The sequence below is a fragment of the Channa argus genome, chromosome 2 (assembly GCF_033026475.1).
Source record: "Channa argus isolate prfri chromosome 2, Channa argus male v1.0, whole genome shotgun sequence".
Classification (NCBI taxonomy): Eukaryota; Metazoa; Chordata; class Actinopteri; order Anabantiformes; family Channidae; genus Channa; species Channa argus.
In genome coordinates, this window is record NC_090198.1 from 2,704,581 (window position 1) to 2,848,759 (window position 144,179).

Sequence of the window (144,179 nt, forward strand, 5' to 3'; positions counted from 1 at the left end):
TATTTAGGTCATGCGATCACATCTGAGGGCATAACTGAACAATCCATTTTCATTTCTTTAACCTAGAAAAAAATGATGAGCTCCTTGGGTATGACGTCATACTGAAAACAATTGATTCAAAATAATCAAAAAAGAAAGGCTCCAAATTTATTCCATGGAAAATAACTCTCAGCTTATGATAAAATAATTTGAGCACCATAAGCAGACTCCGCATTAGTGTTACCCAATCCCTATGTTAAGTTTGCTAACCAGGGAATTGGCTGTATGACATCTGTTTTTTTTACAGGACTGTGATGGCAGATAACAACATATTGCTTACTTTTGAGCTAAGCTGGATCCTGTAGATGATGCCAGCAAGCGGTGACAGTTGCAAGGAAAGTGTTGGTTAGGTTGATCTAACTCTTTTGCTTCCTCATGCAGTCTCTCTTATTCTAGGAGCAGAAACTCATTACCTTTCTAGAATGAGATGGCTGAAATACGATCAGTGTTACTTGACATGCCTAAGGTAACTTTTAATGGATGTAATGTTCTTAACTCAGTTACAATGTTACTTTTTCAAGATGGTTCTGCATTACACAATCCCACAAGTGGAGAGAACCAAGAAGATTTTGCTGTTGTTACATAATGTGATGTTTATCATATTTTTTAGCTTAAAAAGCTGAATTTGTGGCTCACAGAAGAAAAACTGGAGACAAAAACATGAGAGATGTTGGATTTTAGACTTGATTTTTGAATTGTTCACGAATCTGGAACACTCTGGACAAACAGAGTTCTAGGAATCTGATAACAATCATATTTTCTAACATAATAATGTTACTGCATAGCTTGATATAAATGTTTGCCTAATAACACTGACTTTCAGCAGGAAACACAAAAGAGGATGCTGTAGCTAAGGAAGCTGCCCAACAGGAAATATCTCAAACACCTACACATACACGTTGAACAGACTCAGACATTTTATCATCGCTCACTGCTATGCAACAATTTTATACCTCTGAGAAAATCAGGGGAAATAGGGGGTTGCAAATTCCAAAAGTTCTAAAAGTTTTCCTAAACACTGATAAAGTTGACACACAGGTTAAACTGTGTGTTTAGAAAGGGGGGAATGTTGATTTATTACAGCAACAATGTTTTACCAAGGTGTGTGTATCATATGCACAGAGATATTGTCATTTTTGACATGACATACACACACATAAATATATAGTTCCAAAGGGACATATCACTATTAGGTTAAAGTCTTCTAATAAAAACAAAAAGCAGAAAGTCCATCAAGATGCATTTATCAAGCCTACTAAAATGCCAACAACTTGGCACTTGTGGCCATATAATTATTATTTCTTTGATTAGTTTTTTCACCTATTTTATCTTGTTTAACAGTTATCAACCCATACTACATTGCTGCATAATGCTCACACCTGAAACTAGTGTATGATGATGCATTTCACCAAGCCGACATTTAATATCAATGTACTCTATGAATCTTTGTAGAAAGACCTTACAGGAATTTAAAAAAAAAAAACGTAACAACCGTTCAGCAAATTATCACACATTTCCTGACGTGTTCAGCCAATCATTGCGCAATTTCCGTAGTTCATCCAATCATGATGTGTGTCGTCATCAGTATGCGCTGGGCCCTGAACTGATTGGTGTCGACCCAAACTTCTCTAATATCCGCACTGAGACTTAAGAAAAAGATGGTATTTTAAACTGGAGGTGGTAGGATGTGGATCAATGGAAAAATAGGTGTTTTTGTGAAAACCCTCAGGCGTTTTCAGTATGACTTAGCACATACCATATTGAGGAGTGGGGGTGATGGACAGCAGCGGTGGCTCTGTAGACCTGTGTCTTCATCGGGACCCCCGTGGAGACTCCTGTTTTTTGGCACTGATCAGTTCGCTGTGGAATCTCTTAGACTCCTCACATCCAGCAGGTGAGATCTTACCTTAACTCGTTCCTCCGCTTTTAGCCACTGCCGCCCCTTTCAGGCCCCGTTGCGAACAAATCAAATAAACATTGCGATTACACCGGATGACTCTCCAGACTGGAGAAAGGTCGCTGTAATAATGCATGTATTGACAAATTAAATATTAATGATAAAACTGAACACCCTTGTGAAACTGCAGACTGTTGTGCTTTATCAGTTAAGGGATGAATTAGCTGACTCTTTCCTGGACTCCATTACTCACTGTAAAAGTGTTAATCATAAAGACATTATCGTGTGATTATTATACTAATCTTGACGAATTTAGTCGAACAATAGAATGCTTGAAAAATACTTTCTGCAAGAGTTATCTCCCTTTCCCAACGAAATAACTTCAAGTAGAGCCTTATAAATGAGTCTCCTCCTTAATCTATGACACTTTACTTTGATCCCTAAACCTAAAAAAGATATTCTCTCTATTGATAATTGGCGCCCTACACCACTTCTTAACAATGACTGATTGAATGAATGAATCTCGGTCTTACTCTTTGCCAACAAAGATGCTCTAAAATTCAATTATTGATAAAACACAATCTGGATTCATGAAGAATCAACATATTTTAAATAATGTTAGGCTTGTATTAGACTTATTGGATTATAATAATTTCATTGATACTGACAGTTATATTCTATTTCTTGATTATTTTCATAAAGTGTCTGATTCTGTTGAGGATAATTTTATTTTTAAAGCACTTGGCAAATGTGGATTTGGACCCATTTCCTTTTTATTTTTTTTTTACAAAAATAACAACAGATCTATTAAATTAAAATATAGTACCTTCCCATGGTTTAATTTATCTCATGGCATTAGACAAGGATGCTCGATGTCACCTTACCTTTTTCTGATTGCCTCTCAGTTTCTTGCCACATATATTTCAGAGTTCTTTGAATGATATTAGGGTGGCAGAAAGGCATTTTATTACCAGTCAGCTGAATGATGATATTACATTGTTTTTGAAAGACTCATCCCAGATGCCTGTTTGCCTTAGACTTAATTGAATCATTCTGTAAAGCCTGGATTCAGTTTGAATATGAATAATTGTGAGTTAATTGCCATTTAAAATTGTACCACTATTACTATTTGCAATATTCCTGTTAAGCTCAAGCAACCTATTTAGGAATTCTTATAACTAAAGACTGCAGTATAAGATTTCCCCCCCAACTTTGCTCCAGTTATAAACTCAAAAGAAGCTGGATGCTTTTGAAAGCATGCAGTTTTCAAAAAATAACCAGGATGTAAGGTGGGGTGACACAGTGACACTGTCACCCCACCTTACATCCTGGTAACCCCACCTAAGAGAATCATTAGCAACTGGAGCAGCAACATTCTTTGTGACAGCAACATCTTAGCTTGGCACTCACGATTACACTTAAGCACTACTTAACAAAACAAATTTGCTTATATGAACCTTATATATTTTTTACTTAACTATATTTATTATTTAATTATAAATGTTTAATTATTATATTATTTATTTATAATTTTGTTATTGCTGGTTGCTCTTATTGGTTAAGCCTGCAAAGGTCAGCAGACAGGACTACTCTGTGTATGATAATGGAGGTCTGTACTGTCTTTGCTCTTGTTTGTTCAGAAGAACCTTTTAGTCACAGTAGTGTAGACCTCCTTTTTACCGGGCTAGAAGACAGCAATAAAAGAAAACAGTATGCATTGAAGGGAAGTTTGAAAAATCGCTGAGTTTTTAGCATCCACCAGGGGTTTGGTGCATGAAATGATTGTGTGGCTTTTAAAAAGAAACTGCTGTTTCCGCGGTAAACTTGGAAAAAAGACCTTGAAAAGGACCAACCTCTGCTCAAGCACCAACGGCAAAACACAGCCGCATACAGACCAGATATCTTTTGAAGCACACTATCGTATTAATTAACATAATGCTGGGGTTTTCAAATCAATTTATTTAACTTGTTTGTCATTATTATTTAAAGATTCACTTTCAACAATGTTTGTCAACAGTACCATATTGTGCCTACAGTTTCTTCCTCAACTTCAGCTGTGGAGTAGCTGTAACTGAGAGATTTTGAAAGTCAACATAACCATACAGTGCACCAACAATACTTGCCCCACGATCCTGCACTGCAAGCCACCTTTTTATCTGCCCAGTAAATGGTAAATGGTCTGCACTTATATAGCGCTTTTCTACCTATTGGCACTCAAAGCGCTTTACACTGATCTTATTCACCCATTCACACTGACAATCACATACACACTCATACACTGATGCACTGGGAGCTGCTATGCAGCTGGCCAACACTCACCGGGAACAACTAGGTTGGGGTTCAGTGTCTTGCTCAAGGACACTTCGACATGTGACTGTAGGAGGTGGGTATTGAACCAACAACTGTGAGATTGGTGAACAACCGCTCAACCTTCCTGCGCCACAGTCACAAACATTCTTGGCGTTCGAAACCACGGCCTTCTACATCCCAACCCAATGCTCTACCACTCAACCACCAGGACGCCTTTTTATCATTTATTAAGAAATGGCAAAATATGAAGGTTCTCAATCTGAAATCAGTCAGATTGCATTGCACAGCTAATAAAATCCTGGTTTATGCTCTGTGCATCAAGGCCTGTGCATCATGTAACTCCCAGGGAATGTCCATCTCCCGTCCAAATATTGAGATGTAGCTCTAATTGTTATCACAACACAGGCTGGGAAAATATGACTGCTTATTTTCCAAAGAAGCCCCCTTTGCAGAATCCTTGTTAGAATTGACAACATGATGTATTGCCAAAAATTACAAACAATATGTTAGCATTTGAGTTTCTGATATCTGCCAAGAAAAAGCTAATAGCACATGCTAATGAGACAAAGTCACACAAAGCACGACAGGACTGATATTCTGACCTCTTCTTCTAATTAAGGTTTTTAGTTATGCCCAGCAGTCTTAAGATCCTGCCACAGCATTGGAGTTGGGTTGAGGTCTGGACTTTGACTCGCCCAATACCTTGATACCCAATTTTGACTAATCTTTAGCTGTCAGAGAAGTAGTGTCACATTTGCCTTTAGAATACTGTAAAGAGAAGTTCATGATTGACTTCTCAAGCCCAAATAATCACCCCTGCGTGACTGTGGAGCAGCAGGTAGAGCAGACGTCCACTGACCCTAGGGTTGTTGGTTGGATCCTCTGCTCCTTTGGTCACATGTCCCTAAGCAAGTCCTTAAGCAAGTCACTGAATCCCAACTTTGTTGCTCCCATTGAGTGGAGACCAGCTGCATAGCAGCTCCCCTATCAGTGTGTGTTTGAATGGGTGAATGAGAAGCAGTGTAAAGCGCTTTGGGTACCAGTAAGGTAGAAACAACCATTTACCTTTAACTCCTCCAGCACTGTGCTTGATTGTGGGTATGAGGTGTTTCATGCTCCGCCAGGCCTGTGGGGTGTGAGATGTAGCTCTTGGGCATTATTTGTATTTCTGCATGTTTTGACCTTGGAGGTCTCACTGTATAACATTTAAGTCCAAATTGTTTGGATATGGTTTTATAACCCTTCCCAGGTTGATTTGCACCGACCATTGCTTCTCCAAGACCATTGGTTAGGTCTTTCCCTCTTGGCTTTGTATTAACACACTCCTAAATGGCATGCCTCTTCAGTATGGAGTGGTATCAATGCTGATTGAGGTTGCCTTGCACATTATACAGATTAGCAGATCGATGTGCAGTTGGGCCTTCCACTTTGTCTTCTGTTTTGATTAGAGCCAGCTGTAGCATGTCTTTAAGAGACTAAAGTGTACACCTTTTTAAATAAATCTTGTAGAGAATAACCTTCCTTTCCTTGCCTTTCCCAAAACAAATTTAGACTAAGAAAACATGTTGTTGTTAAGCCATTTTAAGTTCAAATTTACATTGACAATGACAGGTCACCCTAACTATAGATGAATCAAAGCAAATATAAACTCATTATTGGTTTACTGGACTTCATCTTTTTTAAGATGTTTTAACACCATAGGAAGAAGAAGACACCCGTAATTGGTGACTTGTGGCTTTCAGATTTCAGGCAGTCAGAACATTGTAACAAAGTAGTAAAACCGATTCATCATAATTGTTGCATTTCATTTATTGTGGTGGAGTACAGAGCCAAAATTATTACGTTGGTTTTGCTGTGTAATGTATTGACCCGCAAGTATTAACTTGTAAAAGCTCTGACCGATACGAACAAAAGTGACATACCTTTGAGCAATTTTAGTATTGTAGCTCATTTGGCCATGTGAAGAATCTTTGGCTTATTAATTGATGGCAATGCCGCTAATTATTTATTCTCTATAGGCATGTGAGAACGCAAACAGTGATTATACATTGCAATTCAACTTATTACCATGTAACCATAAGTTACAAAGTTTTACTGGTTTGTATGTATGTGTATGCTGTTTCACTTGTTTGATGTGAATAAAGTGTTTTATCCCACCATAGGACCAGGGGCAATATTGAATATAGAGTATTCTATTATCAGATATTTCAATACTTAATACACCTGCATGTGTTTTGAATATATTTAATATTTTTAAGTCTTACAATAGAATTGTAAATACTCTATTTGGCATTAAAACTGTTGTACTAGAGTTTTGAACAAAAGTAAGGTAAGACTGCAAATTCACATTCATAAATTCTAGACTCAGATTCAGGGAACACTTGAATATTGGATTTTGTTGAGCATTTTAATCATTTAGCTCATAGGCACCATTATTTTGAAATAAGGGAAATGAGCTGCATAGCTAATCTCTATGTTCTTTTTGTAGGAACTCCAGTGGAAGAATAGTGAAGACCCTTGAAGTTGTTACTTTGTCTGGTGACATCCCAGTGCGGAGGTTTGCACAACAGCACCACCTTGTAGTTCACCAATGGCCCCCTGACATTGCGGATGGACAGTTTGATGTTGGGGTGGTGGTTTCTTTTGGCTGTTTAATCCCTGAGAGTCTAATCAGCAAGTTTCCACAGTAAGCAATTTTGCCTATCAGTGATAACAGTTGTGCACTGCTTTGCTCTGATCTGGATATGGATAATGTAATCAGAATACCCACTGAACCTAAAGCAGTGGCTGTCTAATACAGATCTCACAAATCTTCTGCCTCTGTAGGTCACTCAGTCAGTTATTTTTGGTTAAAAGTAGGGCTGGGCTATATGGCCTATAAGTAATACTGCATGATTTGTAGGCTATATTGTGGTCCTTTAAGGCCTGTTATATATGTTCAGTTTAACCCTTCAATGCATACAATCTATTCTTATTGTCTGCATTATTCCTGTTTATCTACATTTGTAGTTTCATATTTAACTTTAACAAAAGAGCATTTATGTAAAAAAAGGAAATTCTTAATTGTTAAATATGGGCTTAGACCTGCATTCTGTAGCCTGGTGCTAGGGTGATCAGAATTTTTTAGATTTTTAGTTTACAACACACTATAGTTTCTTATTTATAAGTTTTAAAAATATAGATGGTTTAAAAAAATGCAGTAACACTTTTTTCTGTTAGCCATCTGTAGTTTACTTTCTCTATGTAACACCGTGACTTTCTCTCCTTCTTATGTCTCCTTCTTTCATTCTGTCAGAAATATAAAACATCTCAGTTTTAAAAATCTGACAGAGCATCAAGCATGTTAATAATATTATTCAAACATGTAGCATGGATATAGATTAGGAGCCATGGAATTACTGCTTACTGCTTTTTAAAGTATAAAGCAGCAACCATAAACTGTAAAATAAATTTAGATTAACTAAATACTTATATACTGTGTCGTTTCCTTGGACATGGATTTCTATTTATTTAATATAATTTAGATGTCACATCTTTTCCCTGAACTCTACCCATCATGGCAGCAGTCCGTTCAATGTTTTTCTTCAATTCAATTCAATTCAACTTTATTTATATAGCGCCAATTCACAACAAAGTCATCTCAGGGCACTTTACAGAATAATGTCAAGATTATAAAGATGTATAAAGAGAACCCAACAATTCCCCCTGGAGCAAGCCATAGGCAACAGTGGAGAGGAAAAACTCCCTTTAATGGAAGAAACCTCCAGCAGAACCAGGCTCAGGGTGAGCGGCCATCTGCCTCGACCGGTTGGGGTGAGTGGAAAGGGGAGAGAGAAAAGAGCAGAGCAACAAAAGGCAACAACAAAACATCGGGCAGATTGGTAGGACCAGTAGCTGCACGCTGGAAGACACACAGCTTCAAAACCAGGGACACCTGCAGAAAGGGACAGAGAGAGGGGGACAGAGAAGGACAAAGACAACTACGGGAGAGGACACACAGAGTTAATGACATACAGTGGTGACAATTGCGGGGTGAGAGGAGAGGAGAGAGGGAAAGAGGAGGAAAAAAACTCAGTGCATCGGGGGGTGGGTCCCCCAGCAGTCTAAGCCTATGGCAGCATAACTATAACTAACTATATGCTTTATTAAAGAGGAAGGTTTTAAGCCTAGACTTAAAAGTAGAGAGGGTGTCTGCTTCCCGAATCTGAACTGGGAGCTGGTTCCACAGGAGAGGAGCTTGATAGCTAAAGGCTCTACCTCCCATTCTACCTTTGGAAATTCTGGGAACCACAAGTAGGCCTGCATTCTGAGATCGAAGTGGTCTACTGGGATGATATGGTGCCATGAGATCTTCTATATATGATGGAGCCTGGTCATTCAGAGCTTTGTATGTAAGAAGCAGTGTTTTAAATTCTATTCTAGATTTAATGGGAAGCCAATGGAGAGAAGCTAGTGAAGGTGAAATATGATCTCTCTTGCTAATTCCACTCTTCTCTTGCTGCAGCATTTTGGATTAATTGCAGGCTCTTTAGGGAGTTACTGGGGCATGCTGACAGTAGGGAATTACAGTAGTCCAACCTAGAGGTAACAAATGCATGGACCAGTGTTTCGGGATCACTTTAAGACAGGATACTTCTAATATTGGCAATATATTATATATTGGCAGTAATATTGGTTCCGTAGGTGGAAGAAGGCTGAGATTTGTTTTATATGTGAGTTAAAGGACAAATCCTGATCAAAAATAACTCCAAGGTTCCTTGCAGTAGTACTGGAGGCCAGATTTATGCCATCTAGAGTAACAATACGGTTGGACATCATGTCTCTGAGATTTTTGGCTTCAGTTTTGTCTGAGTTTAGAAGTAAAAAATTGTGAGACATCCAGGCCTTTATGTCTTCTAGGCATGCTTGAAGCTTTATTAACTGATTATTTTCATCTGGTTCCATAGGTAAATATAGTTGATTATCATCAGCATAGCAATCGAAATTTATGGAGTGTTTTCTAATAATCTTGCCTAAAGGAGACATATATAAAGTAAAAAGTATTGGTCCTTACACAGAGCCTTGTGGAACTCCATAGCTAACCTTTGTGTGCATGAAGGATTCATCATTAACATGAACAAATTGAAATCTATCAGACAGATAAGATTTAAACCAACCTAGTGCAGTTCCTGTAATCCCAATTTCATGTTCCAGTCTCTGTAATAAAATGTTATGATCAATGGTATCAAATGCAGCACTAAGATCTAACAGAACAAGTATAGAGATGAATCCATGATCTGAGGCCATGAGAAGATCGTTGGTGACTTTTACCAGTGCTGTTTCTGTACTATGATGAACTCTAAATCCTGACTGAAAGTCTTCATACAAATTATTCCTATGAAGGTGATCACATAATTGTTTTGCAACTACTTTTTCAATGATTTTATAAATAAAGGGGAGATTAGATATTGGTCTGTAATTGGCTAAAACACCTGGATTAAGACAGGGTTTTTTAAGTAATGGTTTAATTACAGCTACCTTATAGGCCTGTGGTACATAGCCTGTTTCTAAAGATAGATTGATGATATCTAATATGAACGTATCTATTAAGGGTAAAGCTTCCTTGAGCAGCTTAGTTGGAATAGGGTCTAGCAGACAGGTTGTTGGTTTAGATGAGGTAATAATTGAAGTTAGCTCAGAGAGATCTATGGGTAAAAAGCAGTCTAACAGGGATTGGGGCCTTATCCATGATTCTAGCACTGCTGTACATGAAGATGTATCTGTAATATTTGGGGGGAGGATCTGGTGAATTCTTTCTCTAATAGCTACAATTTTATTCATAAAGAAAGTCATGAAGTCATTGCTGCTCAGAGTTAAGGGAAAACTAGGCTCAACAGAACTATGGCTCTTAGTCAGCCTGGCTACAGTGCTGAACAGAAACTGGGGGTTGATCTTGTTTTCTTCTATTAATGATGAATGATATGCTGTTCTGGCATCACAGAGAGCTTTTTTGTACATTTCTAAACTATTTTTCCAGGCTAAATGAGCTTCTTCTTAATTTCTGGAACGCCACTTCCTTTCCAAATTTCGTGTTGCCTGTTTTAAGTGTCTTCAGTGTTTACATTTACATCTAGTCATTTGGCAGACCCTTTTATCAAATGTGACTTACAAGTATTACAAAGCAAGCAAAAAAAATATGAGTCAAGAAAAAAAAACATTAAAGCAAAATCCTATAAGATTTCCATCAGTATGGAACTCTGTTATTATCATTAATAAATATAAATGAAATCTTTGTCTTTCCTGATCTCTTGTGGTATTAGGTAGAGTCCACTGGAGTATAATCTGATCTGACACAGGCATACAAACATGGTCACTTACACTAACATAAGGCCTGATAATTAACTAGAAAAGGCATTTCCAAGAAAATGCTTTGTGAATGCTTTGACGCTGAAAGAATTTCCAAACCAAAGCTGTTTTTGCTGAAAGAGTACTGAATCACTAAGGCTTTTATTTTTTAAAGAGTGTGCGTGCGTGTGCGTGTGTTTGTTCTTCAGAAACCAGTTCTCCCCTTTACTTGGAATTTAAGCTCCAGCCTTACTGTTATTTCAACCTTTAATGGCAAATGACCTGGTAAATAGTGCCGATAAACATATCCGGGCATTATGATCACATCAATTGCAATAATCTTATATTTAAATTCAGCTAAGACAACTTGGTTAGGTTAGATTAGGTGGGAAAGTGTGAGATTAAAACAGTTTATTTACAAGGTAAACACAGCTCCATAATTATGTGCATTTGATGCTGTAGCAGCAAAAAGTTAAGGTAATTGAGTGATGCTGTCTCATTTTTTAGTCCATATAAATTCTGAATGAAAAACGCAGTATCTAGTAGCAGCAACATGAACGAAGTTTATCTTTTTTAATTTGTTTAATTAGTTGTCCTGGAAGGTTTGTTACAAGAGAGGTAGTTCACCTCTGCCTTTGAAAAAAACAGACACAGTTATAGAAGCTATAAGGTACAGCTATTGGGGCTACAAGATACAGCTATTAGAGATCTGGTTTCAGATCACTTCAACAGAGGTGATACAAATTATGTGGTGGGTGGGTGCATCCTGCAGCTTCTGTCTGTGATAGAGAAAGGGAGAGTTGTTGACTCGGGGAAATACGGCATGAAGAGACGGAGTGATATTAATGGGACAAATAAGTAAAGCTGAGAAATAAAACCTAATTTTCTGATGGTTTCCCTGTGATTATGTTATAAAGCCCAATAAACGTGACCACACTTCTAGCTCTCAGCTCTGCTGTTGTGTGTCTTCAGGTGTGCTCGATAAAGACATGAAAGATTATCAGTTTAGAAATATTGTGTACGTTGATATTTGTGACTTTGGTGTAGATTAGATCACATTTCATGACCAGTTTATTCTAAAACCAAGAAATTGCAAACGGTGCCATTTTCTGTACATTTACTGTACATTCATCAATGTCGCACAACTGAGATTAGTCATCATATTTTGCTCACTTCATGTTTTGAGAAGCTCTGCCAGAGTTCAGCTGCTCACAGCAGCTACTGTAGCCATGTGAGTCCAACAAATACAAATGTTTTCACAGTGTAATTTATTTCCCGAGTGCAACAATTACAGTTTTTATAATTTGCTTACACTTGTTTTCAAAACTAAGTATACTTTTTTCAAGTAGTGCTCACTCTACACACAATTCTGAAAACTAAGCAATTAGTGTTTGCACATGTGAGGAGTGTGTCTGTGTGACCTGGTCAATAAGTGTAGAAGTCACTTCCTGATCTTTGTGTTTTAGGTAGAGAATTGTGTGTAGTGGTTTTTAAAAAAGGGTTTTATGCAATTAAAAACTGAGTCAAAGGCTGAGAAATAGCTTATGGTTTTGAAAATTTGGCATGTAGTTTTGCACTTTGAGTGAGAGGTTTCAAATATCATGTGACATGAAAAGATTTTGTGTGTAAGCAGTTGGTAAAAACTGTAACTATGAGATGATCATTTCACTGTCAATATTTGATCAATTAGCTTGTATAAATGGATCATTTGTCTGTGATATTCAGTTTGCTCTTTCTCGTGGTCCTGTCTGTAATAGCCAGGTCCTGGCTATATATCAAAGTTTCTCTGGGCAAGACACTGAACCAAGACTCTGATCTTAACAGCCCCTTCCCCTCCCCAGCTGTGCAGTGCTGATCAAAGTTAGGTAGAAATTAGGGAGGGTTGCACCAGGAAGGGTATCCGGTGTAAAAACTATACCAAATCAACAAGCGGACAATGAACCAAGTGCTTTGAGTCGCTGTGGCGACCTTAAACTACGGGATAAGCTAAAAGGACATAAAACTAAAAAAACTAAAGCTAAATTGTTACTACATATAATAGTTGTTTTGTACATATTCAAGTTTTACGAAGAAGATGTTTGAAGTGCATTGTAATTTCTCTTACACTGTATGTGTTTTTATTTTTTTTTTTATTGCAGTGGGATTTTGAATGTTCACCCCAGCCTACTGCCTAGGTGGAGAGGTCCAGCGCCTATCTTCCACACTATTTTGCATGGTGACACCACGACAGGGGTCACGATAATTCAGATCCGCCCTCACAGGTAAATGGAAGCGCAACTTCTCAGTTCAATTTTGTTATTCCTTACTATAAATGCAGATTAAAAAAATAAATATTTACCTCCCAGATTTGATGTGGGCCCCATTCTCAACCAGGAGCTCTATCATGTTCCTGAGAACTGTAATGCTGATGAACTTGGAGAGGCTCTAGCCACAAAAGGAGCACATTTGGTCAGTTGTTGGAACAAGCCTAGTAGAACATGCCTATCTCTTTCTCTTAATAACAATATTCTTAAGTAGTTGCTGTATTTGTTTTATGATTGCAGCTGATTGAAACATTAATGTCACTGTCTGAGAGACTGGCAGTTCAACAGGAGCAAAGACATACAGGAGCAACATTTGGTATGTACGTCTGATCTACATAGACAATCATGGTTAATGTAAGTCAAGTAGAATATTTCCAATTTAAACCTTAATTTCTTTCAACAGCCCCAAAAATCAATACATCCATGAGCTGGATTGTGTGGGAGGAACAGACCTGTGACCAAATCGCTCGTCTGTATCGTGCCATTGGATCTCGGGTAATAAGCATTGTTCTGGATCTTAGTGCCAAATAAAATTTTGTATTTATTATTTTATTTTTATCACTCTTGTGTGTATTGATTAATATTTATTACAGAGTCAGAGACTGGTTACATATTTTACTCCATTAACCTGATGTCATCATAAACAACTGGGTCAATCACCCTTTATGAAAGCCTTTAAGTTATTTTTTCAGAGGTTAAGTTAAGAACTTTCAGCCACTAGCAGGACTCCTAATGTTAAGTTGAATGTGTTGTGAATAGGGTCCCAACATTGTTTTTCAATTGCAAGACTCTTAAATATCTATGTAGTTATTCCTCTCTCTGCAATCAGATACATTTAAGGACCACATGGATGGGCAGAACAATAAAACTTCTGGATTTTGCAGGAAAATGTCATATTTCTTTATCAGGTAAGTGTATTTATTAATACACTGTCTAGTTATCAGGTGATCATTGTGTAGTTATCAGGTGATGTTGAAGAGTCAGTGGAATCATTTAGTTACACAGTTACAATAATTAAATTTCAAATCCGAAATATCATTTAAAACTCGTCAAATTGGAGACTTTTAACCTAGGACCTAGGTTGTATTGTGCATGTAAATATAGTCAGTAGCCCAAGGTTTTTTTAGTAGCAGAGTATTATTGCCATCGGATGTTTCAGATTTTAGATTGTGGATCATTAAAACCAAGCATTTCCCGTACGTATCTTCACTTTGTCTACTCATAACAGAGCAATAAACAGATTTACAATTACAACACAGCAAGAAGGAGCTGGAAAGTTTTTTTTAAAATTTCTGAGAAATGTAAACAATCTGCCACAACAGACCACATGGAAGAAACTCTCCTTGTTTAAAATACCAGTACACATAATAGCAGCTTTGTTGGACTAATTGAAATATTTAAAAATTTTCTTCCAAAAGTAGAATGTACCTTAATTTCTAAGAAGTTAAAACATCCTCCCACAGCAAACCATATAGGGCACAACAGTGGTGGATTTAGAAACTTACTGGGGCCGCAAAGGACTAGGCTACTAAGGGATTTGTCAGGATGACATGATATGGTGCAACTGCAAATGTGAGGCTTGGGTAGCTGTGATTGAATGCCACTGTAACACATTTCTCCAGAAGTTGTATTAAATTTTATATATTTTTTTGAAGACCATTAATATTATCATATATTGCACATAGGCTGCAGATTCTTGAGAGAGGCCAGATGGCATTGAGATTTTACAGGCATTTTCCTGTGTAAGTTTGTGTTTGCCTTATGCCACTTAAGTAATGTACAACCTGAATTCATTTATATTGCTTGCAGATCAAAAGAGGAAACCTGTCCCTGGTTCAGTGACCTATCAGAAGGAATCCAATACTCTGGCTGTCTGCTGTAAGGTCTGTCAAGCTCTTTCAACTCTGACTCATTTTGATTAGTACAGACAATGTGATCAATACTGTGCTTTTGTGCAGAATATACATTTATATATTTATTGATGATGCCAGCAACAGATTTTAAAAAGTTGGGATTGGGGAATCAGAAGAATGGAAACATCTTGTAATTCTGGCTTACTTCAGACAACTACCAATGCTTTAATTACAGTTGTATGCAAAAGTTTAGGCACATTGGACATTGTCCATGATTTTCATTTTTAAATATTTGGGTGTTTGGATCAGCAATTTCATTTTGATCTATCAAATAACTGAACAAACCACAGCATAGAAGATGAAGCTTGCTAGCACGGACTCATAAAACTCATGTTGAAGGACCTTAGTTTTCTTAGAAAACTGCTCTGTGTTTTCCTCTATATTGATGCTGCTGAGTCCAGTTTATTGTCCAGGTGGCCACCCAGGTATTGGTACTCCAAAACTATTTCCACCCCATCTCCCCATAGGGAGAGAGGATTGACAAGAGTCCTGGACTTCCTGAAGTCCACCACCAGTTCCTTTGTTTGTTGTTGTTGAGCCAGAGACGATTTTGCTTACACCAGTTAACGGCAGTTAAAACTAGATGGGGACCTTTGCTGTCCACCTCTCCTCTTGAAACTATCAAATAAATACAAAAACGTAAAAAAAAAAGCTTTAAATGAAAGGAAGAGCAAAGCGCCCATTTAGAGATAGTAACACTGTGTCACAAATAGAAACCTTAATTTCATTTATTCTGTAGAGCACATATTTTGTCTAGACATAGCAGTTGCTTTCCACAGTGACTTACATATGAGGACACACACAGGAGCAGCTGACTCAGCCACCAACAACCTGTTCCTTTTTTATTTAACTGTGGTCCCATAGCAAGTGTGGGACCATATAAGTTAAGCTGTCCACAATTTGATACTATTAAACAAAACACCCAAAGACGTGTGAAATGCCAGAAGAAACATTTTGTGTACTTTTCTTTTTTTAACAACTGAAGTATAAAGTACTGAATGAACAGGCACAGGCAAGATCTATACCTATGCTGTTTAAACTGTTATTACAGTGACACAGTACTCCTTTCCCACCGGTATTTCCTGTGTATTACTCTCACATTCATGGTTTAAACATTTTATGGTCATACGTGTTCCCTGTTCCAGGATGGCTGGGTTGGATTCAAGGCAGTGCTCCTAAAAAAAAGACTGACAGCATCTGACTTCTATAATGGCTATCTGCATCAGACACTAATGAAGAAGATGCCCAATCAGACAGCTGAAGAACTACTTGTCAGTAGAAAAGGGGTAACTGTGTCACATCAAATAAGAAAATTTGTTACTGCATCATAACACTTCATTTTCAGTGTTATGATGCGTAACAAATTTTATTTTATATGAACATTGCAGATATACAGAACTACATTTTGTATTTATTGAATCATTTCCTTTTTAAAACATTTGCTGTATTGAACTGTTGCAATAAATGAATGTACTGTTAATATTCAAAGAATAATAATGTGTTTCTCATTTCCCTAAACTTGTTTTTTGTAACTTGCAAATTCATCTTGAATGTAATATTATTGTGGCTATCTAAAAAATGGTTGTTAGTGCATGTGTGTAAACACAAAGTTTATCTATTTGCATATTTACTGTTTTCTAGTAAACCAATATGATTTTATATTTGGCTCTTCCTCCATAGTTAGTGACCTATCATTTTCACTGTAAATTATAAATTATAAATTATAATAGCCAAAGATAAACACCTTTTCTTTGAAAGGGGTCAATCTATACTTGTCTTGTAAAAAGAAGGTCATTCAAGATATAGCCAAGAAATAACTGATTCAAACTGGACAGAAAATGCAGTGGGAGGAACAAGTGCAAATCAGCCCAAAAAGACAAGGACATTCAAGTGTCCTTCCTGAGAAATGTACTGCTCCTGGATTGGCTGCATCGTTAACTATAACGAGAGAAATCAGTATCCATAGAAATTATGTGTAGGAGTCTCAGGTCAGTTAGCAAGAAAAAAAATTAGTAAGGGTTGCTTATTAAGGGAGTCAAGATGCACAAACAGCGGACTTTAGATGACTGGAACATAGAGCTCATAAAAAGATGATAGATGGCTATAAAACACCATAAGTAGAACTCTGAAGTGGAAATGTGGTGATCTGGGGGTGTTTTGGCAATGGGAGAGTGGGTGATGTCCTTTGTGTGCAAGGCATTTTTTCTCAGTACTGATACCACTGTATACTTAAGAGGCATGTCATTTACTCAGAGTCTCTAGTCCTTAGCTGGCGACTGGGGAGCAGATCGTCCTGCCAACCAATTCGCTGTTGTAGTGCCGCGGGATTCCGTGCATCATTCATAATGCTCTTCCACTCTTGGCGATCAGTGGCTATATTTCTAGTCTCAATTTGATTTTTTTTTTTTTTGGCCAGTAGTGGGTCCCCTTTACTAGCGCTTGGCTTAGCCCGGATGTGGTAGCGATGGTACGGATGTTCGTTTAAATCTTCACACATTTTCTTGCCCAGTTTTCCCCAGTTACGCAGTTCTGGTCACCCTGCCACGGTTATCACCCTTATCCTTTTGCATCTGGTCTTGGGACCAGAACAACCTATTGGGGATAACTTAATCTTCCAGCACGACAATGAACTTGCTGGAGGTCTTCTGTAGCCAGTCAATAGCAGCATTCTCTCCCACCAGCTTATTGAAGTTCAGATAGGGTGATTGGTCTGTTGTGGGAGAGCATGCTGATATCTGTTGGCCACAGCAGACCTTTGGGAAATTCTGCAGGACAGCTGGGAGATAATAACTTCTTAATGACTTTTGTCAGGCATTTATTGCTGCAAAAGGGCAATTCTGTTTTTCATTAAACTAAAGTTTAACATGAAAATTTGATTTAAGCATTATTCCTTGCTTAAATGTGCTTAAATTGAATTGTACATTTTTTGATTTTGTGATCCATTTACAACCATTTGATTTAATAAAAGCAATTATGCAGTTTATCTAGAAAACCCTTTCTTTTTAAAATTTCTGTTTGCAAAATTGGAACATGAAGTAAATATGTCAAAACCCCATATCTTTATACAGATTCACATGCTTTCTAAGCCTGTAACTGAACTTGAAAAATAAAATCTTCTTAAAGTGTTCAAACTCAAATCCTAAAGGTACAAACTTACAAAACTTAAGTTTACAGATACAAACCTACATGCACAAATTTGCAAAATAGCGTTGCAGATACAAACTTAAATCTACCTATGTACACGTATACACCTTTAAAAAAATATAATGCAAGATAAGGAGTGACGTGGCCATCTTGAGTAGCCTGCAGATAAACAGCCCAATTCTCTGCAAAATGTGATACACTGTTTGCAGAGATGGTAAAAATACACAAACTCAATACTCATAAAAGTGTAGGTACTAGCCTAAAAAATCTTCACCATATATGTGCAGCTGTAGCTCAGTGGGTAAGGCAACCGGTTTTGGAGAGGTTGAGTTGAAGATGTCGCTCTCATCCAGGCTGAGATGTCTGAGAAACAGGCAGAAATGCGTGATGAAACACTGGAGTCGTCCGGTGGAAAAGACAGGAAAGACCATGTGGGTGAATGATGGAACCCAGGGATTGAGTTTAGACAGAAAAAAGAAGAGGACCAAGTTGTTCCTGCTGGGTTGTTTTAAAGTGCTATATAAGAGTTAAGAGTTATAAGAGAATTTACAAGTAAAATCTTCAAATCTTTTACTCAAGTACTAAGGAGATCATTTTACTTCAAGTACAAATGTCAAAGTACTCTGCTAAGAAAACAATGTATTTTAAACAATACTGATTGTGATAATTATGGCAAAATATGTACAATAATGAATAAAATATAAATATAAAAATAAGGATAAAGTACTTAACATCAAGTTCACTGATGTTAACGATGGAGTTGATTTTAACTACTTTATGTGCTGAGAGGCAGTTAACTCACAATGATATATCAGCATTTATTAGTTATTAGTTATAATATTTTTTATAGAAACATATGATAATGTTATATTAAAACCACCAGGTAATGATAATGCTGTTGCTGATTAAAGTATATTTCTTTATATCTGTGCTGAACATCAATAGTTATTCTGAAATTTGGAATGTTCACTATCACAACAATTTATTCAGCCAATTACATTGTAACATCATAGAAAAAACCTTTTTTTTCAGCCATTTTAGCCTGCCAGGTCAAAAGATTGCTACATACGTTATAACGTCAATGACTCTGCCAGAAGGACCACTTTTTTGTCTGAGCAGTCACAAACAATGTAATCAAATAACCAGTCCATACTTATTTATTGCAAAGAATTTAAATGAATGTGAATAAGGACATATCAGTGATTGATAATATGAATAATTAGTCTGAGATAAACATATTTAAGGACAATAATACCTCATTTAATTTAACCCTGCAATGCTTCTAAAGACAGAGCATTAAAGAAAGCTAAAAAAAAACACTCCAGTCGTTATGCCACTGAGAGCCAAAGCCAGGATAGTATTGCAGTAAGGCAGCGCTGACCAACGCTGCCCTGAGAAACAACAGCTAACAGCAGATGGCTGCACTACGAAACTGTAGCGTTATGTCAAACCAACGAAGAAGAAGCCATATAGTCTTCTCCGTGACGGCGGAACCAATGTGAGTCACATGACAGAACTGCCATTCCGACTTATACGATAACGTTACAATCTAAAAATTATGGTAAGTAACTCTAAGTTCTGTTTTATTTTCTGTATTTCAACATTGCTGTAATGGAACATATGTGTCGCTGTTTGGCTAATCGAAAACCAAACTTGTATGTGAGTGCATGGCCTAGCTAACGTCAGTCCGCGGTTAGCTAGACTAATAGCATTAGCTAACGCTAGGTGTTGTTCGTTTGTTCTATTTATGTTATGTAGAGACCCTTATACACTGATACCGCCTATTATGTGTCCGCAAAAATGACAAGCCTATGAGATTCCCAAGACAAAGCTGGTGACAGTGTGACAACTAGGGCAGACTTGTTAAGTTTGCTCGTCTAGTTTGCTGTGTCATATACTATCGTTGAATGTTATTCTTTTTAACGCAGACAAATAGATGTGATGGTTAACAGTATAGCTTTGCTCACATGGCGAAATAAATAAACCCGAACACATTTACAACGTTATTTCGTACGTTTATGTACATAAAATGTCATAAACGCCTGCCCTCTTGCAAACTACTAAAGCTATGTTGAGAGCCGAAATGGAGGTGCTACAGTAATGAGTCTTACAGATGTACTTTCGAGTACATTAACAGGTTCAACGGTTTGCCGTATTACAGCTTGTCACTACTGCTTACACGCATTTTCTAAACGTTTGTCACCTTTTTTTCCCAACATCTAAACCCAAACAAAAATGCTCAAGACAAAAAACTACAATGGATATTGTTTCCAAAGAATTTTGGTCTTCTGCATTTCCGTTGTTATACTGTTGCCACATCAGGGCCTGACAAAAACTCCAGCTTTTCTCGTATAGTTGACAGGTTGTCTTGTCCTAGTTGTCTTGAATTAGATGAAATCTTACAATGTTACAATGCAAATCTTAATATTTATTAAGGACACAAATTATGGATGCAACTACAGAAAAACTCTTTCTGTCTGCTTTCCATTAGTATCTTGGTGATGCTGATATATAAATTCTATTCTAGATTTTGTCGGAAGCTAACAAAGGAGAAATATGATCTGTCTTACTTATTCCAGTCAAAAATCTTTCTGCAGCATTTTGGATTAATTGCAGGATTTTTAGGAAGTTACTGGGGCATCCCAACAACGGGGAATTACAGTAGTCCAGTCTAGAAGTAACGATATGTGGAATAGTTTTTCTGCATTATTTTGAGACAGGATCTTCCTATTTTTGGTAATGTTCCGTAGATTAAAGAAGGCTGTTTCAGAGATTACCTTTATATGTAAGGTATAGGACAAATCCTTATCAAAAATAACTCCAATGTTCCTTGAAGTAGTACTGGAGGCCGGAGTTATGCCATTTAGAGTATGGTTGGAAAGCATATTTCTGAGATTTTTAGGCCCACTCCAGTTTTGTCTGAATTTAAAAGTAGGAAATTGTAGGATATCCAGGCCTTTGTGTCTTTTAGGCATGCTGGAAGTTTGATTAATTGATTTGGTTTCATTGGTTGATCTGGTTTCATAGATGGATATAGCTGGTTTCATCAGTGTAGCAAAGGAAATTTATGGAGTGTTTTCTTGTAAAGTTGCCAAAAGGAGAAATGTATAAAGTAAAAAGTATTGGTCCTAACACAGAGCCTTGTGGAACTCCTTAACTAACTTTTGTTTGCGTGGAGTTTTCATTATTAACATGAACAAATTGGTATCTATTTGACAAATACGATTTAAACCAAGCTAGTGCATTTGCTTTATTCCCAATTTCATGTTCCAGTCTCTGTAATAAAATGTTGTAGTCAACGGTGTCAAATACAGCCCTAAGAATTAACAGAACAAGTATAGAAACTAGTCCATTTTTTTAAGTAGTGGTTTGATTACAGCTACGTTATAGGCCATTGGTACATAGCCTTCTTTTAAAGACAGATTGATCATATCTAAAATGAGTGTGTCTAGAGGGGGTAAAGCATCCGTTAGGAGTCTGGTTGGGATAGGGTCTAGCAGACATGTTAATTCTGATGAGGTGATAGTAGAACTTCTGTGATGAACTGGACGTGTTGCTGTCCCACTTCCCTGAAGATGGCACTCCTGTCATCGTCATGGGAGACCTGAAGATCCACCTGAAAAAACCACAGGCATCTGACGTGTTTGCTCTTCTAAACACGTTTGACCTGAGTCCGGTCTCCACTCCTCTGAACCAACAAAGCTTGCAACAACCTCGACCACATTCTCTCCCGGAACTGCACCACAGACAACACCTCGGTCACTCTGCTGCATTTATTGGATCATTTCTTCATTTAATTCAGTCTTCATCCCTAACCTTTGCATTCTCACACCACACTTGTAACATTCCGTCTTAACCTCAGGTCTCTCAACCTGAATCATTTCCCCTCACTGGTCTCTGCAACTCTGCCCCCAACACAGGACCTCTCAATCTTCGATGCAAATTCAGCCGCGGACTGCCTCTGCAATACATTTTCATCGTGTTTGGATTGTCTCTGCCCCAAGTCTTTGAGACCTGCGCGTTCCTCAGCTTCTGATCCGTGGCTCGCCTACTGTATCCGTAAACACTTAGGAGTGCTGAGAGGAAGTGGCGGAAATCCAAGACTCCATCTGCCCTTGCTGAGTATCAGGATCTGCTAGGATCTTTTTCACACAGTGTCACGAGGGCAAAGACTGAATACTACCAGGAGAAGCTCAGCAACACCTCGGACACCAGAAAGCTGTTCTCCACTTTCAAATCACTCATCTACCCACCTCCACCATCTACCTCTCACACTGCTGATGACTTTGCTGACTTCTTTACCAACAAGGTGGCAGCCATCAGCTCACAGTTCACTTCTCCAGACGATGACATCCAGCTAACTACTTCCAACACTGCATTGCTCTCATCATTTGCAATTCTGGCTGAGGATGATGTATCCACCTCCTCCTCTCTAACCACCCAACCACCTGCTCCCTGATCTGATCCCTTCTACTCTCCTTCAAGCAGTTGCACTTGCACTAATGCAAGCTATTACTCAAGTCATCAACACATCTCTCACAAAAGGGACTTTTCCAACCTCATTCAAGCAGGCCCAGATTACCTCACTGCTGAAGAAGCCTTCTCTTCATACCTCTGTAGAGGAGAAGTACCGACCTGTCTCGCTTCCTCCATTTCTGGCCAAGATAATGGAACGAGCAGTCTTCAATAAACTCTCAGACTTTCTTTCGGGTGCAATGAACGATGTCCACCAGTCTGGCTTCAAGAGGGGTCACTCCACAGAAATATCTTCAAGCATCTTCTGCAAAAGCCACAGGTCAGTCTCCTGTTGTTGTCTTGTTTTTTCTGTCTATACTGCATCTCTGGGTTCCATCATTCACTCCAGTGGTCTTTCCTATCACTGCTCTTCCTGTGCTTTCCACCGGACGACTCCACTGTTTCATCATGTATTTCTGCCTGTCTCTCAGACATCTCAGCCTGGATGAGAAAGAGACATCTTTAACTACCTCTGCAAAACCAAAGTCCTTGTCTTCCCAGCCAGACCTTTGACGCAACACAACATCAGTATCAACATCTACAGTGATTGTCCCTACTAAGTCCCCCAAAAATCTGGGGGACATCATTGATGACCAATTGAGCTTTAAGGACCACATCTCCAGTCTCTAGGGAAGCAGATTTGCCCTCTACAACATCAGGTAGATCAGACCCTACATCACGGATTGTACAACCCAACTCGCACTTGTTCAGGTGCTGGTCATATCTCGTCTTGATTACTGCAACGCTTTATTGATGGGGTTACCGGTATCCACAATCAAACCCTTGCAGATGATCCCAAACGCAGCCACTCGCCTCATTTTTAATCAGCCAAAAAAGACCCATGTCACACCACTCTTTAGATCTCTATACACTGGCTTCCTGTAGCTGCTCGCATCAGGTTCAAAGCTCTGTCTCTTGCTTATAGGGTGGTTAACTCAATAGCTCCTGCTTACCTCAACTCACTCATTCAAGTCTACAATCCTTCCCGCCCGCTGCGGTCTGCCAACTAAGGGATGTCTGGTGGTCCCAGCACTGCTCAGAAGACACCAAGTAAAACTTTCTAGCGCAATGATTCCACAATGATGGAACGAGCTACTAAACTCTGCACGCTCAGCAGACTCTCTCCCAATATTCAAAAAGTGCTGAAAACAGAACTCTTCCACATCTTCCTATGCACAAAAAAAAAAAAAAAAAACAACTTTTGTGCTCTTTCTCGCACTTCCATCTCATAAAATGCGAACACTTTTCTGATAGGACTTTGCTTTGATGTTTTCTCTTTGACTTAGATTCTTGCCTTAAAGCGTCTGCTAAATGACTAAATGTAAGCATGTAAAGTACCCAGATAGAAAATCTGAAAATTCAGTCAAAAACTGACAAGGAACTTGAGGATGGAACACAATACTGGGACAGCTAACATAGGCTATGCTTGGTCGGTTTGCACCAGCTACTGGGGCCTGACTAGCTGGCTTATTTTCCATGGTGAAGTTTTGTGTACCTCTCCTCCAAAGCTGCAAAAGCGTTACTCCTCTTACAGATACCATTATCACTAAAGAAGGCTGAGAAGAACTATACATGAGACACTGAGCAAGAGTGAGCAGAGACAGAAGGAGACAGAGTAGCATTGCTAACTGCTATGCTAGCAGAGCTTAGATAGGATAAGTTTGGTAATAGTTAATGTTAGCCAGCTATATTTTTTCTCCATTAGCGATCCTTGTTTAGAGAGACCCCTTTTAAGGTAAAATAAAAACTACGATTAATTACAATCAACAGAGGAGCACTATCTTTAAATAGGAAGGACTCTCCTTTTAGATTTCACCATCAATATAATGTTAAATGAAACCCTTGAAAAATTTGCAAAAGTTGCTCTGTGAATATTTTCTAGTCGAAGAAGGAGAGGAGGAACGCATTTTCATAGGCAGAGAGAAGAGGAAAGCTAAGAATGTAGGACTGACAGTAGGGACTTTGAATGTAGGGACTATGACATGGAAGGCTAGAGAGTTGGTTGACATGATGCAGAGAAGGAAGGTGGATATACTGTGTGTCCAGGACACCAGGTGGAAAGGTAGCAAGGCTAGAAGGTTAGGAGCAGGGTTCAAGTTGTTTTACCATGGGCCAGATAGGAAGAGAAATGGAGTAGGGGTTATCCTCAAAAAGAAGTTTGTGAGGAATGTTTTAGAGGTGAAAAGAGTATCAGACAGGTTGATGAGTCTGAAGCTGGAAATTGACGGCATGATGTTCAATGTTGTGAGTGGTTAAGCCCCACAGGTAGGACGTGAGTTAGAAGAGAAGAAGAAATTCTGCAGTGAGTTAGATGAAGTTATTCAGAGCATCCCCAGAGGTGAGAGAGTGGTGATTGGTACATATTTCAATGGACATGTAGCTGAAGGAAATAGAGAGGATGAGAATTTGATGGGCAGATTTGGTCTTCTGGACAGTAATGGAGAAGGAGAGATGGTGGTAGACTTTGTAAAGAGTATGGAAATGGCTGTAGTGAACACTTTCTTCCAGAAGAGGCAGGAACATAGGGTGACATATAAGAGCGGAGGTAGAAGCACTCAGGTCGACTACATCTTATGCCGGCATTGTAATCTGAAAGAGATCAGTGACTACAAAGTATTGGTAGGGGAGAGTGTAGCCAGACAACACAGGTTGGTGGTGTGTAAAATGACTGCTTGTAAGGAAGACCACAAAGGCAGAGCAGAGGACGAAGTGGTGGAAGTTGAAAAAGGAAGAATAGTGTAGTTTTCAGGGAGGATCTGAGACAGACGCTGTGTGGTTTGGAGGTGCTTCCAGATGACTGGACCACTACAGCTAATGTGATCAGGGAGACGGATAGGTGGGTACTTGAGGTGTCGGGAAAGAGGAAAGTGGACAAGGAGACTTGTGGTGGAACGAAGAAGTTCAGGAGTGTATACAGAGAAAGACGTTGGCTAAGAAGAAGTGAGACACTGAGAGGACTGAAGAGAGTAGACAGGAGTACAGGGAGATACAGCGTAAGGTGACGGTAGAGGTGGCAAAGGCCAAATAAAGAGCATATGAGGACTTGTATGTTAGGTTGGACACTAAAGAGGGAGAGGTGGATTTGTACAGGTTGGCCAGACAAAGAGAGAGAGATGGGAAGGATGTGCAGCAGGTTAGTGTGATTAAAGATAAGAACGGGACTGTATTGAAAGGTGCCAAGAGTATGATGGGAAGATGGAAGGAGAACTTTGAAGAGTTGATGAATGAGGAAAATGAAAGGGAACGAAGAGTAGAAGAGGTGACTGGTGTGGAGCAGGAAGTAGCAAAGATTAGTAAGAGTGAAGTGAGGAGGACATTGAAGAGGATGAAGAGCAGAAAGGCAGTTGGTCCTGATGACATACCTGTGGAGGTATGGAAGTGTCTAGGAGAGGTGGCAGTAGAGTTTCTGACTAGTTTAACAAGATCTTGGAGAGTGAGAGGATGCTGAGGACTGGAGGAGAAGTGTACTGGTGCCATTTTTTAAGAACATGGGAGAACAAGGGAGATGTGCAGTGGAATAAAGCTGATGAGCCAAACAATGAAGTTGTGGGAAAGAGTAGTGGAAGCTCGGCTAAGGCCAGAGGTGAACATTTGTGAGCAGCAATATGGTTTCATGCTTAGAAAGAGTCCAACAGATGCAGTATTTGCTTTGAGGATGCTGATGGAGAAGTACAGAGAAGGTCATAGGGAGTTGCATTTTGTCTTTGTAGATTTAGAGAAAGTGTATGACAGGATGGACAGGATCAGGAATGAATACATCAGAGGGACAGCTCATGTTAGACGTTTTGGACATAAAGTCAGAGAGGCCAGATTGAGGTGGTTTGGACATGTTCAGAAGAGAGACTAGTTTGTTGCTCTGTTTGAATAGTATGCAGACAATTGTTGTAGTTTGTTACTGGCTATATTTAGCTCAGCTGTAGCTGCTATATCCTATGCTATGGCTGAGGAGGTAAAGCGGTCGTCCACCAATCCCGCAGTTGTTTGTTTGATCCCCGGCTCCTCTGGTCACATGTCGAAGTGTCCTTGAGCAAGAAACTGAACCCCAACTTAGTTGCTCTCGGTGAGTCTTAGCCAGTTGCATAGCAGCTCCCCCATCGGTGTGTGAGTGTATGTGTGATTGTGAGTGCTTTGAGTAGCAATGGGTAGAAAAGGGCTATCAAAGTGCAGATCCTTTATTGATAAAAAGTTAGATGTATGTTTTTAAATGAGCTCACTTTTCTAATGTACAACATGCTTGACATGTGTTTTCTATCTTTTGAAAGAAGATAAAGTATTTTCCAGAAACAACTTTTGTTTTTTTTTACTTTATTTAAACTTCTTCAGTGAAGCAGTATTCCAAAGTCTGAAAAAAACTGATGTCTCCAGGTGGATTTTGCCTGGAGAACACAGATTTCTCTGCCATACATCTTAGTGATCTGGCTGAGGGAGTTCAGCAGAACAGAACAGTAGCAGGGACAAAGCATCTCCTTTTTGTAAATGCTATACTTTTTTAGTGAATTTCAGTTGGTGGACTTAGTTAGAAGATGACCTACAGTGTTGTTTCCACAGCCCCATTGAGTTCTTGATGAAGGCTCTTAGAGTCCTGTTGATGTTGTTCAGTTCAGTTGTACAAAGTAAGGAATTTTTATTTGTATTTATTTTATTTACATTTGGTCCTTTCAGCTTATCCCGTGAGTCCACGATTGCCAAAGCGAATCGTGTGTGTGTGTGTGTTTGTAAACATATATATCTTTTAATGGTTTTAATGGCAATATTATTGAATATTTGAATAATTGCCGTTGAATGTCTTTGACCATTATTTGACCTTACAAACAACTTCTAATACCTATACCTAGTTTTATGCATTACAGGATCCATGTGTGAGACGTTGTTTCGTATGCTTTCTTGTAGTTAATCCAGTTGGTGCACAGGTTGATACAGCTATGTTCAAGTTAGTACTCTACCTAACGACACATAACTTCTCAATAAACTTGATTCGATAGCTTGTAGATCTGCCTTTTAACAGATTAATCATTTTCTCTTTTAACAAACAAATATTAGAAAGTCTGTACTGTAGGGCATTATTACAACAAAAAAATAGGCAGTCTGGTAATCTGTGTTTTACTGACTAATATATAGTCACTCTACAATATAATTAAGGCAAGAACTTATGTTTCATACACATTAAAGGAATTTGGGCAATCTATGTTCAGCAATTTAAAGCAAAATAAATAAAACAATTTGCAGAGCTTGCAGAGGACCATGTTGTTTGTTCTCTGCTTAAAATACTCTCTCTCAAGGCACTCTCGACCATCATCTGATACTCATTGTATTGTTCTAAGAAAGCAACTAGATAGGAAACAAACTAAATTGTAAAGTAGCTCTCCCAGTTAAAAAGTGATACAGCATTGTTTAAAATTTTACATGAAATTCAATCAATGTATAATTTTCCTTTTACAGCCAACCACACAGCAGTCTCCTATGGATGAACAAGAGAAACTTCTGGATGAGGCTGTGCAGGCTGTCAAGGTCCAGTCTTTCCAGATGAAGCGATGCCTGGTAGTGTAGCTTAATATAATTAAATATCTTTGTCTTGTTTAAATAATCCTCAGCCTTTGTTTTTTTTACTGCTTTGCATGTAGTAGCTGACCAGTCTTAATTTTGAGCCCAAGTGGAGAACATTAAAACTTTTTTTTTGATTAACACACTTTCTTTTCTTGATGTCCCACAGCTGTCCCTATTCCATATTGTCCCAAACCTAAAAAATGTGGTGTTAAACAACTCTTTCTTTACATTACAAATATGGTTTAGTATTTTGGTAGCTTGCATAACGTCATTAACTTACCATGAAAGGTGTGCTTGTCATTATTGGTCGCTTGTCCACTTAAAGTGTACAAATTCAGCAATCAAGCTCAACATTAAGTGGCAGATTAGTAATTTTATGGAAAACAATGGTGAGCATTTCCACTATGAGCGGCTCTCATCTACACAGCTGCAGTATGTGAGCAGCGTGCAGCATTGGTAGAACACAAACTCAAATCTGAAGTGCAAGCAGAACTTCAAATCTTTTACTAAAGTGAAAGTACTCCACAAAGAACAGTGGGTTTGAAACTATATGTGGCAGATTGCCTCTATTACCTTGAAAAAACATAATTGTGTGTTTTGCTCAGTTACAATTGTAGAAGAATGGACACAAGCATGCTTTTAGTTCAGTATTCATGTTTTAATTATCTAATTGTGTATATAGTTCTAAAGAATATTATGCATTACATTTAGTTATTTGAAAAATATTGTTGCTATAAACACTGGGATTAATTGCTAATCCTGATGTTACCACAGTCATAATGGTCAATGTGTTTAAAGTTGTTTTTTAACCCTTAGATGTTCAAGTGACTGGACCCTACACTCTTCCACGAGTGGGTCAAAAATTACCCATGTTAGGATAAATGTGTTTTTATGCCACCTTTGTCATTTTGGTTAAAAATTTAACCAAAAAATTGCAGCAATAGATCAAGGACATTTTGACACGTAGCCAGGAGGGTCCGGGAATTGAAACAATGACCTTGTGCTCCGTGGACATCAGCTGAGCTACAGCCACATAATTTGTAGTACCCTCTTATGCCCTGTGTGTGAGAGAGTATATGCGTCTATCTAACTTTTCTTGCCGCCTTTTCTCATCACTGTATGCAATTGTGACAAACTACCAGTTTCTGGCTCATCATTGCATACAGGTACATTGCATCTCCCACACAGACTATTGACTTTACGATCTTTGTTATTCAAATGTTTTAAATCACAAGCAAACCATTGATCAATATGTAGCTGTATACATATAGGCACACAGGCATGCACACACACATACAGAGCATACATTAATATTAATATTATTCCTTTTTTTTTTACCTTACAAATGTGTGTGCTTGTCCTTCATGACTACTGTATATAAAGGACAAGCATGTGTTATGAACGTTCCCACAAAATTCCAAGAAATGAATCCCAGTCAATTTTGACCCACCTTTGCAAGCTTCAGTCAGTAATAGAAAAACTAGAGTTTTGTAAAATATATAAATGGTAGGTTAAAAAATGTAACTGGCATTATATCAAAAACAGGTTATTGGTTTTTTTTATTATTTTTTTTTTATTTTTTTAGAAATAGCTGGACTGGGAAATGATAACTTTTCATTACGAAGATTTTGCAATAAAATCACCAAACTGGGTTATTTTTGACCCACTTATGCATCTAAGGGTTAAATTGGTTTTAAGAACACTGAATTGTAAATAAAATTGTCTGACTGAACTAGTGTGTGTCAAAATGTTGTACAGTATTTTTTCATACAAAATAGTTGGCTAACTGTATCAAATTAAGTAATTTTTAAAATGACTTTCAATTATTACAATGCTATATATGTACTACGTTTACACCGTGATTCTGTTGGGGTGTCGGCAGGACAAGAACAAGCTGATGGATGCTCTGAAGCATGCTTCTAACATGCTCGGTGAACTGAGGACCTCCATGCTTTCACCAAAGAGCTACTATGAGCTCTGTATCCTTTACAGTTGTAGGTTAGCAAAATTAAAAAAACTCCAGTAAGGCAGATTCAAGAATATGTAATATTGACTAAGTATTTTTTTTTCTTTTTCTACCATCAAGCAGAAAAAGAAAACTGAGACATTAACAATTCCAACAGGGTCTTACAGTACACCACAACTTGTCTTGAGAGTTTGAGCCCTAGAATCTTTCTACATAAACTACCTTAGACATTATCAGGTTTTCGCAATATTAAACATATGAGACAAAAAGAAGCAAAAACCTGTCAAGTCAGAGCTTTTTACAGTTTTAAATAGTTGCTGAGTTCTGAACAGGGGTGTGCATGTGTTCATATTCATAAAGGTAGGGTCTGATCTGTCTGATGTTTTAGATTGCTAATCTGCCTGTCAGATTTTTATCTTAGTTTTGTAATAGTTTTTTAAATTTTTTTTTTTTATCCAGTTTTATCTTGTTTCAGGTCTTTAAAACTAAAATATGATCTTGTCATGTCTTCAGAAATACAGACAATTTATAGAAACTTTCAAGTGGCAGTGTGTGTCAGTTACTTAAATGATCTGATTATAGGCATTCAAAACTAACACATACAGGCGTAACAATAAAGCAACTTGCTGTTAAAGAACAAGAATACAAGTCCCTTTGATACTGATATGTCGCAATCAACTATTGTTGCATGCAGATAATTTACAGTGGGTTTGTACTGGTACCTAACAGTATTTCTAGACATGGCCATTTCTGATGAACTTCACTACCTAGAAGTTTATCTGACTGATGAGTTTGCCAAAGGACGCAAGGTGGCAGATCTATATGAGCTGGTCCAGTATGCAGGAAACATTATCCCTAGACTGTAAGTATCACCTTAACTAAACATCTATTGCACATGAAAGAAATGCTAAAAATCTTTTTTTAACCTTTCACCTATAGTACAATCTAATGCATTGTTGTAGTTTAATGTAAATGCTTTTAATCATGTCAAGCATTTATTTGCTGTTGTTTTCAAGCACACTTTATCTACATAAAGACATTTAGGAGATCTTAATTATGAAGTATAATGTTATGGTTTTAAGAAAACCACAAAAGCTGCAGCACATATGCTACTGTACACACACTCACTCACTCCCTATCTACAGTGTAAACGCTTACAGGCTGCCTACTAATGTTTTAAGCACCACCCAGGTTACGTTATGAACTTACTAGTTATTAGCCTAAATAAGCCAACGGTAGCCCCTGTTAATTTTTGCATTTTCATAGATAATTAAAACCTAAAACACCTTGAATTTTGTTGTACATATCTGGATGGCTGTCTGTGATATGGTTTAAATTGTTCCTTCTTACATTGTGCATTCCACATGTTGTACCATTACCTTCTTTTTGTGTCTAATGTTAGACTACAATTTTGATGATTTATGGGTTTTGATGATTAAATGCAATTTTTTTTGAATAATTACTAAATAAAGTAGACTAGAAGCCTCTGTACAACTTTTATCTTAAGCTTTGAAGTTATTACCATAGAAGAGACTTGGTTAAAAATTTTAAATGTTGCTGATTTTGAGATGGTTATAATATTTATATTGTAAGTCAAGTAAATGAGAGGTGGGTGTTTTATGTACAGAGAGATTTTCATTGTAAGATGATTTATAAATAGTAAACGGTAAATGGTCTGCACTTATATAGCACTTTTCTACCTATTGGCACTCAAAGCGCTTTACGCTGCTTCTTATTCACCCATTCACACTCACAATCACACACACACTCATACACCGATGGGGGAGCTGCTATGCAGCTGGCCAACACTCACCGGGAGCAACTAAGTTGGGATTCAGTGTCTTACTTAACTTCGACATGTGACCGGAGGAGCCAGGTATTGAAGCAACAACTGTGAGATTGGTGGACAACCGCTCTACCTTCCTGTGCCACAGTCGCCCAATAAGATATATTATAAGAGTTTGACAACTGAAATACATTCTTCAAAATTTAAAAACATATTTGACTTGTGTATATATTAAATGCCTACTTTTAATTTAGTTATGTTATCAATTTGTTAACATAACTATGTGATAACAAATTATACTTTGGGTGACTGTGGTGCAGGGAAAGAAGAGCGGCAATCCTGCAATTGTTGCTTCGATCCCCGGCTCCTCCTGTCACATGTCGAAGTGTCCTTGAGCAAGACACTGAACCCTAACTTTGTTGCGGTGAGTGTTGGCCAGCTGCATAGCAGCTCCCCCATCGGTATGTGAAGGTGTTTGTGAATGCACATCGGTAAATAAGAAGCACTGTACAGTGCTTTGAGTGCCAATAGGTATAAAAGTCTGCAGAAAATAAGTGCAATGTAGGTAGAAACAAACAGGCTTCCCAATGTCCTTTAACTTCAGTCTCCAACAGACAGAGCCCCTTTGGAGACAAGTTTTAGTTGTAGTAAATAAACGCTAAAATATTGTGTGAAACAACCAAAGCACTAAAATGCGGCATTTTTTGTTGGTGTTGTCTTTTCGGCTTATCCCGTAAGTTCAGGGTCCCCACACCAGACCATTTGTCCACGTGTTGATTTGGTACAGTGTTTATGCCGGATGCCCCTCGTCATGTAATCTTTCCCAATTCCTAAAAGCCTTTGAATCGACACTGCACAGCTGTGGATAGGGATGGGCTATAGGGGGGTTTAGTGACTTGCCCAGGGACACTTTGTCATGTGGTCATCCGACCCTACAGTGGTGGTCAGTTGGCGGTGGCGGTCTGCTACAGCAATGTGTTTGAAATTTAATAACCTAATGCTCCTCTCTTTCTGTTTACACAGGTTTGCAGGTTACACTTGTCACACACCATTACACTTACCTTATGAAATTCTCACTAGGTCATAAAAGCCTATGTTATAGGTTTTTCTGTTTTTAATCAGTAGATAGTATATATTAAATATGCAGGAGAGGTTTTACAGAGAGTAATATAGCTTTATTATATTATATCTGCTTTTCCTTTTGACTCTCCCCTTTCACTGTTCGCCACAGTGAATCCTCTGGCTCTCTTCTCACAACTTCATTGTATGGATCATCAGCTTTATTGCTCTCTAGTTGCCACAGCTCTGCACATCCCCCTTGTTTTTAAAAATTGGCACCACCACTCTTCATTCTCTTCAGTGCTCTACTCACTTTACTCTTAGTAATCTTTGCTACTTCCTGGTCCTGTCACCTCTTCTGTTTAGTTATTCATCAGCTCTTCAAAGTACTCATTCCATTTTCCTGTCACACTCCCCGCACCTGTTAATACATTTCAATCCTTATCTTTAATCACCCTATCACGATTTTATTTAGTGAGGTTGTAGAATTATCAACAAGATAATCAACTTGTGCAGGAGTAAAGTTAAGGTGGCTATCCTCGAATGTATTGACATGGTGAAGGAAATGCAAGAATAATATCTTTAAATTTGTTTACAACATTTTCACTTAAGCACCTGCTGTGGTGGTTTTATTTTTTAACTGCTGTATAGTCCAATATTGTAAATTCAAAGGTTATATGAAAATGTTCAGACAAAAGAGAAATATGAGGAAATGCTTTTAAATTATGGGTTTTCATGCCATATGTAAGAACAAGGTTTGGGGTGTAACTAAAACGGTGAGTAGGTTTATTTACCCTTTTGGGGAAAAACTGTTGGATATAATAATGAATTAAATGCAGTGTTGAGGCAGTTTCTGTCAACATCTACTTGAATGTTAAAGTCACCCACTAAGTTGACTTTATCTGTACTAAGCACTAAATAGGATAGAAAATCTAAAACATCAATCATAAACTGAATAAGGAACTGGAGGACGGTACACAATTAAAAAAACAAACAAACAAAAAAAGTAGAATTTGTTTTTGAGTTTTCCATATCCTACCTTTGGGACATTACCACTAACAACATTGAACATCAAGCCTTCAGTTTCCAGTTTTAGACTCATTACCTTGTTTGATACTATTTTAATCTACTTACAAACTCCTTTCCATCCATATCTTTACTCAAGATGGCATATCTCTATTTCAGGATAACTCCTACTCCATTCTTCTTTTTATCCGACCAATGGTAAAAGACACTGGCTTGTGCCCCCTTGTGGTTGCATTAGTAATAGTACTGTAGATATAATAAATAAATATATATTTGCAGTGTAGGTTCAGACTGTTCTGTATCTGGACTGGATCAACAAGCTGGTGATGACCTTCTGCATGTCTGTCTGCACTTGCTACGTATGACACAGGTCCTCTCGTGCCAGGTCCAGACAGACCATTTTTTTTTAAATTTTGGGTCCATGTTCCACATTCTTTTTCCCTAACCACATCCACTCATAACTGGTTTGCATTTTAGATTTTTTTTTCTTAACTAAAGAATAGATTAACATGACAGTTTTGAATTATATACTGGAAGTGTTTACTTTGATGATTACAATTTATGGCAGAGCCACTGTATTGGATAGTATTAAATTGCACAGGTCATTATGTTATGCCTGATGTGTGTATTTGCTGAATAATATATTAGTATATATTTTTGCTCTTGTTTGCAACTTACTTGTACTAGGATGTTTTCGTTTGACCCGTTACAGCTCCTAAACCACCTCATCAGAATCAGGTTGCACTGCTTTGTTGATCCACCAGGTGGATCCATCAGACATTAGTGTAAGATACTGCAGACTGTGTGATCTAAACTTTCTCTCAAATAAAAATCTGCAGTGTACTGTAGCTCTTTCTTTTTGTGACTGTTATCTGGGTTGTAAACATTAACGCTAAATTAATCGAGGTTCAGGTCTGTGTCGGTTTGACTTCAGGTCGCACACACGCGCGCGCGCATGTAGAGCCGTGGTGTGGTCATGTTTATTTGTGCTTTAGGACATAATCACAGTGAAACAATCAGAAAATGTTTTATTTCTTAGATTTACTGCTTCTTTCGCGTCAACACCAATCCCTCTCTTTATTCAATCTCTGCCCCACTCAACCACTGTCTGTCTCTGTCGCAGCCACCCACCACATAGTTTTTATCACTTAATATTGCAGTGGTCCAGCGGTTATTGCGATTGCTGTGTCTCATGCATGTCTCACTAATATTAAGGGTATTGTGAAAATCCTGCTTCATGACTGTTTTCAGTGTTCATGTTGCTGTTACTAGATGCTGTGTATTTCATTTTAACTCAGACTTTATGTGGGCTTAGATTAAAAAATATGGGGTATTGCTCTATTAATTATCTGTTTTTAATCAGCTTTTCACTGCTATAGCATCAAATGCACATATTATTGGGCTATTTACCAGGTAAAAAAACTGTTTTGTTGTTAATGGATGCAGCTTTGTTTGTAAATTAAGTCAATCTGATGTCCAACAGACCATTTAACATACACTGCTGCTGTATATACAGTACATGCAGATTTCCAGTAAGAAATTATGAATGGGTTGATGTCTCCTTTTTTGCTCTAGATCAGCAGAGTTGAAATCCATAAGCCAGGATTTCAAAATTAGTCTGAAGTGGAAGAGAAATGTTCTATTACATGTACATGCAGATTTCCATTAACCTGGTTTAAGTGCATCTAAAACAGGGATCACCAACCTTTTTAAAACCTATAGCTACTTCCTGGGTAGTGATTAATGCGAAGGGCTACCAGTTCTATACACACTCCTAAAATAGCCAATTTGCTCAATTTACCTTTAACTAAATGTCATTACTAATAATTAATGATATTCATCTCTGCGAAGACACTGATCATGTTAATGATTTCTCACAATGAATATCAACAGTGATTTAACAAGATAGGAAACATAAATATCAATAGGCAACAATTTATTTCTATATTTTGTCTTAGTGCAAGTGTTTTTCATATTGAAAAAAAATAAAATCTGATCTGATTTAAATAAATGATTTAAATAAATCTGATTATATTTTGAACTTGACAATAAAATCTTTAGTATTTTGTACATTGTTAACATTTTAACATAAACAGTTGTTATATTTTACAAACACATTTAACAAATCATGAACTGGAAACCAAATCTGGTATGTTTCCTTGGCATTGCAGTATGTTGTACTCTGGTGTTTAACTTGACACTGCAACTCTGAGTGAGTTTGGTGCAGCCTGATAGGCTTTGAGGTGCAGGTCATTTTGCATTGTTACAATTTCAATTTCCATCTGTCCAACATCCAGGGTGAATGTTGCACTTAACTACTCAGCATGCATGATATGTCCACGTTAATGAAAGGATTAGAAATGAACGACACATGGCTCAGGCTGATCCAGTTCTCAAACTCTTGCCCAAGTGTTTTTATGACCTTAGAGTACTTTTCTGCAGCTTTGTGATAAGCCTCATATGCAGAAGCATTGTCTTTCAGCACCCTCTGCAGCACCCTTTTGTGTCTGTAAATGCATAGAGAAAATGTTCATCTTGCCTTTAAATGCATTTAAAGACTTATCATATCGGCAACAGTCTTATCTTTGCCTTGCAGCTCACAGTTCAAATTCAATTCAATTCAACTTTAGCGCCAATTCACAACAAAGTCATCTCAGGGCACTTTACAGAATAAAGTCAGGATTATAAAGATGTATAGAGAGAACCCAACAATTCCCCCTGGAGCAAGCAGGGGTGGGTCCCCCATCAGTCTAAGCCTATAGCAGCATAACTATAACTATATGCTTAATTAAAGAGGAAGTTTCTAGGCCTAGACTTAAAAGTAGAGAGGGTGTCTGCTTACCGAATCTCAACTGGGAGCTGGTTCCACAGGAGAGGAGCTTGATAGCTAAAGGCTCTACCTCCCATTCTACCTTTGGAAATTCTGGGAACCACAAGTACCCCTGCATTCTGAGGTCGAAGTGGTCTACTGCGATGATATGGTGCTATGAGGTCTTCTATATATGATGGAGCCTGACGATTCAGAGCTTTATATAAAAAGCAGAGTTTTAAATTCTATTCTAGATCTAATGGGGAGATTTTGTGGGACATCCAGGCCTTTATTTCTTGTAGGGTTAAAGCTTTTTTAACTGATTATTTTCATCTGGTTCCATAGATAAATATAGCTGGATATCATCAGCATAGCAGTGGAAATTTATGGAGTGCTTTATAATAATGTTGCCTAAAGGAGACATATATAAATTATTGGTCCAAACACAGAGCCTTGTGGAACGCCATAGCTAACCTTTGTGTGCATGGAGGATTCATCATTAACATGAACAAATTTAAATCTATAAGATTTAAACTAACCTAGTGCAGTTCCTTTAATCCCAATTTCATGTTCCAGTCTCTGTAATAAAATGTTGCGATTAATGGTATCATATTGACTATATATATTGACTCATTTAAACTGACATATTCTCCCTGCTGCAACCAAGTTTCAGTGAGACAAAATAAATCGAATTGATGATCGCTTATTATCATTATAATTATCATCATAAATATAATTATCATTATCGTCCCATCGGTGTCCTCCAGCAGCGAGGTGTCTTCCCCTCTGGACGGCACAAACTCTTTGATTTCACTCAAAAGTGACAAAAAAACGACATTTCTCCTCCAACAGTACCTTGAATGTTCTGTGCTGTTTAGCTCTGGAGCGGATGCTGTTTATGATCTTTACGAGGGGAGTCCTCACATGCTCAAATCCAGTCACTTTTGCACATAAGGCCTTCTGGTGAATGATGCATTGGTCATGCAGAAAGTTTGGGAACTCTGTCACCTTTACAGTGAGCGATGAAACCTGTGTGTGGGCCGATCATAGCAGGAGCCCCGTCAGAAGTCACTGATAACAGCTTTTCCAGGAGCACTTTTTTCTCCTCCAAAAACTCCTTCACCGCGTTATATATGTCAACTCCCCTCGTAGTTGTCGTTAGGGGCAGTAGTGTGAGAAGTTCTTCTTTTGTGGAGAAATCATCAAAGACCATCAGCTGCGCCGTACTGCTGGTGTCCAGTGCTCGTCACACTGGATGCTAAACCACCGGCACCTCGCCAGATCATGGTCCAGCTGGTTGGCCAAGTTCCCGGACATTGCAGATGCTCTTCTTACCATCGTAGCTACCCCCAGTTGAACATCGGAGAGAGATTGCAGATCACGTCCGTTCCATATTGCTCATCTTTAGCAATAAGCATCATTGCTTCTTTAACTACCTCCCTGTCTAAAAATGCCCCCTGCCTTTTTCTTCTTTATCAAGAATTGCGTAGCTCTAAATGAGGCTTCGGTTGCTTTTTGTGAGGTTTTAACTGATCTTGTGAAAAAAGCTTGCTGTTTGCACAAAGCTGCCTTTAAATTGTGGGCTTTCTCTGCTTGCAGTGCACTGTCCTGTGGATAGTTAGCATGGTAGCTTGTGTGACAAGTTGTGAAATGTCTCTCCACATTGTGCCTCTTTGCTGTCGCCACAGTCGCCCTGCAAATAAGACACACACATGTTCTTTTCACAAAAAAAACTCCCATTTGTCATGAAAATTATGTGGGTTTTTTTTCTTTTTTCTGCAATATTTTTATGGGTCAGTCATTTCCTTATTTTCACTGGTCCACTAGCTTGTTTTGTTGTATCATCTGTGCAGATGCTATGTTTTGGTCATGCGGATCAAACCGACCTTTGAACTATACTAGGTCATAGTTCATTTATATTAAACATTTTTTAAAGTTTTTTTTTTTTTTTTTTAATTGTCATTTCCAGTTTATGTGTAAGTGTGATTTAAACAAGAATAGCAATCAAAATAAATTAAATGTAGCTCACTGGTAAGTGGCGCTATTTTTGGAACAGGCCAGTGGGCAACTCATGTGACCCTTATGGGCAACCAGGTGCCCACGGGCAACGTGTTGGTGACCCCTGATGTAAAGCATAGTCAGAAACAACCACTTTGTTACCAAACCACACCCGAAACATCATATGGAAATTGCATTGGGTTAGATTTTAATTATATTTCATGAATTTGATTTATTATGTTTAATTAAATATCAGGCCTATTCAATTTATTTTGAATGTATGTCAGCTCAGATGCCACTCCAGTGGGCTCTACCTGATACCACAAGAGGCCATTAAAAAGACTAAATTCATTAATGTAATTATATTTAATAAGAGAAAATAGGTTAACCTGATTGGAAATTTCAGACGTTGTTTCCAGACTCTTAAGTTATTCATAACATTTCATTGGATTGTAATTTAAAATATAAAATCCAATAAAATGTAATGAATAAATAAGATATAAAAATGGAGAGAGATCACCATCACCAGTGTCAGACAGCCACTAAGTTTTAGCCTGTGAAACCTTTCATAACATACAATAATGTCAGAAACATTTATATTTTTTAATTAAAACTAATTACACAGCACATTTTACGTTTATATTTAGTCATTTGGCAGAGGGTTTTATCCAAAGGAACTTGCAAGAGAGGTACAAGGCGAGCAAAAATCTAAGTCTAAGAAAACATCAAAGCAAAGTTCTATCAGAAGATGTGTTTTCAGCTTAAAGTTAGAATGTAAGTACTTCATTTGTGCATCTAGCAGCAGTAGCTCAGCAGATAACAGAACATCCTGGACTACAGCTCTTACTGTTTGATTTTTTTCTGCTGTAAAACTTGAGTCTTGAGTTTAAACAGCAGCATAATGTTAAACTTCATTGTCCCTATCATTCACTTATTTTAACAGAATAAACTCTGATTTTACCACAAACTTGCATTTCAGATATTTTTAGTTAGATGTGTCTGACATTACAGTTTGCCATAAAGGGTTTTACAGGCCACAAACTTGAATAGACTGTTTGGTGGGGTCTCTCTTTATTTTTGTATTTCATTTATTCATTAAATTTTATTAAATAATTTTATTATTTAATTGAAATTATCTAGCATAGTTTGTTTGCACTTTAACTCAAGCCAATCAGTGTTGACTGAATATGGTTTCCTGCAGACAAGAACAGGCAGCCGAGTGAAAGGAGAGATCATTAATGGGGCGATGCGGCCTTATTTTTAAAACGGTCTGCAAATGGTCTGCCTAAATTCAAGGGGGGAATTTAATTAAGACATTCTGCCTTGAGGAAATATAAATAGGTCACAATCTCTCTCAGATTTATTTTCAATTTAGACAGTTTAGTTGTGAATCAGCTTCAGTTCTCCCCTTTTTTTCCCTTTCTTTCCTCAATTTTTTTCATGGTAAATCAAATTGCAACAACCTGATTTCTGGTGCACTGGCAGTAAAGGAGAGGATAGTAAGGATAGTCCAATGATGAGCTGGGAGGGACTGTATATCAAGCCCTTCTAATGATTGCAACCGAACTTCTAAAGTGTGTGGGCACTAGATTTGGCTTGTTGAAATATGTGTGTTCAACTAGTTATTTAAGTGAGTGTGTAGTTTGGGTTTGTATAATAGTATAATATACTGTATTTTTATAAAAATGGCGAGCTAATAAATGCTGATATATTATGGGTTAACAATATGATATTTGTGACCCTTGTGTGTTTATTAAATACATTACATGTTTAGTCATAATTGCTGTACTCATTACTAATATTTTTTTGTTAAGTACTGGTTTAATTTAATAAGAAGTGTAGATACTGTCGATACTGTTTTTTAGTAAAAAAAAAAAAGATTGGAAATGGTTCTTGTAGTGGAGATTTTAGGATAATAAGCTAAAACTGTTTTGTGAGTATTTTTTGTTCCTTGGCATTATTAGGACCAACATTGCTAATGTTGTGGCTAAAACAAGCAAGGTCTCTCAGCTGAACAAGTTCGGCTTCTTTTAAAGGTGCCAAGAGCCAAATACAAATGCCCAGGTGATTATGCCACTTCAACATGGAATAGTTTACCCTGAATGTTATTTACTAAAATTAATATTATTTTATTTATACTAAAGAAAGACATTTGTAGTAAATGTGTTAAGGGTTATGAGGGCAAAAATTTCAAATATGAACTTTACATCTGTACAACATCCACTCTAAAAAATGTCTCCTAAGTTGTGCAACAAAAAAAAACCAAAATAGATATGTGAGTGTGTATATATGTATACATATATGTGTGTGTGTGTGTGTGTGTGTGTGTGTGTGTGTGTGTGTGTGTATATGTATATATATATATATATATATATACACACACACACATACATACACATACACACACATATATACATATGTATATATATATATATATAAATATATATGTATTTTGCTTTGCCTTCTCTCTCCAGCTATCTGCTAATCACAGTAGGTGTGGTGTACGTCCGCTCCTTCCCCCAGTCTCGAAAGGACATTCTCAAGGACCTGGTTGAGATGTGTCGTGGTGTCCAGCACCCACTCAGGGGTCTCTTCCTCAGAAACTACCTGTTGCAGTGCACCCGCAACATTCTTCCAGATGATGGAGAGCAGTCAGAGTAAGCCAGTGAAGCGTTTTCTCTTGTATCTGTAATTTACTCTCTTTTCCCCTAGCATTCTATTCTGCGACATAAGCAATACTTTAATTTAATTTGCTAAAAAGGCAAGCTAACTTGCATTTGTATCTCTAGTAGGAACACTTAAAGCTACTTTTGTAGTGTTATCAAATATGAATATTCATATTCATCACGTTTAGTCATTTGCCAGATGCTTTTATCCAAAGCAACTTTCAAGTGAGGTACAAGGCAAACAAAAATCTTAAGTAAAGGAGAAAACATCAAAGCAAAGTGCTGTTAGAAAAAGTGTTTTTTGTTTCATGAGATGCCAGTGCAAGAACGAGCAGAAAGGAATTTTAAAAAATAGTTTTTTAATAAGAGTAAGTAAACGCCTGCCTTCGAGTGGGATCGAGGGCAGTGCACTTAAGATTTGAGTTCTTGGGAAGGTGCTAAAAAGCTCTGTTTTCAGCAGGTTTTTTTTTTATTATTATTAGGAGTGAGATTGCTGAGTGTGCAGTTTGCTAGCTTGTTCTCCTTTGTGGGATTACTGAGTTGAAGAGTTTTCCATGGTGCTGTGTGGTGGCGGGACCACCAGATGTCATTCGTTGTCAGAGTGCAGTGGACGGGAGGTATTGTAAAACTGAACACTGCACTTTTGGATGAAGTTTGTCATCATCTGGAGGAGAGAACTGGGATCTCATGTCTGCCACCTTATTAGTAAAGAGTTTGTCGGCAGTGAGTGTGTTGGACGGAGGAGGTGGAGGTGGGTAGAGGAGTCATTTGAAAATGGAGAACAGCTTTCTGGTGTCCGATGTGTAACTAAGCTTGTCCAGGTAGTATTCAGTCTTTGCTCTGGTGACAGTAGGAGAAAGCCACAAACAGACCCTGATACTCAGCAAGAGCAGATGGAGTCTTGGATTTGCACCACTTCCACTTAGCACTCCTTAGCATGGTGCATTGCTGACTGATTCAGTCAGTAAGCCATGGATTTGAAGCTGAGGGATGAGTAGGTATAAAAGACATGGGACAGAGAATATCCAGACAGGATAAAAGGTTATTACAGATGATGATGATGATGTCTGTGGCTATCTGTATCAAGTGTGGAGACTGTGGCATCATATTCAGGGGATGTCGGTGTGGGGCCCTTGAAGCCAGTAAAACCTTTTCTTCCCACTTCCAGTGTTTATCTGTTAAGTTAAGCTAAACTAACGACTTCTTCCAGTTCTGTATGGTCAAGAGGATATAAAGCATCTAATTTCTTTTTGATACTTGTGTAGGAAACCTGTTCTGATGTAACTAAAACTTTACAGACTCTTATCCATACTTTGGAAATATACATTCTACAATGCATCTGTGTCTTTGAATATTCTAACATGCATCTTCATTCTAAACTTGTAATCTCTACTCCACAGGGGATCAGAGGAGATGACTGGTGATATCAATGACTCCATCGACTTTGTCCTTCTAAACTTTGCGGAAATGAACAAATTGTGGGTTCGAATGCAGCATCAGGGTCACAGCCGAGACAGAGAGAAGAGAGAAAAGGAACGACAAGAACTTAGGATTCTGGTGGGGACTAATCTAGTTCGTCTCAGCCAGCTGGAGGGTGTCAATGTGGACAAGTACAAACAGGTGTGTTTTAAATATGCAATTTACGATAAGTGTATAAATAATAATACTATAAGTGCCCTTATAGTTATCAAGTTAAAGATAATGCTAAATAACTTACTACTTAAGTAGAAATCATTGCTTTCCTCTTATTGGTAAGAAGGGGAAGCCTTACTCAAAATTCTTTTAGAAGTAAATGCCTCTGCACCACTGTCGGCACTGTGTGGTGTGTCTGTCACCAGAAACATCTAAATATGTTGCACACTGTAACTTAGAGAAAAAAAGTATTGATTTTAGAAATGTTAACAGTAGAGATACTTAAAGGGGCGACTGTGGTACAGGAAGGTAAAGCTGTCGCCCACCAATCCTGCAGTTGGTTCAATCCCCGGCTCCTCCAGTTACATGTCGAAGTGTCCTTGAGCAAGACCCTGAACCCCAACTTAGTTGCTCCCGGTGAGCGTTGGCCAGCTGCATAGCAGCTCCCCCATCAGTTTATGAATGTGTGTGTGATTGTGTGTGTGAATGGGTGAATAAGAAGCAGTGTAAAGTGCTTTGAGTGCCAATAGGTAGAAAAGCGCTGTATAATTGCAGACCATTTACCTTTTAAAGTTAAATTGGGAGTTGCCAGGAATTTAGAAAGATTACTAGAGATAGGCAGATGATTTATAATTTCCTGTAGCTTGTTTCATTTCAGTGAAGCCCAGTGTTTTGATATACGATCTGGTAAAAGCAATCACCCCCTTGGAAGTTTTCACCTTTTTTGGTATTACAACATTGAATCCATTTGACAAACATTTACAAAAAGAATTGTCACTGTGAAAATGGATCTCTACAAAGTAATTTAAATAAATTAAAGATAGAAAACTAAAAATAAGTGATTGTATTAGTATTCACTCTTTTGTAAAATACACAACATTTAATAATTTTTCCTTATTGTGGGGCACCAGATTAGTTGTTAGATATAATCACTTTTAATAAAAGATTTTGCGATCTGATACCAAGTATTGGTATGCTGAGTATATTTCAAAGGTCCTGTATCGGCCAAAATAAAGTCGATCCTGTTCGAATGCATATATAGATTGAGTTTGCTGTGTTTAAGCATATGAAGGCTCTCAGCACTTCAAGAACACAAATGACCTACACTCTGTAAAAGGTTGTTAAACACCTCTAGAGCGAGCTGATAGCATAATTATGCTCTTTCTTCTATGTGTCCACACACAGCAGCCAGTCAGAAATCCACTTTTCATAAGAAGACAGGAATTGTGATAAGATAAACCTATATTTGTCACACAGTGATTTGCAAGACAATATGAAATTCTTGTTAAAGTGGAATGTCTGTGACCAGCTAGTGTCTATAGTAAAAATAATGTTGATTTTTGCCATATTGTGGAGTTTCTACTTTATGGAGTTTGTAGAGAAGGGTGGCAGTGTCAGATGCTGAGGTGTCCCTGGTGAAGACATTAAACCTCTAAACTGCCCAAGCCCAGCCCTCAAAATAGGTAGCATTTTGCCGATCAGTATTTGCAGATATTCAGGTATGCTTTCCTCCCAGGCCTTTGAAGATGAAGTTTAAGAATATTGTACTGGTTGGCCAGTATTCACAAACTTTTTGGGTCCATCTTGTCCCACAGCAGCTCCATGACTTTCAGTGTGTGTGATTGAGATGGTCAAGGTATGACCATGACCATTCAAGCAGCTTCTTTCTTCTCCAGATAGTTCATACAGAAACGGGAAGAATGCTTGTGGTCATTGTCCTGTTGGAAAGTTATCCCCAGTCAGTCAATGCCCAGAGGGAATTGCACGCCTCTTATTTGTATTGAGTGGCATCCATGCCGATTAAGGATGCACACACGATGCAGGTTGCCCATTTTCCCATTGCCTAAGCATCATCATATTTCCACTTCCATGCTTCGCTGATTGTTTAGGCAGTCACCTGTCCAGATCGGACAGATGTTTGGTCATTTAAAGTTCTGTTACTGTTAATTCCTGGTAACTAACTATAGAGGAAGAACCAAATATAAATTCATTATATCTTTACTGGACATGAACTTTTTTATTTTAAGCTGTTTTAGCACCTGGGAGGGACAGGAATGATCAATTTGAGGGCATGCCCACTTGATTTCCTTGAGAAACTAATCAGCAGAAAGCTACAGATCAAAGGCAGTAAATTCTGAGGTACTTCACCAAAGATATCCACATTATTATTTTGTGTGTGTGTGACCAAAAAAGGGACCAACAAATGGCTTGAAAAGTAAATGCTGCAATTCAATAACAAATGGAGGAGAATTTAGTTATAGTTAGGTTAATAACTGGGTTATATAACTGGGTATAAAAGGAGCATTTCAGAGAGACAGAGCCTCTTGAATGTAAAGATGGGCAGAGGATCACCAATCTACCAACCCCGTCTAAAAATTGTGGAACAATTTCAGAAAAATGTTACTCAACTTAATTGTGAGAAATTTGAAGATCCCACCATCTACAGTATACAATATCATTAAAAAATATTCAGAATTGGAATCGGAAGGAATCTCTGCGCAAGGGACAAGGCCGAATGTTAAAATCGAATCTTTGTGCCCTCAGCACTGCATTAAAAAAATACATGATTCTCTACTGGACATCACTGCATGGGCTCAGGAACACTTCCAGAAAGGACTGTCTGTGAACACAGTTCACTGTGCAATCCACAAATTTAAGTTAAAGCTGTATCATGCAAACAAGAAACCATATGTAAACTGGGCCAAAGCGCATTTAACATGATCTGAGGCAAAATGGAAAACTACTCTGTGGTCAGAGGAATCACAAATTGAAAATCTTTTTGGAAATCACTGATGCCACATCCTCTGGATTAAAAAGGAGATGGATCATCTGGCTTTTTATCAGCGGACAGTTTTAAAGCGTGCTTCTCTGAAGGTATCAAGGTGCATTTTTGCCTATGGCGTGGGCAGCTTACACATCTGCAAAGGCACCATCAATGCTGAAAATTACATAGAGGTTTTATTTATTAACGTATCACAAAAGCATTGCCATTGAGGAAAAGAGTCTGGCTGCTGAACTGGTGTGACTGAAGTCCAGACCTTTCACCAATAGAAAACATTTTGCCCATCTTAAATCGAAAAAATCTGGCAACAAAGGCCCAGGACTACTGAGCAGCTAGAATTTCACATCTGACAAGAATGGAACATTTCTCTCTTAAAATCCCAGCAACAGGTCTCCTCACTTTCCAGACCTTTCCAGACAGTTGATAAAAGAATGATACACAATAGTAGACGTTGTCCTGTTCCAAATTGTTTGAGATGTGTTGCTGCCATCGTAAAAAAAAACATAGGTAATATTTTCCATGATATGATAAAATGTCTGTTTTAACATCTAAATTGTTAATATTCTATTGTGAATAAAATATGGGTTAATGACATTTGCAAAACATTGCATTGTTTTTATATTCATTTTACACATTGTCCCCTTTTTTGGAATTTGGGTTGTAGAAAAGCCTTACACAAATGCAGACCATTTATTATTTACTATAGCAGTAAAGCATATGCCACATATCTGCAACACCCTGGTTTCAGGTCTGTCTTGGGGCCTTGTTGTACTGCGTCTCTCCTACCCTGTGTGTCCTGTCTGCTCTCTACAAAAGTGCCAAATAAGTCTTAACAAAATGATTTATTTATTTATTTTTGTTCTTTCGGCTTTTCCTGCATGACTTTCAGTATTTGAAGCACATCATGTAAATATTGGGGTTGGGGGGGAATTGTGATAAAACTCTATATTTCTTGACTTGAATTAAGAAAAGTGGAGCTCCTGGTTTTATGTTAATAACTTGACTAACCTAGTATCTTACAGCATGTCTAATCAGACTGGACTGAACTCAATAGTCATTGTATCGAGTATTGAAAAGTGTTATGACAGTCGATTCCAAACTTTGCCCTATCACTGGCCCTCAGCAGGGCTGAACAGTGTAGCCTTACGTCCCTAAACCATCCCTAAAATAAACATCAGTGTAGACCCCCTGTACTTATGTTACCAAATTGTTTTCTTAATAACTTGATTAACCCTAGTGCCCTTTTCAAATTTACAACCCTCTGGACACTTTCGTAGCAAAAATGTACACACAAAAACTTCTATTATATCATTATACATCAATGTTTTTTCTGTTTTGTTTTTCATAAATAATTTGAAGAACATCAAACGAGTTTAATTATTTGAATCATTACTTTATAACAAAAAAAAATTGTTTTCAATATAATAATTATTAGGGGGCTTTGGTGGTGATTTTAGTCTTGGATACCTCCAACATTATTGTAATTTATAAATCCTTTCCTATAAAGCATAGATGGTTTTCAGTAAAATCTATGTAGAATTTAAAGTTTTCCTCTAACTTCTCTTAAATGCTTGCCTGCGCTTGATAATATCTCTAACCATTTCTCCTCATCAATGTTGCAGCTGAGGCCTTTTTGCCAGATACCAAAGAGACTGCAATTAATGCTATAAAACACAGGCTTTAGGTGTGGCAAAATAAAATATTTTGACAGAGAGTAGGGCTGGGCGATAAAATGATAATAATTATTGCAAAGAACTCTAAAAATTTAAGACACGGTTGATACAATATCAACAGAACTTATTTAATCATGTTTTAACAGACTCCACAAACCGCTAATAATAACGAGAATACCCCTACGCCAATGGCTGGAACAGAGTCACAGCCACTGTTAGGTTGATGCACGCTTGGCAGGTAATAACACTAATAATTTTTTTTAAACCACATAAATCTGTGACATTCTCTAGACCATGCACACTGCAAGACTTTATACTTTAAGTGCAGGTGGTCCCCCTAAACAACCAGCCCTTAAGATTTTGAATTTTATTTATTTATATTTTCGGTTTTGTATTCACCTGTGAAAGCTAAAAGCTTCTGAGTATTCAGACTTGAGGTTTTAGTTTATTATATATACTTATATTTTTTTATTACATTAAATAGTTAAAAAAAATACAGAAATAGTAATTTTGTTTTTTATTGTGATTTGTTTTTTTGTTTTTTTTAGCCCAGCCCTAGTCAAAGGGTTTTCGTTGAGGCTATGTTATTTTATATCAGAGTTTGTGTTGAGATATCGTAAACAATCTGTGCATTTTATTCCAAACATTGACTTTATTCTGTAAAGTGCCCTGAGGTGACTTTGTTGTGAATTGGCGCTATATAAATAAAGTTGAAATTGAAATTGAAATTCCTTGAGTAGGATAGGATGGGGTGGGACATCAGCGGGTCTTTCATTTGCTGTGATATTAGCTAGCCAGAATACCAAAGCAAGAGTCCTCAATAGCTACCCAATCTCCAGTATCCTCATCTCCCATATGGTTAGATAATTTAGACCTTTCAAAAGAGAAATTGTATAATCTGATGTCAGGCAAACCCAACCCTCCTTTGTTTTGCAGTGTACACAATTTACAAATTCTAAGTTCTGCACTGATTTGTCAAATTGTTTAACCCTTGAGGCCCCTTAGAAATTAAGTTACAGCTTTTATCCTTAGGTCCAAAACGGTCCCTCTCATAAGTGTAAAAAATGTTTTATATATACATTTTTTTTTTTTTTTTTCAAGGTGCAAAGTGGAATATTTGGGATGAGGTTATTACAGCGTTGAACACATCAATAATTGATAACATTGATTTTGATGGATTATTATTTTTGGGGCAATGGGTTTATTAAAAAAAACTACACTTTTTACCTTTAGGTCCCAAACAGTAAGAGATATTTAGAGGGCTCATCATAGCATCATAGAAGGGTAATTGAGTTGTGGTGCTATCACCATTTAATGGCATTTACTTTTAACCCACAGTGATAGTTTTAGTGTCTTCTACCTGTTCAGGTTATTTTCTATTTTTATTAATAAAAGTTCAGTATTTTGCATCACTAATTTGTCTATGTTTTTACAAATCCTATTGCCTAAATATCTGTTGGTATCAATCAACAGAAAAAAAACTGAGTTGAGCTGGTAAGTATTACATATAAGCATTGCTTCAGATTTGTCCCAGTTTATTCTGTACCCCAAAAACTTATATAATATATATAAAAAAAAACATATATACATATATGACAACATATAAAAAATATTTATTTGAAAAGTTGTCATCAATAGGGATAATGAATTAACAGGATTAATAATCAGTAACAAAATATAATCTTATACAGCATGAGTTTATGTACCCTTCCGCCTTCCTGGTGCTGGGGATATTAAATTGATGATGGCCAATAGTTCTGAAAAGATTGTGAATAACAAAGAGGAAAGAGGTCAACCCTGTCGTGTAATCCTTGAGATATCAAAAACTGTGACACTTTGACATTTGACATTACCGCTGATTTTGGATTCTTGTAGAGTATTTTAATCCATGAAATAAATCTTTCCTCTAAACCAAAAAACGAAAGAGCTAGTCATGGGTAGATGATGCCTCATGGAGTGTATGGTACATTTTCCTAACTGTGCTGACACTGTTCACAATGTGTTGGTGTATCGCTGAAATAGTTCATCCCAACGTGGATAAATGGTCCTGTTTACATAACCAGCTCATAAAAAAGTTCTAACTGAATAAAAGTGAAGTGTATATACTCCAATTAGTTTGAATATAATTAAAATAATGTGAGTATGACTAATGGTATGTCCAACGCAGAATGTACAAAAATCTCTAAGTATTAGTGAAATTTTGAAATCAAAGTACAATTTTTGTGGTCATTTATGAAAAATAAGTGCCTGTGTACTTTTGTGACAGGAAAAGCCAGGGATTCAACATTTTTATTGAGAGAAGTTTGTAGCATTTCAGGGCCAAGCTGATTTTGTCTCTTTTAGACCAGCTCTCCTGCTTTGGAAGAAAGTCTTACACAAGGTACAGATGAGGCAGGAGTACATATAAATGTTAAAGCAAGTGATGATTCATTTACATTTAGTCATTTAGCAAATGCTTTTATCCAAAGTGACTTACAAGTGTGGTACAAGGCGGCAAAAATCTAAAAGAAAACAGAGCAAAGTCCTATCAGAAAAGTGTTCACATTTCACAAGATGCAAGTGCGAGAAAGAGAAGAAAAGTATTTTTTTGTTTTTTAAAAAAAAATAGATTTAAGTGCGTAGGAAGATGCGCAAGAGTTCTGTTTTCAGCAGTTTTTTGAATATTGGGAATGAGTTTGCTGAGCGTGCAGAGTTTGGTAGCTCGTTCCATCATCGTCGGATCATTGCAGTGAAGAGTTTTGCTTGTTGTCTTCTGTGCGGTGCTGGGACCACCAGACGTCGCTTGTTGGCAGACGGGAAGGATGTAGACTTGAATGAGTGAGTTGAGGTAAGCGGCAGCTGTTGAGTTAACCACCCTTTAAGTAAGAGACAGAGCTTTGAACCTGATGCGAGCAGCTGCAGGAAGCCAGTGCAGAGATCTTAAGAGTGGTGTGACATGGGTCCTTTTTGGCTGATTAAAAATGAGGTGAGCTACTTTGTTTTGGATCTGCAAGGGTTTGATTGTGGATACCGGTAACCCCATCAATAAAGCGTTGCAGTAATCAAGACGAGATATGACCAGCGCCTGTACAATGAGTTGGGTTGTATTCCATGAGGTAGAGTCTGATCTTTCTGATGTAGAGGGCAAATCTGCATACCCTAGAGACTGATCTGACACAAAATAATTTACAGTAATTAGTTGCACAAAACATGACAGCGCCTATGGTAAATTAAAAACAATAAGAAGTAATCTTAGTTGGCAAATCCAAGTAATTCATGTAAAATTAAATTTACACACAATGTGTACCAGTGTGAACAGTAAATGGTCTGCTCTTGTAGGAGTGGAGTAGAGGCCACTTTTCTGAGAACTGAAAGACAGCTTAAGAGAGAGCAACAATGGTATGCTGCCTATACAGAGCAGGTGCTTTAAGATGTTAGAGCGTGGGGTGGAAGAAGATGTCACAAAGGAGTTGATTAATAACTGGACAGGGCCAGTATGGTATGTCAGCCACTTGGTAGCACCCAACCCCCACTTAGTGAGGATTCCAGTTCGTCTTGTGTGTAGCAGTAGCCAGAGGCTCAAAGGAGTGATCCCATCAGAGCTGTGCTCATCAGGTTCAGGAGAGGAGTACATGCAGCCTTTGGTGATATAAGAAAAATGGTTGGAGGAACGAGAAGTGCATGCAAAGTCTTGAAAGAGGACTCCTATGTGGACAACATACTCATGCAAAGAGAGTCTCAACTCACAGCAAAGAAAGCCTGGACAAGCTCACAGAAAAGATTGAGAAGGTTGAATAAAGGTTGAGAAGATACTCGAAGATGGCAGGTTTTCTCTAAAACCGTGGGTCCAGCCATGGCAAAGTGGGAGGTGAAAAAGCACAGCTAAAACCTTGAAATGAGGAAAATGAGCTGAGAAAACTCCCAAACCAAAAGAAACATGAAGACAGCAAGGCCTTAGGTATTGGGTATATGGTTGAGGAAGGCTCTATATGATGACCTCAATCAACTTTTCAAAGAGGAAAGGAAACATACGGACAGGCCAAAACCTACGGCAGGAAGAGTTGAAACTAAAGACTGTAAACCCACTGGCTAGAACTGCTGCGCCAAGTAGAAGGGTTCTATGACCCAATAGGTCTGGCCACACCTGCCAAGCAGAAAGGAAAGCCTTTCAGGAAGGTTTAAAGGAGGACTGTTGTCCACATATGTTGTCCACATAGGAGTTCTCTTTCAAGAGTCTGCATGCACTTCTCATTCCTCCAACCAAACAGAGTTTCGCATTTTTCTTATATCACCAAAGGCTGCATGTACTCCTCTCCTGAACCTGATGAGCACAGCTCTGATGGGATCACTCCTTTGGGGGCGACTGTGGCACAGGAAGGTAGAGCGGTTGTCCACCAATCTCGCAGTTGTTGGTTCAATCCCCGGCTCCTCCGGTCAAATGTCGAAGTGTCCTTGAGCAAGACACTGAACCCCAACTTGGTTGCTCCCGGTGAGTGTTGGCCAGCTGCATAGCAGCTCCCCCATCGGTGTATGAGTGTGTGTGTAATTGTGAGTGTGAATGGATCAATGATAAACAGTGTAAAGCGCTTTGAGTGCCAATAGGTAGAAAAGCGCTATATAAGTGCAGACCATTTACCATTTACTGGCCCAAGACACATTGGATAAGCCACTCTTAAGAAGGACCTGCCATAAGAGGCCGTCAAACTGTTTGAGGAATATGCTGAGCTTGGCCACGTAAAATTCCACAGATGTTTTACTGCAGCTGGATGGCAGGGAAATCCATGGGGAATCACATTCTCAGATGCGAGTGACAAGTCATACAGAGCAGTAATATATCTTAGGCGGGGAACACATGGAGGCATATATGTAACATTAGTTGAGTCCAAGGCCAAGCGAATACCACTAGACCAAACATGCGATGCAGTCAAGGCTGAGCTTTGTTGTGCAGTTTTTTCAGCTAGACTTAGAAAGTACTTGGACAGCCAGACAGTCCTGGGAGCAATTTGGTGAGATAGTTATGGCTACCAGACCTTTTTTGCCAACAGAGTCTGAGAAGTCGTAAAGGCTGGGCAAGTTGAAGACTGGTGGTGGATTCCAGGTGACCTGTAGACATATCTGGCAAAATCAATATTCTGCAGTTTTCCCAATCAAAACCTCTCCCTTACTGGCCGGACTTTTTTGCTTGCAGTTGACAGAAATCTGACTAGCACTGGCATGGCGTCTTAACCTCCGCTGAACTCAACTCAACTTTATTTACATAGCCAGGGACACCTGCAGGACGGGACAGAGAGGGAGGCAGAGAAGGAAAAAGACAACTGCGGGAGAAGGAAGACACAAAGTTATTCTCATACAGTGGTGATAAATAAATGTGTGGTGAGAGGAGAGGAGAGGAGAGAGGGAAGAAAAGGGGAAAGGAGCTCAGTGCACTGGGGGGAAGGGTCCTCCAGCTCTCTAAGCCAATCCCTCTGAAATATCATACCCTGTGAAATTACTACTGTAGCAAAGGGCCTGAATTCAGGCGTACAAGTGATTTATTTTTTCTTTTTAATAAATGTACACACATTTATAATGTTTTGGTTTCACTCATTATACGGTACTTAATGTAGAATAATGAGAAACAAAATGTAAACCATTGTATCACGCTCCAACATTCCGATATTCAAAAGGGACGGGGATTTAAAATTTTCTGAAAGCGCTGTATATTGAACAAACAAATGTGCCTATTTGGGTAATTGTGGCATCTTTCCTGCGACACTTTAATATATATATATATATATGTTTTTACTTCCAGATCGTTCTTCCTGGAGTGCTTGAGCAGGTTGTGAACTGCAGAGACTCGTTGGCTCAGGAATATCTGATGGAGTGCATCATTCAGGTAGACCAATTGATTCCATCAGTTTCTAGTGGTGACTGTAATGCATATAACCATTTTTCACAAATTATACCTATGATTTAACCTGCAATCAATAGGATGTGTTCTGTAATTTCATCATTTTCATTCATTTTAATTAATTTAAACTTTAGCTGTTCCCAATGTAAAATCACATCTGTCAACAATTTATTTTTTTGTTCACCTATGAAATAATTGATACTGCACAGTAGAAAGACGATACACATCACATGAAAGACTAAAATATGTGGTAAAGAAAGTTGCATCCTATGTGTGCCAGCAGTATATAATGCTTATTAATAATTATTGTTCCAGTGACAGGTGCAGTAAAAGAGTAGGCTACCATACACTCTTACTCTGAATTATTTTGTAGCATTTTCAGCCACAGCAGAGTGACAGAGACTTGATATTTCTATTTATTTGTATTTTCTGTATTCCCCATAGATAATAGAATAGAATAGATCTATACTCCTGGACTAAAATAATTTTGTCTTGTAAGGTTTTCCCAGATGAGTTCCATCTTCAAACGCTGAACCCTTTCCTACGTTCCTGTGCTGAGCTTCATCAACATGTCAATGTCAAGAACATCATTATTGCCCTCATTGACAGGTACAGTTTTATTCATTTTATTAAATTAGTAAAGTGTAAAGCTAATGGAAATAGAAACTCAGTTACAATTACAGTACTTATATTGTTTGACATTTTCCTGTTATTGTCTTTAGTCTTTAGCCTTAACTGGAATGCATTATAAGAAGAGGTAGTTCTTTTGTTTTGGCCACCCCATTCCTTTAAACTTGAGGGCCAAAATATTAGAACCACCTCTTCTTAGAATGCACTCCAGTAAGACTCCACTACCCACTTTGACCCCAATAATAAACACATAGGAAAATTATCACCTTTCTGAATGTTTCAACCTAACAACAGAAATTATAACCTTGTAAAAGTAGAATTCATGGCAGCACCACTGTATTGGATTAAATTTAATTTCACAGGTGTGCATAATGTTATGCCTGATTGGTGTATATATACAGTGATTAAAATTAATATTAAACATATCACTATTTTTCACAGTAAATATGTTTCTATAGGTAATATGGAAGTGAAATGTTCACCAGATGTTGTTAACAACCCATGCAATCCACAAATGCAAAGAAATTAAACTATAGATGTCCTTAAATTATGTGTTATGTGCAAGTACACATGGGGAAAAAGTATTAACAACGCTTACAGAAAATTATTTTATACTTTGTACAAAAGCCTTTGTTGATAAGGACTGCTTCAAGATGCCTGCTTGTGGAGAAGCTATTCGCATTCATTGGTTAGGTGTAATTTAGGTGAAAGTTCCATGGGCCTCTTCTATGAACTCTGATCTTTAGTTCTTTCTATAGATTTTCAATTGGATTCAAGTCAGGTAATTAGCTGGGCCATTCTAGCAGTTTTATTTTCTTTCTCTGAACCCAGTTAAGAGTTTCGTTGGCTGTGTGTTTGGAATCATTGTCTTGCTGAAATGAGCACCGTCATTGCATCTTCATCATCCTGATAGCCTGAATGTCTCTGTAAATTTCCCTTCATTCGTGCTTCAATTATATGAATTTTAGTAGTAACATATGCTAAAGAAAAGTCCCAGCTCATGATGTTCCCACCTCCAAACTTCACTGTTTGTATAGTGTTATTGTGTTGTTGTATAGTGATGGGGTTATGTGCAGTGCCATTTCTCCTCCAAACATGGCTTGTATTATTGCATCCAAAGAGTTTAATTTTTGTCAAGACAAAAATATCACAGTATTTCAAAGGTGTGTCCAAATGTTGTGCAGCAAACTTTTTAAACGAGCTTTAACATGCTTTGTCTTCAGCAATGGTGTCTTGCTTCCACACAGATCATGGCAGTTGAGCGTATTACTTATTGTTTTCTTTAAGGCATTTGTACCTGCTAATTCCAGGTCTTTCTGAAGCTCTCTACAAGTGGTCATTGGCTATTGGAAAATTCATCCGATAATCCTTTTCACTCCTCTGTTTGAAATCCCATGAGGAGCACCTGTATTGTCTTGGCAGTGTACATAGGATTTTTGTCATGTTGAACATTTGGCCCAGTCTGAGATCCTGAACGCTGTGGAACAGGTTTTCATTGAGCATATTTCTTTACTTTATCTCAGCTTTCCCTCAACCCTGACCCGTTCCCAGTCCTTTTTGCTGTAAGAGACCCCCCACAGCATGATGCTGCCACCACCATGCTTCACTGTAGGAATGGGATTAGGCAAGTGATGAGTGGTGCCTGGTTTCCTCCAGACATAATGTTTGGAATTGAGGCCAAACAGTTCGATCTGGGTTTCATTGAACTAGAGAATCTTGTCCCTCACAGAGAGTCCTTCAGCGGGCTTTCATGTGTTTGGACTGAGGGGACGGTTCCACTCTGTCATAAAGCCCAGATTGGTGGAGGGCTGCAAAGATGTTTGTCCTTTTGGAACTTTCTACCATCTTCACACAGGTTCTCTGGAGCTCAGTGACCATGGTTCCTGGTCACCTGTCTTACTAAGGCCCTTCTTCCTCGATTGCTCACTTCAGCTGGGCAACCAGGTCTTGGAAGAAAGTGGAAGAATATACTAATGGAAAAAGTTTGGTAGTGCTAAACCTCTCTAGTCAAAGTGTTGAAACATTTCAGCAACTATTAAGAGAAACTGGAGGCACCTGAGCTAAATTTAAATGATGGTAGTATCAAGCTACAACAAAACAAAATGCAAAAAAAGGTACAGGTTCTGAAAACGTTATGAATGCATTGTATTTTTATGTGTTTGTGTTTTAAACACCTTGGAGGGCATTTATAAACATCACAAATTGTAACAGTTACACTGGGAGGACCGAAGAGCAACTCCAAACTAGACAGGGAAGCCACAGGTGGAGGCAGGGATATAGGAAGGGAAAACAAGTCCAGGGAGAGTCTCAGGGTCACTACTGTAGAATCGAAGAGGGAAAATGGCGAAGGAGGGGACCAGTGTCCTTACATGGTGGTCAAATAAAACAGTCTATGTCCTTAACAGTCCTTCATTAGTTGACTTGAAACAGGTCAAAGATGAACAAATACTTATTCTGTAGTCCACAGGAAGAAAAAAGTATAAACAAGTATACACAGTAACAACGGAAAATAATGCTGGAAATCACTAAGAAGAAGCGCAAACACTATCAGAGTATGTGAGAGCTGAGTCAGATTATAAAGATGAACAAAAGTTATAAACTGCTTTTTTTAATTTCTGTTTGATTATGTAAAAAACAATATAAAAATATTCTGTTTGCAGAACAATAAACCCCACAACAAATACAATCTCAGACAATGTACAACTTTTTTCATTGTGTCATTATTTAACAAAAATTATTTCACTTAGGTTGGGGTCTGGACTTTGAGTAGCTAACTTTGATTCTCTTATTTTTCTTCTATTGTGATAAAGATTTACTGGTCTGGCTTGGATCACTATCTTTTTTCATTATTCAATTTCGACCAAATTTTAGCTGTCGGACAGATGGCCCCACATTAGCCTCAAGAATACTCAATGACTACAATGTGCCCAGTTCCTGCAGCTACAAAACAAGCCCAAATAATCAACCCTCTAGCACTGTGCTTGATAGTTTCACTTTTATTTTGTGAAGAAATCCTGTGCATTTAATATTCCATAATTTTTTGCCGCAGTCACAACCACAGTCTGTCAATAACAGTTTGAGTGAAATGGTTAGGGCTGTACATTGCTTTTGAAACAAATTTGAAAAGATTCAATTTATTTTAGGAATACAAGTAATTCTGTAGTTTTAGGGCTTTTGTGAATCAAGTGCTGTGCCAACACTGATACGTCCTGTGGAAGTATCCCCCAAACACACATTGGTCCTCATCGAGGTTCTGCTTTGAGTGAAGTGCAGACAACTTTTATGTCTTTATGGTTTAGGTTTTTTAACTGTGTAAAATTTTAGCAAATCTGTTTTCAACCAAATGTCACAAAGCAGGGTCATTTCATTAAGTGTGGAGTGTCCCATTAGTAGCTATAGTTTTTCAGATTTCTAGCACACTGGGTCAGAAAAAGTTAATTTTCTCTGTTAATTAATACCATTATCCGGGGCTAGAATTTATAGATATTTTAAGGTGCTTATTATTTTCTAAAACAGAAAAGTGGATTTTCTGTTTTGGACGATGTTTTGAAAAATTTTAAAAAGAAGAAAGAACAAATTTACCTCTGACAATTTCTTTTTTGTTTTGCAGACTGGCTCTTTTTGCTCATCGAGAAGATGGCCCTGGCATTCCTACCGATATCAAACTGTTTGACATCTTTTCTCAGCAAGTGGCCACTGTTATTCAAGTAGGTTATAATGCATAAACTTGTTTGTAATCACTAAAGATATGACTAAAATTGGGTTTCAAATCAAAGACCAAAAAAAAAATACAAGATTTGTTTCTCAGTATTTCTCAGGATCTAGGGATTTTATGACAACATTTTGGCCACCCTTTTGAAAATTAGTGAGGTGGCCAAAACTTTAGAACCACCTCTTCTTATAATGCACTACAGTATGATTCCACTAACCTCTTTGAACTCTATAGAAACAGTAGAGTCATCAATTGTTACTTTTTCACTTTGGTCCGGTATGAAGTTTCTCACCCTAAATATGATTTTTATTTATTATAAAAAAAATAAATGGTGGTAAGGTCTGCCTCTGTTATGTAAAGTATCTCCGTAACAGCAAAATGGTTACCATTCCATTCCATTTGTATTAAAAGTTCGGAAGGTCCATATGTTTAACACTGGATCCATCCTGGCTGAGTGAGAGCCTAGTGAGAAACAATAGGAAAACCTTCTACTGGTGCCAAGAGAAAACCTTTTATAAGGCTACAACAAATTGCACTTTTCTCAATTCAATAATTAAATATCCCATATCAAACATTGTTTAAATTCATATTTATAATGTATTTGCACTCCACATATGCACATGTACTGTGAACTGGATTGTAGTTTTGCACATCCTTGTAATGTCTAACCACATCTCAAAAAAAGTTGTAACAGGGTGATGTTTACTTATTATTTTTAGTATTATTTTACTTATAGGTAAATTCTTTCATACTAACTGAATTGAAACTGATAACTACCTTCACCTTAGTATTTACATTCCCAATATAAATCAGATTATTTGTTTTTTTCTTTAAACATGGACTTTATCAAATCAGAAGTTGCTTTTAAGTTGCCATAAAAACTCCCGTTAAGAGAAACAACAGCAGAAGTTTCTAACAGCTTAACAGTCTTATAATTACAGCAACAAGTGCGAACATTAGCTAACAATAACTGTAATCAAAACCCAATAGGAGTGTCTTGTCTTTAAGATTCTTTAACTATCACAGCCAATAAATGTAATTGACTTTTTGTTAGGAACATATTACTCATACTGTAAGAATAGTTAAGGAAATTGCTAGTTATTGTGTACCTTCCCAACAAGGCTCCATCAGTTTGTCATTCCCCTTTTGTGGGGACACATTGTCCTTCTTTACAAACTTGGGTGCCAACACACAGAGAAACTACCGGCTGAAGGCAACATGATCACTAAAAGCAAGAAATTGTATGTTTGGCAAATTAAGACATTTTGGAACTGTCAGTACCACTGAATCAATAATCAAAATTGTATGTCATTTAGGTGTATGTATAATCTTGACCCTGTTTTGATTTCACAAAATTAAAAATAATTGATTCCATATTTACCTACATTTTTTTTTAAGATATAAATCAGATAACTGGGGTCCAGACATTGCCTGGAGTTTTTTCACACATGTAACACACATGTAAGAAAGAATCTGGGTCAGGATCCTGGCTTAGAAGTACTGTCACATGGGGAGATACTCTGGAAGCTATGTTTACCTTAAGTTAAAATGGCACACATTTCACTAACAACATTTTCTGTTCTTTCAGTCTCGCCAGGATATGCCATCAGAGGACGTGGTCTCTCTTCAGGTCTCTCTCATCAATTTGGCCATGAAATGCTACCCTGAACGTGTTGACTATGTAGATAAGGTTCTAGAGAGCACTGTGGAGATTTTCAACAAGCTCAACTTGGAACAGTAAGTTCCCAAATTCCTGAAAGACTGGAACTAAATGGCTGCAATGTATTTCTGTTGTGCTAAATAATCACAGGTCCTTGAGAGCTGGAGCTCTGCTTTTTTTTTTTTTAGCTACCCACTGCTGATCACCCGAATCAGATGTGTTCAGTCAATCAGAAGCTGAAAAAAGTTGAAAGTGGGAAAAAAGCAGGCCTGTGGCTCTCGAGGATCAGAGTTGGTGGTTATATGCTGTAATTATAATATAGTAGCTACTATAAGATGTTATGTAGTAATGCCCTGAGTAACACAACATAAAGTTAGCTGCAAGGTTATATGAAATGAGTAGGGCCAGGCATAACATGGGATGGCCAATCTGCATTTGCCATGGCCTCTTGGACTTTTTGCATCATATCAGCATAGAGCTGGGGAATAGCGGTTTCTGTAGTGAACCATCATGTGGGTCACACTTGTGCAGAGCTTTCAGAATGTTATGTTTTCAACTATACTGTAGTGCCGGAAGTTTTAATATAAAAAGCACAGAAGTCCTTGGGTAACCTTCCAAGCTTGTTGTGAAAGTCCACTGCAGTGGAAAGCATCTTAGCGTTGATTGTGAGGTTGCTTGCTGGCTGCCTGTTGCTGATTGGTGCTCCGGGTGAAGTTGTGCATCATCGGAATGGTAGTTTTAATATGGAGCTTATGTACATTCCCCTGGGCATCAATACAGCAATGTTTGAATCAATATGCAAGCATATATTAACAAAACATTACCAAATATATATTTTTAACTAGGGCATGTCGCCCATTACTAGGGCTGGGTGATGTATCAAATTAATTGAAGAAGTTTTGTTTTTAAGCAATGTCAAAAATGACTTGAATGAAAAATCAACATTACTGCTTCCTCTACTGTCACTAAAGCAAGGGCAACAGGGGTTTTCTGGAGTTATACTATTAACGTGAGCTGTCACAGTTACTTTGTAGATGATGGCACATGCTTAGATATGTAAGTCAACAAGCTGGTGTAATGGTGGCCAGAGCAGATAAAGATAACAAAATAAAATAAAAGGAAAGGTAGTTGTAGGTAGTGTTGCCTCAGGGATAGAAATGTCAGACAGATCTTCTTGCTTCTGGTACACAGTGTCTCTATAGATGCTGTAGTATTAGCCACTGTAACAAGCGTTACTGTTTTCTTATTTTTGCACAGCTGTTTCCCTTGTTATTCATACACATTTTGTCTGGAGTTCACATACAGTAGACATAAAAAAAGGCACTTTGAATTGTGAAATGTCAAGAACATGTACAAAAAAGGTGAGATTTAATTATTTTTGGTCATATCACCAAGCCTTAGCAACAGGTAAAAAAATTATCCTATTAAATCCAGATTTTGTAACGGGTATAAAGTAACTTTATGCTGTTTTTTAGCAGCTGAAAGAAAGATGAACAAAAATTAAGGCACAGTATGTTTGTTCTTATAACATCTTAAGGAAGAAGTGCAGCTGACTAAATGGAAATGGAAGCTTGCTTACCTTTGTGTTAGACTGCACCAACAAAAGCTGGAGCTCAAGACTGGTCATTCCAAAAGTCGTTCTTATAAATGTGCTCTAGCCTGGATGAATTTTAAAGTGACTTATTACTGTGTTTAACTAACGTTAGCCTGCGTGTGTTGCAGGCCTCATATGGTCATGTGCGATTCGTATTTGATTTCAAAATAAGGTTAGGTAATGAGTGATGTCCAGTACTGAACTCTCGGGGTGTCAGGCATGAGTTTCCACTTTGCATATGCAAATGCCAAAACGTTTAGACATAGAGACATTTTAGACATCAGTATTTGTAAGAAATTCAGTTGTTTTATAAAGTAAAATATTTTGAGACATTTAAATTTTCATTTCACTACAAGTGACATGAGAAATATACAATCTTTCAAAGATTTGTCAATCTTTTAATATAAAAAAATTATGTTTTTGCACAGTAGTGAGAACCCCGTCTTCTTTGCTTTCACATATTTTTCACATTGACCTATTTTTCTTCCCCTTTCTTTTACCTCCTGTAGCATAGCAACCAGCAGTGCAGTGTCAAAGGAACTTACTCGATTATTGAAGATCCCAGTGGATACCTACAACAACATTCTGACTGTGTTGCAGCTCAAGCACTTCCCACCACTGTTCGAGTACTTCGACTATGAGTCTCGCAAGAGCATGAGTTGCTATGTGTTGAGCAACACACTTGACTACAGTACCACTATTTTAGGACAGGATCAGGTGAGAGTCCTTGCTACCGCTTTAGTACAAGGATGGCAATATTTACACGGTGGCCTTTAAATAAAGTAACAATGACAGAATGATACTACTGGATCATTAAAAAGTTAATTACTCCTTATGTTCATATTAAAACTTCTGTTATGATTTACAGAATAAGCTAAGTAAGCTATGGTATCAAAAAACAATTCTACTCTTATTTTCTAGGTAAATTTATTAACATTAGAGGTATTGTACAAGGTCAACCTGTGTCATGTTTTAATTATTTTCTTTTAACTTTTTCACTGAACCTTGTAATACAAACCAGTATTTGGCTGTACACATAGTTATAGAACAAGACCTCTAGAAAAGGACTACTTGACCTTGTGTGTTAACTGTATTGGATGTTATATAACGGTGTGTTCCGTCTGCCAGAGGATCCAAAGTGTAGAATCAGACATGAAATGGGAAATACTTACTTGAGAATCCCAAGAGGATAAAGGAAAACAATAAATAGTGCAAAAGGAAATTACTTTCAGGAGACAGAGAGAAGAGGTAGCAGCATGCTGGTTTGGCAAGCAGTTGTTGTCAGCCTGCAAAAAAACCAAACAGTTAAGTTATTTTATTCATGGCCATCATAAATAGGTAATACTGACAAAGCAGTATAAGTATAAATGGAGATCAAAGATCAATGGCTTTCGGCTTGTCCCTTCAGGGGTCTCCGCACATAGATTTTGCATGAGTTTTTATGTCGGATGCCCTTCCTGTCGCAACCCTCCCCTTTTTGGCTGGGCGGAGCTTCACCTGGTGGAGTGAGATTTGGTCCTCCAGCCATTCACATCCCAACCCAATGCTCTACCCATCGAGCCACCAGGACCCCAGTATAGGAAAATTGAGAAAATACACATATTTCCTATAAATCCATAGTGTGTAATTGACTTTATAAGTGGAAAAGCTGCATTTTCATGCATCATAATGTCACCACTACAACAAAATTTAACATGCAGAACATGTAATCATATGTAATCTCTACTTTTAAAAATTAGATTTGGCTCATCTGTTAGAAAGGGTTGTCCACTAATATCTGGCCTGAATCTTAAATCTGTTTTGCAGTGATCCATATGCAGCAGGCTATAGTAATTCCTTAATAAAAGGTGGGAATATTAAATGATGCATATGAGTTAACGTGTTAAATTGATGTGATCACGTAATAACCGTAATACAGTTTTACTGTTATAAGAGAAGGCTTTGAAAGACAACCCCCCCGCCCCCAAATATATGTATATATCTTCAACTCCAGTAGATTGTTGATGTATAAATACAGTAGTACTGGTACAATATATTAGAGTATGGACTATGATGTGCACATGCACAGCATGCTGTAAATATGAGTGTAAGCTGAGCGGCACTTACAGACCACATACTGTAATCACATGCCATCCCATGGTAAGAGTGACGAATTCAAACGGTAGAGACCAACATATTTTAGTGGTTAAATCTATAGGCAAATTTATCACTTCATTCATTCATTCCAAAAACAAGTTACATTAGGATATAATCTATCTAAAAAATACTACCTTTGCATTTTACTTGCATAGAAATATTTTAAGAGTCAGGGTGACTGACCAAGTATGAAAAAGATGAAATCTCATCATGACCCATAACGTTACATAGAATCTATAGGAAATGTCTTAAGAAGTATGATAATTTAATAGAATTTTTTGTGGGATCACTTGATAAAGTCAACTTAAATATAATACATAATTAGTTGCCTTAAAACCTTATTTTTAGGAAAAGCTCGCTGTTGCTTTTGAAAACTATAGTGTGTATATCTTTTCCTACAGTACTTTGTTGGTGTACAAATAAAGTACTACTGGTACACTATATTATAGTAGGGGCTGTGGTTTGTGCATACAAGGGGTGCTGCAATCACATACCATTCAGTGACACAAATGGTAAACATTTGCCCAGTGTCCAATTCACGACTGGACAAGACTGTCTACTGTCTAACCAGCTGAAGAGCAGAAATGTTATGTTTATTAAACTAGAACCTATATTTTTCAACCTGATTTATGCAAATACTTAAGAGCTTGATTTAAAAACAATACTTTTTGGAGATTAAAACTATGACATGCCTTTAATGACCGTAAGGGTTTCTTTGAATAATGTACAATAAGACATACAGTGTCATTCCAACCTTTTATTACGTCTCAATTAAATGGAGCCTAGTAAACATTGTGAATTTAAAAGACAGTTTTACCAGCAGGAAAATGCATCTTGCTTAAAACAATTAGCTGATTTATTTGCTGATTTTTCATTACAGATATCAGTAAAGAGTAGATGTCCATTAATAAACGCACCATCAGGTGCAGAGTTACTTCCATGTAGTGGCAGTGTTGTGGAGGGCAAAATGTGAAGCTACTCTATTCATATTTTACACTTAGAACTGAAGTTATGAAGTTTGTAAATGGGTAGGATAGTTGTGATCTCCAACTCAACTGAAATGAGAAATTGTTAAAATTTAAGATCGAAAATGCTGCCTGCAGCTTTGAATGACTAACCAATTTAAATGGGTACAAAATAGAAAATGATATGTAGTCAGTGTCAGTGTTGATATGTTGAAGGCAACATAAATAAATCAGTATGTGGGAAGCACTATAGACCTTTAGATTTTTCCACTTGCCTGATCACATTTCAGTTGTCCTAACATAGAGTTTACTTGCCCCGGCAAAACACATTACAAGCCAAACTTTTCACAATAAAATAAAGTCCTTACACTTTAGATGGAGTTCAGTATTCAAACTGATGTTGGCTGCTATTAAACAAATAATTAGTCTTTAACCTGTGAATCTGTGTGTGACAGCTTACCTGATTTGTTATATTTATTAAAAGCCAGCCTTCAAACTACTTTTATGGCACAAACTGAGCTAGTTTGATCTTATCAAGTTTTGCAAAACACCCTATGATTTCCTACCAAAGTTTGATAAGCAGGACCAGAGAGTGCGAGCATTTCATTTATGCAACTAAAAATTAGAGCATGTGAACCATATTGTTTGAGGCTGGTGTGACTCAGACTATGGCTTCAGACTGATTCTTAGCATTTAAGAGCCATTTATATTGTGACCAATTCATGCAGGACATTTAAAAATTCCAAATAATTCACTTACTTTTATTTGCTATTCAATTCAATTCAATTCAACTTTATTTATATAGCGCCAATTCACAACAAAGTCATCTCAGGGCACTTTACAGAATAAAGTCAAGATTATAAAGATATATAAAGAGAACCCAACAATTCCCCCTGGAGCAAGCCATAGGCAACAGTGGAGAGGAAAAACTCCCTTTAACGGAAGAAACCTCCAGCAGAACCAGGCTCAGGGTGGACGGCCATCTGCCTCGACCGGGGACCTCGACCTATTGTATTTAAAAACTAAAGAAAAAAACCCTGCAAAACAAAAAGCTCAACAAAAGGCAAATTGATTTAAACTGTAACCAAATTAATTATATTTTATGAATATTATGGAATAATTGTCATTTGGAGTGTCTCACAATGAAAGATAGATTACTTCCATGACTTTATAAACATACACAATAAGCAGCATGGTGGTAGAATCAACATGGGCCTGAATACTTTCTGAAGCCATAGTACATAATAAGGCAGTATTATGTAGTGTTTACCAAGGTATTCCAACAACAGGAAAGTATTCGATAATTTCTTAGGTTAGTCTCTTACATCTTGCTCTAGCTGGGATATTTGACTTGTTTCTCACAGGCTCACTGCTTCACAGACTCAGCCAAACACTGGATATCATTTTTAGAAAAGGTCATCAAATCAACACTGACCATTTCCCTTATTTGTATAGGTGGATGCCATTTTGAACTTGGTATCTACACTTATACAAGACCAGCCAGACCAACCCGCTGATGATCCTGACCCTGAGGATTTTGCTGAGGAGCAAAGCCTCGTGGGTCGATTTATTCATCTGCTGCACTCCGAAGATCCAGATCAACAGTACCTTGTAGGTTCCTTTACTTAATGTTAAATGAGCATGCCAGTGATTTTTCACCTGGTATTAGAAATATAATCATTCTATAATCCCATTGTACTACTAGAACTAGAATCACGCTATAAATGGAAAATGGAAAATCTGGTTTTTGAAATTGGTGCAGGGGTTTTGGGAAACCTTTTTTCCCACGGTAGATTTCTTCCAGAGAATGCTATGTATACACGGTAACCAGGTTTCTAATCAGCTCTCCGGAAAAGTGTTTGTGGATAACAAAACACTGTAGATGGGAACAAGCAGTTAAATTAAAGTCTAATTGTTGCTTTCTACTGCAATGGTTTTTATTCAGTTTGACCTGTGCTTCAGCTTTGTCTCCCTTCACTGCGCTGTTTGTGCAGAGTCCCAAAAACAGCAAAAGCAAAAAACATTTTTAGAAAGCAGCAAATCTTGGAGCGATGTTTTCTAAGTAATTCCGAGGCGGAAGAGAAATTATCTTGTATAAGCATTTTCAGTAACCAGGTTTCTTGAGCTTCTTAAGAAAGCTGGTTTCTCTGAGTAACTTAACAATGTCGTGTTTTTAACAATGGCAAATTTCAGATGTCATCTTTTGTATAAACGGATCTTCTTGATCTTCCCAAAATGTTATTTACCAATTGATGGGCCACAGTGTGTTTTTATTGTCTCTGTTGTTTATAAAAGTTAATAATCTGATTTGCATTTAGATTCTGAACACAGCCCGGAAGCACTTTGGTGCGGGTGGAAACCAGAGGATTCGCTACACACTGCCACCTCTTGTGTTCGCTGCCTACCAGCTGGCCTTCAGATACAAGGACAACTCCTCATTGGTTTGCTAATATCACTTTATCACTACATCATTGTTAGGGCTGCAACAACTAATGCATAAGAATTAGTTAGTAAAGTAGTTGGCAACATATTAAATCATTGATTTGTTTGAATGCACTTTCAGTTACATACTAAAAAGGCGTTAGGTGTCAGTAATGTAGATCTGACCTGCTTTGGCAACGCAGATCTTCATGAAAGTGGTAATGCATCTGTACCAGAAGAGAATACACTTTGGAATGATTTTTGTAAATAAGGATCAATGCTAACTTTACATTTGGTCTGCACTTGTATAGTGCTTTTCTACCTATTGGTTTCACCCATTCGCGCTCACAATCACACACACACACACTGATGAGGGAGCTGCTATGCAGCTGGGCAACACTCACCGGGAGCAAGTACGTTGGGGTTCAGTGTCTTGCTCAAGGACACTTTTGATATGTGACTGGAGGAGCCAGGGATCAAACCAACAACCCACACTTTTGGAGAAAGGTCACAAGTTACATACATAATTGAACCCATTTAATACTTAATGTAGGAAAATTTAAGAAATAGTTAATAGTTAAGTGCTATTGATTCGTATGGAACAGACTGTTGGTTACTAAAACGTTTACTTCTTTCCACTGTGTCTGTTAATGTTTCTACCCAGGATGTGACTTCACTTTAAGAAATGAGAGCAACATGAAACAGCCCTTTTTCTTTTGACAAAATACCCATTAAATTTTACCTGATATTCCTTTTAAAATCTTAACAGTCAGTAAATAAATCTACATGTGAATTTATCAAAGTTTGAGCAATTCAAAGAAAAATGCACCCCCTCCTTTTTTTATTTTTTTGACTGCTATGGTACAAGAACACTAAAATCATGGTTCTTTTTGTTGTCCCACTTCATTCACAAGTTTTAAATGGTCCTTATTACGAAGCATATTTTTACTTTGCAGATTCATCTTATTTTTGCAGTTTGAGGTACTGGGACAGTCTGTATTTGGATTATATTTGTGCATGTGTGATTTTGTCCACTCGGAGGAGTTTTTCAGTATTAGGAGTTCAGATGATATCACCTGGGGGGAGCTCTGGAAAAGCAGGACAAACTCTACAGCATGAGTAACAAGACAACATAATCTGAACTGAAAGTTCCATTAAGTGATGTCATCTGAGGTCTTTTTCAGCTAGAAGTAGAGAGATATTTTAATGTAGGTAATTCAGAGGTTTAATGGCATTCATTTACATCTACTACTCAAACTAGAACCAAGAGAATTAAGTTAATTTCCTTTAATCAGAGAACAGACAGGAGTCTGAAGATAACACAAGGCAAACGAGCAAGGAGTGAGAAGTGTCAACATGTTCAAACTACACATTTTCATCCAACATAATTGTTGCAGCCCTACCCTTTGTTCAAGTTTCCTAATTAATTTTTTTATTTTATGTTAAATTATCTCCTATTTCCCTCTATCAGGATGACAAATGGGAAAAGAAGTGTCAGAAGATATTTTCCTTTGCCCACCAGACCATCAGTGCACTAATCAAGGCTGAGCTTGCTGAGCTACCTCTGCGACTCTTCCTGCAGGGTGCACTGGCAGCTGGGGAGATTGGCTTTGAGAACCATGAGACTGTAGCATATGAGTTCATGTCACAGGTAAAGTATTTTATAAAATTGTCATTCGAAACTCATGAGTATTTTGCATTCACTCTACACCAGCTGTGTAGTAAAAATGTCTGTAGGTGGAGCTTAGCTTACACTCTCAGAAAGTACAGTACACTATACCAATATAATGTAGTCCATGCTAATTAACCCTCTTTCATATATGAACTCTGGACAATACCCTGAGAATCAACACCAATTAACAGTAACACCAATACCCCAGATAATTCAGGATAGAGCAGCTCCATCCACACAAAACCTCACACATAATGTGGACTTTGTACTAAGGCGCTCGCAGGATAAACTGTGGGTAATCTCTGAAGAGTTTCTCCCTTTTTCTGACATTACAGTCTCCAGATGAACTCTGGAGAAGATCAAGATTCCAGTGCATTTGTAAAAGAGGCTTTAAAGTTTTAGTAAAGAAAAACGGTGGCTGAAACAGTATAGCGTATGTAGTTTCCATATTCAGGTCTTTCATAAGGAGAACCATCAACTCTAACTTAATACCCTGATACTTCTTAGTTTTGATTTCACTCAACCAATAACTGTGATAATGATGTATAATGCGCACTGTAGCTTTGTAAGTCATGTTCTGAGACAATCCTGCTGCTATTTGACCAAATTTGAAAGACAAGATTTGGAGTTTGGAGACGAGACAAGAAGACAGCCGTGATCGCAGCAGCCTACCATACTTCAATTTAATCAGTAATACCACCCTTTGCAGCAATAACTGCCTTTTAAATCCGTGGGATTCTACTGATCAGTTTTCTACAAAAACTCAAGTGCAGATGCTCTTAAAGTGATCATGCATGCCCTGACAGGTGTTGAACTTTTTTAAAGATGTTTTATGTCCAGTAAACCAATAAGTAAGTTTATATTTGGCTCTTCTTTCATAGTCATTATCACTTTAAATTAGACCTTTAAATGGGCTAATAAGTATAGTCTATAGTCTCCAGAGCTTGCTGTAATCGGATCCACTTAAGACAGAAGATGTAGTGAAAGTGCAAATCTGCCCAAGCAAAGTATTTACCAGTGTCCTCGAGAAACCGCTGCATTGATGCTCCTGAATTGGCTGTATTGAATAAAACAAGAGAAAACCTGTGTGAACACACACTTTGCATAGGAGACTCAGGCCACTTGGCCTCATTGGCAGAGTTGTAAATAAAAACCTGTACTAAGGTTGCAGTAGGCCACAAAAATTGGATTTTAGATGACTGGAAAAAAGACTTGTGGACTGACAAGTCAAAGGTTAAAGTATTTAGAAGCAAAATTTTTCAGAAGCAGACCTCATGTAAAGATTATAGATGCCCAACCAACCCCATCAGTGAAGCATTGAGGTGAAAACATGAGACAAGTTTTGATGGGACAGTGAGTGCAAGGTATTCTCAGTCAGCTTAAAAGCACTCTAAACAAACGGCAACCCCAGGCAATCTTCCCAGTTGTGTAACAATTATCTGGAGAAGAGTGTAGCTGCTTGAATACTCTCTGTGATGGCTTTGCCAGCTCAATCACCAGAGCTGATCCCCATCAAGCTGGTGTTGGAGAAGCTGGACTCGCGTTCAAGAGCACTGCCCCACCAGCACAGCCGACCTTTAGAAAGTGCTGCAGCGGGCCTGGGTGGAAATCACACTTGAATATCTGCAAAAACAAATCAGTAGAATGCCACAAATTGTCAAACATTTATTGGTGCAAAAGGGAGTTTTTGAAGAAAGTAAAGTTTATTATTATTATTATTATATTATTATTATATATAATATGTATATATATTATTTTCATTCTGTGCTAAAATATGCTTAAAATATGTTGCTATTTTTTCTTTGTTCTGTGATCTATTTATAACTATTTAATTTAGTAAGACAAAAGAAATAAAAATCCAAAAGTGCCAGTTTATCTGGCACAGCACCTGTATAATAAGAATATGGTCAGACAATTTACACATCCAATTGTAGTAGTAAGGTTTTAGTATAGTAGTTCTATGGAGTAGGGACGAAGAAATTATTTTGCAATACCTGGTTAGGGTAGTTAGGTTAAACACTCAGCGTTACTGAAGCGACACCAATAGTATTGTACTGCAAACAAAATGCAGTAAAAAATATGACACATTGAATGCCTACATCTGTATGGTATATAATTTGTTAATGTGTTAAGGATCATTCACATGTTTTGTGTGTAATTGAGTTGTATGAAAAATAATCCCTTTTTAATTTTTAAATATTTCAAATTTTAAATAATTTATTGTCAAATATTGAAAATAACCAGTTTTCGTCCGCTATCCATTTTATAAAAATATTCTAATTTTCTCCCTCTTTTCCCACCTACCCCAACTATAATTTCTTCTGTTTGTTCCCATTTTTTCCACCTCACCAGGCCTTCTCACTGTATGAGGATGAGATCAGTGACTCTAAAGCCCAGTTGGCAGCCATCACACTCATAATTGGTACTTTTGAGCGAATGCGATGTTTCAGCGAGGAAAACCATGAGCCGTTGAGGACCCAGTGTGCCTTGGCTGCCTCAAAGCTGCTGAAGAAACCTGACCAGTGCCGAGCTGTCAGCATCTGCGCCCATCTCTTTTGGTCAGGTCGTAGCACTGACAAAATTGGAGAAGAGGTGTGTGAAGACACATTAAGATGCTTATACATATGTGAAAATAGGTTAGCAGACATATTTATTCAAGGTGAGTTAAAATAAAGGTACAAGGCAAACAAAAACTCAAGGAGAAGAAATTAAAGAAAAGAGAAGAATTTTTCCATTTCATGAGAAGAAGATAGGTTAGATAGAAAAACCTCACTTAATTTACAGTGTAGATTAAGTGTGTAGCTGATAGTAATTGTTGTTGTCTTTTGGGAACATTGTGCTAGAGCCTCTATTATGGTAATTTCAATGTTTATATTTAATTTTAGGGGTCTCCCTAAAAAAGGTTACTTGCTTAAGCTCTTAAAACTCATTATCTGCCTTACAGAGCCCACTTTTGCAGCTGCTTATTTCTCTTCATGTTTGAAATGTTTTGTTTTACTTAACTTTCTCTTACAAGCTAACAATGTTCATTTCCAGCATCCTTATTCTTTCTATTCTGTCCTGTTTCTTTGCAGCCAACTGTTCTGACCCAATTTAGTTGAATGCTTTATCATTAAAATGCAGAGTAATATTTTCTAAACTAAAAAGTAAACCATCACACAGAAAACTGGCCTACGTTTTAACACTTTAAAAAGACTAAGTGCAGCTAACAAATGAAGTATTTTAATAAAATGGTACGTTATTTTGTAGTAACAAACTCACTGGTACATTTAAGTTAGCAATGTGTGCATGTACAGAAATTACATGCACATTCTCTTCAACTTTTTTATCTGTAGTTGATGTTACTGTTGGTTTTGATTGGTTTTCTTGTTTGACTTGAGAGGCAAAGCAATCAGTGCACATTTCTAAGCTACCAGAGTCTACCCTGCCTGATTGTGATGAGCCAACCACACCAAGGTGCCAACGTAGCAGTTTTTAGACCATACAATTAAAGAGACTTAGTTCTAAGGACTACCCAGTGGGGTGCTCTCCAAGAACTATTCACTTTCAGGGGCAATTTTCCCATTTGCATTTGCACCACCAGATTGAACTCTAAAGTGACGCAGGCTGGTTGAAAGCCAGGCATTTACGGTATGGATTTCTATATTGATTAATGCAACGTTAATGTCATGCAGTGATAACACATAATTGCAGGGTGATAGGAGAGGACGGAGGGAAGAGTGCACTGGAGGGGTCCCCCCAGCACTCTATAGCAGCATAACTATAATCAATTTTAAGCTTTATCAAAAATAATGCTTTTAAGGCTAGTTTTAAAAGTAGAGAGGGCTTCTTCTTCCTGAGAAGGAGAAATCTGAACTGGGAGCTGTTTCCACACAAGGGGTGCTTGATAGCTAAAAGCTCGCCCATTCTCCCATTCTACCTTTGAAAACTCCGGGAACCTCAAGTAGGCCTGCATTCTGAAAAAAAAATTGTGTATTGCGGTTATAGAGTAGTCTAAAGTACGATGGCGCTTGACCATTGAAAGCATGGTATGTGAGAAGGAGGGTTTTAATTTCTATTTGAGCAATTTTCTATTTTATAGGAAGCCAATGGAGAGAAGCTTGCTTCCAGTCAATACTCTTGCTGCAGCATTTTGGATTAATTGAGGGCTTTTTAGGGAATTACCTACCTATAGTAAGTAATTACAGTAGTCCAATCTAGTAAGTAACAAATGCAAATGACTAGCTTTTCAGCATCACTTTGAGACAGTATGCTCCTAATTTTGGCAATATTCCATAGGTGAAATGATGCTGTTCTAGATATGTATTCTATGTGTGAGGTAAATGACATATCCTGGTTAAAAATAGCTCTGAGCTCCCTTACAGTAGTACTGGAGCCCAAAGCTATGCCATCTAGAGTAATTATGTGGTTGGACAGCATATTTTTGAGATTTTTTGGCAGAAATATTATAATTTCAGTTTTGTCTGAATTATAATGTAGGAAAATGCAGGACTTCCAGGTTTTTGTCTTTTAGGCATGGCTGAAGTTTGACTTGTTTCATCTGGTTTCATACATAGATATACAGATGTAGCTTTTGTGTCAATCTCTGCCGCGTGAGTTTGTCACTCTTACGGCGATCACTGTTTATGTGATCACATCAATTTTTGTTCAGTTTATATCATGAGCTTCATTTTTAATTCCTAAGTAAAAACTTGTTTTACCTAGGAATTACTGTAACCATCTGGTGTTTTTTTATCTTCCTTACGCTGAAGTTATTTTGATAATGCACTAAATATTCAGCTGAATGAGCCTGGGTGGAGTCGGGAATTATTTTCGGGGGAAAAAATTATGCGATTAATGCAAATTGAGAAGAATGTAATCATAAAACAGAAGATAAACCATGCCTTAAATATTTTACTAGTACAACAGATGAATAATATGACTGAGTGGTTAAAGAAACAGGAGAAGAGAGAATAAAGTGTATTTGTTCATGAAGACATGAACATTGTTAGGAAAATCATAACTATGGCATTGGGCATTGTCCAGAGTGGCCTTTCAGACATGTAACTCACAGCTGGAGATTGCCCGAGTGAGAAGCATCCTCAGGTGTGAAAATCCGATCGATTACCATGCAAGATCAGCGCACACAAGAGGCACAAGGCATTATAAAATTTTTAATTTGAGAAACAGAATGTAGTTTACAGTACATCGGTGCCATGCAACTAATAAAAGAAGGTTCAATTACTCTACGTCTGCGGCAGTGGCGTGATACAGACCTCAACATTCCCACTCAGTCGCCCCGGACAGAGCAGTGTGCCACACACATAATACAGACAATTCACTAAGGAGCTCGTAGGATATAATCGTCAGCGTTTTATTCTGACGATTTTTGTTCACACATACAACCACTCTTAAAAAAAGTCAGGATAATGTCAGAATTCCACTGCATGTCTCAAAGGGGCTACAGTCACAATAGTTTCTGTATTTGTGTTTTTCCCCCACCTTAAAAGGCAGAGGAGGTTTACCAGCTGCTGCCTGTGTTCCTGTTTTCAGGGACACACTTTGATGTTAATAACTGTTAGATGTCAATAATGCACATTCAGCGTGATCATGTGCAATTTGTTTCTCTGAAGAACAGCAATTAGTCTTTGACTTATCAAACAAAACCAAGTATACAGATACACAGCAAAATCACCAGTCTTACAATAATTCTGAGTGTTACATTTATATTTTAGAAGTTACCACTGGTTATTTTAGCTGTGTTATATACAGCAGATCAGACTGATTATCGTCTCAGTTGTGAACAGGAGCTGCTTTAACAAACATATGTTTTCAGCTTTTCAACTTTATTTATATAGCGCCAATTTGTTATTGCCGTTTTGTCGAGGTTTGTACTCTCAGCTGATTCCGGTTAACAGCGTGATTATTGCCTCTTGCAAGCAAATTGATTTTTATTTTTAGTAACCCTATGTTGTATAGTCACGAGTTCGCGACACAACGGAGCATCGTGCTTTTATCATGCGTTGAAAGTAGAACGATAGTAGAACCAGCCCGATGCCTGCTGAGTTTTAGGGGTTTTCATTCATATTTAAATGAAGTCGTCATTCACACCTCACAGATGTGAGACCATCTCCATGGTTACCCATCCTCCCCCTGCCCTGCACCTTTGTAGAGAAGTTTGTTTGGGGAATTCGCCACGAAACAAAGCAGAAACACTGCTGCAGAGCTCATGATCCTAAGAGAGAAGCAGGAACTTCATGGTAGAGCTTGTTATCATCAAAAATGTACGACACTGCAACTGGATAGGATTTTTAAAGTCATTAAATACATGTTTACATCCGTGGATATTTACAGGTGGGGACTACAACATTTTTAAACACTATGAACACGAGACAGTGCAAAAAGCCATTCACTCATTCTCTGGCAATCATATGCGCATGAAAAACTACAACATCAATCCTGGGATGGAAAGTAAACATCTTTAGGCCTCAAAGACCCAGAGCCATACCGGGTCCTGCACTTTAGTAAGGCAGTTGACTGAAGCACATGTTGAGATGAGAAAGGAGGAACTGCTCCAGCTGATCTGACACCAAAACCACTGAATTAAACACATTGCATTCCTGATGGAATTCAATTCAATTCAACTTTATTTATATAGCGCCAATTCACAACAAAGTCATCTCAGGGCACTTTACAGAATAAAGTCAAGATTATAAAGATGTGTAAAGAGAACCCAACAATTCCTCCTGGAGCAACCCATAGGCGACAGTGGAAGGGTAAAAAACTCCCTTTAACGGAAGAAACCTCCAGCAGAACCAGGCTCAGGGTGGACGGCCATCTGCCTCGACCGGTTGGGGTGAGTGGAAAGGGGAGGGAGAAAAGAAGAGAGTAACAAAAAGCAATAACAAAACATCGGCCAGATTGGTAGGACCAGTAGCTGCACGCTGGAAGACACACAGCTTCAAAGCCAGGGACACCTGCAGAAAGGGACAGAGAGAGGGGGACAGAGAAGGACAAAGACAACTACGGGAGAGAACACACAGAGTTAATGACATCCAGTGGTGACAATTGCGGGAGGAGAGGAGAGATGGTCAAGAGGAGGAAAGGAGCTCAGTGCATTGGGGGTGGGTCCCCCAGCAGTCTAAGCCTATGGCAGCACAACTATAACTAACTATATGGTTTATTAAAGAGGAAGGTTTTAAGCCTAGACTTAAAAGTAGAGGGGGTGTCTGCTTCCCGAATCTGAACTGGGAGCTGGTTCCACAAGAGAGGAGCTTGATAGCTAAAGGCTCTACCTCCCATTCTACCTTTGGAAATTCTGGGAACCACAAGTAGGCCTGCATTCTGAGATCGAAGTGGTCTACTGGGATGATATGGAACTATGAGGTCTTCAATATATGATGGAGTCTGACCATTCAGAGCTTTATATGTAAGAAGCAGGGTTTTAAATTCTATTCTAGATTTAATGGGAAGCCAATGGAGAGAAGCTAGTGAAGGTGAAATATGATCTCTCTTGCTAGTTCCAGTCAGCACTCTTGCTGCAGCATTTTGGATTAATTGCAGGCTCTTTAGGGAGTTACTGGGGCATCCTGAAAGTAGGGAATTACAGTAGTCCAACCTAAAGGTAACAAATGCATGGACCAGTTTTTCGGCATCTTTTTGAGACAGGATGCTCCTAATTTTGGCCATGTTCTGTAGGTGCAAAAATAACTCCAAGGTTCCTTGCAGTAGTACTGGAGGCCAGACTTATGCCATCTAAGGTAACAATACCACCAGTTGGGTACCACGGACATGCTGCACACAAAAACCACGACACTTTGAATGGCTACATTTGTAGCTGCGTGTCATTGGCGTAGCAATAGACCGCTATCTTTAGTTTATTTGCAGTTAGGCAAAATAAATACATTTTGTCATCACTAATCAAATCCTTTACTAAGATTTAGATGAGAAAGAGCTTTATATTTAATAATCCACATTTAACTGTATTGAGTTTTTGTAGTCTTAACTTTTATTAGGTTTTTGGAATTAACTCCTTGTTGATTTTTTTTTTTAATGTATGTAATAGAGTTGGTTGGGGTCTATAGAGATTTGGGATTTTTGGTAGGGTGAAGGCTGCTGCACTGCATTTAGAATTGCATCTCTGCATCAAGCTCAGTTCTGTATTGTTATGTGTTTAGTTGTCTAATAAACATATTTCTATATAAGAGAGTAAGATGGATGTAATCTGTCCTAATCAGCCCAGGATTTACTCAAAAAGGTTTCCAATAGTCTATGTAGCCCACATTTCTTGCTAGACACTCAATAGACAGCCAGTGGTTAAATGACGACATTCAACTGTACTTGTCGTCACTGTTTAGATTTGGCAGGGGTCCAGAGAAAACTATAGTCCGGATATTGTTTTGCCAAAGTTAAACGATGCAACATTTATTTAAGTGAATTTGCATAATAAGGCATCAATAACTTCTGTGTTGATAATAATCCTCCTATGTTTATGTAGTAGGGTAGGTTTGGAAACACCCACACCAGTTTTTCTATTACCTTTTGGTTATTGTATGTAATCAAATGGTTGTAAATGTACCACAAAACCAAAATATAAAACAGGTTTTTTTCTACAGTTGAATTGACCTGTCATTTTAAATATAAATTAGAACAAAAAATGGCCAAACAATAACGATTTATTCAAAAGATGTAAACTATCATCTTTATAGACATCAATGCACATCTACCCAAGAAGACAAGTACTGCATCATTGAAAAAAACAAGAGAGAAACCAGTGTGCACAGACACTGTGCATAGATGAGACTTAGGGCAGTTGGCAGGGTTGCTGGGAAACAAACCTACAAAGGTTGGATCTGAAGAAAAGGTTGTAGTGAGTCAAGATGAACAAACAGTAGACTTTTAATTGACTGCAACAAACCTTTGTGGACTTATGAGTCAAAGAAGTGTTTGGATCTAAGCAAAGAACGTGTCAGAACCAGACATTAAAAAAAAAAAAAAAATAGATGCATCAACCTTCATGCGTTCTACCTCCATAAACGTGATGATCTGGGGATGCTTTGGCAATGGGAATGTGAGTGATCTGCATCATGTGCAAGGCATTGTTGATAAGCATGAATATCACTCTATACTGTATACTGGACAGTTTTTTTTTTTTTTAATGAAAGTAAAGTTAACATGCAAAATTGCTTTGCTGTAATTCTCTGTTTAAAAATTAATTGTTCATTTGTCTTTATTTTGTGATACATTTAAAACCAAAAAAGATAATATAAATACAAAACTGTGCAGATGTTTCCAAACTTTTTCCGTCAGAGGTAAGCAAAACATGTTTTTAGCTATGAATTAGGACCTTCCAATTAGAAACAACTGGAAGTATAGCCACTTTGTGTCATATACAGTTCCCTTTGAATTATGGTGCCTCCTTTTTTAACAACAAATGCAGTGTTCTCAGCAAGAACCCAAGGCTAAATAGAGAGAGCTACTTATTTGAATTGGTACCCGTGGGTAAATAGAAACCTATCAGTCAGATAATTTGCTCAGCTAAATTTGCCGCATTTGATACAAATTTGTTGTTGTATGTGTACATAGGTGTAAACACTTTCAAATAAAAACTGAAATTCTAAACTTAGATCTGATATCCATCTTTTGAACTTAAACACAATATATTTTACAGCAGAAACAGCAAAATTGACCATGCCGTTCCCATACTTTTGGAGGATAATTTTCTAGTGAATTTGCTAGATTTTGGGTATGATAAAATTTTGGTGCTTTAATTTTTCTACAGCTGTCATTGCTAACAAACAATTGATGTTGCATCTTTAGATTCGCGATGGTAAACGAGTGATGGAGTGTCTAAAGAAAGCGCTGAAGATTGCCAACCAGTGCATGGACCCATCACTGCAAGTGCAGCTTTTCATTGAAATCCTCAACAGATATGTCTGCTTCTATGAGAGAGAAAATGATGCGGTAGGAATTCAAATTTTTGTGTTTTGTTTTGTTTGCTTAAAACCCCTGATCCAAGCTATGCTTTAAGAAACATTTAGTATGTTTTTTTTAGTATGCGTATAGAGAGAGAGAGAGAGAGAGAGATAGATAGATAGATAGATAGATAGATAGATATAGACATCTATCTCTCTCTATCTCTATCTATCTATCTATATAAATGTGTGTGTATATATATATATATATATATATATATATATATATATATATATATATATATGCGCACTATACTTTAAACAGGATCTTTTGTGCTGTTCTTATCCACCCATCTAGGTGACTGTCCAGGTATTAAACCAGCTAATCCAAAAAATCAGGGAAGATCTTCCCAACCTGGAGGCAAGTGAGGAAACTGAGCAGATCAACAAACACTTCCACAACACCTTGGAACATCTTCGCCTGCAGAGAGAATCACCTGAGTCTGAGGGACCTGCCTATGAAGGCCTGGTCCTTTAAAGCATTGCAGGTTGGAAACATGATTCACTATATGATGACTATAAAACTACAGACACAAGAATAAACAAAATCTAATTCTTTTTGCAAGAAATAATAATAAATGTTGTGGAAAAACTAAAAAGAAGTCTTTTGATTATAATTGTTCGTTTTCCTCCTCACTGTTCCTCACTAGCGTAACAATTTTCTATGACAGGTTGGAGATTCTGTATTTTAAAAAGTGTTGGTCACCAATGCTATACTTGTATTAAGTGTGCACGTATCGCAAAGTCTTAAGCTTACATTTCTTATTGAATTCATAACTGATCATCTTGTCTTTGACCTGCATAAGTTTACTGTCTGTAGTAAAATTACTTGCTGTTATTCAAGTATCCACTGTGTCAATAATCTCCCACTTTGTAATCTTCTTTCTATTTTGAGAAGTGTATGTAATAGTGTATGAAAACTACAGAATATAGCATTGGTGTTACAGGTGTGATGCATATAATGTAGTTTGTAAACCTGAATAATCAATACCTATATTGTTCAGGATGGCTTTGTGGTATATTTTAAACAGGTTAAGACCAACCAAACAGAAGACCACAGAAATGGAAGCACATGCAGAATTGTGGGCCCACAAGAATAACATTGTCTTTCCCAGGAAAAAGTGAAGAATATTTTAAATCTCAACAGCTTTTTATTTTTTGTGTATGGAAAGCCAACTCAATTCAGTTAACAACTGTGCAAACATTGCATGATTCTCAAATCACCTCTCATTCCATATATGCTGCAAAGAAACTAACAGATCTAGCAGCTTTCAGTAATGCTTCTTTTTAATAATGAAAGATTTTTTTATTTTCTATCTCTGTATGGACCATATTTGTGAATTTTCTGGCCTTCTCACCAATTTTGGCACAGTTTCAGAAACCGCAGCATGTTTTGCATGCTTCACTGTAGTTCACCAATAAGGTCTGTTTCTCTACTCTTTCTGGATGCCACTAACTATAGTTTTTCAAAATTCTGCTAATCAATGAAATTCTTTGGCATGTTGCTTTTTTTTCAGATAAATCTGGTGTATGGTAGTTGACAAGGTGATAAGTATATAATCAATTAGAAGTTTATGCGAAAGATTTTTGGAACGGTCTTCTGCTGCATCTAACAGTATCTGCTAATTTTCCGTTTCTTGGCTATGATGTATTAGTTAAAGGCATTATTCACCCATTTCTCTTTTGAATGTGTGTAAACCCAGTTGTAAATCAGAAAGAAAAAAGCATTACCATTGTTGATTGCTGAATTAATTTTCAAATAACAATACAGAGAATGCATTTTGTTAGTTTTACACAGCATACAAATATATAATAAAAAGTGATTATGTTGTGACTGTCATTCTATGAATTTGTGTTTTTATTTCAAAGAAGATGTATACACTTTTATATGCACCATATTGTTAATGAATTTTATTATACGATTAATTACAAGAAAAAGTGATTAGGCAATAAATTCCAATAAAATCCATCCCTACAGTACTTAAGAAAAAGCCTTAGGTCTTATTAGCATTTCTGTTTTAGCAAGGTTGCAGCTCCAATTTCTGTATTTTTTTTAATATACAGCAAGAAAATACAGGAAATATGTATGCAAACTTCAAATAAAACAAAGTGCTATTTACATCCAAAAGTCAGTATTGTGACCTTCCGTTGCACTTAACACTGAATTGTTAAGTGGAAGACAATCAGGTTTCCTTCAGCACTTCCAAATGTTCTTCAGTGGAAACTTGAAGAAGGTGCCACTGATGGCTGTCTTGGATGGCCATTTATTTTGTTTTGAGTGTTCAAGGCTAATCAAATCCAATTACATTTACTTTTTTTGTCCTTTTGGTTTATCCCGTACGTTGAGGGTCACCACAGCAGATCATTAGTCCCCATGTTGATTTGGCACAGTTTTTTCCCCAATTTCTACCGGGTCTTCGAACTGGCAAAAGGAAGTTAGGGGTTCAGTCTCCTGCTCTGGGACACTTCGACATGTGGTTTGGAAGACCAGGGCGCGAACCTCCAACCATATGGTAGGTGGCCATTCTACCAACTGCGCCACTGCCGCCCCTAATTACATTTACCAGAGATAACTAGGGTTAACATTAGACCATTCACCACATAGTCTTTAATTAAATTCAGTTTAACAAAGTCATCTCAAGTCACTTAACGTGATAATATTATGACTATACAGAAATGTAGAGAAACCCCAGCAAATTTCCCTTGAGCATGCCTTAAGCAACAGTGAAGAAAAAACCGGCAGATACAGCCTCAGGGTCTGCAACCATCTACATTGTCTGGTTTGGGTGAGTGAACAGAGAAAACAAAATAACGGTATGTCTAGGGGCAGTTAAAAGAAGTGCATGCACACCAAGTTGAAGCAGGAGAAATAGCATTGTGCTAGTAAAGAAAACAGAAAAGTCTACATTTACTACATTTGCACATTATTCATAAAATAGATGTGCTGAGAAAAGGGATTAAACAGAAAAGCGCAAATAAGAGTAAGATGATAAAGAATTGGAATCACTGACATAATAGTTGTATGACATCAGACAGGCTGCTGAGACCAGTGCCAGGAGAGAAAGAGAGACAGAACGAAGTTTAGCATCATGGAGGAAATATATAGAAGAAAGATAACACAGTTACAGAAGATAGGATCAGCTGAAATCAGTGTTGCAGGTACAATAAAAATTCAGACAGTATAGATGGCATGAAAGCTATAATGCGTTTCTTATAATTGTTGGACTATTAACAGGAATATAAACAGAATGGACTTGAATATGTATATGAGAATATGTATCACCAATAGGAGGCAGCAATGCAACTCAAAGTATAACACCTGCCTTAAATTCCCGAGAAGAAGAAGACGAGGAGGAGGAAGAAAAAGAAAAAGAAATAGGAATAGGAACAGTTAAATAGAAATAGAAATAGAAATATTAAATTCTCTGCGCATGATTGCAGCACCATTTAGTTCTTTCTAGTATGTATGTGTCCCTTAAACGTTTGTTGTCATCTATTTATTTCTGCGTGTTTTTCTTGCATGGATCTTGTATGTTTGTTTTCGCTGAAGCAACTCAATTCCCGTCCATGAATTGCAGAAAGAAGCTGTACGTATTGTAGACCCATCGGTGTGTCGCGAGGAAACTGACTATGTCAGCGAATAAAACAAAGAAAGTCAAAATGGCTACTAAATCTTGTCCTGAGTGTGACCAACAGGTAAGGAGATGGACATTTCGTATTTAAATGTGGTTACTTATTGTGAACGTCACTAGTAATTTTATTTATAGCAGTTATTACCGAATACACGGAACAGATCCAATTTCTAAAGAATGAAAATCAGTGTTCAGTATACGTTTTGCTACAATCGCCCGTGAATCCCACACAAAAGATTAAAATTAGCGGAAAGGCATCGTGATCGGTGAAATATCGATCCAACTAGTCTTGTTTAAACTAAGTGCTCCGTCAGTCCTATTCAGTCAGTTGTCGTTTTGTAACAGAGTTGTGTTCAACAGATTGTTACTCGGACTGGCCAACCAAAACGCATGGTGCCATACTTTACAGAAATCATGTAGCCCAGTTAATATAAAAAAAGTAAGTATGATGTTTAACTAAGAAATATCCACTATACACAAATGGAAAAAAAATGACATTTAGGTAATTGAATTACAAATTCAATGGTGATAATAATTTGTGGAATTAACAAAATATTCTCCAAATAATACATTTGTAATTCACAGCAGGCTACTTCAAATGATAATATGTAACTGGACCATGCAATCATACTGAACATTGTAGGGTATGTAACCCACTGATTGAACACTGGAAGATGTATCATAGTGTTGGTTATAATGGCCAAAAACTTGAAAAACAGTTTTGAGGTATATCACAGTGTTTTTTTTTTAAAGGCATGTCTGGGCTCTTTATATAGGTTTGTGAATTTATTTACTGTCAGGAGTGTTGTGTTCTTTCTTGAGACAATGAAGACCACTTTGAGTACATTTTCAGGCTGTTTGAACATGACTGAACATATTTGCCAGTTGTACTTTCACATGTGACATAGTTGTGTTGGACTTCATCCTTGCTGGTATCTCAGGAAACCGTAAACTAATCTGACCTATTATCATGAGGTTGAACATCACTTTACATTATACTATACATTATGTTATAAGTGAAATATATATTTAAATTCTTTTCATAAACCAAAGAAAAGCAAAGTGTTTGCAAACTCGAACATATTTTAGATTAACTAATGATATAAGACAGTGGGGTTTGGTGTATGGATGTTGTCCCTTGGGCTGTTGCATCCATACATTGTCTCCAGAGGAAAATTTATCCAGATAATTTCCTCTATTCTTACTATTAAAACATTTTGTAGTTGTCCTTTTTCTCTTACTCTCTTTATGCTGGAATGACTGCATGTCTGGGAGTGCTGGCTGCAACATTACATGATGGACAGGCTATGTGGTGCGAAGACGATGTCCCATCAGTAGCTGGGTTGGGCTGTAGCCATTATTCAGATGTTGCTCTGTATGCTAATAGAGCATAATAGAGCAATAAGGGTCTATGACCTTTTTCAACAGATTTTTAACAGTTTGAATGTCGCGCTCTGCCTCACTGTTACTCTGGGGACATTTGGGGCTGCTGGATACATGTTCAAATCCATACTCAATAGCAAACGCCTGCATTTCATACCAAGAGAATTGTGGCCTATTGTCACTAATGAGTTGGTCTGGTATGTTGCAAATATCAACTTTAAATAAACAGTCACATCTGTGGACCTGGTTGGACTATCTCTATACATCTAGAGAAGTAATCTGTTCCTAGCAGGTAGGTGTGTGGCCATGTTGACTAAATAGGCCTCCATCTAATTTCTACAAGGGTCTGTCTGGAAGCTTACTTGGCTTAGAGGTTCTCTTTGGTGTGTTATTTCTTTGATACATTTCCTGCACTTCAGGATTAGATCCTGTATGTGACTGCTTAGTTCTGGCTAGCAAGTTCCCTGCCCTTTACTATTCCTTGGTGGCCCTCATGTATTATCATGTACAGGATATTTATACTTCCAGGCGTGACTAACTAGCCACTCAGAAGAGCATGCACAAACAGAATTGCTCCCTCCTGCAACTAGTGCCTGAGTGGTCCTTGTAAGTGGTTACAGGATGTTATGCACAAACAATGAGAGAACACTACTGCTCGCAAGTTCTCTCAGATACCTATCACTTTAAGGCAAGTTGTTCAGCACAGTCTCAACATAGATATTGGTATTCTCCATTAGATCCTTGTCAGAACGTGTAACTCCATCTCTGATTGTGGAGCGAGAGACTGTGTCAGCTCTTTTTAGGCTCTTTCCTGGTGTGTGTGTGTGATGGAGTATCTCATTATGCGCATCCTGAATCTTTGGATACAATGGAGAAGCATATTTAGAGCCTGTTCACCTAACACACTCACCAGAGGTTTATGGTTTGTTTCCAACTCAAATGAAGTCCAATGATGAAATCGCTGAACCTCTCACAGGCCCTCGTCAGCCCAATTGCCTCTTTCTCCAGCTGAGCATACCTCTGTTCTTTTTCTGTTAGTGACGTGGAAGCATAAGCAACCGTAACCAGTTCTCTCCCTCTTTCTGGAGCATCAATGCACCCAGCCCAAAGCATGAAGCATATGCAGATATCTTGATTTGTATGTTTGGATCATATAACTGGAGGACTGGTGAGGAGGAAAGCTCACTCTTGAGGCTGCTAATGTCCCCAGCACCATGGCTTCTTTTTAGACAAGTCTCTGGTTTGTCCTTTTTAGCTAGGTTTGGTATAAACTTCCCAATTTGGGTCACTATGCCTAGGAAGCTTCTGAGTTCAGTTATGTTTGCTGGCTCTTTATTGGCCTGTACAGCTTTTGTTTTGTCTGTATCTGTCCTCATGCCATTTGCTGAGATAACCCAACCAAGAAACCGCTCTTTTCTCAAACTCACATTTCGAGATGTTGAAAGTGACTCCAGGGCGACTGGTGCAGGAAGTTAGAGCGGTTGTCCACCAATCTCGCAGTTTCTGGTTCAATCCCCAGCTCCTCTGGGCACTGAACCTCAACTTAGTTGCTCCCGGTGAGCGTTGGACAGCTGCATAGGTGAGAGTGTGTGTGTGGGTGAATGAGAAGCAGTGTAAAGCGCTTTGAGCGCCAATAGGTAGAAGAGTGCAGACCAATTACTGCCACCTTTTCTGCACACTGCAAAAATGCATGTACCCTTGCATCATGCTGTCCTTTTGAGGTCCCCCAGATGAGAATATCATCCATGTACCAAACGACACCTTCAAGGCCTGCTCTAACTTCAGCCACCATCATGTTCTGAAAATGCTCTGCGGCAGGCAGTTAAAGTGGTATCATCCAAATGGCGTGATGAAAGTGGTATAGAGAGCAGATTCTGTGACTAAGGGATTTGGCAAAAGCCTGTGTTAGCATCCAGCTTTGTGAAATATTGTGCACCTGTGATTATGCCTAGTCTTTGGTAACACAGGCTCGTTTAGAGGTGCCATGTCCACACAAATGTGGACTTAATCTTCTTTTTAGCTGTAACCAATGCACAACACCTGTCTGATGTGGCTGATGACCCCGAGTTGTTCAATCTTATTCAGCTCAGTCTTCACCTTATTCATGGGTGGCAGTGGGACTCACCAGGGCACATTAAGAGAAAATGGATTGTTGTCTAGTTTAAGTTTAATGGTGAAATGTTTTTGAATTAGTCCTAGTCCATCACTACGATAAGTCCTCTGTACTGTCTCTTGGACTATGGTTTCAACTAGTCTCACAGACACTGGTCTGCTCAGTACTGCCATCTGTAGATGTATAACAACAACCTCTCAGTGATTCTCCTCTCCCCTGTATGAGAGCTTTTCTGTGGCTGATACCAAGACAGTTAGCATCCCACCCCCTGGGCCATAGAGTAGTTCTGAGCTTTGTTTTTTTTGCTTTGGCTTTTTTATACACCTGCTTTCGATTGGCTGTAACGTAAGCTCCCGTATCCATTTTGAAGGTTATTTTGCTGCATTGTATGTTTATATCTGTCGTCTATGGCTCCTCATCAGAAGTCATCTCTTCCAGTAAAAGACCTGCCGTGTGTCCTCTGTAACTGCAGTTACAGCAGTGGACGACCAACACCTTTCTATAATGTCCCCTTTCTTGAGACAATGAAGACTACTTTGAATTAACTTTCAGGCTGTCTACTTGAACATCTAACACATGTGATATTTGGGTTACACTTCAACCTTGCCAGTAACTCAGTAAGCCAAAACTAATCTAATCTGACCTATAACATCACAACCGAAAGTGCCATATGAGTGCAGACAATTTTAAATGTTCTGCACTTATTTAGCACTTTTCTACCTATTGGCAGTCAAAGTACTTTACACTGCTTCATATTCACCCATTCACACTCACAATCACACACACACTCACACACTGGATGTTATGCACAAAAAGTGTCAGAACAGGGGAGCTGGGGGATTGGTGGACGACCGCTCTACCTCCTGCACCACAGTCTCCCCAAAAAGTTCTCTCACACACACACACACACACACATAACATTGTTTTTAATTACAGGTCGAGTGGTACTGACAGTTCCCTTCTTAATAAAATTTTTAGCAGGACACAACTCATGTTATGAACTACTAAAAGCAAAAAAGATAACTTTATCCTTCGACATTTAGCATGCCGCCATTTACGAACAATAATGGAAACATTTATTTTGACATTTGATTTTGCTGCTGACATGTGATATGTACTACAACAACATTTGACAGCATTCCACGTTACCTTTCTTCTTTCCTTGTTTTGTAATGCTATGCCAACCTTTAGAAGTGGTTGGAGGTTGAACCTCGGGCTTCTCTGCCAAGCAACAAAGCAGAAGAAGTATAAGAATACGGAGTAGCACGATTGCTTAGTTTGGCTGGGCAACCAGCACTTGGAAGAGTCCAGCTTTTCCAAACTTCTATTTGAGATTGATGTGTATTATTAGGTGCATGTATTATTTTTTATTTTTTTACCTGTCTAGGGCCTCTTTTTTTTCTAACTGACACTTGACCCCAACCGGTCAAGGCAGATGGCCATCCACCCTGAGCCTGGTTCTGCTGGAGGTTTCTTTAGTTAAAGGGAATTTTTCCTCTCCACTGTTTCCTAGGGCTTGCTCAAAGGAGAATGCTTGGGTTCTCTCTATACATCTATATAATCTTGACTTTATTGTGTGCTTTGAGATGACTTTGTTGTGAACTGGTGCTATATAAATAATGTTGAATTGACTTTACTGGTCCTAACAAATTTGGAGGACCATTTAATGCTTCCAACCGCAAGGGGACAGACTCCAGTGTCTTCTTGTCTAGAGAGATGGAGGTCTGTTCTGGAAAACAGAGGAATGAAGCTTAGCTGCAGCAAGACAGAATATGTGTGTCAATGAGAGGGACCCAGGTGGAACGGTGAGGTTACAGGGAGCAGAGGTGAAGAAGGTGCAGGACTTTAAGTACTTAGGGTCAACGGTTCAGAGCAACGGAGAGTGTGGAAAATAGGTGAAGAAGTGAAGAGGTGAGTGCTGGCAGGTTGGAACGGGGGGAGAAAGGTGTGTTGTGTGATAAGAGTATCAGTGAGAATGAAAGGAAAGGTGTTCAAGACGGTGTCGAGACCAACGATGTTCGGCTTATAGACACTGGCACTAAAGAAAAGACAGGAGGCAGAGCTGGAGGTAGCAGAGCGTAAGGTTCTCTTTGGGAATGACGAGGATAGAAAGGATCAGGAATGAATACAGCAGACGGACAGCTAATGTTAGATGTGATAGAGATAAAGTCAGAGAGACCAGATTGAGGTGGTTTGGACATATTCAGAGGAGAGACTGTGAATATATCGGTAGATGGATGCTGAGGTTGGAGCTGCCAGCCAGGATGTCTAGATGAAGACCAAAGAGGAGATTTATGGATGTAGTGAGAGAGGACATTAAGTTAGTTGGTGTGAGAAAAGGATGCAGGTGATAGGGTTAGATGGAGGAACATGATTTGGTGTGGTGACCCCTGAAAGGGAGCAGCCGAAAGGAAAAGAAGATTTAAGGGTTAAGACTTTGTTTCAGTGTTGGGGTAAGAATTGTGCTTAGGTTAGCATCACAGTTAAGGGCTAGAAAATTATATTATCTGCTGAAGGTTGTATTGTGGAGTATGTATATTATACAAATATATCATGACCTTGTTTAAAATCTGATAATGTTTAAAATTTAATAGTGCTTTAACAGTTATTTCTGATTTTTGTTTCTTTCCCTCTAGATTCCAGTTGCATGCAAGTCTTGCCCATGTGGTTATGTGTTTATTAGCAGAAAACTCTTAAATGCCAAGTTAAATGAGCGCTCTCCAGCAATAGCAGGTAAGATTCAGCTTCTATATGTTGTGAGCCTATGTCTGTGTTTATATACTGTATTTTTTGTATAAAAATATGATCTGCCTATAAAGCGCTTTTATCCAATACACCTGCCTATATCTGCCTATACAGCACCTTCTCTTTCACCCATTCACACACACGCACACACCAATAACAGTGATTTGCCATGCAAGGTGTTCACCTGGCCTATCGGGAGCAACTTAGGGTTTGGTGTCTTGCCCAAAGACTCATAGAATAAATTTAGAGTCTATTGTCGTGGCAAAAACTGTAAGGCAAGTTTAGGAGGCAAAAGGCAGCTCATAGTCTTGATTATGGTAAGTTTAATCAGCAAGAGAGTGAAACACACACAGCAGAACAGCACTAAACTCAAAAGTGGGTCAATCAGATTGACAAGGTTTTACAGGTTATGAGTGTCTTTTAATCTCTCAGCTCAGCCGCTGAATTCATACAGAAGGACAAATGAATGACTCAATGCAAATTAACCTTACAGAACATACATATACCTGTATGTATGTTCTGTTCTGTCTGCTCTAGTATAAAAACAGTGCAGACAGAAGGTCAAAGAATGCATTTGGTCAACATGAACAGGAATTTTGCATTTGTTTGATGCAGGAAATTTCTGTCACACTTATTTCTTGTGATAATTAAAGGTTGACAGATATGTGAAGGTCATATTTAAAGCAGTGGTCCTTTTGTGTTCATGTCCAAAAATGTGCTGCCAAATGCCCCCAAAATTAAAATATAAAATGTGTTATATTGAATGGTTTTCAGCAGCTCTCTGACAAGAAATCATTAACCAGCACATAATTTTTCTCATTGTACCAGTACAACCAGTGTGGTATTGTGCAGGCCAGTGCAGTGATATTACAATTGTTAGGTTAATAATACATTTTGTATCCTCCTCTGGATAATACAGAGGAACATCTTAAATAGTAAAGCCAGCACTTTACGATCATGTACTCCCTGTGTCAACATTTGTTGTGTCAAGAAACTACCACACTTTCCTGAAATGATACATCCCTAGTATACACAGGCTAATCAGGGCAAGGAGTTTACACATACCTAAGTAACCTAGTAACTGGAAATTCATGTATACATGCAGTTGACACATCTAATTTCCCCTCCACCTCTTATTTATTTTTGAAGCCTGATTTTAACTATAGTAAAAGAAAACGCTGTTTTCTGCCTTTGGTTTCTCCTTTTTTTCTCCGTCTTGCATCAGAGTGACAGTACGGGGGGGGGGGGGGGGCAAAAACAGATGATCCACAGGTTGATCTGTCCAAGATTTAAAAAAAAAATCAAAATCAATCTTTGATGTTACTTATCAAAGACTTCTTTGAAGCACTTTGTGTTAGGTATATTTTCTGTCTGACTTTAAGCAGACTTTGTTTAAAAAAAAACAAGACAAGGTAGCATTGCCCAGTTAACGAACTCTGATTAAGTCAGCTGCTTGTTCCCATCTGCAGCTATTTGTTACACACATTTGCCATTGGAGAAAATCAACTAGAAACCTGAAAGAATTTGATGCTCTTAGGTAGAAACCGTAAAACAGCTTTCCTGTTTACATGACAGTTAGGAAATCAGCTTTTCCGGGTTGCCTATTAAGTCTATGTCAAAGCACTGATTGTGGTACCACAAGAACCTGAATCAATAACTTGTATAATATCCATTAAAGTAGTATCAGAGTAGAAATACCTGGGTGTCCACCTGGACAATAAACTGGACTGGTTAGTTAATGCAGCATCAATATACAGGAAAACACAGAGCATGCTGTATTTTGTAGGGAGACTAAGGTCCTTCAACATCTGCAGCACCATCTTCTGCTGGGGTTTGCTGGGGCAGCAAAGCTGAAGGTGGCAGACAGTAACAGTGTGGACAAACTAATAAGGAGGGCTGGTTGTCTTCTGGGGGAGAAGCTGGACCCTCTGCATGTTGTGGCACACAGTCAAGTGTTCCACAGAATTCCTCGGGAGATCCTTTCTCCCAGTGGCAAATAAACTGTCCTACTCACACCAGTAACAATATAGGGGAAAACAATCATCAGAGATCTCTCATCTGAAAACCTATATGCACCAGGGCTGTGCATATAGAAGTCATTGTCTGCATCACATTTTATCAATGCTCTGAGAAGGTTTTTCTCTGTCCGGATCCCAGCAAAATAGCTACATTCTGACAGGGGTAGGGAGCGTGGGGAGTTGAGTGTTGCTACCAATGAAAACATAGTTGCAAGACCTACCTGTGAGGTCAAGGATGCACTCATCCCGCATGGGCGGTCATTGGAGAGGCTCATTAAATTAGCTAAGCTCGTTCTGGATGCTTTGCAATAACTTCAGGCCGACTCATCTAACTCGTGAGGTGTGAGGCACTCTGTCAGAAATCATGGCAATCATGAATGCAAGACCTTTAACACCTGTATCAACAGATCCAGACTGTCCAGAAGTTATTACTTTTGCTATGCTTCTGACTCAGAAGACAAATGCCCTGTCGGCACCTTCAGGGGATTTTGATGGTCATGTTCTGCATGAAAAACAATGGAAACAGGTGCAATGTTTGGCAAATGCTTTTTGTAAGCGATGGCGAGGGGAATACTTCATTACTGGGCCACAGGAAAGGACGGATGCAAAACCTAATTATAAAATTGGTGACATTGGTTTACTAAAAAATACCTTAGTGCAGAGAAATTATTGGCCTTTGGGACTCATTGTAAACAGATTTCAAAGCAATAGCACTGTAAACTGTAAAGACATCCATCTGGTCAGTGTCAGAAATTGTTCTTCTGTCAGAGAAAATGTAAATAAAAATTTGTACTTTTACACTGTTATTTTAGATATATATGGATTGTGGCAATTAAAAAATGTGCCAGGTAGAGAGAGTGCTGCCGTCTATCATGTTTTATATCTAGTATAGCAATTTTCTGTTACAGATGTGATTGTAGTGGTTGGTAAAAGTATTTTCTGTTATATTTTTAAAAACAGGAAATGGCTTGTTAGTTATCCGCTATCTAGTTGTAATGTTGCCTGTGTATTGGGGGGGGGGAGCTTGAGCCTATCCCGGCTGTCACGGTGAGGGGCAGACAACCATTCACATTAACACAACAATATTCGGTCACCAATTAACTTAATATGCATGACAGTTGGAGGAAATGCACACAAGCACGGTGAGAACCAAATAAAAATAAAATATTGAATATCGAACCTATTATAAAATAATTGCCAGAATTTTAGAACAGGGACCATAACTATTTTTTACTTGTTATGATTTATTATTATAAATGGACTGTGGTGGCTCCTCCGGTCACATGTCAAAGTGTCTTTTGCGCAAGACACTGAACCCCAACTTAGTTGCTCCTGGTGAGTGTTGGCCAGCTGCATAGCAGCTCCCCAATCAGTGTATGAGTATGTGTGTGTGACTGTGAGTGTGAATGGGTGAATGAGAAGCAGTGTAAAGCGCTTTGAGTGACAATATGTAGAAAAGCATTATGTAAGTGCAGACCATTTACCATTTACCATTTACCATATCCTTTCTTACAATAAAAGAAGTCCAGTTGACATGACAGGAATTAATAACAAAATAATCTTACGTGTTTTATCCACTACAACTTTGCTGTAAGGGAACAATTTTTAATACTTTTATCCGCATAGAAGTGGACACATGATAATGATGGTACTGACTTGGTTAGAGCAATGGATTGGCATTGAGTGAAAATTTATTTCCACAACAAAGTTAGATATTATGTCCGTATATCCTTTTATTTACATAAAATAAAAATTACTTTGGAAATTAGTCCCTGGACAAGTTTTAAAATTATTTTAGAAATCTGTCCCTACCACTCACTGATCCTTTTTTCTTCTCCATCTGAGGTGGATCACTGGCAGAGGGTATTACACCACACCAGGACTTGCTTATTTAGTTATGTCACAAATAAGGGCAAGCCATTAGCAAACAGACAGCTAATGTTTTTGCATATTTATAGGAATTAGAGTGTGTCAGAAATACTACAACTATAACTTGCCTCTCAATTTTTCCTGTTTCAGCTGCTGTTGTCAAGTCAAAGATGCCAGCTTGGAATCAACCTTACACACACGTTGTGGTGCTGTGACTTTCTATCATGCATGTTTTCTGCTTTAGACAAGCTGGATTTTAGGCGGAGGAGGACAGAGCGCATTCGTAGAGAGAGGATTGACTCTTCTTTAACCAGTGACATGGAGAACAGGAGAAGATCACGGGCCAACAGTCAATCAGATCCTAGCCGGAGAGGACGGGGCAGACCAAAATCAGTAGGTCTAAAGAAACAGGAAGATGAGAAAGGTAAAAAAAATTCAAGTTGATTACAAGTCTCTTGATACATCATGCTGACATCAAAGAACTAGTGATAATGAAGACCAACTTCTTTGTCCATGACCACAAGTGGTGAATGCAAAAACTCAGGGACAAGAAGCATGTAACTCTGCACTTGCAACACTTGCTTGAGAGAGAGATAACGGAAAACTTGGAACTGTATATGTACAAACTGTTAACAAAGCAGTGTTAGCTTAACATGTTCAAACTACTCTCACTCACCACAGATGGTTTATAATTAATGCTAACTACTGCGGTAAAAACTAAGATGAAAGGTACTGTTCATATTGTAGCTTATATCAAAACGAATAAAAACCAGGTTAATCCCTGAGGACGTCTGGATTTGTCTGAGCAGTATCTTTGAATGACTTATTTTCTTCCTAAATCCTTTTTGTCTTCATGTAAAGTTGTGAGTGCAGCTGGTTAAAAAAATGTCTTCACTTAGATGTGGAGATCAGGTAATTTGAACTTGACCTTACAAATTTAAATGCACATGTCCATCTATTCAGTGTTTCAGTACTTATTGCATAACATGCTGTTCCCTAACAAGGTGATTAATCATAAAGATGTCTCACAATCACGTGTCTGATCTAATAAATCAACCACTAAATGTTCTGATTCAATGAAAATTTCTATTAAAACATTCCTCTCTCATCATGTTCACACTTTCACATCATGAAAACAAGATGTCCAAAGACACGGGGATATTCGACTTTTGGGTGAAATTTATGAAAAATTTGAAAAGTTAATGATATTATATCATGAAAGTAAGGCATTTAAGTAGAAGGATGCAATGTTAATTTTTTCATCTCAAACAATTTATTGAAACAAAACTAACAACAGTGGTATGCCACAACAAGAAATGTCAATGTCTCAACAACTGTTAATAATAATTAGGTTAGGTGTTTTCTTGGTCTCTAATGATAAAATGTGAACTGCATGATGAAGAGAACTGTTTAAATACAAATTGTCATACAGCATGTTATGCAATATGTACTGAAACACTGAAAAGTTAGACAAATGCATTCAGAACTTTAGAAAAGGCCAAATTAAGTGCACCTGTAAAGGTTGTAGTGCATTTTAAGTGCATTCTGAAATTTTACTCAAAAGTTGAATATCGCTAAGTTTTTGTGAGTGGTGTAGCTGTTGGTCTCACTAATAAATTGACAAATGAGTGACAATATAAAAAACATAAATATCTCCCTTACATTAAACATACTCCACATAGAATTAGTTCTGACTTCAAACACAGGGGGAAGTTTAAAAATAATAAAGAAAATAGAAATCATTCACTGAACTATTAATTGAACTATGAACTATTACTGATCCTCTGCTGCAACCCTACCCCTCCATCTGATCCTGGCAGTTGGGTCTAGTAGTGTGCTGGAGGGGAGCTAGAGAAGTGCCTAGAGGTGGCACTGCCCCACCCTCCCAACTTGAGGGATAATTATGCATATGGAACTGGCTATTGGTTCCATATACGTAAGGTTCCATAAGGTTTTCCTGCTTTCCACAATGTAAATGTTTCCAGTCAGATTGCACCACATAGCCCTTGGGGATCCCAAATTCAAATTCAAAGACTTTGATAAACTAATTTCTTTGACTGCTGAAGTTTCTCATAACTTACAATTTGTGTGTAAACGATAAATACTATTGTGTTGTCCATTTACAGACTTGGGTATATTGTTTTTTACTTAAGAAAAACCAAAATAGTAATGCCAAGATGAGTGTTAAAGTTTGGGTTGTAAAAATGGTTGACCTGGCATATTTGCTATGTTCAGAGTGAAACTACAAATTACTAGAATTCCTGCTGTAACGAATGAAAAATATTCTGTAGATATTAAAAGCCTCCCTTGAAAGAGCTGTTGCTCCCAAGCTGTTGTAAATGTGCTCCGTCAAGTACCACTAATTGTTAAGACACTTGAAATTACACAATAATTAATAGTTAATATTATTAACACCACTACAACTCTGCATTGCTAAATTTATATTATCTATATTGTGTTCATACAGCAGAGTGCACCCAATGATGCTGGTATGTTGTTATAATAGGTGGCAGATACATGTTGGTTAATTGAATGCAGTCTAAAAATCCAGAAATACATTTTTAACAGAGATGATCTTGTTGATCTTGTATTTATTCCAAGTTTTTCCAATAAATAGAACGGAACCAAGGCCAAATGGAAATACCTTGTAAAACCTTATGTTAAACAAAGAGGTCTCCATTGTGTTTTGGTTAGCCATGCTGGTAGTGTAAAAACTAATGAAAAATTATGTTACTAACCTGAGATAATGCTGTGTAGACAAACTGCTGCACTGTGATTTGCATTTGTAATTTTTCATACCAGGTTATACAACTCTGGGAATTTAAAACGGCAGCCATTAGCTTCTCCTCTATCTTCACTCATTGCAGAAAGACATTTCTTCATATTAATCACACTACAGGACTCCTATTCCCATTTTACCCATCCTGTCATTATGTGATTGGTCAGTGCAGCATGAGACATTAGTTGGTGCATTATGATGTGCCGTTTCATTTTAATCACCAAAAAAATCTGAGTGTGAAGGCAATGATCCAAGAGCATATATTTTGCAAGTTTGAAACCTCAGCCTAAAGAGGGGTGAGGTAGAGCAGAGGAAATGAGAGCATGCACAGATAGAGTGCAAGCAAAGTAAATCTGAGTCCAAGCTTCTGCTTGGACTCAGATGGGATTTAAGATAATCATTTTAAAGTATGTTTAACCTCCCCAACCTCCCCAATGTTCTGTGACTATGTTTTACTTTGTTCACAGACAAACAAGAAAAGGAAGTGGATATTTATGCGGGTCTTTCTGATGAAAAGGCCTTTGTATTTTCGGTGGCTTTGGCTGAGATCAACCGCAAGATCCTGGGTCAGAGACTCATCTTATAGTCTGATTTGCTGCAAAATGCATCCAAAGTGGACCTATCGGAGGAAAGTTTTCGAATTGCAAGATGATGACCAAACAGAAGGTGGAACTGGCTGGACCATAACTATCTGTACATATGTCATTTAGATGATGGGACAAGATTGAGAACTAAATTCCCGAAGCTTCAGACAGGAGTTGTGAAACAAAAGAAAAGTGTTCAGTCAAAAGTTCTTCAGCACCATTATTTGGCACCCTCAACAGACATGCAGGCATCTGTTTCTGGATTAAGTCGAATTCCGTTTCAGTGTTGTAATACTTTGACATTAGTAATTCTATAGATCCAAAAATCTGAAATCCACCTTTAGTGCATACAGATACAGTGTTCTTAAGTTTAAATTAGTTTCATTTAGTGGAGTGGGCAGAAGAAACACTGTTTATCCTGGTTGAAATAAATGGGCTTTGTTATCAAGTGAACACAATCAAGATTTTTATTACTTCTTGTGATGAAAGAATGGACTATGTAATCGAGTGAACATAATCAACAATGTTGATACTTTTAAAGATGAAAGGATATCTGCAATAATTAAATTTTCATTATTTTACTATACATTTATATGCACTCTGATGATAAAAGAACATCCCCTTACACTTAATATCTGCACTGCAAATCATTTAAATTTTCTGGGCTCAGTCAGTTTAAGAAGATGAACTTTTACAATTTATATTAACAATTGTGCCTCAAAGTTTGTAAACCCTTTAGAATTTTCTATTTTTGCATAAATATGACAATAAAAAGTTATCAGATTCTCAAACAATTCCTAAGGGAAGTTACCTAATGGAACCCAATTAAATAAATAAGACAAGAAGTATTGTATTTGTTTATTGTGGAGATTTTTGAAAAACTACGTAAAACTTTTAGATTACCTATTAATTTGACAAGTACTCTGTTAGTATTTTATTCAAGGGCCAAAGTAAGATACAGTGTGAGGCCTGGGCTTATTTAAAGAAGACAAATCCAGGTTTTACCCTCAAAGTCTGATCTCAACAAAACATGGTGCAAACAAAAGAGAATTTTGAAAAGAAATGTTGTTCTCCAGGCTGAAGAGTTTCCAAAGGAATTCGAGTCCTACAGTATGAACAAATAAAGAGCCTGTGAAAAAGCTATTGAACCTTTTATTTTTACTGTTATTTTTGAGCAACAAAAGTAGTTTTCCATTTGGTAATAGCTTGGGTCAATAAACATATGGGGGCATTGTGGTTCCCAAATTGACATTAAAAGAAGACAAATTTTGCCATTTGGAAATGCCATCCTAGGGTATCAGCGCCACTAGGTGTATAATATACAATAAGTATATTGTGAAATTACAATTTTGTAGATAAAGTGTCAAAGGTTCCAAAATTCACATTTCCCTAAAATTCAACTTAAGTTTATTTATGGGTTATATATAGCACCAGTGCACAATGAAAATTATTATTAGCCTTTTATGTTTTCTTTCTGTGTAATGAATACTTGGAGGAAAAATGGAGACTCTTGACTGCTACAATATAATGTGACTTATCATTATCATATTAGTCATTGGCATGTTGTACACAGTTTGTGACAACTTGTTTACTTGTGACAATACACAATACAGAAATTCATGCCCAATACAGTGTTATAGGCTGAAATGCCTCTTCAGAGAAAAGGAGCTGATTTTGAAGATGTCCTAAAAGGTGCTGAAAATTTCAATGATGAAAATTTCAGTAAAAAAAAGTCCGAACAAGGCAAAAACAGACATTATTTTAATGGAATATTTCAGAAACCACCACTTCTGAACACTAATTCAACTCACCTGAGCATGAAAACTCTTTATTTTTTCTTTATTTATTTAGAAACCTTATTATCAAATTGTATATACTTGATTTGAGCTTTTCATTGCCACATACAGCTCAGATATGCATTTTTATACTCTAATTTTTTTGGGGAATTAATTAGAAACCAAGACTTTTAAGGGCGATTGTGGTGCAGAAGGTTGAGCGGTCGTCCATCAGTCCCACAGTTGTTCCCCATTGACATGTCAAGGTGTCCTTCAGCTAGACACTAAACGGCCCACACTCACCTTAGTTGTTCCCGATGAGCGTGGACCAGCTGCATAGCAGCTTCCCCATCGGTGTGTGAATGGGGGAATGACAAGCAGTGTAAAGAGCTTTATAAGAGCAGCCCATTTACCATTCTGAAAATTGAGCTTTTTTCACTCTGAAATTGCTTTTCACCCTAAAAAACAGCCTTTGAATGTGTGTATTTACTGTGCTCAATGAAACTTATTGGAATGGCATTTTTATGCTCAGGTGAGTTGAAATGCTCTTAATAAGAAGGCACATACACTGTTCTTACAATTTGTATTAATTCAGATACCACTACCTCTGAATATTGATTTTTTTTTTCGCTCTGAAACTGCTAATTTTTGCCTAATACACAGGGAATGTATTATTTTATAGCAGCTTGGTATTTTTGGAATGATATTTCCATGCTTAAATGAGTTGAATTGGTTAGAACACACAAAACATATTTTTAGTGGAATTGTTAAAAGAACCACAACTTTTTTTCCCACTGAAACTGTTTTTCATCACCTAATAAAGCCTAGGAATGCATTTTTTAACTGTAAATCAAAGCCCAAATGAGTTGAATTGGACTGAATAAGCAGGCACAGAGACTGTTCTTACATTTTTTTTACGAAATTGTTAAAAACCACAACTTCTGAATAGTGAGTTTTTTGGCCATGAAACAGCTTTTTATTGCAGCCAGGGATTGAATGGAATAAAACCTTTTGGAACGATGCTCAAATGAGTTGAATTGGTCAGAAAATGCAAGCACACACACTTTTCTGCTTTTTAAGTGGGATTACGTCATCAACTGCATCTAAGTGAAACCTGTTGGAATGATATTTCTATGCATGCCAAATAAGGCACATACACTTTAACTCGAGTTTTTGTTTTTATTGTCCGAAACAAATCATCTCCTTTCACTCTGAAACAGCTTTTCAGCAAATAATATTGTACAGGAATTGCGTTAATAAACTGTAGCTAAATAAAACCAGTTTGAATGACATTTCCACACTTTCTCTTTGGGTTTGGATGAGTGGAACGGCTTGTCAGTGCCTCCCTGCTAGCTGATGAGCCTTGCTGTTTAACCGGCACTGACGAGCTCTGTGTCCCGTTTCCCCACAAAAAAAGGCACAGCCCCTCGTTTAGGCTGTGTCATCGTTCGCTGGCAGTCAGCCTCGACCTCGCCACCTGCATGGGTGAGCAAGTTGTCCAGCACATCGTGACATACTGTTGCTTGATTGGGCCTGGCTTCTTGAGAAAAGAGCTGCAGTCATTTGGACAAGGCTGGTCCAAAAATAGAAATACTGCTGTTCTGGCATTGCGTTGCGTGTGGCAGGAACACCCAGATTCTTGGTGATGAATGTGTCTAAAGACTAAGTGCGCACACAAGGACTAAGTGCTAGGAATTAAGTGACGGTGAGAGAAAGGGGAACAGAGGGGGCAAACAGACAGCAGAGGAATCCCTCGATTTGACTGCTCCAAATGGTATTATTATGCAAGCCAAGTATGACAAAATTGCTGAATGTTCAAAAATCTGGACAGAGAATTTTGGCTTTTCTCAAGGAGGTTACTTAAGTAAAATTAGCTCATAAAATTGGAAGAAAATTGTTGAATAAAGAAAATAAATTGAAAGCAAAAGAAAGTTTCACAGAAAGACATAGAACAACAACCACCACCTGACCACCACAGCTCTGTCCTCATATTCATCTTCCTCCCTTTCCAAGACAAGAAAGTAAACACAGAAAAATCCATCAGAAATCCTGACCACAGCTATGGTTGAAGTGGCTGACCCAGACTGGCCGCAATTGTTCTTTAGCTCTGCTGCAGTACATTGCCAGATTCTAGATATGGTTTTGAATTGTTCTGTCTGGAACACTCTAGACCCACAGAAAGTTCCAGAGATCTTACAGCAAACTTATTCTTCAACATAATAAGGTTGCTGCTTTGCTAGATTTCAATGTCTGCCTAACACTGCCTAAGTTTCAGTGGGAAACCCAATCGTGGATGCAGTAGCTAAGACAACTGCACACCAGGAAGTATCTCACACACACACACTCACATGTTGAACAGACAGAAGTTTATTCATCACTCACTGTTATGCAGCATTTTTCTACTGCTGAGGAGGAGAAAAAACAGTTCCAAATTCCAAAATGATGGCTCAATGACAAATCCTGTCTTCCTAAACACTTTCTTCCACACTTTGAAAAGTTAAAAGGGCGAATGTTTGATTTAAAACAATATTGGTTTGCCAAATATATATGTGTATATAATATGCACAGCAATATCGTCAATCTTGCCTTTTCTGTGCAACAATACAAATGCAGCACATCTTCCATCTGATAAACCATTTCAGTGTGTGGTGTGGTGATTAATTGGTATTAATTTGGTATCCAGTTGAGAAAAGAAATGTTGTGTTGTCATGACTGGCATTTAAGTACTATGAAGAAACAACTCTCCTTTTACTGAGGTCCTTCCAGAGTTTTAATGAAGATAAGAATAAGAAAATAAAATAAAAAATATTTGTTTGGGAAACCTCAAAATTTTGGAATAAGACTTCCAGCAAATTCCTGACAAAATGACATATTGCAGTATTGCCGGATGTTGTCTTCTGTCTTTTTCTCAAATACATCAAGAAGTAATGGACACAGTCCCAATTGGGGAAACTTATACACAACTTTAAGCATGGAGATTATGTTGAACGTCTGTGTGTGCTTCAGTGAAGTTAATACTTGTTCTAGTTTGAAACAAATAGAAATGATCTTGCAAGAAAGGAACTTTGTCACTTATACTGAACCCATGTGAGATCTTTAGATGCTCAATCGATGTAAATGATGTCATTGTCTGCTGTCAAACAAGACCCTTTGCTTGCAGAGAAATAAGAACTAAAAAAAAAAAAAAAACTTACACTGCATTAGATTCCATTATTCCCTGACTGTGATGAGGACAGCGATGATGATAGTTAGAGTGATGATATTGTGTAAAGTAATGTTTCTTCCTCCGCTTTTCCAGTTTGCACTCTATGTGAGATATGTTTATGTTTGGCAAGAACAGCTATTTCCTTTCACCCAGTGTACTTAATGATAACCTACATAGAATTCTTGTGAACTTCTAGGGATCTTCTTTTCCTTTTAGCTGTTCCCTTACAGGGGTCGCCACAGCGAATCATGTGCCTCCATCTAACTCTATCCTCTGCATCCTCTTCACTCACACCAACTAACTTCATGTCCTCCCTCACTACATCCATAAATCTCCTCTTTGATCTTCCTCTAGACCTCCTGCCTGGCAGCTCCAACCTCAGCATCCTTCTACAGATATATTCACAGTTTCTCCTCTGAACATGTCCAAACCACCTCAATCTGGCCTCTCTGACTTTATCTCCAAAACATCTAACATGAGCTGTCCCTCTGATGTCCTCATTCCTGATCCTGTCCATCCTCGTCACTCCCAAAAAGAACCTCAACATCTTAAGCTCTGCTACCTCCAGCTCTGCCTCCTGTCTTTTCTTCAGTGCCACAGTCTCTGAGCCAAACATCATCTCTGGTCTCACCACCGTCTTGAACACCTTTCCTTTCATTCTCACTGATACTCTTGTATCACATCTGACACTTTTCTCCACCTGTTTCAACCTGCTTGCACTCGCCTCTTCTCCTCTTTTCCACACTCTGACCTTCTCTGTACTTCTCCATCAGCATCCTCAAAGCAAATACTGCATCTGTTGGACTCTTTCTAGGCATGAAACCATATTGCTGCTCACAAATGCTCACCTCTGCCCTTAGCCGAGCTTCCACTACTCTTTCCCACAACTTCATTGTGTGACTCATCAGCTTTATTCCTCTGTAGTTGCCACAGCACTGCACATCTAACTTGTTCTTAAAAATTGGTACCAGTACACTTTTCCTCCAGTCCTCAGCATCCTCTCACTCTCCAAGATCTTGTTAAACTAGTCAGAAACTCTACTGCCACCTCTCCTAGACACTTCCATACCTCCACAGGTATGTCATCAGGACCAACTGCCTTTCTGCTCTTCATCCTCTTCAATGTCCTCCTCACTTCACTCTTACTAATCTTTGCTACTTCCTGCTCCACACCAGTCACCTCTTCCACTCTTCGTTCCCTTTCATTTTCCTCGTTCATCAACTCTTCAAAGTTCTCCTTCCATCTTCTCATCACACTCCTGGCACCTGTCAATACATTTCCATCCTTATCTTTAATCACACTAACCTGCTGCACATCCTTCCCATCTCTATCTCTTTGTCTGGCCAACCTGTACAAATCCACCTCTCCCTCTTTAGTGTCCAACCTAACATACAAGTCCTCATATGCTCTTTGTTTGGCCTTTGCCACCTCTACCTTCACCTTACGCTGTATCTCCCTGTACTCCTGTCTACTCTCTTCAGTCCTCTCAGTGTCCCACTTCTTCTTAGCTAACCTCTTTCTCTGTATACACTCCTGAACTTCCTCGTTCCACCACCAAGTCGCCTTGTCCACTTTCCTCTTTCCAGATTACACACCTAGTACCCTCCTATCTGTCTCTATGATCACATTAGCTGTAGTGGCCCAGTCATCTGGAAGCATCTCCTGACCACCCAGAGTCTGTCTCAGCTTGTCCATGAAAACTACACGACATTCTTCCTTTTTCAACTTCCACCACTTCGTCCTCTGCTCTGGCTTTGTCCTCTTCATCTTCCTCAGCATCATTTTACACACCACCATCCTGTGTTGTCTGGCTACACTCTCCCCTACCAAAACTTTACAGTCACTGGTCTCTTTCAGATTACAACGTCTACACAAGATGTAGTCCACCTGAGTGTTTCTACCTCCGCTCTTGTACGTCACCCTATGTTCCTGCCTCTTCTGGAAGAAAGTGTTCACTACAGCCATTTCCATCCTCTTTGCAAAGTCAACCACCATCTGTCCTTCTGTGTTCCTGTCCTGAAGACCAAACCTGCCCATCACATTCTCATCACCTCTGTTCCCTTTACCTACATGTCCTTTGAAAGCTGCCCCAATCACCACTCTCTCACCTCTGGGGATGCTCTGCATCACTTTATCTAACTCACTTCAGAATTTCTCCTTCTCTTCTAACTCACATCCTACTTGTGGGGCATAGCCACTCACAACATTGAACATCACACCTTCAATTTCCAGCTTCAAACTCATCAACCTGTCTGATACTCTTTTCACCTCTAGAAGTGCCTCAAAAATTCCTCTTTCAGTATAACTCCTACTCCATTTCTCCTCCTATCTGACCCATGGTAGAACAACTTGAACCCTGCTCCTAAGCTTCTAGCCTTGCTACCTATCAACCTGGTCTCCTGGACACACAGTATGTCCACCTTCCTTCTCTGCATCATGTCAATCAACTCTCTAGCCTTCCCTGTCATAGTCCCAACATTGAAAGTCCCTACTGTCAGTCCTACATTCTTAGCTTTCCTCTTCTCGCTCGACCTACGAACACACCTTCCTCCTTTCCTTCTTTGTCTTCGACCAATATAAGTCCAATTTCCACCGGTACCCTGTAGGTCATCAGCACCAGTGGTGGTCGGTGCCACCGGTGGTACCAATCTGGTATGGAAGTCATGGTCACGATTTGCATGTTTAATTTGGCATGTGTTTTATGTCGGATGCCCTTACTGCCACAACCCTCTGCATTTATTAAGACTTGGGACTGGCAAAAGAAGACACTGGCTTGTGCCCCCTTGCAGTTGCATTTCTAGGGATGATGACTGTATATTGTTTGTACGTACTGAAGTGATTAATGAATAATCAACGGAGGGGAGTGTAATGGATTTTGTTTATGAACTTTGTTAAACATGATTTGTTATGTCGAACTTTCTGTGCACTGTTGTAATCAATAATCTCTATGTGATACTTTGCAGCTTGTGACAATCTCTAGTTCCTCTGTATAATATTCAAGGTTATATCTCTCATTTCAAACTCTTTGATGTGATTTGTAATGAGGAGGACACCACAAATATGATAGAAGCCAGCCTTGTACTCCTCTGGAGGGAGAAACCAAAACTGTAGGGATGCTTACCTGCTATTACACAAAGGAAGCTACTTTCATTGAAACGTTGTCACACTCTGCAGACTGCTTAGCACTCTGTTCTCTCTGCTTGACCTTACAATAAACCCAAGGTAGACTCTTGTCTTAGTCGTTATTTTAATTCACACCACAGTCAAAATATATATTTTTTTCCAAAAATTCTTGTTTCTGACAACTTCAGTAAAAAAAATTAAGAAGAAGTATTTTGCCTTCTTTTTAGGGCCAGATCAACTCAGTTCAGCATGGAAGTATCATTCCAGCAGGTTTTATTTAGCCACAGTTCATCAATCCTAGTCCTGTACAATATTATGTGCTCAAAGCTGTTTCAGGCCGAAATGAGCTGATTTGGAAGATGCTGAAGCAGCCTTGTCCTTTTTATAACCTATTGCTATCTGTTTCACAAAGCTAAAGAGGTGGCTTGTACTCTAATGTGTATAAAGGAAGAGTGTTGACTGCTTTTTGGTAGTGAATACCGTACTCCCAAAGTACATTTCCTTGTCTTTAGACCTTGTCCTTACGTATGGAATTGAAACTGATAATTCAACAATATTTCCTCACAACTCTCTTCTGTCTGACCATTTTCTAATAAAATTTGAATTTACAATAACGGACTATATAACATTTAGGGAAGAATTCCACTATAGCAAATGCTTAAGTGAAAAAGCTCTAAACAAATTTAAAGAAATTATTGTTCAATCATCTGCTTCACCACAAGCCAATACAATGGAAAGTAGCCAAAAAGCTCTCCATGATGCCAGAACAACATATTATTCATCATTAATAGAAGAAACAAGAACAACCCCTGGTTTCTGTTCAGCACTGTAGCCAGGCTGTGTCAGGGTTTTGGTTAAGGGATGGAACCAAGAGAGGAGACAGTGCGAGGGATGAACGACAGATACTTAACAAAATTGCTCCTAACAGGAGGTGACAAAGACCTGGCTTTAGGGAGAACAGATACAGTAATAAAACCTAAATGAACACACGGGAGAAACATAGACTACTAAATAAACAAGGCACGGATTAACATAGACAACTAAAGCAAGTCAACACAAGGGGAAGGCTATGGAAAACTATCTTAACATAAATACGCTAAACTAGAAAACACAGAACTCAACTACCAAACAGGAGGAAGGGTGAAAAACACCGGACAATATTTAAATCAAAAGAAACCTAAAAGTTTAACAAACGAGACCCACGGGTAAAGGCTAAGGATACTATCAGGAAAATAAGCGGGTTTGGAAAACCAAGGCATACACACTACTGAATAAATGGACACGCAGAAATGACTACAGTAAAACAGGGGACGACTTAAAAGACACTGGAAGAAAAAGATCACTAAAGTTACAGAGTTGGGGGAGAACAGAAACTAACACAGGAACACAGAGGCGGCAGACATGAACAAACTGAACAAAAAGCGTTAGCAAATAAAGAATACAAAACCATACCTAAAACACAAAAACCTAGATCAAACAAGCAGAGAAAAAACTGAAGACTGAAGCTAACACTGAAAGATACAGACGGCAAACCTAAAACACCAAACCCGGGAGCAACAAGCAGAGAAAAACGGGACTAAACCAAGAAACACTGATTTAGAATAAAAAGCAAACCTCAGACCAAACGACACAGAAGCACAGAGTCCCAGAATACAAATGTCCAAGAAACAAGAGTCCTGAATGCAACCGTCCATGAAACATACATACAGATGTGGGGTTGGAGAGGGTAATAACGTCACGACAATGACAACAGAAACAACAACGAGGACCTGGCAGGGGAGTGAGGAGAAAACTAAACTTAAATACCGGAGGGAACAGGCGCAAACCATGAGGGACAAACGAAGGCAAAGCTGGGGAAAAGAACCAAGGCACGGGAAGTAGGGAGAAAGGGCCAAAAAATAAAAGTCCACGGAAAGGAAGTGCACTGGGGCCATGGCAGGCTGGCTAAGAGCCATAGTTCTGTTGAGCCTAGTTTTCCCTGCTATTAGAGAAAGAATTCACCAGATCCTCCCCCCAAATATTACAGATAGATCTTCATGTACAACAGTGCTAGAATCATCAATAAGGCCCCAATCCCTGTTAGACTGCTTTTTACCCATAGATCTCTCTGCTCTAACTTAAATTATTACCTCATCTAAACAAACAACCTGTCTGCTAGACCCTATTCCAACTTGACCCATCAAAGAAGCTTTATCCTTAATAGATTTGTTTCTATTAGATGTCATCAATCTATCTAGAAGCAGGCTATGTACCACAGGCCTATAAGGTAGCTGTAATTAAACCACTACTTAAAAAACCCTGTCTTGACCCAGGTGTTTTAGCCAATTACATAGCAATATCTAATCTCCCCTTTATTTCTAAAATCCTTGGAAAAGTAGTTGCAAAACAATTATGTGAATAATTTGTATGAAAACTTTTATTCAGGATTTAGAGTTCATCATAGTACAGAAACAGCACTGGTAAAAGTCACCAACAATCTTCTCTTGGCCTCAGATACTGGGCTAGACATGTTATTACAGAGACTGGAACATGAAATTGGTATTAAAGTAACTGCACTAGGTTCGTTTAAATCTTATTTGTGAATCAGATTAGAATTTGTGCATGGTAATAATGAACAAAAGCATTTTTAGAAAACATTCCATAAATTTCCATTGTGATGCTAAAACCCAGCTATATCTATCTATTGAACCAGATGAAAAAAAAAGAAATCAGTTAATCAAGCATCAAGCATGCCTACAAGACCTAAAAGCCTGGATGTCCCACATTCCACTTATGACTTCTAAACTGAAGTCATAATATTTGGGACCAAAAACCTCAGAAATGCACTTTCCATCCATATCGCTACCCAAGATGGCATAACTCCATTACTACTGCAATGAACCACTTTCTGCAATTGTCAGAGACAAGAATGGCAAACCCTCTTTCCTTTCAGTATTTTGCTGCAATTGGTAGAAACAAGCATATTTGCTCATTGGGCCTGAAAATGCTTTTAAGCGCATAAAAAACTTACACTCTTGATTTCTGGCTAAATAAAAGCTGTTGCAATGATATTTCCATGCTGAACTGAGTTGTTCTGGGTCAAATATGAAGGCAAACCCACTTTCCTTTCAGTATTTTGCTGCAATTGGCAGAAATCAGCTCATTCGGCCTGAAAATGCTTTTAAGCGCATAAAAACTTACACTATTGATATCTGGCTAATTATATGCTTTTGCAATGATATTTCCATGCTGAACTGAGTTGTTCTTGATCAAATATGAAGGCAAACCCAAGCACCAAACTAGGACAGGAGATATACTCAACTAGTAAGTACTGTATGAAATTGTTTGTTGGTTTCAGAGGTAGCTGAGTTTCTGTCATTTTTCTTGAGTTTGCTAATTTAGTCTGTTTTCAATAGAGTTAAGTACTGTATGTAGACAATTTTGCTCTTCTGGTGAAGTGGATATTTGGTCTATTATTGGTGGTAGTTTCAGCTTAGTAATCACCAAGCGTTCACACCTTTGACCTAACAAAGACACACAAATTAGTTTCCTTTCAACGAGGGGGCGGTTTCAGCTGTAGCCAATTAAGAACATATATAAGGCACCTGTTGGGCTGGAGTGTCAGCCCTTGTGTAAGGACTGAGAGTGTAAAGACAAGTGAGTCTACCTGCACAAGTCAAGACCGACGGTGTAAAGACAAGCGGGTCTACCTGCACGAGTCCACCGAGCGAGGACACTAGGTAGTTTATTGCTAACTTCTTTTACTTCCTCTGTTTCTCTACTGTGCTTCACATTAACCCTTTCTACTCCAGGAAGCCTTTTCTTTGTTATACCATGTGTTTTCAGCAGATCCCTGTTCTCTTCCGCAGACGCAGGACATGGCGTCCTACTAGGGGGACGAAATGTTTCTCACCTGCGCACTCTCACCCAGACCACTTTGTCACCAGCCTCTTTTTCTCTTGCCCCGTGGAACTGCCAGTTTGCAGTGAACAAGGCCGACTTCATTCCAGCTTTTGCTACACAGTCAGCTGTTCACCTGCTTGCACTTACAGAAACCTGGATCATGCCACAGAACACAGCCACCCCGGCTGCACTCTCCGCCAATTTTTCATTCTCTCACACTCCTCGCTCATCAGGTCGGGGGGGTGGGACTGGACTTCTCATCAATGACACCATCATCAAGTTTTACTCGACAGCACTGCTCAGCAATCTGTCTTCTCTGGAATATCATGCTGTTAGGATCACAGCACCGATTGCAGTCCAGGTGATTGTGATATATCGACCACCGGACCAGCTGGGGAACTTCTGCGATGAACTGGTCATGTTGCTGTCCCACTTCCCGGAAGATGGCACTCCTCTCATCGTCATATGGGAGACCTGAACATCCACCTGGACAAACCACATGCGGCTGATGTGTTTGCTCTTCTAAACACATTTGACCTGAGTCTGGTCTCCGACCCACAAAGCTGGCAACAACCTCGACCTCATCCTCACCCGGGACTGCACCACAGACAACATCTTGGTCAATCCTCTGCATGTACTGGATCATTTCTTCATCCAACTCACAGTCTTTATCCCTAGACCTTCGCAATCTCCTCCCACACTTGTAACATTCCATCGTAACCTCAGGTCTCTCAACCCGGATCGATTCTCCTCGCTGGTCTCCGCAACTCTGCCCCCAACACAGGACCTCTCCATCCCCGATGCAAATGCATCCACAGACAGCCTTTGCAATGCACTTTCATCATGTCTGGATTGTCTCTGTCCCATTTCCCTCGTCTCTCAACTAATAATCCGTGGCTCACTGACGGGATCCGTGAACAATGCACCACGCTCAGGAGTGCTGAGAGGAAGTGGCGCAAATCTAAGACTCCATCTGCCCTTGCTGAGTATCAGGATCTGCTTGGATCTTTTTCTCACAGTGTCACCAGGGCAAAGATCAATTACTACCAGGAGAAGCTCAGCAACACCTCGGTAACCAGAAAGCTGTTCTCCACTTTCAAATCACTCATCTACCCACCTTCACTTCCACCATCTACCTCTCTCACTGCTGACAACTTTGTCGACTTCTTTACTAAAAAGGTGACAGCCATCAGCTCACAGTTCTCTCCTCCAGATGATAAAATCCGTCTAACTTCTTCCAACACTGCATTGCTCTCATCATTTGCAATTCTGAATGAGGATGACGTATCCACCCTCCTCCTCTCTAATCATCCGACCACCTGCTCTCTGCATCCAATCCCTTCCACTCTTCTTCAAGCAGTTGCATCCGCACTAATGCCAGCTATTACACAAGTCATCAAAACATCTCTCAAAACAGGGACTTTTCCAACCTTTTTCAAGCAGGCCTTGATTACCCCACTGCTCAAGAAGCCTTTTCTTGATCCCTCTGTAGTGGAGAACTACAGACCTGTCTCCCTCCTTCCTTTTCTGGCCAAGACAATGGAACGAGCAGTCTTCAACCAACTCTCAAACTTCCTTTCCAAGAACAACCTCCTCAATGTCAACCAGTCTGGCTTCAAGAGGGGTCACTCCACAGAAATGGCACTCCTGACTGTTGTGGAATATCTTCGAGGTGCAAAAGCCACAGTTCAATCGTCTGCATTGCAAAGAATTTAAATGAATGTGAATAAGGACATATCAGTGATTGATAATATGAATAATTAGTCTGAGATAAACATATTTAAGGACAATAATACCTCATTTAATTTAACCCTGCAATGCTTCTAAAGACAGAGCATTAAAGAAAGCTAAAAAAAAACACTCCAGTCGTTATGCCACTGAGAGCCAAAGCCAGGATAGTATTGCAGTAAGGCAGCGCTGACCAACGCTGCCCTGAGAAACAACAGCTAACAGCAGATGGCTGCACCACGAAACTGTAGCGTTATTGTCCAACCAACGAAGAAGAAGCCATATAGTCTTCTCCGTGACGGCGGAACCAATGTGAGTCACATGACAGAACTGCCATTCCGACTTATACGATAACGTTACAATCTAAAAATTATGGTAAGTAACTCTAAGTTCTGTTTTATTTTCTGTATTTCAACATTGCTGTAATGGAACATATGTGTCGCTGTTTGGCTAATCTTAAACCAAACTTGTATGTGAGTGCATGGCCTAGCTAACGTCAGTCCGCGGTTAGCTAGACTAATAGCATTAGCTAACGCTAGGTGTTGTTTGTTTGTTCTATTTATGTTATGTAGAGACCCTTATACACTGATACCGCCTATTATGTGTCCGCAAAAATGACAAGCCTATGAGATTCCCAAGACAAAGCTGGTGACAGTGTGACAACTAGGGCAGACTTGTTAAGTTTGCTCGTCTAGTTTGCTGTGTCATATACTATCGTTGAATGTTACTCTTTTTAACGCAGACAAATAGATGTGATGGTTAACAGTATAGCTTTGCTCACATGGCAAAATAAATAAACCTGAACACATTTACAACGTTATTTCGTACGTTTATGTACATAAAATGTCATAAACGCCTGCCCTCTTGCAAACTACTAAAGCTATGTTGAGAGCCGAAATGGAGGTGCTACAGTAATGAGTCTTACAGATGTACTTTCGAGTACATTAACAGGTTCAACGGTTTGCCGTATTACAGCTTGTCACTACTGCTTACACGCATTTTCTAAACGTTTGTCACCTTTTTTTCCCAACATCTAAACCCAAACAAAAATGCTCAAGACAAAAAACTACAATGGATATTGTTTCCAAAGAATTTTGGTCTTCTGCATTTCCGTTGTTATACTGTTGCCACATCAGGGCCTGACAAAAACTCCAGCTTTTCTCGTATAGTTGACAGGTTGTCTTGTCCTAGTTTTCTTGAATTAGATGAAATCTTACAATGTTACAATGCAAATCTTAATATTTATTAAGGACACAAATTATGGATGCAACTACATAAAAACTCTTTCTGTCTGCTTTCCATTAGTATCTCGGTGATGCTGATATATAAATTCTATTCTAGATTTTGTCGGAAGCTAACAAAGGAGAAATATGATCTCTCTTACTTATTCCAGTCAAAAATCTTTCTGCAGCATTTTGGATTAATTGCAGGATTTTTAGGAAGTTACTGGGGCATCCCAACAACGGGGAATTACAGTAGTCCAGTCTAGAAGTAACGATATGTGGAATAGTTTTTCTGCATTATTTTGAGACAGGATCTTCCTATTTTTGGTAATGTTCCGTAGATTAAAGAAGGCTGTTTCAGAGATTACCTTTATATGTAAGGTATAGGACAAATCCTTATCAAAAATAACTCCAATGTTCCTTGAAGTAGTACTGGAGGCCAGAGTTATGCCATTTAGAGTATGGTTGGACAGCATATTTCTGAGATTTTTAGGCCCACTCCAGTTTTGTCTGAATTTAAAAGTAGGAAATTGTAGGATATCCAGGCCTTTGTGTCTTTTAGGCATGCTGGAAGTTTGATTAATTGATTTGGTTTCATTGGTTGATCTGGTTTCATAGATGGATATAGCTGGTTTCATCAGTGTAGCAAAGGAAATTTATGGAGTGTTTTCTTGTAAAGTTGCCATAAGGAGAAATGTATAAAGTAAAAAGTATTGGTCCTAACACAGAGCCTTGTGGAACTCCTTAACTAACTTTTGTTTGCGTGGAGTTTTCATTATTAACATGAACAAATTGGAATCTATTTGACAAATACGATTTAAACCAAGCTAGTGCATTTGCTTTATTCCCAATTTCATGTTCCAGTCTCTTTAATAAAATGTTGTAGTCAACGGTGTCAAATACAGCCCTAAGAATTAACAGAACAAGTATAGAAACTAGTCCATTTTTTTAAGTAGTGGTTTGATTACAGCTACGTTATAGGCCATTGGTACATAGCCTTCTTTTAAAGACAGATTGATCATATCTAAAATGAGTGTGTCTAGAGGGGGTAAAGCATCCGTTAGGAGTCTGGTTGGGATAGGGTCTAGCAGACATGTTAATTCTGATGAGGTGATAGTAGAACTTCTGTGATGAACTGGACGTGTTGCTGTCCCACTTCCCTGAAGATGGCACTCCTGTCATCGTCATGGGAGACCTGAAGATCCACCTGAAAAAACCACATGCATCTGACGTGTTTGCTCTTCTAAACACGTTTGACCTGAGTCCGGTCTCCACTCCTTCGAACCAACAAAGCTTGCAACAACCTCGACCTCATTCTCTCCCGGAACTGCACCACAGACAACACCTCGGTCACTCTGCTGCATTTATTGGATCATTTCTTCATTTAATTCAGTCTTCATCCCTAACCTTTGCATTCTCACACCACACTTGTAACATTCCGTCTTAACCTCAGGTCTCTCAACCTGAATCATTTCCCCTCACTGGTCTCCGCAACTCTGCCCCCAACAACCACTTTGGCTAAATAAGCTGATTTCTGCCAATTGCAGCAAAATACTGAAAGGAAAGTGGGTTTGCCTTCATATTTGAACCAGAACAACTCAGTTCAGCATGGAAATATCATTGCAACAGTTTTTATTTAGCGAAAAATAAAGAGTTTGAGTTGTTATGCGCTTAAAAGCATTTTCAGGCCAAATAAGCTGATTTCTGCCATTTGCAGCAAAATACTGAAAGGAAAGTGGGTTTGCTTTCATATTGGACGCAGAACAACTCAGTGCAGCATGGAAATATCATTGCAACAGCTTTTATTTAGCCAGAAATCAAGAGTGTAAGTTTTTATGCGCTTAAAAGCATTTTCAGGCCGAATGAGCAAATATGCTTGTTTCTGCTAATTGCAGCAAAATACTGAAAGGAAAGTGGGTTTGCCTTCATATTTGACCCAGAAGAACTCAGTTCAGCATGGAAATATCATTGCAACAGCTTTTATTGAGCCAGAAATCAAGAGTGTAAGTTTTTATGCGCTTAAAAGCATTTTCAGGCCAAATAAGCTGATTTCTGCCATTTGCAGCAAAATACTGAAAGGAAAGTGGGTTTGTCTTTATATTTGACCCAGAAAAACTCAGTTCAGCATGGAAATATCATTGCAACAGCTTTTATTTAACCAGAAATCAAACTGTAAGTTTTTATGCACTTAAAAGGATTTTCAGGCCGAATAAGGAAATATGCTTGTTTCTGCCATTTGCAGCAAAATACTGAAAGGAAAGTGGGTTTGCCTTCATATTTCACCCAGAACACCTCAGTTCAGCATGGAAATATCATTGCAGCAGCTTTTATTTAGCCAGAAATCAAAAGTTTGAGTTTTTATGCGCTTAAAAGCATTTTCAGGCCGAATGAGCAAATATGCTTGTTTCTGCTAATTGCAGCAAAATACTGAAAGAAAAGTGGGTTTGCTTTCATATTTGACCCAGAACAACTCATTTCAGCAGGGAAATATCATTGCAACAGCATATATTTAGCCAGAAATCAAGAGTGTAAGTTTTTATGCGCTTAAAAGCATTTTCAGGCCAAATAAGCTGATTTCTGCCATTTGCAGCAAAATACTGAAAGGAAAGTGGGTTTGTCTTCATATTGGACCCAGAACAACTCAGTTCAGCATGGAAATATCATTGCAACAGCTTTTTTTTAGCCAGAAATCAAGAGTGTAAGTTTTTATGCGCTTAAAAGCATTTTCAGGCCGAATGAGCAAATATGGTTGTTTCTGCCAATTACAGCAAAACACTGAAAGGAAAATGGGTTTGTCTTCATGTTTGACCTAAAACAACTCAGTTCATCATGGAAATATCATTGCAACATCTTTTATTTAGCCAGAAATCAAGAGTTTGAACATTTATGCGCTTAAAAGGATTTTCAGTCCGAATGAGCAAATATGCTTGTTTCTGCCAATTGCAGCAAAATACTGAAAGGAAAGTGGGTTTGCCTTCATACTGGACCCAGAACAACTCAGTTCAGCATGGAAATATCATTGCAACAGCTTTTTTTTAGCCAGAAATGAAGACTGTAAGTTTTTATGCGCTTAAAAGCATTTTCAGGCCGAATGAGCAAATATGCTTGTTTCTGCCAATTGCAGCATAATACTGAAAGGAAATGGGTTTGCCTTCATATTTGATCCAGAACAACTCAGTTCAGCATGGAAATATCATTGCAACAGCATTTATTGAGCCAGAAATCAAGAGTGTAAGTTTTTTTGCGCTTAAAAGCATTTTCGGGCCGAATGAGCAAATATGCTTGTTTCTGCCAATTGCAGCATAATACTGAAAGGAAAGTGGGTTTGCCTTCATACTGGACCCAGAACAACTCAGTTCAGCATGGAAATATCATTGCAACATCTTTTATTTAACCAGAAATCAAGAGTTTGAACATTTTTGCGCTTAAAAGCATTTTCGGGCCGAATGAGCAAATATGCTTGTTTCTGCCATTTGCAGCAAAATACTGAAAGGAAAGTGGGTTTGACTTCATACTGGACCCAGAACAACTCAGTTCAGCATGGAAATATCATTGCAACAGCTTTTTTTAGCCAGAAATGAAGACTGTAAGTTTTTATGCGCTTAAAAGCATTTTCAGGCCGAATGAGCAAATATGCTTGTTTCTGCCAATTGCAGCAAAATACTGAAAGGAAAGTGGGTTTGACTTCATATTTGATCCAGAACAACTCAGTTCAGCATGGAAATATCATTGCAACAGCTTTTATTTAGCCAGATATCAAGAGTGTAAGTTTTTATGCGCTTAAAAGCATTTTCTCGCCAAATAAGCTGATTTCTGCCATTTGCATCAAAATACTGAAAGGAAAGTGGGTTTGCCTTCATATCTGGCCCAGAACAACTCAGTTCAGCATGGAAATATCATTGCAACAGCTTTTATTTAGCCAGAAACCAAGACTGTACGTTTTTATGCACTTTTAAAGCATTTTCATGCCGAATGAGCAAATAAGCTTGTTTCTGCCAATTGCAGCAAAATACTGAAAGGAAAGTGGGTTTGCCTTCATATTTGACCCAGAACAACTCAGTTCAGCATAGAAATATCATTGCAACAGCTTTTATTTATCCAGAAATCAAGAGTGTAAGTTTTTTTGCGCTTAAAAGCATTTTCGGGCCGAATGAGCAAATATGCTTGTTTCTGCCAATTGCAGCAAAATACTGAAAGGAAAGTGGGTTTGCCTTCATATTTGACCCAGAACAACTCAGTTCAGCATAGAAATATCATTGCAACAGCTTTTATTTATCCAGAAATCAAGAGTGTAAGTTTTTATGCGCTTAAAAGCATTTTCAGGCCAAATCAGCAGATTTCTGCCAATTGCAGCAAAATACTGAAAGGAAAGTGGGTTTGCCTTCATACTGGACCCAGAACAACTCAGTTCAGCATGGAAATATCATTGCAACAGCTTTTATTTAGCCAGAAACCAAGACTGTACGTTTTTATGCACTTTTAAAGCATTTTCATGCCGAATGAGCAAATATGCTTGTTTCTGCCAATTGGAGCAAAATACTGAAAGGAAAGTGGGTTTGCCTTCATATTTGACCCAGAACAACTCAGTTCAGCATGGAAATATCATTGCAACAGCTTTTATTTAGCGAAAAATAAAGAGTTTTAGTTATTTTGCGCTTAAAAGCATTTTCAGGCCGAATGAGCAAATATGCTTGTTTCTGCCAATTGCAGCAAAATACTGAAAGGAAACTGAGTTTGCCTTCATATTTGACCCAGAACACCTCAGTTCAGCATGGAAATATCATTGCAGCAGCATTTATTTAGCCAGAAATCAAAAGTTTGAGTTTTTATGCGCTTAAAAGCATTTTCAGGCCGAATGAGCAAATATGCTTGTTTCTGCTAATTGCAGCAAAATACTGAAAGGAAAGTGGGTTTGCTTTCATATTTGACCCAGAACAACTCATTTAAGCATGGAAATATCATTGCAACAGCTTTTATTTAGCCAGAAATCAAGAGTGTAAGTTTTTATGCGCTTAAAAGCATTTTCAGGCCAAATAAGCTGATTTCTGCCATTTGCAGCAAAATACTGAAAGGAAAGTGGTTTTTGCCTTTATACTGGACCCAGAACAACTCAGTTCAGCATGGAAATATCATTGCAACAGCTTTTTTTTAGCCAGAAATGAAGACTGTAAGTTTTTATGCGCTTAAAAGCATTTTCAGGCCGAATGAGCAAATATGCTTGTTTCTGCCAATTGCAGCAAAATACTGAAAGGAAAGTGGGTTTGCCTTCATACTTGACCCAGAACAACTCAGTTCAGCATGGAAATATCATTGCAACAGCTTTTATTTAGCCAGAAACCAAGACTGTACGTTTTTATGCACTTTTAAAGCATTTTCATGCCGAATGAGCAAATAAGCTTGTTTCTGCCAATTGCAGCAAAATACTGAAAGGAAAGTGGGTTTGCCTTCATACTGGACCCAGAACAACTGAGTTCAGCATGGAAATATCATTGCAACATCTTTTATTTAGCCAGAAATCAAGCGTTTGAATTTTTATGCGCTTAAAAGCATTTTCAGGCCGAATGAGCAAATATGCTTGTTTCTGCCAATTGCAGCAAAATACTGAAAGGAAAGTGGGTTTGACTTCATATTTGATCCAGAACAACTCAGTTCAGCATGGAAATATCATTGCAACAGTTTTTTTTTAGCCAGAAATCAAGACTGTAAGTTTTTATGCGCTTAAAAGCATTTTCGGGCCGAATAAGCAAATATGCTTGTTTCTGCCAATTGCAGCAAAATACTGAAAGGAAAGTCGGTTTGCCTTCATATTTGAGCCAGAACAACTCACTTCAGCATGGAAATATCATTGCAACAGCTTTTATTTAGCCAGAAATCAAGACTGTATGTTTTTATGTGCTTAAAAGCATTTTCAGGCCAAATAAGCTGATTTCTGCCAATTGCAGCAAAATACTGAAAGGAAAGTGGGTTTGTCTTCATATTGGACCCAGAACAACTCAGTTCAGCATGGAAATATCATTGCAACAGCATTTATTGAGCCAGAAATCAAGAGTGTAAGTTTTTATGCGCTTAAAAGCATTTTCAGGCCGAATGAGCAAATATGCTTGTTTCTACCAATTGCAGAAAAATACTGAAAGGAAAGTGGGTTTGTCTTCATATTGGACCCAGAACAACTCAGTTCAGCATGGAAATATCATTGCAACAGCTTTTATTTAGCCAGAAATCAAGAGTGTAAGTTTTTATGCGCTTAAAAGCATTTTCAGGCCGAATGAGCAAATATGCTTGTTTCTGCCAATTGCAGAAAAATACTGAAAGGAAAGTGGGTTTGTCTTCATATTGGACCCAGAACAACTCAGTTCAGCATGGAAATATCATTGCAACATCTTTTATTTAGCCAGAAATCAAGAGTGTAAGTTTTTATGCGCTTAAAAACATTTTCAGGCCAAATAAGCTGATTTCTCCCATTTGCAGCAAAATACTGAAAGGAAAGTGGGTTTGTCTTCATATTGGACCCAGAACAACTCAGTTCAGCATGGAAATATCATTGCAACAGCTTTTATTTAGCGAGAAATTAAGAGTTTGAGTTGCTATGCGCTTAAAAGCATTTTCAGGCCGAATGAGCAAATATGCTTGTTTCTGCCAATTGCAGCAAAATACTGAAAGGAAAGTGGGTTTGTCTTCATATTGGACCCAGAACAACTCAGTTCAGCATGGAAATATCATTGCAACAGCTTTTATTTAGCGAGAAATCAAGAGTTTGAGTTGTTATGCGCTTAAAAGCATTTTCAGGCCGAATGAGCAAATATGCTTGTTTCTGCCAATTGCAGCAAAATACTGAAAGGAAAGTGGGTTTGCTTTCATATTTGACCCAGAACAACTCAGTTCAGCAGGGAAATATCATTGCAACAGCTTTTATTTAGCCAGAAATCAAGAGTGTAAGTTTTTATGCGTTTAAAAGCATTTTCAGGCCGAATGAGCAAATATGCTTGTTTCTGCCATTTGCAGCAAAATACTGAAAGGAAAGTGGGTTTGTCTTTATATTGGATCCAGAACAACTCAGTTCAGCATTGAAATATCAGTGCAACAGCTTTTATTTAGCCAGAAATCAAGAGTTTGAATTTTTATGCGTTTAAAATCATTTTCATTCCGAATGAGCAAATATGCTTGTTTCTGCCAAATGCAGCAAAACACTGAAAGGAATGTGGGTTTGTCTTCATATTGGACCCAGAACAACTCAGTTCAGCATGGAAATATCATTGCAACAGCTTTTATTTAGCCAGAAATCAAGAGTGTAAGTTTTAATCCGCTTAAAAGCATTTTCAGGCCAAATAAGCAGATTTCTGCCAATTGCAGCAAAATACTGAAAGGAAAGTGGGTTTGTCTTCATATTGGACCCAGAACAACTCAGTTCAGCAAGGAAATATCATTGCAACAGCTTTTATTTAGCGAGAAATCAAGTGTTTGAGTTGTTATGCGCTTAAAAGCATTTTCAGGCCGAATGAGCAAATATGCTTGTTTCTGCTAATTGCAGCAAAATACTGAAAGGAAAGTGGGTTTGCTTTCATATTTGACCCAGAACAACTCAGTTCAGCAGGGAAATATCATTGCAACAGCTTTTATTTAGCCAGAAATCAAGAGTGTAAGTTTTTATGCGCTTAAAAGCATTTTCAGGCCGAATGAGCAAATATGCTTGTTTCTGCCATTTGCAGCAAAATACTGAAAGGAAAGTGGGTTTGTCTTTATATTGGACCCAGAACATCTCAGTTCAGCATGGAAATATCATTGCAACAGCTTTTATTTAGCCAGAAATCAAGAGTTTGAATTTTTATGCGTTTAAAATCATTTTCAGTCCGAATGAGCAAATATGCTTGTTTCTGCCAAATGCAGCAAAATACTGAAAGGAAAGTGGGTTTGTCTTCATATTGGACCCAGAACAACTCAGTTCAGCATGGAAATATCATTGCAACAGCTTTTATTCAGCGAAAAATAAAGAGTTTGAGTTGTTATGCGCTTAAAAGCATTTTCAGGCCGAATGAGCAAATATGCTTGTTTCTGCCAATTGCAGCAAAATACTGAAAGGAAAGTGGGTTTGCTTTCATATTTGACCCAGAAAAACTCATTTCAGCAGGGAAATATCATTGCAACAGCTTTTATTTAGCCAGAAATCAAGAGTGTAAGTTTTTATGCGCTTAAAAGCATTTTCAGGCCGAATGAGCAAATATGCTTGTTTCTGCCAATGCAGCAAAATACTGAAAGGAAAGTGGGTTTGCCTTCATATTTGACCCAGAACAACTGAGTTCAGCATGGAAATATCATTGCAACAGCTTTTATTTAGCCAGAAACCAAGACTGTACGTTTTTATGCGCTTATAAGCATTTTCAGGCCGAATGAGCAAATATGGTTGTTTCTGCCAATTGCAGCAAAATACTGAAAGGAAAGTGGGTTTGCCTTTATATTTGACCCAGAACAACTCAGTTCAGCATGGAAATATCATTGCAACAGCTTTTTTTTAGCCAGAAATGAAGACTGTAAGTTTTTATGCGCTTAAAAGCATTTTCTCGCCAAATAAGCTGATTTCTGCCATTTGCATCAAAATACTGAAAGGAAAGTGGGTTTGCCTTCATACTGGACCCAGAACAACTCAGTTCAGCATGGAAATATCATTGCAACAGCTTTTATTTAGCCAGAAACCAAGACTGTACGTTTTTATGCACTTTTAAAGCATTTTCATGCCGAATGAGCAAATATTCTTGTTTCTGCCAATTGCAGCATAATACTGAAAGGAAAGTGGGTTTGCCTTCATATTTGACCAAGAACAACTCAGTTCAGCATGGAAATATCATTGCAACAGCTTTTATTTAGCGAAAAATAAAGAGTTTGAGTTGTTATGCGCTTAAAATCATTTTCAGGCCGAATAAGCAAATATGCTTGTTTCTGCCAATTGCAGCAAAATACTGAAAGGAAAGTGGGCTTGCCTTCATATTTGATCCAGAATAACTCAGTTCAGCATGGAAATATCATTGCAACAGCTTTTATTTAGCCAGAAACCAAGACTGTACGTTTTTATGCACTTTTAAAGCATTTTCATTCAAAATGAGCAAATATGCTTGTTTCTGCCAATTGCAGCAAAATACTGAAAGGAAAGTGGGTTTGCCTTCATATTTGAGCCAGAACAACTCAGTTCAGCATGGAAATATCATTGCAACAGCTTTTATTTAGCCAGAAATCAAGAGTGTAAGTTTTTATGCGCTTAAAAGCATTTTCAGGCCAAATAAGCAGATTTCTGCCATTTGCAGCAAAATACTGAAAGGAAAGTGGGTTTGCCTTCATACTGGACCCAGAACATCTCAGTTCAGCATGGAAATATCATTGCAACAGCTTTTTTTTAGCCAGAAATGAATACTGTAAGTTTTTATGCGCTTAAAAGCATTTTCAGGCCGAATTAGCAAAAATGCTTGTTTCTGCCAATTGCAGCAAAATACTGAAAGGAAAGTGGGTTTGCCTTCATATTTGATCCAGAATAACTCAGTTCAGCATGGAAATATCATTGCAACAGCATTTATTGAGCCAGAAATCAAGAGTGTAAGTTTTTATGCGCTTAAAAGGATTTTCAGGCCAAATAAGCAGATTTCTGCCAATTGCAGCAAAATACTGAAAGGAAAGTGGGTTTGCCTTTATATTTGACCCAGAACAACTCAGTTCAGCATGGAAATATCATTGCAACAGCTTTTATTTAGCCAGAAACCAAGACTGTACGTTTTTATGCACTTTTAAAGCATTTTCATGCCGAATGAGCAAATATGCTTGTTTCTGCCAATTGCAGCAAAATACTGAAAGGAAATTGGGTTTGCCTTCATATTTGACACAGAACAACTCAGTTCAGCATGGAAATATCATTGCAACATCTTTTATTTAACCAGAAATCAAGAGTTTGAACATTTATGCGCTTAAAAGCATTTTAGTCCGAATGAGCAAATATGCTTGTTTCTGCCAATTGCAGAAAAATACTGAAAGGAAAGTGGGTTTGCCTTCATATGTGGCCCAGAACAACTCAGTTCAGCATGGAAATATCATTGCAACAGCTTTTATTTAGCCAGAAATCAAGAGTGTAAGTTTTTATGCGCTTAAAAACATTTTCAGGCCAAATAAGCTGATTTCTCCCATTTGCAGCAAAATACTGAAAAGAAAGTGGGTTTGCCTTCATACTGGACCCAGAACAACTCAGTTCAGCATGGAAATATCATTGCAACAGCTTTTATTTAGCCAGTAATCAAACTTTAAGTTTTTATGCACTTAAAAGGATTTTCAGGCCGAATAAGGAAATATGCTTGTTTCTGCCATTTGCAGCAAAATACTGAAAGGAAAGTGGGTTTGCCTTCATATCTGGCCCAGAACAACTCAGTTCAGCATGGAAATATCATTGCAACAGCTTTTATTTAGCCAGAAATCAAGAGTGTAAGTTTTTATGCGCTTAAAAGGATTTTCAGGCCAAATAAGCAGATTTCTGCCAATTGCAGCAAAATACTGAAAGGAAAGTGGGTTTGCCTTCATATTTGATCCAGAACAACTCAGTTCAGCATGGAAATATCATTGCAACAGCATTTATTGAGCTAGAAATCAAGAGTGTAAGTTTTTATGCGCTTAAAAGTATTTTCTCGCCAAATAAGCTTATTTCTGCCATTTGCATGAAAATACTGAAAGGAAAGTGGGTTTGCCTTCATACTGGACCCAGAACATCTCAGTTCAGCATGGAAATATCATTGCAACAGCTTTTTTTTAGCCAGAAATGAATACTGTAAGTTTTTACGCGCTTAAAAGCATTTTCAGGCCGAATGAGCAAATATGCTTGTTTCTGCCAATTGCAGAAAAATACTGAAAGGAAAGTGGGTTTGTCTTCATATTGGACCCAGAACAACTCAGTTCAGCATGGAAATATCATTGCAACAGCTTTTATTTAGCCAGAAATCAAGAGTGTAAGTTTTTATGCGCTTAAAAACATTTTCAGGCCAAATAAGCTGATTTCTCCCATTTGCAGCAAAATACTGAAAAGAAAGTGGGTTTGCCTTCATACTGGACCCAGAACAACTCAGTTCAGCATGGAAATATCATTGCAACAGCTTTTATTTAGCCAGTAATCAAACTTTAAGTTTTTATGCACTTAAAAGGATTTTCAGGCCGAATAAGGAAATATGCTTGTTTCTGCCATTTGCAGCAAAATACTGAAAGGAAAGTGGGTTTGCTTTCATATTTGACCCAGAACAACTCATTTCAGCATGGAAATATCATTGCAACAGCTTTTTTTTAGCCAGAAATCAAGAGTGTAAGTTTTTATGCGCTTAAAAGGATTTTCAGGCCGAATAAGGAAATATGGTTGTTTCTGCCATTTGCAGCAAAATACTGAAAGGAAAGTGGGTTTGCTTTCATATTTGACCCAGAATAACTCAGTTCAGCATGGAAATATCATTGCAACAGCATTTATTGAGCCAGAAATCAAGAGTGTAAGTTTTTATGCGCTTAAAAGCATTTTCTCGCCAAATAAGCTGATTTCTGCCATTTGCATCAAAATACTGAAACGAAAGTGGGTTTGCTTTCATATTTGACCCAGAACAACTCAGTTCAGCATAGAAATATCATTGCAACAGCTTTTATTTATCCAGAAATCAAGAGTGTAAATTTTTTTTACGCTTAAAAGCATTTTCAGGCCGAATGAGCAAATATGCTTGTTTCTGCTAATTGCAGCAAAATACTGAAAGGAAAGTGGGTTTGCCTTCATACTGGACCCAGAACAACTCAGTTCAGCATGGAAATATCATTGCAACAGCTTTTATTTATCCAGAAATCAAGAGTGTAAGTTTTTATGCGCTTAAAAGGATTTTCAGGCCAAATAAGCAGATTTCTGCCAATTGCAGCAAAATACTGAAAGGAAAGTGGGTTTGCCTTCATATCTGGCCCAGAACAACTCAGTTCAGCATGGAAATATCATTGCAACAGCTTTTATTTAGCCAGAAACCAAGACTGTACGTTTTTATGCACTTAAAAGCATTTTCATGCCGAATGAGCAAATATGCTTGTTTCTGCCAATTGCAGCAAAATACTGAAAGGAAAGTGGGTTTGCCTTCATATTTGATCCAGAACAACTCAGTTCAGCATGGAAATATCATTGCAACAGCATTTATTGAGCTAGAAATCAAGAGTGTAAGTTTTTATGCGCTTAAAAGCATTTTCTCGCCAAATAAGCTTATTTCTGCCATTTGCATCAAAATACTGAAAGGAAAGTGGGTTTGCCTTCATACTGGACCCAGAACAACTCAGTTCAGCATGGAAATATCATTGCAACAGCTTTTATTTAACCAGAAATCAAGAGTTTGAACATTTTTGCGCTTAAAAGCATTTTCGGGCCGAATGAGCAAATATGCTTGTTTCTGCCATTTGCAGCAAAATACTGAAAGGAAAGTGGGTTTGCCTTCATACTGGACCCAGAACAACTCAGTTCAGCATGGAAATATCATTGCAACAGCTTTTATTTAGCCAGAAACCAAGAGTGTAAGTTTTTATGCGCTTAAAAGCATTTTCAGGCCAAATAATCTGATTTCTGCCATTTGCAGCAAAATACTGAAAGGAAAGTGGGTTTGCCTTCATATTTGACCAAGAACAACTCAGTTCAGCATGGAAATATCATTGCAACAGCTTTTATTTAGCGAAAAATAAAGAGTTTGAGTTGTTATGCGCTTAAAATCATTTTCAGGCCGAATAAGCAAATATGCTTGTTTCTGCCAATTGCAGCAAAATACTGAAAGGAAAGTGGGTTTGCCTTCATACTGGACCCAGAACAACTCAGTTCAGCATGGAAATATCATTGCAGCAGCTTTTATTTAGCCAGAAACCAAGACTGTACGTTTTTATGCACTTTTAAAGCATTTTCATGCTGAATAAGCAAATATGCTTGTTTCTGCCAATTGCAGCAAAATACTGAAAGGAAAGTGGGTTTGCTTTCATATTTGACCCAGAACAACTCAGTTCAGCATGGAAATATCATTGCAACAGCTTTTATTTAGCCAGAAACCAAGACTGTACGTTTTTATGCACTTTTAAAGCATTTTCATGCTGAATAAGCAAATATGCTTGTTTCTGCCAATTGCAGCAAAATACTGAAAGGAAAGTGGGTTTGCTTTCATATTTGACCCAGAACAACTCAGTTCAGCATGGAAATATCATTGCAACAGCTTTTATTTAGCCAGAAATTAAGAGTTTGAGTTTTTATGCGCTTAAAAGCATTTTCAGGCCGAATGAGCAAATATGCTTGTTTCTGCCAATTGCAGCATAATACTGAAAGGAAAGTGGGTTTGCTTTCATATTTGACCCAGAACAACTCAGTTCAGCATGGAAATATTATTGCAACAGCTTTTATTTAGCCAGAAATAAAGAGTGTAAGTTTTTATGCGCTTAAAAGCATTTTCAGGCCAAATAAGCAGATTTCTACCAATTGCAGCAAAATACTGAAAGGAAAGTGGGTTTGCCTTCATACTGGACCCAGACCAACTGAGTTCAGCATGGAAATATCATTGCAACAGCTTTTTTTTAGCCAGAAATGAAGACTGTAAGTTTTTATGCGCTTAAAAGCATTTTCAGGCCGAATGAGCAAATATGCTTGTTTCTGCCAATTGCAGCAAAATACTGAAAGGAAAGTGGGTTTACCTTCATATTTGACACAGAACAACTCAGTTCAGCATGGAAATATCATTGCAACAGCTTTTATTTAGCTAGAAATCAAGAGTGTAAGTTTTTATGCGCTTAAAAGCATTTTCAGGCCAAATAAGCTGATTTCTGCCATTTGCAGCAAAATACTGAAAGGAAAGTGGGTTTGCCTTCATATTTGACCCAGAACAACTGAGTTCAGCATGGAAATATCATTGCAACATCTTTTATTTAGCCAGAAATCAAGAGTTTGAACATTTATGCGCTTAAAAGCATTTTCAGTCCGAATGAGCAAATATGCTTGTTTCTGCCAATTGCAGCAAAATACTGAAAGGAAAGTGGGTTTGCCTTCATACTGGACCCAGAACAACTCAGTTCAGCATGGAAATATCATTGCAACAGCTTTTTTTTAGCCAGAAATGAAGACTGTAAGTTTTTATGCGCTTAAAAGCATTTTCAGGCCGAATGAGCAAATATGCTTGTTTCTGCTAATTGCAGCAAAATACTGAAAGGAAAGTGGGTTTGCCTTCATATTTGATCCAGAACAACTCAGTTCAGCATGGAAATATCATTTCAACAGCATTTATTGAGGCAGAAATCAAGAGTGTAAGTTTTTATGCGCTTAAAAGCATTTTCTCGCAAAATAAGCTGATTTCTGCCATTTGCATCAAAAAACTGAAAGGAAAGTGGGTTTGCCTTCATACTGGACCCAGAACAACTCAGTTCAGCATGGAAATATCATTGCAACATTTTTTATTTATCCAGAAATCAAGAGTGTAAGTTTTTTTGCGCTTAAAAGCAGTTTCGGGCCGAATGAGCAAATATGCTTGTTTCTGCCAATTGCAGCATAATACTGAAAGGAAAGTGGGTCTGCCTTCATATCTGGCCCAGAACAACTCAGTTCAGCATGGAAATATCATTGCAACAGCTTTTATTTAGCCAGAAATCAAGAGTGTAAGTTTTTATGCGCTTAAAAGGATTTTCAGGCCAAATAAGCAGATTTCTGCCAATTGCAGCAAAATACTGAAAGGAAAGTGGTTTTGCCTTCATATCTGGCCCAGAACAACTCAGTTCAGCATGGAAATATCATTGCAACAGCTTTTATTTAGCCAGAAACCAAGACTGTACGTTTTTATGCACTTAAAAGCATTTTCAGGCCGAATGAGCAAATATGCTGGTTTCTGCCAATTGCAGCAAAATACTGAAAGGAAAGTGGGTTTGCCTTCATATTTGATCCAGAATAACTCAGTTCAGCATGGAAATATCATTGCAACAGCATTTATTGAGCCAGAAATCAAGAGTGTAAGTTTTTATGCGCTTAAAAGCATTTTCCGGCCGAATGAGCAAATATGCTGGTTTCTGCCAATTGCAGCAAAATACTGAAAGGAAAGTGGGTTTGCCTTCATATTTGACCAAGAACAACTCAGTTCAGCATGGAAATATCATTGCAACAGCTTTTATTTAGCCAGAAATCAAGAGTGTAAGTTTTTATGCGCTTAAAAGCATTTTCAGGCCGAATGAGCAAATATGCTTGTTTCTGCCAATTGCAGCAAAATACTGAAAAGAAAGTGGGTTTGCCTTCATACTGGACCCAGAACAACTCAGTTCAGCATGGAAATATCATTGCAACAGCTTTTATTTAGCCAGTAATCAAACTTTAAGTTTTTATGCACTTAAAAGGATTTTCAGGCCGAATAAGGAAATATGCTTGTTTCTGCCATTTGCAGCAAAATACTGAAAGGAAAGTGGGTTTGCTTTCATATTTGACCCAGAACAACTCATTTCAGCAGGAAAATATCATTGCAACAGCATATATTTAGCCAGAAATCAAGAGTGTAAGTTTTTTTGCGCTTAAAAGGATTTTCAGACCGAATAAGGAAATATGGTTGTTTCTGCCATTTGCAGCAAAATACTGAAAGGAAAGTGGGTTTGCTTTCATATTTGACCCAGAATAACTCAGTTCAGCATGGAAATATCATTGCAACAGCATTTATTGAGCCAGAAATCAAGAGTGTAAGTTTTTATGCGCTTAAAAGCATTTTCAGGCCGAATGAGCAAATATGCTTGTTTCTGCCAATTGCAGAAAAATACTGAAAGGAAAGTGGGTTTGTCTTCATATTGGACCCAGAACAACTCAGTTCAGCATGGAAATATCATTGCAACAGCTTTTATTTAGCCAGAAATGAATACTGTAAGTTTTTATGCGCTTAAAAGCATTTTCAGGCCGAATGAGCAAATATGCTTGTTTCTGCCAATTGCAGCAAAATACTGAAAGAAAAGTGGGTTTGCCTTCATATTTGACCCAGAACAACTCAGTTCGGCATGGAAATATCATTGCAACAGCTTTTATTTAGCCAGAAACCAAGACTGTACGTTTTTATGCGCTTAAAAGGATTTTCAGGCCGAATAAGGAAATATGGTTGTTTCTGCCATTTGCAGCAAAAATACTGAAAGGAAAGTGGGTTTGCTTTCATATTTGACCCAGAATAACTCAGTTCAGCATGGAAATATCATTGCAACAGCATTTATTGAGCCAGAAATCAAGAGTGTAAGTTTTTATGCGCTTAAAAGCATTTTCTCGCCAAATAAGCTGATTTCTGCCATTTGCATCAAAATACTGAAAGGAAAGTGGGTTTGCTTTCATATTTGACCCAGAACAACTCAGTTCAGCATAGAAATATCATTGCAGCAGCTTTTATTTATCCAGAAATCAAGAGTGTAAGTTTTTATGCGCTTAAAAGGATTTTCAGGCCAAATAAGCAGATTTCTGCCATTTGCAGCAAAATACTGAAAGGAAAGTGGGTTTGCCTTCATATTTGATCCAGAACAACTCAGTTCAGCATGGAAATATCATTGCAACAGCATTTATTGAGCTAGAAATCAAGAGTGTAAGTTTTTATGCGCTTAAAAGCATTTTCTCGCCAAATAAGCTTATTTCTGCCATTTGCATCAAAATACTGAAAGGAAAGTGGGTTTGCCTTCATACTGGACCCAGAACATCTCAGTTCAGCATGGAAATATCATTGCAACAGCTTTTTTTTAGCCAGAAATGAATACTGTAAGTTTTTATGCGCTTAAAAACATTTTCAGGCCAAATAAGCTGATTTCTCCCATTTGCAGCAAAATACTGAAAAGAAAGTGGGTTTGCCTTCATACTGGACCCAGAACAACTCAGTTCAGCATGGAAATATCATTGCAACAGCTTTTTTTTAGCCAGAAATCAAGAGTTTGAACATTTTTGCGCTTAAAAGCATTTTCGGGCCGAATGAGCAAATATGCTTGTTTCTGCCATTTGCAGCAAAATACTGAAAGGAAAGTGGGTTTGCCTTCATACTGGACCCAGAACAACTCAGTTCAGCATGGAAATATCATTGCAACAGCTTTTTTTTAGCCAGAAATGAAGACTGTAAGTTTTTATGCGCTTAAAAGCATTTTCAGGCCGAATGAGCAAATATGCTTGTTTCTGCCAATTGCAGCAAAATACTGAAAGGAAAGTGGGTTTGACTTCATATTTGATCCAGAACAACTCAGTTCAGCATGGAAATATCATTGCAACAGCTTTTATTTAGCCAGAAACCAAGAGTGTAAGTTTTTATGCGCTTAAAAGCATTTTCAGGCCAAATAATCTGATTTCTGCCATTTGCAGCAAAATACTGAAAGGAAAGTGGGTTTGCCTTCATATTTGACCAAGAACAACTCAGTTCAGCATGGAAATATCATTGCAACAGCTTTTATTTAGCGAAAAATAAAGAGTTTGAGTTGTTATGCGCTTAAAATCATTTTCAGGCCGAATAAGCAAATATGCTTGTTTCTGCCAATTGCAGCAAAATACTGAAAGGAAAGTGGGTTTGCCTTAATATTTGATCCAGAATAACTCAGTTCAGCATGGAAATATCATTGCAACAGCATTTATTGAGCCAGAAATCAAGAGTGTAAGTTTTTATGCGCTTAAAAGCATTTTCTCGCCAAATAAGCTTATTTCTGCCATTTGCATCAAAATACTGAAAGGAAAGTGGGTTTGCCTTCATACTGGACCCAGAACAACTCAGTTCAGCATAGAAATATCATTGCAACAGCTTTTATTTATCCAGAAATCAAGAGTGTAAGTTTTTATGCGCTTAAAAGCATTTTCTCGCCAAATAAGCAGATTTCTGCCATTTGCATCAAAATACTGAAAGGAAAGTGGGTTTGTCTTCATATTGGACCCAGAACAACTCAGTTCAGCATGGAAATATCATTGCAACAGCATATATTTAGCCAGAAATCAAGAGTGTAAGTTTTTATGCGCTTAAAAGCATTTTCAGGCCGAATGAGCAAATATGCTTGTTTCTGCCAATTGCAGCAAAATACTGAAAGGAAAGTGGGTTTGCCTTCATACTGGACCCAGAACAACTGAGTTCAGCATGGAAATATCATTGCAACATCTTTTATTTAGCCAGAAATCAAGCGTTTGAATTTTTATTCGCTTAAAAGCATTTTCAGTCCGAATGAGCAAATATGCTTGTTTCTGCCAATTGCAGCAAAATACTGAAAGGAAAGTGGGTTTGCCTTCATATTTGACCCAGAACAACTCAGTTCAGCATGGAAATATCATTGCAACAGCATATATTTAGCCAGAAATCAAGAGTGTAAGTTTTTATGCGCTTAAAAGCATTTTCAGGCCGAATGAGCAAATATGCTTGTTTCTGCCAATTGCAGCAAAATACTGAAAGGAAAGTGGGTTTGACTTCATATTTGATCCAGAACAACTCAGTTCAGCATGGAAATATCATTGCAACAGCTTTTATTTAGCGAGAAATCAAGAGTTTGAGTTGTTATGCGCTTAAAAGCATTTTCAGGCCGAATGAGCAAATATGCTTGTTTCTGCCAATTGCAGCAAAATACTGAAAGGAAAGTGGGTTTGCTTTCATATTTGACCCAGAACAACTCAGTTCAGCAGGGAAATATCATTGCAACAGCTTTTATTTAGCCAGAAATCAAGAGTTAGAATTTTTATGCGTTTAAAATCATTTTCAGTCCGAATGAGCAAATATGCTTGTTTCTGCCAAATGCAGCAAAACACTGAAAGGAATGTGGGTTTGTCTTCATATTGGACCCAGAACAACTCAGTTCAGCATGGAAATATCATTGCAACAGCTTTTATTTAGCCAGAAATCAAGAGTGTAAGTTTTAATGCGCTTAAAAGCATTTTCAGGCCAAATAAGCAGATTTCTGCCAATTGCAGCAAAATACTGAAAGGAAAGTGGGTTTGTCTTCATATTGGACCCAGAACAACTCAGTTCAGCAAGGAAATATCATTGCAACAGCTTTTATTTAGCGAGAAATCAAGTGTTTGAGTTGTTATGCGCTTAAAAGCATTTTCAGGCCGAATGAGCAAATATGCTTGTTTCTGCTAATTGCAGCAAAATACTGAAAGGAAAGTGGGTTTGACTTCATATTTGACCCAGAAAAACTCAGTTCAGCATGGAAATATCATTGCAACAGCTTTTATTTAGCCAGAAACCAATACTGTACGTTTTTATGCACTTTTAAAGCATTTTCATTCAAAATGAGCAAATATGCTTGTTTCTGCCAATTGCAGCAAAATACTGAAAGGAAAGTGGGTTTGTCTTTATATTGGACCCAGAACAACTCAGTTCAGCATGGAAATATCATTGCAACAGCTTTTATTTAGCCAGAAATCAAGAGTGTAAGTTTTTATGCGCTTAAAAGCATTTTCAGGCCGAATGAGCAAATATGCTTGTTTCTGCCAATTGCAGCAAAACACTGAAAGGAAAGTGGGTTTGTCTTTATATTGGACCCAGAACAACTCAGTTCAGCATGGAAATATCATTGCAACAGCTTTTATTTAGCCAGAAATCAAGAGTTTGAATTTTTATGCGTTTAAAATCATTTTCAGTCCGAATGAGCAAATATGCTTGTTTCTGCCAAATGCAGCAAAATACTGAAAGGAAAGTGGGTTTGTCTTCATATTGGACCCAGAACAACTCAGTTCAGCATGGAAATATCATTGCAACAGCTTTTATTCAGCGAAAAATAAAGAGTTTGAGTTGTTATGCGCTTAAAAGCATTTTCAGGCCGAATGAGCAAATATGCTTGTTTCTGCCAATTGCAGCAAAATACTGAAAGGAAAGTGGGTTTGCTTTCATATTTGACCCAGAACAACTCATTTCAGCAGGGAAATATCATTGCAACAGCTTTTATTTAGCCAGAAATCAAGAGTGTAAGTTTTTATGCGCTTAAAAGCATTTTCAGGCCGAATGAGCTAATATGCTTGTTTCTGCCAATTGCAGCAAAATACTGAAAGGAAAGTGGGTTTGTCTTCATATTGGACCCAGAACCACTCAGTTCAGCAAGGAAATATCATTGCAACAGCTTTTATTTAGCGAGAAATCAAGTGTTTGAGTTGTTATGCGCTTAAAAGCATTTTCAGGCCGAATGAGCAAATATGCTTGTTTCTGCTAATTGCAGCAAAATACTGAAAGGAAAGTGGGTTTGACTTCATATTTGACCCAGAACAACTCCGTTCAGCATGGAAATATCATTGCAACAGCTTTTATTTAGCGAGAAATCAAGAGTTTGAGTTTTTATGCGCTTAAAAGCATTTTCAGGCCGAATGAGCAAATATGCTTGTTTCTGCCAATGCAGCAAAATACTGAAAGGAAAGTGGGTTTGCCTTCATATTTGACCCAGAACAACTGAGTTCAGCATGGAAATATCATTGCAACAGCTTTCATTTAGCCAGAAACCAAGACTGTCCGTTTTTATGCACTTTTAAAGCATTTTCATTCAAAATAAGCAAACATGCTTGCTTCTGCCAATTGCAGCAAAATACTGAAAGGAAAGTGGGTTTGCCTTCATACTGGACCCAGAACAACTGAGTTCAGCATGGAAATATCATTGCAACATCTTTTATTTAGCCAGAAATCAAGCGTTTGAATTTTTATTCGCTTAAAAGCATTTTCAGTCCGAATGAGCAAATATGCTTGTTTCTGCCAATTGCAGCAAAATACTGAAAGGAAAGTGGGTTTGCCTTCATATTTGACCCAGAACAACTCAGTTCAGCATGGAAATATCATTGCAACAGCTTTTATTTAGCCAGAAATCAAGAGTGTAAGTTTTTATGCGCTTAAAAGCATTTTCAGTCCGAATGAGCAAATATGCTGGTTTCTGCCAATTGCAGCAAAATACTGAAAGGAAAGTGGGTTTGACTTCATATTTGACCAAGAACAACTCAGTTCAGCATGGAAATATCATTGCAACAGCTTTTATTTAGCGAAAAATAAAGAGTTTGAGTTGTTATGCGCTTAAAATCATTTTCAGGCCGAATAAGCAAATATGCTTGTTTCTGCCAATTGCAGCAAAATACTGAAAGGAAAGTGTTTGCCTTCATATTTGATCCAGAATAACTCAGTTCAGCATGGAAATATCATTGCAACAGCATTTATTGAGCCAGAAATCAAGAGTTTGAACATTTATGCGCTTAAAAGCATTTTCAGGCCAAATAAGCAGATTTCTGCCAATTGCAGCAAAATACTGAAAGGAAAGTGGGTTTGCCTTCATACTGGACCCAGAACAACTGAGTTCAGCATGGAAATATCATTGCAACATCTTTTATTTAACCAGAAATCAAGAGTTTGAACATTTATGCGCTTAAAAGCATTTTCAGTCCGAATGAGCAAATATGCTGGTTTCTGCCAATTGCAGCAAAATACTGAAAGGAAAGTGGGTTTGCCTTCATACTGGACCCAGAACAACTCAGTTCAGCAAGGAAATATCATTGCAACAGCTTTTATTTCGCGATAAATCAAGAGTTTGAGTTGTTATGCGCTTAAATGCATTTTCAGGCCGAATGAGCAAATATGCTTGTTTCTGCCATTTGCAGCAAAATACTGAAAGGAAAGTGGGTTTGCTTTCATATTTGACCCAGAATAACTCAGTTCAGCATGGAAATATCATTGCAACATCTTTTTTTTAGCCAGAAATGAAGACTGTAAGTTTTTATGCGCTTAAAAGCATTTTCAGGCCGAATGAGCAAATATGCTTGTTTCTGCTAATTGCAGCAAAATACTGAAAGGAAAGTGGGTTTGCCTTCATACTGGACCCAGAACAACTCAGTTCAGCATGGAAATATCATTGCAACAGCTTTTATTTATCCAGAAATCAAGAGTGTAAGTTTTTTTGCGCTTAAAAGCATTTTCATGCCGAATGAGCAAATATGCTTGTTTCTGCCAATTGCAGCAAAATACTGAAAGGAAAGTGGGTTTGCCTTCATATTTGATCCAGAACAACTCAGTTCAGCATGGAAATATCATTGCAACAGCATTTATTGAGCTAGAAATCAAGAGTGTAAGTTTTTATGCGCTTAAAAGCATTTTCTCGCCAAATAAGCTTATTTCTGCCATTTGCATCAAAATACTGAAAGGAAAGTGGGTTTGCCTTCATACTGGACCCAGAACAACTCAGTTCAGCATGGAAATATCATTGCAACAGCTTTTATTTAGCCAGAAACCAAGACTGTACGTTTTTATGCACTTTTAAAGCATTTTCATGCCGAATGAGCAAATATGCTTGTTTCTGCCAATTGCAGCAAAATACTGAAAGGAAAGTGGGTTTGCCTTCATATTTGACCCAGAACAACTCAGTTCAGCATGGAAATATCATTGCAACAGCTTTTATTGAGCCAGAAATCAAGAGTGTAAGTTTTTATGCGCTTAAAAGCATTTTCAGGCCAAATAAGCTGATTTCTGCCATTTGCAGCAAAATACTGAAAGGAAAGTGGGTTTGCCTTCATATGTGGCCCAGAACAACTCAGTTCAGCATAGAAATATCATTGCAACAGCTTTTATTTAGCCAGAAATCAAGAGTGTACGTTTTTTTGCGCTTAAAAGCATTTTCGGGCCGAATGAGCAAATATGCTTGTTTCTGCCAATTGCAGCAAAATACTGAAAGGAAAGTGGGTTTGCCTTCATACTGGACCCAGAACAACTGAGTTCAGCATGGAAATATCATTGCAACATCTTTTATTTAGCCAGAAATCAAGAGTTTGAACATTTATGCGCTTAAAAGCATTTTCAGTCCGAATGAGCAAATATGCTTGTTTCTGCCAATTGCAGCAAAATACTGAAAGGAAAGTGGGTTTGCCTTCATACTGGACCCAGAACAACTCAGTTCAGCATGGAAATATCATTGCAACAGCTTTTTTTTAGCCAGAAATGAAGACTGTAAGTTTTTATGCGCTTAAAAGCATTTTCAGGCCGAATGAGCAAATATGCTTGTTTCTGCTAATTGCAGCAAAATACTGAAAGGAAAGTGGGTTTGCCTTCATACTGGACCCAGAACAACTCAGTTCAGCATGGAAATATCATTGCAACAGCTTTTATTTATCCAGAAATCAAGAGTGTAAGATTTTTTGCGCTTAAAAGCAGTTTCGGGCCGAATGAGCAAATATGCTTGTTTCTGCCAATTGCAGCCTAATACTGAAAGGAAAGTGGGTTTGCCTTCATATCTGGCCCAGAACAACTCAGTTCAGCATGGAAATATCATTGCAACAGCTTTTATTTAGCCAGAAATCAAGAGTGTAAGTTTTTATGCGCTTAAAAGGATTTTCAGGCCAAATAAGCAGATTTCTGCCAATTGCAGCAAAATACTGAAAGGAAAGTGGGTTTGCCTTCATATCTGGCCCAGAACAACTCAGTTCAGCATGGAAATATCATTGCAACAGCTTTTATTTAGCCAGAAATCAAGTGTTTGAGTTGTTATGCGCTTAAAAGCATTTTCAGGCCGAATGAGCAAATATGCTTGTTTCTGCTAATTGCAGCAAAATACTGAAAGGAAAGTGGGTTTGACTTCATATTTGACCCAGAAAAACTCAGTTCAGCATGGAAATATCATTGCAACAGCTTTTATTTAGCCAGAAATCAAGAGTGTAAGTTTTTATGCGCTTAAAAGCATTTTCAGGCCGAATGAGCAAATATGCTTGTTTCTGCCATTTGCAGCAAAATACTGAAAGGAAAGTGGGTTTGTCTTTATATTGGACCCAGAACAACTCAGTTCAGCATGGAAATATCATTGCAACAGCTTTTATTTAGCCAGAAATCAAGAGTTTGAATTTTTATGCGTTTAAAATCATTTTCAGTCCGAATGAGCAAATATGCTTGTTTCTGCCAAATGCAGCAAAATACTGAAAGGAAAGTGGGTTTGTCTTCATATTGGACCCAGAACAACTCAGTTCAGCATGGAAATATCATTGCAACAGCTTTTATTCAGCGAAAAATAAAGAGTTTGAGTTGTTATGCGCTTAAAAGCATTTTCAGGCCGAATGAGCAAATATGCTTGTTTCTGCCAATTGCAGCAAAATACTGAAAGGAAAGTGGGTTTGCTTTCATATTTGACCCAGAACAACTCATTTCAGCAGGGAAATATCATTGCAACAGCTTTTATTTAGCCAGAAATCAAGAGTGTAAGTTTTTATGCGCTTAAAAGCATTTTCAGGCCGAATGAGCTAATATGCTTGTTTCTGCCAATTGCAGCAAAATACTGAAAGGAAAGTGGGTTTGTCTTCATATTGGACCCAGAACAACTCAGTTCAGCAAGGAAATATCATTGCAACAGCTTTTATTTAGCGAGAAATCAAGTGTTTGAGTTGTTATGCGCTTAAAAGCATTTTCAGGCCGAATGAGCAAATATGCTTGTTTCTGCCAATTGCAGCAAAATACTGAAAGGAAAGTGGGTTTGACTTCATATTTGATCCAGAACAACTCAGTTCAGCATGGAAATATCATTGCAACAGCTTTTATTTAGCTAGAAATCAAGAGTGTAAGTTTTTATGAGCTTAAAAGCATTTTCTCGCCAAATAAGCTGATTTCTGCCATTTGCATCAAAATACTGAAAGGAAAGTGGGTTTGCCTTCATACTGGACCCAGAACAACTCAGTTCAGCATGGAAATATCATTGCAACAGCTTTTATTTCGCGATAAATCAAGAGTTTGAGTTGTTATGCGCTTAAATGCATTTTCAGGCCGAATGAGCAAATATGCTTGTTTCTGCCAATTGCAGCAAAATACTGAAAGGAAAGTGGGTTTGCCTTCATATTTGACCCAGAACAACTCAGTTCAGCATGGAAATATCATTGCAACAGCATATATTTAGGCAGAAATCAAGAGTGTAAGTTTTTATGCGCTTAAAAGCATTTTCAGGCCAAATAAGCAGATTTCTACCAATTGCAGCAAAATACTGAAAGGAAAGTGGGGTTGCCTTCATATTTGACCCAGAACAACTCAGTTCAGCATGGAAATATCATTGCAACAGCTTTTATTTAGCGAGAAATCAAGAGTTTGAGTTGTTATGCGCTTAAAAGCATTTTCAGGCCGAATGAGCAAATATGCTTGTTTCTGCCAATTGCAGCAAAATACTGAAAGGAAAGTGGGTTTGCCTTCATATTTGACCCAGAACAACTCAGTTCAGCATGGAAATATCATTGCAACAGCTTTTATTTAGCCAGAAATCAAGAGTGTAAGTTTTTATGCGCTTAAAAGCATTTTCAGTCCGAATGAGCAAATATGCTGGTTTCTGCCAATTGCAGCAAAATACTGAAAGGAAAGTGGGTTTGCCTTCATATTTGACCAAGAACAACTCAGTTCAGCATGGAAATATCATTGCAACAGCTTTTATTTAGCGAAAAATAAAGAGTTTGAGTTGTTATGCGCTTAAAATCATTTTCAGGCCGAATAAGCAAATATGCTTGTTTCTGCCAATTGCAGCAAAATACTGAAAGGAAAGTGGGTTTGCCTTCATATTTGATCCAGAATAACTCAGTTCAGCATGGAAATATCATTGCAACAGCATTTATTGAGCCAGAAATCAAGAGTGTAAGTTTTTATGCGCTTAAAAGGATTTTCAGGCCAAATAAGCAGATTTCTGCCAATTGCAGCAAAATACTGAAAGGAAAGTGGGTTTGCCTTCATACTGGACCCAGAACAACTGAGTTCAGCATGGAAATATCATTGCAACATCTTTTATTTAACCAGAAATCAAGAGTTTGAACATTTATGCGCTTAAAAGCATTTTCAGTCCGAATGAGCAAATATGCTGGTTTCTGCCAATTGCAGCAAAATACTGAAAGGAAAGTGGGTTTGCCTTCATACTGGACCCAGAACAACTCAGTTCAGCAAGGAAATATCATTGCAACAGCTTTTATTTCGCGATAAATCAAGAGTTTGAGTTGTTATGCGCTTAAATGCATTTTCAGGCCGAATGAGCAAATATGCTTGTTTCTGCCAATTGCAGAAAAATACTGAAAGGAAAGTGGGTTTGTCTTCATACTGGACCCAGAACAACTCAGTTCAGCATGGAAATATCATTGCAACAGCTTTTATTTAGCCAGAAATCAAGAGTGTAAGTTTTTATGCGCTTAAAAGGATTTTCAGGCCAAATAAGCAGATTTCTGCCAATTGCAGCAAAATACTGAAAGGAAAGTGGGTTTGCCTTCATATCTGGCCCAGAACAACTCAGTTCAGCATGGAAATATCATTGCAACAGCTTTTTTTTAGCTAGAAATCAAGAGTGTAAGTTTTTATGCGCTTAAAAGCATTTTCTCGCCAAATAAGCTGATTTCTGCCATTTGCATCAAAATACTGAAAGGAAAGTGGGTTTGCCTTCATACTGGACCCAGAACAACTCAGTTCAGCATGGAAATATCATTGCAACAGCTTTTATTTAGCCAGAAACCAAGACTGTACGTTTTTATGCACTTTTAAAGCATTTTCATGCCGAATGAGCAAATATTCTTGTTTCTGCCAATTGCAGCATAATACTGAAAGGAAAGTGGGTTTGCTTTCATATTTGACCCAGAACAACTCATTTCAGCAGGAAAATATCATTGCAACAGGTTTTTTTTAGCCAGAAATCAAGACTGTAAGTTTTTATGCGCTTAAAAGTATTTTCAGGCCAAATAAGCTGATTTCTGCCATTTGCAGCAAAATACTGAAAGGAAAGTGGGTTTGCCTTCATATTTGACCCAGAACAACTCAGTTCAGCATGGAAATATCATTGCAGCAGCTTTTATTTAGCCAGAAACCAAGACTGTACGTTTTTATGCACTTTTAAAGCATTTTCATGCTGAATAAGCAAATATGCTTGTTTCTGCCAATTGCAGCAAAATACTGAAAGGAAAGTGGGTTTGCCTTCATACTGGACCCAGAACAACTCAGTTCAGCATGGAAATATCATTGCAACAGCTTTTATTTAGCCAGAAATTAAGAGTTTGAGTTTTTATGCGCTTAAAAGCATTTTCAGGCCAAATAAGCAGATTTCTACCAATTGCAGCAAAATACTGAAAGGAAAGTGGGTTTGCCTTCATACTGGACCCAGAACAACTCAGTTCAGCATGGAAATATCATTGCAACAGCTTTTTTTTAGCCAGAAATGAAGACTGTAAGTTTTTATGCGCTTAAAAGCATTTTCAGGCCGAATGAGCAAATATGCTTGTTTCTGCTAATTGCAGCAAAATACTGAAAGGAAAGTGGGTTTGCCTTCATACTGGACCCAGAACAACTCAGTTCAGCATGGAAATATCATTGCAACAGCTTTTATTTATCCAGAAATCAAGAGTGTAAGTTTTTTTGCGCTTAAAAGCAGTTTCGGGCCGAATGAGCAAATATGCTTGTTTCTGCCAATTGCAGCATAATACTGAAAGGAAAGTGGGTCTGCCTTCATATCTGGCCCAGAACAACTCAGTTCAGCATGGAAATATCATTGCAACAGCTTTTATTTAGCCAGAAATCAAGAGTGTAAGTTTTTATGCGCTTAAAAGGATTTTCAGGCCAAATAAGCAGATTTCTGCCAATTGCAGCAAAATACTGAAAGGAAAGTGGGTTTGCCTTCATATCTGGCCCAGAACAACTCAGTTCAGCATGGAAATATCATTGCAACAGCTTTTATTTAGCCAGAAACCAAGACTGTACGTTTTTTGCACTTAAAAGCATTTTCATGCCGAATGAGCAAATATGCTTGTTTCTGCCAATTGCAGCAAAATACTGAAAGGAAAGTGGTTTTGCCTTCATACTGGACCCAGAACAACTCAGTTCAGCATGGAAATATCATTGCAACAGCTTTTATTTAGCCAGAAATCAAGAGTGTAAGTTTTTTTGCGCTTAAAAGCATTTTCGGGCCGAATGAGCAAATATGCTTGTTTCTGCCAATTGCAGCAAAATACTGAAAGGAAAGTGGGTTTGACTTCATATTTGATCCAGAACAACTCAGTTCAGCATGGAAATATCATTGCAACAGCTTTTTTTTAGCTAGAAATCAAGAGTGTAAGTTTTTATGCGCTTAAAAGCATTTTCTCGCCAAATAAGCTGATTTCTGCCATTTGCATCAAAATACTGAAAGGAAAGTGGGTTTGCCTTCATACTGGACCCAGAACAACTCAGTTCAGCATGGAAATATCATTGCAACAGCTTTTATTTAGCCAGAAACCAAGACTGTACGTTTTTATGCACTTTTAAAGCATTTTCATGCCGAATGAGCAAATATTCTTGTTTCTGCCAATTGCAGCATAATACTGAAAGGAAAGTGGGTTTGCTTTCATATTTGACCCAGAACAACTCATTTCAGCAGGAAAATATCATTGCAACAGCTTTTATTGAGCCAGAAATCAAGAGTGTAAGTTTTTATGCGCTTAAAAGCATTTTCAGGCCAAATAAGCAGATTTCTACCAATTGCAGCAAAATACTGAAAGGAAAGTGGGTTTGCCTTCATACTGGACCCAGACCAACTGAGTTCAGCATGGAAATATCATTGCAACAGCTTTTTTTTAGCCAGAAATGAAGACTGTAAGTTTTTATGCGCTTAAAAGCATTTTCAGGCCGAATGAGCAAATATGCTTGTTTCTGCCAATTGCAGCAAAATACTGAAAGGAAAGTGGGTTTGCCTTCATACTGGACCCAGAACAACTCAGTTCAGCATGGAAATATCATTGCAACAGCTTTTTTTTAGCCAGAAATGAAGACTGTAAGTTTTTATGCGCTTAAAAGCATTTTCTCGCCAAATAAGCTGATTTCTGCCATTTGCATCAAAATACTGAAAGGAAAGTGGGTTTGCCTTCATATCTGGCCCAGAACAACTAAGTTCAGCATGGAAATATCATTGCAACAGCTTTTATTTAGCCAGAAACCAAGACTGTACGTTTTTATGCACTTTTAAAGCATTTTCATGCCGAATGAGCAAATATGCTTGTTTCTGCCAATTGCAGCAAAATACTGAAAGGAAAGTGGGTCTGCCTTCATATCTGGCCCAGAACAACTCAGTTCAGCATGGAAATATCATTGCAACAGCTTTTATTTAGCCAGAAATCAAGAGTGTAAGTTTTTATGCGCTTAAAAGCATTTTCAGGCCAAATAAGCTGATTTCTGCCATTTGCAGCAAAATACTGAAAGGAAAGTGGGTTTGCCTTCATATGTGGCCCAGAACAACTCAGTTCAGCATGGAAATATCATTGCAACAGCTTTTATTTAGCCAGAAATCAAGAGTGTAAGTTTTTTTGCGCTTAAAAGCATTTTCGGGCCGAATGAGCAAATAAGCTTGTTTCTGCCAATTGCAGCAAAATACTGAAAGGAAAGTGGGTTTGCCTTCATACTGGACCCAGAACAACTGAGTTCAGCATGGAAATATCATTGCAACATCTTTTATTTAACCAGAAATCAAGAGTTTGAACATTTTTGCGCTTAAAAGCATTTTCGGGCCGAATGAGCAAATATGCTTGTTTCTGCCAATTGCAGCAAAATACTGAAAGGAAAGTGGGTTTGACTTCATATTTGATCCAGAACAACTCAGTTCAGCATGGAAATATAATTGCAACAGCTTTTATTTAGCCAGAAACCAAGACTGTACGTTTTTATGCACTTTTAAAGCATTTTCATGCCGAATGAGCAAATATTCTTATTTCTGCCAATTGCAGCATAATACTGAAAGGAAAGTGGGTTTGCTTTCATATTTGACCCAGAACAACTCATTTCAGCAGGAAAATATCATTGCAACAGGTTTTTTTTAGCCAGAAATCAAGACTGTAAGTTTTTATGCGCTTAAAAGCATTTTCAGGCCGAATGAGCAAATATGCTTGTTTCTGCCAATTGCAGCAAAATACTGAAAGGAAAGTGGGTTTGCCTTCATATTTGACCAAGAACAACTCAGTTCAGCATGGAAATATCATTGCAACAGCTTTTATTTAGCGAAAAATAAAGAGTTTGAGTTGTTATGCGCTTAAAATCATTTTCAGGCCGAATAAGCAAATATGCTTGTTTCTGCCAATTGCAGCAAAATACTGAAAGGAAAGTGGGTTTGCCTTAATATTTGATCCAGAATAACTCAGTTCAGCATGGAAATATCATTGCAACAGCATTTATTGAGCCAGAAATCAAGAGTGTAAGTTTTTATGCGCTTAAAAGCATTTTCTCGCCAAATAAGCTTATTTCTGCCATTTGCATCAAAATACTGAAAGGAAAGTGGGTTTGCCTTCATACTGGACCCAGAACAACTCAGTTCAGCATAGAAATATCATTGCAACAGCTTTTATTTATCCAGAAATCAAGAGTGTAAGTTTTTATGCGCTTAAAAGCATTTTCAGGCCAAATAAGCTGATTTCTGCCATTTGCAGCAAAATACTGAAAGGAAAGTGGGTTTGCCTTCATATTTGACCCAGAACAACTCAGTTCAGCATGGAAATATCATTGCAACAGCTTTTATTTAGTCAGAAATTAAGAGTTTGAGTTTTTATGCGCTTAAAAGCATTTTCAGGCCGAATGAGCAAATATGCTTGTTTCTGCCAATTGCAGCAAAATACTGAAAGGAAAGTGGGTTTGCCTTCATATTTGACCCAGAACAACTCAGTTCAGCAGGGAAATATCATTGCAAAAGCTTTTATTTAGCCAGAAATCAAGAGTGTAAGTTTTCATGCGCTTAAAAGCATTTTCAGGCCGAATGAGCAAATATGCTTGTTTCTGCGAAATGCAGCAAAATACTGAAAGGAAAGTGGGTTTGTCTTCATATTGGACCCAGAACAACTCAGTTCAGCATGGAAATATCATTGCAACATCTTTTATTTAGCCAGAAATCAAGCGTTTGAATTTTTATGCGCTTAAAAGCATTTTCAGTCCGAATGAGCAAATATGCTTGTTTCTGCCAATTGCAGCAAAATACTGAAAGGAAAGTGGGTTTGCCTTCATATTTGAGCCAGAACAACTCAGTTCAGCATGGAAATATCATTGCAACAGCTTTTATTTAGCCAGAAATCAAGAGTGTAAGTTTTTATGCGCTTAAAAGCATTTTCAGTCCGAATGAGCAAATATGCTTGTTTCTGCCAATTGCAGCAAAATACTGAAAGGAAAGTGGGTTTGCCTTCATATTTGACCCAGAACAACTCAGTTCAGCATGGAAATATCATTGCAACAGCTTTTATTTAGCCAGAAATAAAGAGTGTAAGTTTTTATGCGCTTAAAAGCATTTTCAGGCCAAATAAGCAGATTTCTACCAATTGCAGCAAAATACTGAAAGGAAAGTGGGTTTGCCTTCATATTTGACCCAGAACAACTCAGTTCAGCATGGAAATATCATTGCAACAGCTTTTATTGAGCCAGAAATCAAGAGTGTAAGTTTTTATGCGCTTAAAAGCATTTTCAGGCCAAATAAGCTGATTTCTGCCATTTGCAGCAAAATACTGAAAGGAAAGTGGGTTTGCCTTCATATTTGACCCAGAACAACTCAGTTCAGCATGGAAATATCATTGCAGCAGCTTTTATTTAGCCAGAAACCAAGACTGTACGTTTTTATGCACTTTTAAAGCATTTTCATGCTGAATAAGCAAATATGCTTGTTTCTGCCAATTGCAGCAAAATACTGAAAGGAAAGTGGGTTTGCCTTCATATTTGACGCAGAACAACTCAGTTCAGCATGGAAATATCATTGCAACAGCTTTTATTTAGCCAGAAATTAAGAGTTTGAGTTTTTATGCGCTTAAAAGCATTTTCAGGCCGAATGAGCAAATATGCTTGTTTCTGCCAATTGCAGCAAAATACTGAAAGGAAAGTGGGTTTGCCTTCATATTTGACCCAGAACAACTCAGTTCAGCATGGAAATATCATTGCAACAGCATATATTTAGCCAGAAATCAAGAGTGTAAGTTTTTATGCGCTTAAAAGCATTTTCAGTCCGAATGAGCAAATATGCTTGTTTCTGCCAATTGCAGCAAAATACTGAAAGGAAAGTGGGTTTGCCTTCATATTTGACCCAGAACAACTCAGTTCAGCATGGAAATATCATTGCAACAGCTTTTATTTAGCGAGAAATCAAGAGTTTGAGTTGTTATGCGCTTAAAAGCATTTTAAGGCCGAATGAGCAAATATGCTTGTTTCTGCCCATTGCAGCAAAATACTGAAAGGAAAGTGGGTTTGCCTTCATATTTGACCCAGAACAACTCAGTTCAGCATGGAAATATTATTGCAACAGCTTTTATTTAGCCAGAAATAAAGAGTGTAAGTTTTTATGCGCTTAAAAGCATTTTCAGGCCAAATAAGCAGATTTCTACCAATTGCAGCAAAATACTGAAAGGAAAGTGGGTTTGCCTTCATATCTGGCCCAGAACAACTGAGTTCAGCATGGAAATATCATTGCAACATCTTTTATTTAACCAGAAATCAAGAGTTTGAACATTTATGCGCTTAAAAGCATTTTCAGTCCGAATGAGCAAATATGCTTGTTTCTGCCAATTGCAGCAAAATACTGAAAGGAAAGTGGGTTTGTCTTCATACTGGACCCAGAACAACTCAGTTCAGCAAGGAAATATCATTGCAACAGCTTTTATTTCACGATAAATCAAGAGTTTGAGTTGTTATGCGCTTAAATGCATTTTCAGGCCGAATGAGCAAATATGCTTGTTTCTGCCAATTGCAGCAAAATACTGAAAGGAAAGTGGGTTTGCCTTCATATTTGACCAAGAACAACTCAGTTCAGCATGGAAATATCATTGCAACAGCTTTTATTTAGCGAAAAATAAAGAGTTTGAGTTGTTATGCGCTTAAAATCATTTTCAGGCCGAATAAGCAAATATGCTTGTTTCTGCCAATTGCAGCAAAATACTGAAAGGAAAGTGGGTTTGTCTTCATATTGGACCCAGAACAACTCAGTTCAGCATGGAAATATCATTGCAACAGCTTTTATTTAGCCAGAAATCAAGAGTGTAAGTTTTTATGCGCTTAAAAGCATTTTCAGTCCGAATGAGCAAATATGCTTGTTTCTGCCAATTGCAGCAAAATACTGAAAGGAAAGTGGGTTTGCCTTCATATTTGACCAAGAACAACTCAGTTCAGCATGGAAATATCATTGCAACAGCTTTTATTTAGCGAAAAATAAAGAGTTTGAGTTGTTATGCGCTTAAAATCATTTTCAGGCCGAATAAGCAAATATGCTTGTTTCTGCCAATTGCAGCAAAATACTGAAAGGAAAGTGGGTTTGTCTTCATATTGGACCCAGAACAACTCAGTTCAGCATGGAAATATCATTGCAACAGCATTTATTGAGCTAGAAATCAAGAGTGTAAGTTTTTATGCGCTTAAAAGCATTTTCTCGCCAAATAAGCTGATTTCTGCCATTTGCATCAAAATTCTGAAAGGAAAGTGGGTTTGCCTTCATACTGGACCCAGAACAACTCAGTTCAGCATAGAAATATCATTGCAACAGCTTTTATTTATCCAGAAATCAAGAGTGTAAGTTTTTTTGCGCTTAAAAGCATTTTCGGGCCGAATGAGCAAATATGCTTGTTTCTGCCAATTGCAGCAAAATACTGAAAGGAAAGTGGGTTTGCCTTCATATTTGAGCCAGAACAACTCAGTTCAGCATGGAAATATCATTGCAACAGTTTTTTTTTAGCCAGAAATCAAGACTAAGTTTTTATGCGCTTAAAAGCATTTTCAGGCCGAATGAGCAAATATGCTTGTTTCTGCTAATTGCAGCAAAATACTGAAAGGAAAGTGGGTTTGCCTTCATACTGGACCCAGAACAACTGAGTTCAGCATGGAAATATCATTGCAACATCTTTTATTTAGCCAGAAATCAAGAGTTTGAATATTTATGCGCTTAAAAGCATTTTCAGTCCGAATGAGCAAATATGCTTGTTTCTGCCAATTGCAGCATAATACTGAAAGGAAAGTGGGTTTGCTTCCATATTTGACCCAGAACAACTCAGTTCAGCATGGAAATATTATTGCAACAGCTTTTATTTAGCCAGAAATAAAGAGTGTAAGTTTTTATGCGCTTAAAAGCATTTTCAGGCCAAATAAGCAGATTTCTACCAATTGCAGCAAAATACTGAAAGGAAAGTGGGTTTGCCTTCATACTGGACCCAGACCAACTGAGTTCAGCATGGAAATATCATTGCAA

General features: G+C 38.0%; 3 protein-coding genes across 6 annotated transcripts; all 3 read left to right on the plus strand.

The window, feature by feature from the left end:
- The first annotated feature begins 1,618 nt into the window (after positions 1-1,618).
- mtfmt (mitochondrial methionyl-tRNA formyltransferase) lies at positions 1,619-17,843 on the plus strand. The gene is made up of 9 exons (XM_067494977.1): positions 1,619-1,933; positions 6,735-6,932; positions 12,709-12,831; positions 12,916-13,018; positions 13,114-13,189; positions 13,277-13,368; positions 13,703-13,781; positions 14,683-14,756; positions 15,932-17,843. Exons 1-9 carry the CDS (start codon positions 1,725-1,727, stop codon positions 16,115-16,117), a joined length of 1,140 nt encoding a protein of 379 aa, XP_067351078.1. The 5' UTR covers positions 1,619-1,724; the 3' UTR covers positions 16,118-17,843.
- Positions 17,844-19,336: 1,493 nt separating this feature from the next.
- vps35 (VPS35 retromer complex component) lies at positions 19,337-79,838 on the plus strand. 2 transcript variants are annotated; one of them, XM_067494571.1, is made up of 18 exons: positions 19,337-19,491; positions 27,885-27,983; positions 29,872-29,968; positions 30,694-30,817; positions 41,108-41,290; positions 42,700-42,919; positions 53,157-53,240; positions 53,755-53,864; positions 57,496-57,592; positions 59,186-59,334; positions 61,361-61,568; positions 65,408-65,563; positions 66,271-66,393; positions 67,845-68,024; positions 70,398-70,637; positions 77,844-77,987; positions 78,297-78,486; positions 79,030-79,838. In XM_067494571.1, exons 1-17 carry the CDS (start codon positions 19,489-19,491, stop codon positions 78,474-78,476), a joined length of 2,397 nt encoding a protein of 798 aa, XP_067350672.1. In that variant the 5' UTR covers positions 19,337-19,488; the 3' UTR covers positions 78,477-78,486; positions 79,030-79,838. The 2 variants fall into 2 exon arrangements, with proteins under 2 accessions (XP_067350672.1, XP_067350682.1); XM_067494581.1 differs by lacking the exon at positions 19,337-19,491 and adding an exon at positions 27,357-27,375.
- Positions 79,839-81,306: 1,468 nt separating this feature from the next.
- c2h16orf87 (chromosome 2 C16orf87 homolog) lies at positions 81,307-95,966 on the plus strand. Of its 3 annotated transcripts, none has more exons than XM_067494604.1 (5): positions 81,307-81,462; positions 81,577-81,694; positions 87,763-87,859; positions 92,003-92,182; positions 95,005-95,966. In XM_067494604.1, the coding sequence occupies exons 2-5, from the start codon at positions 81,629-81,631 to the stop codon at positions 95,121-95,123; spliced, it is 462 nt and encodes a 153-aa protein (XP_067350705.1). In that variant the 5' UTR covers positions 81,307-81,462; positions 81,577-81,628; the 3' UTR covers positions 95,124-95,966. The 3 variants fall into 3 exon arrangements, with proteins under 3 accessions (XP_067350705.1, XP_067350715.1, XP_067350697.1); XM_067494614.1 differs by having other exon boundaries at positions 81,312-81,458; XM_067494596.1 differs by having other exon boundaries at positions 81,332-81,694.
- The last annotated feature ends 48,213 nt before the right edge of the window (positions 95,967-144,179 follow it).

Bases quoted from the DNA above. Each gene is read 5' to 3' on its own strand.
- c2h16orf87 (XM_067494604.1), top strand. From the start codon at position 81,629: ATGTCAGCGAATAAAACAAAGAAAGTCAAAATGGCTACTAAATCTTGT. The intron at 87,860-92,002 runs GTAAGATTCAGC...TTTCTGCTTTAG, and splicing joins GCGCTCTCCAGCAATAGCAG to ACAAGCTGGATTTTAGGCGG. The intron at 92,183-95,004 runs GTAAAAAAAATT...CTTTGTTCACAG, and splicing joins GAAACAGGAAGATGAGAAAG to ACAAACAAGAAAAGGAAGTG.
- vps35 (XM_067494571.1), top strand. The intron at 61,569-65,407 runs GTGAGAGTCCTT...TTATTTGTATAG, and splicing joins CTATTTTAGGACAGGATCAG to GTGGATGCCATTTTGAACTT. The intron at 65,564-66,270 runs GTAGGTTCCTTT...ATTTGCATTTAG, and splicing joins ATCCAGATCAACAGTACCTT to ATTCTGAACACAGCCCGGAA.
- mtfmt (XM_067494977.1), top strand. From the start codon at position 1,725: ATGTGGATCAATGGAAAAATAGGTGTTTTTGTGAAAACCCTCAGGCGT. The intron at 1,934-6,734 runs GTGAGATCTTAC...TTCTTTTTGTAG, and splicing joins AGACTCCTCACATCCAGCAG to GAACTCCAGTGGAAGAATAG. The intron at 13,190-13,276 runs GTATGTACGTCT...TTCTTTCAACAG, and splicing joins ACATACAGGAGCAACATTTG to CCCCAAAAATCAATACATCC.